General features: G+C 48.9%; 2 protein-coding genes across 2 annotated transcripts; both read right to left on the bottom strand.

Annotated features, from left to right (window-relative positions):
* Positions 1-210: 210 nt before the first annotated feature.
* On the bottom strand, positions 211-67,133 carry LOC122363315 (voltage-dependent calcium channel type A subunit alpha-1-like). Its single transcript, XM_043332441.1, has 41 exons — positions 66,531-67,133; positions 58,820-59,020; positions 54,586-54,691; positions 54,138-54,277; positions 51,518-51,624; positions 49,946-50,101; positions 49,685-49,741; positions 49,164-49,315; positions 47,626-47,729; positions 46,852-46,967; positions 45,355-45,414; positions 45,063-45,161; positions 44,619-44,645; positions 43,553-43,637; positions 42,912-43,039; positions 42,175-42,400; positions 41,684-41,888; positions 41,233-41,454; positions 40,758-40,867; positions 39,034-39,153; positions 38,506-38,695; positions 35,184-35,296; positions 32,623-32,883; positions 32,033-32,176; positions 31,478-31,679; positions 29,594-29,758; positions 23,727-23,837; positions 18,128-18,211; positions 16,724-16,843; positions 16,328-16,393; positions 14,943-15,034; positions 10,992-11,151; positions 10,521-10,648; positions 9,934-10,136; positions 9,685-9,789; positions 9,396-9,502; positions 8,730-8,759; positions 8,227-8,372; positions 7,839-8,007; positions 2,276-2,486; positions 211-2,067 (listed from the first exon to the last, which is right to left on the bottom strand). Exons 2-41 carry the CDS (start codon positions 58,930-58,932, stop codon positions 1,469-1,471), a joined length of 5,739 nt encoding a protein of 1,912 aa, XP_043188376.1. The 5' UTR covers positions 58,933-59,020; positions 66,531-67,133; the 3' UTR covers positions 211-1,468.
* A 7,111-nt stretch (positions 67,134-74,244) lies between these two features.
* On the bottom strand, positions 74,245-74,787 carry LOC122363316 (serine/threonine-protein kinase tousled-like 1). The gene has a single exon (XM_043332442.1). The coding sequence runs from the start codon at positions 74,785-74,787 to the stop codon at positions 74,245-74,247; it is 543 nt and encodes a 180-aa protein (XP_043188377.1).
* Between the last annotated feature and the right edge of the window lie 27,031 nt (positions 74,788-101,818).

Genomic DNA, 101,818 nt, shown 5'->3' with positions numbered 1-101,818 from the left:
GGCGCGGGTCAAGGTCACCGCTAGGCGGCGGCGGATTAGCTGCGCCCGAGCACCCCCAGCTGGTCACAATTCTCCACCTATGCTGGTGTCTGAGCAGTGAGCGTCTTGGCACTCTGAGGATACTCTGGTAGTTCCTTGATGGCTAATGTCTACTGCTAAGAACACTGCCGAACAAACGAGTACGGTTCAGCATTGATTCAAAGATCGGTGTTGGATTGGAAATGTTGTATTCTAGGACTGGAAGCCGTGTGTATAAAACCACAACCACACGGTACACACCCACGCGCGCGACTCACGCGGCCCGCTCAGTTGCCGGCGGACGGCCGGCGGCGCGCCCGCGGCCCTGGCCGACCGTACACGGTACACAGTACCCCGGCGGCCACCGGCACCGGCCACCGACCGTACACACCACTCTAATCTCCTGCCGAACGCACGCAGTAGACGCTTCGAGAACAAAACGCGGCAACGGGAAACAGTAACGCCATATGCATGGAATAGAGCAGAGCATATATATGTGGACAACGTAACGGCTGTGCTCGAACACCGCGAACAGGCCACGGCTGCACAGGATTCTTCATATGGGGAATGCACCGGAATGCGATAAACGGTTGAGATATTGTGCTACACACTCTCTCAGCTTCTGACAACAACCAACAGATAGATATAACAGCTCTGTGTGTAGGTATACTTTGAGAAAAGAACTGCTGCGCGCCGTCAGAGCCGCAGTCGGGGGCAGCCGGCCGACCCGGGGAGCGGCGCCGCGGCCACAGTCGGGCCGCGGCCCATGGCACATTGGGTGGTCTGCGGCCGCCGCGGACGGGCGCCGCCGGATCAGGGTGACGCACACACACCGACGCACTCACAGACACGCAGACGGACACACACGCACACACCGAGAGGAGGGATGAGCACGCGCCGGCGCGCGGACGGGCGGCGAGCCGCGCCCCGCCTATCACCCGGTCGGCAGGAGAGAAGAAACGGAGAAGAGAGGACGCCACCGATCGAGACTGGGTCGGAAGTTGGACAGACTGGCATACAGGGCCGAGGCCCAGACGGTCACGAGGAGAGAGACATTGTACGCGCGCCCGTCGCGGAGGCGGTGGCTCGGCCCGCCGAGCGCGCCACGCCCGGACATCCACACCCGATATACACCAGACAAGCAGGAGTAAGGCTGGCGCCACCGCGGCAGCCCCTCTGCCCAACGGGTGCAGTATGAAGAAGATACGAAACCCTTTGATTTAAGTTGACTACAATGAGAGTATATATGTATGTTAGCTATGTATGTATATGTATAATACAAACTATTCATAGTATGTACAGAGCCGGGGCGGGGCGGCGCGCCGCGGGCGCCGGCCGGCCGGCGCGCGGTACAAAACGGGGCAGTGTGGGCACGTGTGCGGCGGCCACACGACTGGCGGCGGGCGCCACTGCGCGCTGAAAGACTGGCCGGCTGCGGCGCGCCGCTGTGTCAGCACCAGTCCTCGTCCTCCGAGTCGCCGGCAGGCTGCGGCAGCCGGCGGCCGGCCGGGCGCGCCACGCCCGCGCCCCCGCCGCCCGGCCGGTACCCGTTCGGCACCACAGGCGACGGCAGCTGCCGGGTGCCGCGGCCCATCGCCACCGCCTCCTCGAAACTGAGCGGCGGCTGCGGCTCGGCGGCGTACGTCGGCGGCAGCGGCGGCCGGCGCACGGGCGGAACACCTGGCGCCGGCATCCTGCGGCCGGTGTGAGTCGGCGAGGCGTTCACCTTGGGGAAGTTGAAGGGCGCTGCGCCCGGTGGCGGCCGGTAGCCGGCTGCTCGGGCCACGTGCGGAAACTCGGCCGGGTCGAGCGTGGAGGGCCGGCTGGGAGTGGGCGGCAGCCGGCGGCCGCCGCTGCGCCGACTCGGCAGCGTCGGGAACGAGTTGCCGGTGCGGCGCGGCGGCGGAGACGGCGAGCGGCTCTGCTGGTCCAGCGAGCCGGCGCCGTAGCCGTTCGTTCGCCGCCGCCGCTCGGGGCTGATGGAGGCCGCCCGCTCGTTGGGTAGCCGCCGGTGCCGGTGGGGCAGCGCCCAGTCGCAGTGGTCCTTGCCTGCCGGAGGCACACAAGGCGCGGTCAGAGTCTGATTAACTCGCTTACACCATGCATCAGCTGCACATAGCCTCGCTAACAATCATTCACCATTAAAATTATTCAATTACTAGACTTAACAATCACAGCTGTCGGTTTTATCACGCACATTACATTAGGCAGGCTATCCAACTGACCTGGCGGCCCTGACCTGATGACCTGCACTGACCTGGCAGGCTGCGCTGGAAGGACGCGGCGGGCGACGGCGAGCGGTCCTGGTAGGGCGACTGGGGCCGCACGCGCCTCCGGAATGACGAGTTGGGCGAGTGGTAGGCGCGCGGACTGGGCGACCGCGAGCGGAAACTGCCCGGCCGGAAGCCGCCCTGCAGCTGGGTCACCAGAGAGGCGATCGAACTGCGCCGCGACCCGATCAGGTCACCCTGCACCCACAGCGCCCGAGAGACACCGTCAGACTCACAGACGGACAGGCAGGGCGGGGGTGCACAGCTTATTGGTAGGTATAGATACGGGGGGAGGGGGGAAGGGGCAGTAATGGGTCACCTGGTCTTATTTACTTTATAAAACGTGCTATCAGGTGGGTCAAATCAAAGGTAAATGTTCTTGAAAGACGAACGCCATGAGAACGATCACGTATTGGTGAGACAGGGATCGTATGTCAAATCTGAACTTGGGTGATTATTTGTGGGGCGCTCTTCTTATTGGTACAGTTGCAACATAATCAAATGAATGTTCAAGCGTAGACGAATAATGATCAATCTAGCTATCAGCAGTTGAGTCACTTCTACATTACAAAATCTTTACTTGTGTGCTTTAGCAATTGAAAACATCATTCAAGCTTTGTCGTCATATCTTAGATAACAGACCCTTCAATGCAGACAGCATCAGTACAAATAACCAATAAGACAAAGAACCAGTAATAAAGCAAAGTATGAAAAGCGGCAATAAATATGAAAACCATAGCATGCTGTATTTTCACACCAAAACCTGTGAATGCTTGTCACACATGTGTATGCGAGTGTGTGAAAAAGTGTGGCATATCAGTGAGCATGCAGTGATATCAGTAGGGACGGGCTGGTCAGGCCCGCCGACCTCTCGTGGGCTCAGCTCCGTAGACTCTGTCCCGCAGAGTTCACAGCGCTGACAGACGGCCGGTCTCGTTGATTCCTCGGTAGTAGAGTCGGTTACCTGCCGTTGCGGCGGCCATGGCGCGGCCGGCCGTGCTGGCGGGATCGGAGCCAAGTCCAATCTTATTAGAAGGACATTGGCGGCATGGGACAACAGGCGGTGACCGGGGTCATTCAGCGGTGCGTGCGCCGGTCAGTAGGACCTGCACAGATGTATGTATGGTGTGGTGCTCACCCTACCGAGATTGGTGGGCTCTGTCGGCGAGCGATGAGCGAGATTGGTGGGCTCATGTCGGCGAGCGATGAGCGAGATTGGTGGGCTCATGTCGGCGAGCGATGAGCGAGATTGGTAGGCTCATGTCGGCGAGCGATGAGCGAGATTGGTGGGCTCATGTCGGCGAGCGATGAGCGATCACATGGTGAACATGGAGGCGACCACATACAGGGTGTCCAGAAAAAACGGATACTATTATTTTTTGCTGTAATTCCGAAAATAAACACCTTACATTTTAAAATGGCACATGCTTGTATTCGCCAAAATATGGCAAAACAGACAGCAGGTGCCACATGGCATGTAAACTCTTTGGTTAGTTGCGGCAGCTCCTCAAAGCAGATACTCAATGTGAGCGGCCTTACGGCGGATCAGCTCCAGCACTAGCACAGTCTGCAGGTGACTGATGGTCATGCTGACCATCTCGGAGGGCAGGCAGACAACTTTCCAACGACGCATTACAGTGCTCATGAGTTTTGCCAAATCTTGCACTATAAGCACATGAATTTGGAACAAAATCGGCACGTTCGTTAATGAATGCGACTTAATTTCCGTAGTATCTTTTTTTTCTGGACACCCTGTAATATCCAGACGTTTCATTCATGTTGTGTTTAATCAGCTCACGATCTATAGCAGTGTGCTAAATTTAGATTAAGGTATGAGGAGATAAAGCGTTGCATGATAACCTATTGTCTAGTCGATAAATATCTCGCTGAGAGATATGTATTATTCTTCAGATGGAAATACCTATGTATAACTGAAGCAAAGATGAGCACTATAACGCAGCAAAAATTCATCGAAGAGAGGGTGCTCTACAATACCATTACTCCTATGGGAACTCAGCAATACAAACGAAAATACCCAGACACGAGTGTTTTACAGTCGATGGAAATGGTGAGCGAAAGGCGAATGGAACGGTGCGCGTAGGTTGATGGAGTAGTGCATCAAAGTCGACATTTAAAATCAACGTACTTGTGTCCTAAAGTAAAAGTAACTACAGGCTTGGTCGTCTTCGCCAATGGGATGAGTCTCTCTGTCCTCGATATTTGTGTCTGGACTAAAAGAATACCTAGGTGCAGGCGCCATCAACATACTGAACTCACTTCCGAAGACTCGCACGAGTCGCCAGCGCTGTCGATGGTGTGGTAATACGACCGATCCCAGACTCCGTCCCCGATCAGCTGATAGTGTCGCCGCGCCCCGCTCCTCATACAGCCATTGAAGAGGTGGCCACCAGCGGGGCGGCCAACCGGTCGCTCCATGGGCAGAAAGCGGTTTGCGCCGCGGTAGACCGCTCGGTCGAACCGATGAGTCGCGCTGGTCAGCCGGTCGGTCGGTCGGCGGGGATCGCTGTTATGTCGGTCGTTTGGCCGGGGCAGGAAGCGAGGCTCGCTGTTGCGTCGGTCACCTGGCCGGCTGAAGTGGCGGAAGGCGCTGCTTGGCCGCTCGTCTGGCCGGTGCGAGGGGTGGGCCCAATCTTCTCTGTCCGAGTGGCAGTGCCAGCCGCTCGGACTGACCACTGACTGGAGCGACTGGACGTCGTCTGACTGGTGGAACCGGTCCACCACTCCGGGAGCACTGCTGGCTGTCTGTCCAGGGGAAGCCTTCCCTTTCGTCAGAGCTAGCATCTCCGAAGAAGGCTAGAAAACACCAGAGTACTTAGCCGTAACACTAAGCACCAGTAAACTAGAAGTGAGCACAGCCAATAAAATGAATACGATTATTGTGCTTACATAATTCCCACTTCGCAGGCGGCGATGAATCACTGCTAACTTCAATGCTAGAATACCTAAAGAATTTGTAACACAAGTTATTCCTCATTTCGATGAGTTTCACTTCACAAGTTAGGTATCGAATGTTACTTCCACTATCAGTACATCAAAGCTAGGGTAAAATCGCATTTTCACAAGCTACACGACTAAAAACTGTGATCTATTACACTATGCAACAAAAAATGGAAAATTTTCTGTTCCTGGAAAGCGACCGAATTTTTCTTATTCATTGGGTCCTATTATAACCGAAATGGGCATTAGTTTTGATCTGAAAATGCTTTTCCGGTTTTCAGAGACGATTTTCGATTTTTGGCCCCGAAATTCGGTTTTTGGCCCACCGTGTCCGATGTAATTGAGTAGTCGACTCGCGGTAACTTTCATCGCCTTTCCTATGCCACAAGCTTTCGAATGATATCTGGTTTTGCATATTTGCGTGCAAAAATAACGTCATAAATCTATGTTAAAGTAAGAAAATGTTGAAATTTTGTAAAAATTTGACATTTTTTTGATTTCATTTCAAAATAGAGGAAAAACTAAAGGCCCCATCCAAATTCTGAGCCCAGTTCCTTGAAGAGCATTCAATTTCCGTTCGGAAGGTACCTTTTTAGTGCATTTTATCGGATTCCTGTGGCGTCCAGATTGAGTTAACCTAAACACATATCCTAAGTCATATCACATACATTAACCTGATAACGTATGTTAACGCCATAGGATCAACGAGGGGTCAACTGAGGTCATTTTGTTGACCCCTTGTGACCTCGGGTCACACGCAGGAACTTACTTTTGAGCAGTCCTGTCGCTCAGAATCTTGATCTGTTGGGGGCCCGTTTTTCAAGTGACTCAATCTGGACGCCACAGTAAACCGATAAAATGCACTAAAATAGTACCTTCCGAACGGAAATTGAATGCTCTTCAAGGAACTGGGCTCAGAATTTGGATAGGGCCTTTAGTTTTTACTCTATTTTGAAATGAAATCGAAAAAAATGTCGAATTTTTTACAAAATTTCAATATTTTCTTACTTTAACATAGATTTATGACGTTATTTTTACACGCAAATATGCAAAACCGGATATCATTCGAAAGCTTGTGGCATAGGAAGGGCGATGAAAGTTACCGCGAGTCGATTACTCAATTACACCGGACACAGTGGGCCAAAAACCGAATTTCGGGGCCAAAAATCGAAAATCGTCTCTGAAAACCGGAAAAGCATTTTCAGATCAAAACAAATGCCCATTTCGGTTATAATGGGACCCAATGAGTCCAAAAAATCGGTCGTTACTCAGGAACAAAATGACTGTTGCATAGTGTTATAATTGAAACTGGAGAGGCATTGCTATTTACTACTGAGCTAAAGGGTTCCGAGTGGCTACTCCAGCCCCAGCCCTTATGAATATAATTTGACTCATTTGTGATAGCTAGCTAGTATACCAGCTGTGTGGAAGGGCAAGAAGGGCAAAGCCAAACCTATATGTTCTATCCTCAGCCGTCAACTATCCGATGCCTTTACGGCCACCCGCCTGTGCTGCCTCAAAATTCTCTGCGGAGCGATGGTTGCGAAGTCGGACACCGGAGGTAGACTGTACCGCGGTACACTCAAGCCACGCGGCACAGTCTATCTTTCAGGCGCTTAGCACCTCTGCCATCTAGCGGCGGAATTCAGAGTCGGACACCAAAGGTAGACTGTACCGCAGTACTTCCGAGCCGCGCGGCACAGTCTAGCTTTCAGGCATTTAACAAGTTTCTGCCATCTAGCGGCGGAATCGTAAGTTGAAGCAGGCAGCGCAGTTGGCTGCATGAAACGAGATCGTGTAGTGGCAAGATGAGTGAAAGGAGTGATAAACAGTTGCTGTTTCTAGAAAAATGAGGTAAATATATCACTTTCCTGCCGTTCCCAGACCCTTCTCGAACAAGCCGTCAGTAGGTATTATGAGGTAAGCTGTCGAGTGAATGTCAACGGATATCCACCGAACCATTGCCAGATTCAAACGGTGAAGAATGCGCCCCGATTGCAACCCGAAAGAGTATTTTATGCGGCAAATATCAGCCATCATCGAACATCAAGTGGATATCGTAATCGATTCACCTAGTGCTATCGCTTTGTACGAATCTATGGATCAGCTAAAATACCAACGCCAGCCCAAGCAATGTCGTCACCGCACACCAGCTGAAGGATGGGCTAGCTACGGACCAGAGAATGAGTCACTGGGAATCACCAGGCATGAAGCATAACGTAGAATGGCTTCTGAATAAGCTGAAACGACGGTTTTGTCTGGTTCACAACGTTACGGACATTGCTTTGTCTGAAACGCATAGTAGCGGACACAGTGTGTTGTCTGGATACCATCGTAGCAGACACAGTGTGTTGTCTGGATACCATCGTAGCAGACACAGTGTGTTGTCTGGATCACACACGAGCGCCGGCGAGGCAGAGCGTGAAGGGCGACAGAGACAGAGACAGCGCCCGAGCCGGCGCGGAGGCCGGAACCCGGGGCAAGCCAGTCGGAGCACACGGAGCGGAGCGGAGGCGCGCAGAGAGGAGCTCAGCGACAGAGAGCCACGAGGTCGGGCGGGCGGCGGGCGGCGGGCGGCGGGCCGGCCGCTACCTGGCCACTGCCGCGGGGTGACACCAGCTGCTGGGAGGCCGAGCGGTGGCGCGCCGGAGAGCCGGGCGGATCGTCGGGCCGCCAGAGCCGCGAGTCGGAGCCGCCCAGCCGGCGCCACGGCTCGACGGCCGCCTCCGTGTACACTACCGTCTGAGAGGGCCCCAGCAAACTGCCGGCACAGGGCGACGGGCGGCAGCGTCAGCGGCCGACGGCACAGCAGCACGGTCGGGAAAAACACTTCAGAGTACATCAGTAACATCTGTTCTCAAGCAATGCCAAAACTTTATTGACGTTTTGGCACCTCTGCATAAGTTGAAGTTATATCCGACTTTAGGTCTCAGCTCGCCCTCCCGCCTCGTCCGACGGCCGTCGCCGGGCCGGCACCCACCTTACGCTCTGTCGGTCGTCGCTGTCGCAGAGCTCGTCGTCGTCATCGGCGGCGGGCGGCGGCGGCGGCGGCCCCGACGGCTCAGCCGCCGCGCGCGGGTTGGTCGGCCGCGCTATGCCCATGATGCGCTCTAGCAAACTGGCTTTCTGCGGCCGGCGGGCGACGGAGGAGGGTCAGGGGCAGTCAGAGGCCGGCGCGTGCCGGCCAGTCGCCGGCGCGGCGGCCCGCCCCGACCGGTGGCAGTGCCGTGTGAAGCAGTGAGACCGGTGAACGTGACAACGAGGGGCGGCGAGCGCCCTGCGATGTTCTGTGGTGAAAATCTCCCCAATGGTGGTGAAAACCCGCATGCGAAGAAAAATTAATCTACTCTCTATTCTAGAACCCGGCTTGCGTGCATGCACCGGTTTTGTAACTCTATGATCTATCTATACTCTATTCCTAGACAAGCAAAGAAACCCAGAGCAGCAGAAGAGGATAGAAAAAATACTAGATGTATATACTACCGAGTCGGGAGGCACTAGCTCCTGCTTCTCCTGAAAAGACCAGACAGCACACTATCATCTAGCCGTCCGGAGCCCGGACCGGGGGCCCGTTTGTACCATCAGTGATCATTGCCGCCTAAACGCTAGTCATCTCTCCACTAGCTATTCACTATTAGATTACACGTGTCCCAATGATCCCGGCAGGCATGACAAACTCTGTGCTTATGGCAACTAGACACGCATTTCTAATCAAAGATCGCTCCAACGGCCAACACTCGAGCACTGATTTTGACACTCGTTTACCTTACAACATTTCCTATTGTTACGTGACAAGGCATTCCTGTACATTCACTGGGGTCAACAGATGATCACTGCCTAATAGAAAATCCTAAAAGAGATGTCTCAACACTAGTGACTAGTTCACACACTTCTTATATGTCATGCACCCGGATTGTGGCACAAGGGGTTGACCAGACACAGCATGTATGTAGTTTTCTTTTCGAATCAATGTCCTTCGTATAGTCGTAAATACGATAAGCGATTAGCACAATACTCAAACATGATTCATGCAAACACGATTGGCGCAAAAGTTTCTCCTCGTAACGATAAATATATAATGGTATAACCATGTTGCAGTCAAGGTTTGTGAAATAAGCAACAAGAGGCACGTTATCTGGCTCCACTTACCGGTTGATTTTCGGGCGCTATCTGCCCAAACCGCGTCGTCTTCCAGTTCTCCAGTATCAGCAGGCCGGCGTAGATCTTCCCGACAGTCAGCTTGCCCGCTCCCACCTCTGCAGAGGCACGTGCAATGAGAAGCGCAGTCGACAGAAGACGAGGAGCGGCGTCCTAATGCAAAGCAGCATCCACGCGCTACAGTCGTGGTTTCGAGCAATTTGTCGGTAAAATGTTGATAAATTGGTTCATTTTCCCCGAACGTTCTTATTTAGAAAATTTAATGACTCGATGCACTCACGTTCTCTTGGAGGGACGAGCAGATCGAGCAGCTTCTTGGCTTGAAGCGGCCAGAGTTTCGTAATTGTTTTCCGCAACTCGGCGTCCGCCTGGTTCATCTCATCCGCTGGCAAATGTGATACAACACCCGTGTCATATCTACGTCAGGTCGATTACACTAGCAAAGTGCTGTCTAAATTGGATAATGGATTTGTTCTAACAGCGATTCGGTCACATCAGCCCGGCTGTCCGGCGTCCACTCAGCACTCACCGGGCCTCATTTTGATGCTGAGGTTCTCCCTGATGAGCGCGAACAGAGTCGTTGTGAACTGCACTTTGCCCTCCTCGTCGATGGGCATGTTCATTCGGATGAGCTTCTTATGCGCCAGCCGGTACGGACACTTGTTTCCGAAGCCGAGTGGAGGCTCCATGTTGCGCAGCATGTCGTACATTTCTGTGTACTCTATCCTGCCACTGTGGGCAACAGGGCGGGCAACATTGTCACACCAGTAAGCTCATAGACTAGAGAATCAGCTGGCGTCTTACATCAATGGGTACTGTAGATATAATATAGAGTATTAAATGATGCGGCCAGGTTTACTCATCAACAAGGTTGTAAGGTACACAGAAACCCACTCGGCGCTATGACATTATTTTGAAGCGTCTCTCAACATATTAAATGCATTTTTATTGATATAGGAACTTACAAAAGATGCTTAGTCAATACTTAATAATACAATAACACAAATCAAAAAGGTAGGTCATACCGCAAAGTGAGCTATGTCAGCGAATTCGCCCCTTTCCTTTCACAGCCCGACAGGGTGTGTGTGCGCGCGCGCGCTATCTCGTTGAACTCACGTTGCATTCGGGTCGTACTCGGCCCATATCCGATGGAATTCGTCCAGATGATGGGCTCCCAGGATCGACGAGTCGCGCGTCAGGTAGTCAAAGTTGTCCATAATTACAGCCACAAACAAGTTGAGCATCTGGACGAGAAAAGGAGACGATCAGATGGTTATCCAAGATCGCGTGAAAAGATGAATGTGAATGCAGGATAGGGGTTTTCGCCCTGCAACTAAGGGGCTTACATACAAGCGACGGGATGGTTATACATTGGTACATACATACTCGTATTTCAACACCAACGGGGCAGCTATATTACCATGTTTCTGAAAAGTCGACTCGATACATGGGGTGCATGACCTGCATAAACCATGAGCATTGAGCAAGGCAGACCAGAATGTACACGAACCCAAACGATTCTGTCATGGCACTCAGACGAGCTCGCAATGTCCAATAGGAAAAAAAATAACACGACAGATGACTCACCAGGAATGAGCAGAAGAATATGAACGAGACGAAGTAGGCGTAGGCGAAGTCCGAGCCGCACACCTTGTGGGGATCGTTTTCGGGGATGGCGCGCGGATCGCACGGTCTGCCCTTGATGCAGGCGAGCATGATGCTCTGCCACGACTCGCCAGTGGCACACCTGGGGGCGGGCGCGATCAGTGCAGGTGCGGCTGGGCCGTCACATCACTGACACGGGGGGGGGGGGCAGGGGCACAGGCAGGTCGCTGCTGGAGGCGACCAAAACAAGGTATTATGCCTGAAAGTTCGCGTCAAAACTAAAACCCTGTAATATTCAACCTGAGCAGATAATCGAGTGAACCACTTACGAGAGGTCTTCAAAGCAACAGTTCACTGATAAAATTACGTAAATAGTCCTACATTTACGCCAATAGCAGCCTGTAACAGAAGTCGTCAATAATCCCATAAATAATACAGTTATTGTGGGCATCAACTGTAGCACATTGAGCTGGAAAACTTGGTAGGGCACGGGACAATGGGGGGGGGGGGGGGGAGCAGTGGTGCGAGTTTTTGCGGTGTTCACAAAAGCACTGCAGGTGAAGAAAAATTTGTGTCAACACAGCCATCCTGTACCTGTGAAGGTAATGATGTGCGTTTAATGGGGATTTTAACTACTAAACACATATTAGGTACACCATCTGAAAGGGCAACAATTACCTGAAATTTGCAACAGTATAATTTAAGAGTTAACCCGCGCACCGACGGGGGTCTGCGCCAACTTCGCACCGACGGGGGGGGGGGGCGGATGACCGCCCCCCCCCCCTGAGATCTCGAGAACGAAGCAAGATAGCGACAAGCGGTAAACGGCATCGGATATGCACGGCCAAGATCTACAATTTTTACAAAGGTCATTTTCAGGTCAGGTCAAAGATGACGTCACAGGGGTCGAAAAAGTCAAAATGGCGGCGCTAGATATGGAGAGAGTTTTTCTCGAATAACTTTCGAATTAGTCAAGATAGGAACAAACTAAGGACATCATCGTGATCCTCTCGTCAATCCACATCGAATGATATATATGTTGACCTCGAAAGGTCAAGGTCAAAGGTTGACCTCAGGTCACGTGACCTCGAGGTCATCATGTATATCATTCGATGCGTCTTGACAAGCTGAACACAATGAGACCATCCACGCGTCTGTATCTTGTTCCTGTACGGAGTTATTGGCCAAAAACCTTTGGTGACCTTTGATGACGTCACATGACCTCACAGCTGCCCAACAGCAAAACAGACCTCAAGGTAGTGAAGGTTGATCGTATATGAAGTCATGTATGGTATATGGGGCCATTCCGACCCGTTTTAGTGGTAAAAACAGGGAGTTGATTTTCCCCCATTGACTTATAATGGGGAGGTCGCGAAATTGACCTGACCTTAGGTCACCGATATCAAAATTCCGAGATATACAAATTGTAGCCACTAATGACCTTATAATATCCTGCGACTTTCAAAGGCCTCCGACATCTACTGTAGCTCTGGCACGGTGACAAAGTTGCAAAAAAGTGACTTGAGGTTGGGTCATTCAAAGTGACCTGGTGACCTGACCTTAAAAGGTAGGAGGTTCAAACTTGCACACCATGTGTAAAATTGATGAAGGTATAGTCATACCAAATTTCGCGGCGCCACGCGCCGCGGTTTTCCCGCTATCCGCGAAAAACCTCAGGGGGGGGGGGGCGGATATCCGCCCCCCGTCGGTGCGCGGGTTAAATAAGCGCAATTGTCTGATGGCAAATGATGTCAGTTTATCAAAAAATGATGGGCTAAGTAATATTTTATGCTGCACCGTTTGGGAATGCGACGCTATTAGTCTGATGGCTAATGGAATTGCTACACTATAATTTAAATCGCATTTATCGCATTTAAAACTTATTTAGCTCATTTTGCTTTCATGTGATAGGAAATGAGCCCAAATTTAATATCGGTCCTAAACTATTCCACATGATGAAGGGTAGCGGACACATTTCTGTCATGCAGCATACACACCACTCGATGAAGCCAGAACCCATTACTAGTTACCTGATTTACAGTCTGGAAGTTACACCAATTATCTTTTGAGCAATACCATGGTATAACGTAAAGCATTCATGTTTCAGCGAACCATCGCAAAGGCATGCAAAATGAAGAAAACGTATGGACGTTGTAAAAAAACTTAAATAAAAGTATCGTGGCATAACAAAAACATGTGGATGCGAAATGTGAATTAGAAAGACGTGCGCGGTTAATGCAAAAAAGGGTTAGCGTCAATTTTTTGGTTCTACTTCAAAAGAATTGCAGTTTTGACCGAAAGGCTTTTGCAAGAGGAAAACTAGATAACATCTGTCTCATAAAGACTCTGAATGGAGCGGCACTTGCAAGTAATGCACATAATACATATGTCATATACGAGCCGAATTCTAAAAAAAAAACTATAAAAATAGTTGTATTCGACAAAATAGAAATAGCAAGTTACATGTAGCATTGTGCAAGAGGGAGCTTTGTCAAGTGCTGGTGCTTCGCAGTACGTTCGACGTTTCGGTCCACCTTTATCTTGGAATGCGCGATGAGCAGCGCCGCTCCCAGTTGATATACCATATCGAGGAGCCGTTTACTTTGTGTGATAATTTTTGCAAATTGACGCGATATGTGCGAGTGAGAGTAACAAGAAAACAACGTGTCATCATGCGGAGCCAGTGTAAACCAGTGGTGGAAGTAAAGAGACTCAAGTGATGTGGTAACAAAACGAATAAAACCAATAATATGAAGGCACACCAAACAACACAGACAACAACCATACGGTTACCTGAATAGTAACATTAGCGCTTGAAAGAAGTGACGGAAGTTATTGTGCCTAGATATGGCAGTTCCTGGGTCCAAAGCTATGTTACCAAATACCTAAGGGACAAAAATAGGCATCAAGACACAGTCAGCGCACCCGATGCAGCTGCTAGTCACGACTCGACCACCTACTCAACACAACGACAGCTGCAGTGTCACCTACGTCGGGCGGGTCGGTACCTGACCTAAGGTCAACTGCGCGGCTAGTCGTCACTGACGGGGGTGGCGCCGACGGGCTCTGACCTACTCGGACGGCGGCGGAGACATGCAGGATGAGTGGAGCGAGCCCGGCCGAGGGGGGCACTGCGCCGGGGCGGGTGGGGTGTTGGGCATTGAATTACGGTGTTTGCGTCTGGAAGCCTGATATTACCGAGGTGTGTAGTAAGATAAGCACTTCAATGGATATGCAGGAGGTCCTAAAAGCTTAAACCGATTTGAAAAGCTCTAAAAATACAAGCGGGGTTTGATATATAGTTCAAACTTTCGTCTCCCCTTCCTTCATGTGACCACTTGGATAGGCCATAAGTTTTTATTGTAAATAACCTGCAGCAAAGGAAGGGCTCATAGGTTGCGTTGTTTTTAAGGCTCCCAGACGGCTCTCGATTCTCGCCTGACACACTGCACGTAGACACAGCTTCACTCCCACTCTATTCATTACCTAAACACTCACGCCTCATCCAACGCTCGCAGTCTCACAGGTCACTCTCACAAAGCAGCATTCATCCGTCGGGTATCATCGTAAGGGACCAGTGTCATGTCCGAGACGTGCCCGAAGGGAGACCGCTTGAGGCGTATACCCGGCGCATAAGACGGATCCGGAGCGGCGGACGTGTGATTGGGCTGTTGGTCTTCAGCCCCGACTGCTGTCTCGGCTCCGCTGTGTGGGGACGGCCCGAGGACACAGGACGGGACGGGGATCACGGAACACTGCGGGCGGAGCATGCAACGAGGCTAGACTGCGGCGCAGGCTGCAAGACGTGCGCGGTGCGGCGGTCGGCTCGGCGCGGCATGCGGGCGCAGCCAGCCGACCCCACACCAGGGCGCTCCAAAGACCGACCGACCGACAGACAGACAGACAGACAGACAGAGAAAGATTCCGACTCACCGAAAAAGCAATAACACAGAGCTGAAGAAACTTTGAAAGTTGTTGTGCCTGTTCATATCCGAGTCGGGATCGAACCCCATATTTCCGAACACCTTGGGCGGGAGACGGGCGTGACGTAGCCAACAGTGCAGTCAACACGCGCAGTATGTGTGGTGGTGTACGCTTGTGCGGTGGTCGCCAACCAAAGTCTCCGTCGACTCTTATTTTACACAGTGACGGTGACGGTAATTGAGCTGAAGGAAATTCAAAGGTCCTTTTCTTCTTTTCGAAATTGCAAAACAGTATGATAGCCGCAGGCTGTTTGACAATCGACAACACTATTCGTTAGAATTGTTTTTTTTTTCAATTAAAAAACAGCCGGTACAATGCAACAATCGAATGGAAAAGAGTGATTGAAAAGCTGATTTAGGAATCTCAGAGGCTCTGGAAGGCGACCGGCGAGCTCAACAAAACCAAGTGCAGTAGACACGATATGTGCAAAGGTAGCGTCAAATGACCATAGTAGCAAATCCATTCCTGTCCGCACATTCCTCCCGCATGTGGCCTGCGAAGCCACGCCTGCCCCTCAGCACCGCATGAAGCACTGGCCCGGCCCGGACAGCGCACACACTCCCCAGAGCACACGGCGTGGCCCAGAGGCAGGCGGAAAGCAGCCACCCGGGGCCGACCGGCGCGCGGGGCTGGGTGTCCCCGTCCCGCCGGCCGGCCCCCAGGCGCCTACCGCCGCCACCAACGGAGCCAGCAGGTGCCAGCCAAACTGAGCCAGAACGCAGAGAATAGGACGGTGACCATGCAAAAGCTGTGAGAACCAAATGGCGGAGAGAGAGACATGGGTAAAATGTGGAGCCACACCGATAGCTGAAGAACGATGCACAGGGATCGGCACTCGCGGCCAAAATATGAGATGTGGGGATATGGGAGAATAGGGAAATGACAGCATAACACCAACAGCCTCACTGGTGCAACACAATATCTTTTTCTTTCACAATTACTTATACATAACACAAGTGGAACACTTTTTTATCAGGACTGACGTCAGTGATGACGGAACAGCGTACTACTTAGTAGCGTGAAAAGGTTATGGTTACATTTAACCGTAACACGTTATTTCCTGATAGGAAAAAGAGTTCGAAAGGAGAAGTTCACGAAGTGCATGGAAAGTTTTTTTTCTAATTAAAAACTGCTATCAGCAAATGTTAATTAACAAATGAATCAAGCATCTAAGAAACGACCGGGGACAAGAAGTCAAAATAGATAAAACTTTTTTTCAATATGAATATTTGTGTCAAATGTCAAGAACGCTCTTGGGAGGCACAAGAAGAACTTCCCACAGACTACAGAGTACAGACTCTCCTAGACAGTGGCCGCAGTTGAATGACACTTGCCTGCATGCCAATAATTGCGTAAATGAAGAACAGCATGGCTATCAGAAGGCAGACGTATGGCAAGGCCTGAAACACAAATAATACACACATATGTTGTAATATACCCGGGTAAAGCAAATACCGATTTCATATTGCACGATACATGGATATCGGTGCAATAGAAATCGCCGAGATCAAGAACTAAATGTTGAAACCAAAATACAGTCAAAGACAGTTACAATCCTCATGTAAAATAAATGACCCAATAAAACATAAACATAATAGCTTTTAATGTGGTTTGTACCTAATCTGCTTTCCCAATGCCAACTATCAACAATCAAAATCAATCAATCAAAAATCAATCAAAAATCAGTGTCCAACTTCTCACGGGTCTCCAATTCAGGACCAGATACGGACCTTGAAGCTCTGCACGAATGTCCACAGCAGGATGCGGATGGTGTAGCCCTGTCGGAGCAGTTTGATAAGACGCGCCGCTCGGAACAGTCGCAGGAAACCCAGGTTGATGGAGCTGGTCATCTGGAATGAAGCAGGCACTGCAGTGAACATCGGCACGTGTTTTTTTAGCACGTAAAAAATAATTGGTGCGTAAGAAAAAAAAAACACGGACAAAAATAATCACATAATTTCGAACCCAAACTGCAGCCTATTAAGGCTGTGTGAAATTGAAAACATCACTTTAACCCGGCAGTTGCTGGGGTATTTCGCCACCCACCGTTTGCTGGGGGGGGGGGGGGCGTTAAACGCCCCCAGCCGATAACTCGAGAACCAATAGGCGCAGCGAAACGCACGAGGCGGCAAACGAAAGAACGCGACGAGACGCTTCAGATGAGTACTTTAAAGTTGAATTTTGAGGTCACAGGTCAGGTCAAGGTCAGGTCAAACACCTGAAATCGGGCTTTCAGTAGCATGGACTTCAGGACTTCGCAATGGGCGTCTCTCGTCATAAACTCTGTCAAAACGGTGCACAATCCATCATATAAGGCCTAGAAGAGTGTCAGCTCCATGTAGGGGTCAGTCAAGCATAGGTCAGGGTCAAGGTCAGGTCAACCCGGTAGGCACATATCCCCGAAAATCAAAACCGATATTCGCAGCTTGTGACACATGTTTTATGGGTAATTTGGGGCGTAGAACACGATGGTGACATTCATTTCATCATATATGTACGTGTTTGGCTCAAAAAGTTCAATTTAAGAAATTCATGTATCATGGTCGTGAAGTAGTCACGAGAAATTGCCAAGATTCAGTTCAAGATTTTGGAAAATGCGGAACAATAATCAATAATCGAAGATGGCCATTAGATTGCTCATGGTATTGGCAGTCTAATGGCGTTTACGGCATGTTGGTATATCTATTTTGTGATTTTATATGATTTTTTGAACATATAACGTTTTTGGTCGAAAACTCAGAAATCATGACGTCATTAAAACCTCGATATCTCAAAAAATTTCCGACCGATTTTTTTTAAACTTTGTCACAATAAACTTAAATCAATTCCCTACAGGTACCCAAAATTTGGCGATGCTATGGCCCGGCGAAAAAAGTGGGGGCGTTTAACGCCCCCCCCCCCCCAGCAACTCGCGGGTTAATAGACTCTAACAAAATCCGACTGAAGTACCAATTTGTGAATGGTGGATATTTTGGGTCGGAAGCGCCGTCTGCTCGCGGTGGCTCGACGGCGCCACATGTGCCTATCCACGGCGCCCCTTCTGCACGCGGCCGGTGGCGTCGCTGTAATGTAACTTGTGCCGGCTCCCAGCGGTGTCCCGTAACGCCTTCCGCCGGCGACCAGCGGCGTCTCACCTGTGTTTCGGTGGCGATGGCGTCCACGATTGAGCCGAGCACCGTGATCAGGTCGAACGTGTTCCATCTGTCCTTGCAGAAGTTCTGTCCGCGCCGGACAGACACACACACACAGACGAGAAGAAGGTCAGTGCACGCGAGGAGTCAGCTCGGACACTTACACCGGCACACAACGCGCTGCATGCACCTGAACTGAACGTTAGTGACAGCGAGCGCCGATAGAGGGATAGAAAAATAACCTATTGAGATAGACTTTGATATATCGGGACGCTGCAAACAGTAACTGCATTATACAGCTTCGGAAATGAACACAATGCATTGATATAGGTTATGTGATGACAAAGTACTCTTAGCTTTCAGCTTTAACTTAATTGAAGCTGCATCACTCAGATAAGTTACAATACAATGTTGTGTAACATTAAAAAAGCAAAAAAGTGTTACAAATTTTGAAGACGTGCTGTTCCCCGCCAGTTTATTTCATCGAACATCCCATTACATAGGAATTAGGAATCTCCCTAAGTGATTTCCAGAAATAATTTGAGACGGTAAAAGGGCAATGATGTCGAATTACTTGTAGATTGAATTTCTTTTAAGCATAGGGCTTTCAATGTAAGTAGTTCATATGTGCCACACTTCTGCTTGAAAAAAGAAAACCGCCTTCTCAAAAGTTGCATTGAAAGTTCTTCAGTAAAGTAAAATAAATCGAAAAAACAAAATGTGGTTCATCATCTTTTTATTATATGGAGTAGGATTAATGTTCGACATAAAGAATAAGTAAACACAATTGTTTTATTATGTGGAGTAGGATTATTGTTCAACACACAAAGGTTTTACGTTATAAAGCAAAAGCGAATCACGTTTACAGGGGTGTATCTTTTCACCATAACTTCACGTAGCAAAACAAGCAAAAAGTATCACGAGCACATTAGGATAACAGAGGAAGACCAAAACAGTGGGCTGTTCAGGAAAGGCACAGAGGCTTTATAATAATTACAAACTCGAAATTTTCGTGAAATAATTCAGATAGGAAAACAACGCTCAATAATTAGCCTGTGAATATCTGCATGAAGTTGTAAATATACATAATACTGTTCAGTGGCACGGGAACGGGGGGGGGGGGGGAGGGAGGGCTAGCGGGGACTGAGCCCCTCCAACTTTTCGGCTGGGGGGGCTCGTAATGTATTTGAGCCCCTCCAACTGAAGGAATCGAAATAGGAAATCTACCAAAATAATTTCATAGATTCATAAATAGGCACGGGAGCCGGGGGCAGTGGGGGCAGGTTGCCCCCACAACTTTGGGCCGTGGGGGCGGTGCCCCACAACTTTTCATAAGGCCAGGAGCTGTTGGGACAGCTTGTCTTCCCCAAATTAGGGGTTGTGGGTCACACAGAAAGAAAGCATGTAAGTGAAAAATCCACGTCTTTCACTGGCTCGGCAACTCATTGGCAGATTAAAACCTTTATTCCAGGTTGCCAAAACGGTAGTTTCTTCACTCAGCTGAGATGGAATACCTCACTTTTTTGTAAATGTTTTCTCTTTTTTCCATTGAAAAGGCCAAGGTGTGACAAATAAGTGGCCTAAAACCGGTGAGAAAACTAGATTTGGGGCACCCTAGGTTGATCTCTATTATAGTGCAGCCCCCCCCTCTGGAAGAAGTTCCCGCGCCACTGATATTGCTAAAAGAGAAATCAACTTCATTGAAAAAAAAATGTTCGCCAAAAGTTCCTTAGTTTTTCTTGTATCGTTTCCATTGTAGTGCACCTCAAATATGCAATTAGTTAAAGCAGCTTTAGGCACGTTAAATGAGAACATTTATGGAGAACGCGTTTTTTCTAAGGAATGAAAGCAATCATTTTAAAACACAGACGTAACAGTATCAGGCAGGAAAATAGATTATTCTAAAAATCGAACAAATCATAACACCCAACAAAGTCATTAACCCGCGCCCTGCTGGGGGGGGGGGGTGTTTGAACACCCCCCCTGTGGTTTTTCGCGAATATCTCAAAAACGGCGGCGCGGAGCGCCGCCGTTTTTGGTATACCTTATCATACATCAATTCTACACATGTTGTAAAAATTTCAGACCAAGGTCATTCAAGGTCAGGTCACCAGGTCACTTGAAGTGACCTCACCTCATAAAAAGTTTCAATGTCCGTCATAGCTACACCGAGTGACCGATTGCTTTGAAACTTTCAGCGATTGCTAAGAGCAATAGCATGTACAAAATGTATATCTCAGAATTTTGATATCGATGACCTAAGGTCAGGTCAATTTTGCGACCTCCCCGTTATAAGTCAATGGGAGGAAATTCAAATGCGCCTCTTTTGGACGAAAGACATTATAAACACTCCCAAACAATGAATTACAAGTGGTTTAGACACACTGAACATGAAAATGGTGTCCGTGACCCCTGTTTATGCCCTGAGGTCATCTAAGGTCACGAATAGTATCTAACAGTTTTTCGCAAATAACTTTTGATAGAGGCATGCTAGAGCGATGAAAACGCCTTAGATGTGTTCAGCTCGACGATACGGATCGACTGATATGCAACACGACCCTTTCCGGTCAGGTCATGACCTTGACCTGAGGTCAAATTTTCAAGTTGACCTTTCAAGGTCAAGTTATAGTTCATTCGATGCGTCTTGACGAGAGGAACACGATGCCGGTAAAAGTAAGCTCGTACAAGGCTTGAGTCAAAAGTTATTGCAGAAAAACTGTTTCCGAAAAAATCGGCTATTTTTGCAGTTTTTGCCCCCTGCAGGCAAAACCGTTGACGTTAGGTCAAATCTGAGAGAATTACTCAGAAAGGGCGTTAATAGGGCTATCGAATGCGCTTTTCTGCGCCGCTGTAGCTCTATTGGTTCCCGAGTTATACGTTGGCTTCTTGGAAATTGTCGACATTCGACCTTGAAATCGGCGAAATTTTGCCTTCAATGACCTCTGGTGACCTGACCTTTGACCTGACCAAAAAATTGACCGAATTGATTTCCTCATTATTTTTGACGCTCTTTCGAACGCCGCCTTCCGCGTGTCGCTACGTGGCCCAGGAGCCGAGTTAGAAGGGGGGTGTTCAAACACCCCCCCCCCCCCCCCAGCAGGGCGTGGAAATCCAGGACCCCCAGCCGGGCGCGGGTTAAGATCCCAGCGAGCAACTGATTCCCAAATAAAAAGCAGGCACCCTGTTTAGCAATCTATGAATTATGTAGTATATTTAACCCGCGCCCTGCTGGGGGGGGGGGGGTGTTTGAACACCCCCCCTTGTGGTTTTTCGCAAATATCTCAAAAACGGCGGCGCGGAGCGCCGCCGTTTTTGGTACACCTTATCATACATCAATTCTACACATGTTGTGAAAATTTCGGACCAAGGTCATTCAAGGTCAGGTCACCAGGTCACTTGAAGTGACCTCACCTCATAAAAAGTTTCAATGTCTGTCAAAGCTACACCGAGTGACCGATCGCTTTGAAACTTTCAGCGATTGCTAAGAGCAATAGCATGTACAAAATGTATATCTCAGAATTTTGATATCGATGACCTAAGGTCAGGTCAATTTTGCGACCTCCCCATTATAAGTCAATGGGAGAAAATTGAAATGCGCCTCTTTTTGACGAAGGGCATTATAACCACTCCCAAACATTGAATTACAAGTGGTTTAGACACAATGAACATGAAAATGGTGTCCGTGACCCCTGTTTATGCCCTGAGGTCATCTTAGGTCACGAATGGTATCTAACAGTTTTTCGCAAATAACTTTTGATAGAGGCATGCTAGAGCGATGAAAACGCCTTAGATGTGTTCAGCTCGACGATACGGATCGACTGATATGCAACATGACCCTTCCCGGTCAGGTCATGACCTTGACCTGAGGTCAAATTTTCAAGTTGACCTTTAAAGGTCAAGTTATAGTTCATTCGACGCGTCTTGACGAGAGGAACACGATACCGGTAAAAGTAAGCTCGTACAAGGCTTGGGTCAAAAGTTATTGCAGAAAAACTATTTTCGAAAAAATCGGCTATCTTTGCAGTTTTTGCCCCCTGCAGGCAAAACCGTTGACGCTAGGTCAAATCTGAGAAGATTACTCAGAAAGGGCGTTAATAGGGCTATCGAATGCGCTTTTCCGCGGCGCTGTAGCTCTATTGGTTCCCGAGTTATGCGTTGGCTTCTTGGAAATTGTCGACATTCGACCTGGAAATCGGCGAAATTTTGCCTTCAATGACCTCTGGTGACCTGACCTTTGACCTGACCAAAAAATTGACCGAAGTGATTTCGTCATTATTTTTGACGCTCTTTCGAACGCCGCCTTCGGCGTATCGCTACGTGGCCCAGGAGCCGAGTTAGAAGGGGGGGTGTTTGAACACCCCCCCCCCAGCAGGGCGTGGAAATCCAGGACCCCCAGCCGGGCGCGGGTTAAAAGGGCAATGATCCCTGGAACCGTTAACGGTACCCCACAGCACACATTTAAACGAGGAAACGAACAGATAGAGGGGGCACAGCGGCGGGAGGGAGGGTGCGGTGCCAGAGACGGTATATCGGGGATGGCAGGCTCTTACCCGCAGTCCGTACGCCACTATCTTTAGAATGCACTCCAGAGTGAACAGGAATGTAAGTAGGAGGTTCGAGTATACGAGTATATCCAAGAACGTGTCGTTGGCGCCATGATGCTAAGGGAGGACAAAACAGTCGGTTAGACGCGCGCGCTGCTCGGCCTGGCGGCCGGGCCCGCAGTCCGCACCCCGCCCCGCTCCCCGCCCGTCCCCAGCCCGGGCCGGTCGGGGTTCGGTGTGGCTTGACATGCACTGATGCGGCGAGTGCAGCAGCCGGTGCTCTCCGTGCAGTGGTGTGGTCACATGCCGCCGGCGGGCCCAAATCGGTAGCTGACGGATCATGCGCGCGCCGGCCGGCTGATGGGGGCGCCGGGCGCCGGGCGCCGGGTGCCGGGCGCCGCCCCGGCGAGTGCCCGTCCCCCGGCGAACGGCACAGCCGCCGATCAGGCTGGCGGCCCGTCGCCCCGCGCCGGCTGCGACCGCGCCACGGGCATGCACATGCTCAGGAGACCTCGGGAGGGCGGAGGGCCGGGGCAGGAGTCGGCTGGCGGGCGGCTCCTGACCGGCGGCGAGGGCGCTCGTCAGGAGCCGCCTCCGTTATGCACTACGCGTCTGGCGAACCAAACAAAAACGGACATGCAATGGGGATGCCGGTGGATTCAGGAGACCACAAAGTAGAAACAGACGACATGAGAAGCGCCCTATTCAAATCCCATGGCGGCTCGGGTGGCTTCTCGCTGAATTATGCGCGGCATGCTATCTACCAGAAGCGTTTCAGCCTCTGCTTTGGGTCACAGGGCCTTCCAGTGGTGCCCAGCCCACAAACAAACCGGATGTTTATTTTGGTCAGAAGACGCTGCAGTTAGCTCTGAGAAGAGAGCAGCAGCCTCTGCCCCACCAGGATCAGGCGGAACGCTGGCTCGGTCAAACAGGCAGGAATTGTAAAAGGATAGTTTAAAATATAACATAAGGTCTAAAAACAAAAGTAAACAAAAAGAGAATGGACTAACGTGAATAGCTAGATGATAGCTCTAAAATGAAGCTGTCTACTGTCTTACCCTGACTCCAAAGGCCACCACCTTGAGCGCACATTCTATTGCAAACAGCAAGGTGAAGACATTATTCAGATTTCGCACGACCTTCTCCTCGGAATCACTTTGGGGGTAGTTCTGGACCGAGAAACAGACACAACTGTTAACAACGATGCAGAAACAAGCATGATGAGCTAAATGCAGTAGGACCAGGCAATGCAAGAGACGTGTGCCATTTGCGCTCCCATAGTCAATAGGCGTCGGTTGGCCATTTGAGCCTGGCTGCTAATTCACAGCGTGGACATGGAGCGTTCCGAGCCACACAGAAGGGCAGAAGCTGAAGTATAGCGGAAGGCGTTCCGGCCGGATTGGCTATGGTTTCGGTAAATGACACGCGCCGAACGACAGCAGACGGTGCGTGGCAGACGTCCTTTGCCAGCCGGCTGCCCACACAAAACAGTAAACCAAGTTCCAACTGTACAACCGTCAGACGTGCATGTTGAGGCGGCTAGACCATCCTTCGCGCACCAATGCTTCATCAAAATGTCGGCCGTCCCATAACTATATGCAGAAAACAGTTTATGAACACTAAGTTGTAGCAACCCAGAAGAAAACAGGACATTTCCATCCTGCCTTAAATAAGAAAGTTGCTCTCGTTGTGTTGTTTTAGTCATTATCAGTTGCAATATCTTTGTTCTGTGAGACGTTTGTCATGAAGGCTGTCGTGCGTTCCTTTACACCTCTCGTAATAGGGAGACCATTTAACACCCTTTTTGCATTCGCCCTTCGAACAGGATGCTATCGGAAATATAGTTTCCCGTTTGTATCTTGCCTGACATTTATTTTGCCGTTTACATCATTTTTACAAGTGTGACAAATTGGTAACCACTGGTGAATAATTAGCTTAGCATCTTTGAATTTCAAAGGTTCCAGGAGCATACTACTGTACCTGATACTGCAATGACTTTTTACAAATGAACACTTCAATCTAAATTAAAACGTCAAAAACTTGTAAATAACAAGGCAATTTTATTGTAACTTCATACAAAATTTACAGGGAAAGACTTGAATGACGGCCGCAGTTTTCTGTACAAATCGCCACAATTGCTGTGTGCTGTTTAGCAGATCCCTTGCCCGCCATAGCTATGTCCTAATAAATTGGCTACGGCGCTACATTTGAGAGCACGTATTATTTGTGTTCGCCGTGTCCACTCGCGTGTGCACACATGTACCCGTCCATCTGCACATGTCTGTGAGCGCGGGTGGGTGCGCGCCTGTTACAGTGTGTGCGTGGGCGTGTTGCTGGCAGTGAGAGTCCGTGTCTGTCGGTGGCTGGGAGAGCTGAGCTGGACGCGCGCTGAGAAATCCTAACTCATATGTAGCACAGCAGAGCGAGCCGCCATGCCGTCATATACACACAGTCGCAGCTGGGGCGGCGCCCGTGGCACAGCGCTGCAGGCACGGCGCTCATGCCGCAGCGCCGCGAGGACCATGCTGCTGTCAGCGCGAGGGGCACCGCCGCCGCCGCCGCCGCCGACCGGCCGGCCGGCCGAACCCGCGGGTCTCGCGCCTCGCGCGGCCGCGCGGAGTAGCAGTCGGTAGCGGCGGCGGTAGCGGCGACAGGTAGCAGCAGCAGGTAGCAGCAGCAGGTAGCAACACATACATCCATCGTCAGAGCAGCACAGTAGCAGCAGCAGAATGCAGTTTGTTCACATGTCATCAGGACGGTAGCAGCCACAGCGAAAGCCATTCGATGACCACCGGTCGCCAGCAGTTGGTTCCCGGAACACAGAGCACTGCCAAGGGCCCGTGACCACGCAGTTTGTACAGCCGGCGCATGAAACCAAGTTTGGGCGAACATGCTTGAGTTACCAGAGGCACATGCGAACAGCGACCGTATACTCGGTAGCGTATACATTTAGTGCAATTTAACCAGATCTGCTGTGGATATGTGACAATGCTCAAGGTGAACTACTATAGCACGTGTTAAAAAAGAGTTATTCTTAACCCGCGCCCTGGTGTGGGTCTGAGCCACCTTCGCCCTGGTGGGGGGGGGGGGCAAAATGACCCCCCCCCCCCGTCTAACTCGAAAACGAAGAGGGCTAGGAAGACGCGGAAAAAAGCAAACGAAAGCCCATAACAAGTACGTTCGAAAGTATTTCAGTCATTTTTTCGCTAAGGTCAATATTGAGGTCGCTAGAGGTCATCATAGGTCAAATTTCAGTGTTTTCGGTGTTGCCGGACATATTCCGCTGTAGCTCGGAAACTAGAAGAGCTAGAGAGCCGCGGAAAAAAGCAATCGATAGCTCTTTTCAAGCTCTTTCGCCAAGGTTCGTCAGATTTGACCTCAGCTCAACGGTTTGGCCCACAGAGGTCATGCAAGGTCAACTTGGCAAATTTCGTTGAAAATGTTTTTAACTATAGCATGCATTCACGAGAAAATAGAGAAACGATTCATGCACCATCGTGCTTGGCTCGTCGAGACGCGTCGAATGATATATAGTTTGACCTCGAAAGGTCATTTTGAAAATTTGACCTCAGGTCAAGGTCATGACCTTACCGAAATAGGTCATGCTGCATATCATTCGATCCGCATTGACGAGACAAACACGATAAACGTCGAACGGAGTCTCTATCTCTATTCAATAACAAGTAAGTGCAGAAAAACCGCTGGTGACCTCTGGTGACCAGGGAGATGACCTAGCGTGACCTCAGCGAGGTCACAAGCAAATGGTTTCACATGGGCTGTGATTTGCTGACCCAAGACACTTCAATAACGAAATATAGGAACAATCACGCCCGATTTAGCTGAAAAACAACTACTTTTCGATTCTCCCATTGACTTATAATGGGGAGCAGCGATGACCTGACCTGACCTTAGGTCACATTTATAAAAAATCCGAGATAGCCATTTTGTAGAGCTGGGTGACATCTTCAAGTACTGTAAATTTTACATCGATCGGATAAAAGCTGTGCCTTTGAGAGAGCTTTGAACTTTTTTAGAGGTGGTGTCAGTTTTGGTGACCTTGTGACCTGACCTGACCTGACCCGAACCCCCCAAAAAAGGACATGATGTAAAAATGTTGAATAAACAGCTATACAAAGTTTCAGGGCGCTAACTCAAGTGGTTTCTGAGTTATCGCTGAAAAACCACAGGGGGGGGGGGCCAAAATGGCCCCCCCCCACCAGGGCGAAGGTTAACTAAAACTTCCCCCTTTGAAGTTAATGACAAAAATATTGCAGCTATATGACCATACAATTGTACACAACAAAATTTCAAAGACAGTCGCTAAATGGCTTGATATTTTTGACGTTAAAGGATAGAACGCATAACGTTGTTTATCTTTATAGTGCAAAGCATGTCATTGCTATTTTTTATGAGCAAACATCCTTCGGCCATGCACTAATAGCATTGCATTAGCGTTATATATATCCTAGCATTGAGCACCAACAGTTAGGTAATGTTAGTAATCCCGCAGGTATTTGCTTATCTGTAATGCTAGGATGCGCATTGCGAAATGCAAATACAAGTAGCTCATCGTCAGAATCTTTTCAATTTGCTATCTTTATGATAAGAAGCTAATAATCATCTTTTAGCCTAAATGTACCTCATCATGATTCATGATGTTGAAGGCAATTTTCCTAACATGACATTTGTAATTCTGGCAATGATAAGATATTATTTATCCCTCGCCCGTAAACGGTGTTTTGCGACCTTCGCCCATGCAGGGGGGGGGGGGGGGGTTGGTGCGACCCCCCCCCGGCGTTTGAAAACGGAGCGTCGTAGAGCTTAGCGGAAAAAAACAACTGATTGCTCTCAACGAGATCTCGCGATTGGTGGTATACTTTTTGGTCCTAGGTCAACATTTGACCTACTTATGACCGGTCAAAGGTCAAATTTTCGGAAAAATCTAACGTTTTCAGATTTCCGCGCCGATTGCGGCAAAACGGTAAGAGATATTGACTTGAAATCTTCACTATCGTGATCCTTGATCAATTCTCTATCGTTTGGTGTGTATTTCGATGTCATAACTCTAAAAATGATGCGTTGGGAGCATCGGAAGTCTGCAAGGTCATTTGTGCATTGGGTCACGTCAGGCGTGTGACGTCACTGACCTGACCCTGACCCAGGCCCTGTTTCACCGGTGATAGCAGCACGCTGCTTTTACACGTGTCAAATTGGGTTTCCATGGAAACATCAACAGGCCCATTGCTCCAACACTACCACAAGTGTGACGTCAGCTCGCGCAATTTGATAGCAGCGTGGTAGCAGCGTCCCGTGAAACACCGCCCCAAAGTGAACTACAAGAAACAACCGACGATGCCTGAAATGGATAGCAAATTCGAATTCAGGGCATCAAAATACCCCGAAAAGGCATACAAGCGCAAGAAGTCATTACAGGTCAACCGAGGCCACTGACCTTACCTTGACCTTTAGTAACCTTCAAAATGTCAACGGACATTGTGCCAATGTCAAATCAGCCAGTTGTGATTCTAAAACAATCCATCAGTGTGTCAGGTCAGTCGGCATTTATACCAATGTTAAGCAATCTCCAATTTAGCGTAAATCTGGCCGGAGGTTGTTCCCTTTATGACGTCATAACTCCGTGACCTGACATGACCTTGACAAAAAAAATACCAAACGTTGCGCAACGGATGCCCCATAGGGTACTGAAAATTTGAGCAGGCTATCTGAAACGGTTCGGCGTGTAGCTAAGAAAAACCTCAGGGGGGGGGCCACCAACCCCCCTACATGGGCGAGGGTTAACTACTAAAAAACAAACACATTCGCTAAGAGTTAACAAAATTACAGAGAAGGCATAATCTGAAAAGTTAAATGATCCCACATGTTTACTAGGGTGCAGAACAGTACACACATGCACGTACAAGCGTGTGCAAAGCTTTTATGTTGCAATTTTGTCGTGGTGCTTGGACTGCTATCGGATTTTCTTTTGTAATTAACCAGCAGCACAAACTGAAACAAACTGACTAAAAGTGCTGAACATGAAACATAAACATCGTTTCATAATCAAACATAAACATAAGCGACACTATCCAAAGCAATCAAAATTCATATGCGACTCACGCTACTACATCACTAACAAAGGGTGAGACATTATTGCATCGACCACATGCAGCTCTACTGAAAAGGTTCTGCTGCGTGCTCGGCATCATCTCATTGCTCTCTAAAAAGCTACCATTGTCAAATGCTGGCTCATACACAGGCAAGTGCGTTGTGCTTGTGCTGGGTAGCGGTCTGCGGACAAAGCGGTGCCAGGCCGGCTCTGCATGCCTGCACAGACACACGGCGGCGCGCGCACAGACGTACAGGCAAGCCACACCTGACCCGGCTCTGTACACAGACGGCGTCATCGCGCCCCTCCGCGGAGACAACATCAGAGAGCGAGGGCACACGACGAGACACGGCACGGGGCGCCACGGCCGCCCGGAGGGGTCTGAACCGGCCCGGCAGGAACCGCCGCGCCGCGGACAGCGCGGGCGTTTCCGAGAGCACGGCCGTTCAGACACCTCCGGACGTGACAACACGATCACAGCATGTGTTCAACCCTGGTCAACAGTGTACCCGCGTGAATAATACTTCAACACACAGCTGAGTCTCAGACACACAGACGCACACACACACACACATGGTTACTTCGCCGTCAGACGGTCACATGTGCGCTCTGACAGGTATACGAGCACAGATGGTTTCAGTGGCACATATTTCTAGCACAGTACAACGGACATCAAATCGAGTTGAAGCAAGGAACAAAACATCACTGCCGACACTAAAATATGACATAATTTACATTACATTATTATTGATAAATCAATATCAAGACAATAAGCTTTGAACTCAATTATTAAGAAGTGGGAGCTGTTATTTCACTTACCTTGACCATCAGAAGAAGTGTGTTTAGAATAATCAAAACCATAATGAAGTATTCGAACGGAGTTGAGACGGCTATCTTCCACATCTTGTATTTGCAACTTTTTCTATCTTTTGGCATGTACCTCTCCAAAGGCCTCGCTTGAATAACAAAGTCTATGCAGGATTTCTGTAACGAGAGGACCATAAATCAGAATAGACTGAAGCCAGCTGCAAGGAGGAAGAATGGGCTACAATGTCCTCAACTTAGCAAAGTGTGTGCCAGGCAAATGATTGGCATAACTGGGCTCAAGCACTTTTTTTATAAATAAGAGTAACTCGGTAACAGATAACGGGAATTAATCCATCAGTCCCATTGCAAATTCTTGACATTAGGTGTCACTTTTTATGCGAGAAAGGCAGTTTCCCGAACACAATTTACAGGAAATGTGAGGCAAATACGATTGCTTTATAAAAAATATTTTCTAGCGATCTTCACAAGGTATATATCAGTGGTCGGCAGGTCATTCGGGGTCGTGCCCCCTTTTTGGGCGCCAGGCAGAGCCATTACCCCAACCTACCAGACCCCATTGCTGACACAACCAAGTTTACTGAAATTCCATACCGTCCTGGAACTCTTTGGGGATTTGTGCATTTCCAATGCATCAAGTTTAAAACATGACACTTCCTCCACAAAACATTTAATGCCTATATCCCAGTAGCGGCGGAACACCTTCAATTAAGGTGGAGGGGAGGGGGGGGGGGGCACTGCTGACTTTTGGTCCCATTCTTTCCATGCAACGCCCATAGGGCTAATGTTAAAATGCAAAAATCAAAGGGTGCATGGTGCCCCGGTGCCCTCCCCGTTCCGCCGCCTATGCTATATCCCATTTAACCCTTGTACGTATAGGGGCGGCGGGTGGTTTTTCGTTAAAAGCTCACGTAAAAGGCATTGGATCACGACCAAATTGTACCCTCGAGCCCATCATGTTTTTTTTTTACCAGCCCGGAAAATATCATGACCTGAGACCAGTTTTACCAACAGAAAAATAACCGCCTGCCGGAATTTTTGCCTCAAGACCGCTTCACATACGGAGCGTAAACGCGATGGGCTCGTAAGCGGATAGGGCTGTACCGTTTACGCTCCATATGTGAAACGATCTTTAGGCAAAAATTCCGGCAGGCGGCTATTTTTCTGTTGGTAAAACTGGCCTCTGGACCCATAATGACCGTTGGCTTATGAGCTTTTTCTGGAGATCATCTTGAGCCATAAACTCTCACTTCAAGGAGTTATAGCGGGTCCCGATTTTCTCGACACTTGTCATTGCCCTCTTGAATGAGACGGAATGACCAAGGACCTTAAAAATGGGCAGCACCGGCTTCCTATTGTCATGGGTAGCACGCTCGTCTTTTTCATGCACAGCTCCATATCAGAGTCCGAGAGGCCGCGGGGGTCCGATCGACTCATCCCCCTTACGTTAGCGGCTGTTGAAACGCCAACAGACGGGCGACGGTCAAAAGTTGCAGCTGCTTTTGTACGACTGTACGGAGGGGTGAGATGGTGAGGCGAGCAGGTACGTGAAAATTGGTATCTAATCAATGTGTGCTGACTGCTGTGCCTTTGGCCTGGGCTAATCTTTGAACCCTGGGATGCAACAGTCACGATGGCTCCATCACTGGAGCTACAAACTCTAAAAAGATAGGCTTTCTCAGAATCCCTCATTACCCCCACCGAAAGGGCTACATTACCCCCAAAGGGGGCATGCCCCACCATTTGCCGATCCCTGGTATATATCCTCAAAATAACGTGAGCAAAAAATCGCCACCCGTGTAATTGACGCAGACAAAGCCTGACCGAATCACGCTGGTGACCCACCCCCCTGCACACACACACAGACACACAAATTACCTGGTTTTTGTCCAGCTCGCCGTCCTGCAGTTCGGCCTCGCCCTGCTCTTGAAACGTGATGATGATGAGCGCCACGAAGATGTTGACAAAGAAGAACGGAAAGACAATGAAGTAGACGATGTAGAAGAGCGACATCTCGATCCGGTAGTGCGGCTTCGGACCGTTGTCCTCAGAGGTGGCCGCCATCGAGTTTTGCAACACTCTGCGGCAGGGAGGAGGAGAAATGAGCCTAGTCCACCAGGCAAACTCATTTAGCCAGACAGTCGCAATTCAGGATATATTCTTACTCAGCCAATGACTTGGCGCATGGCAATGGTGGCAAACTGAGGCGCTATTCAGAACGAATTAAGCAATCAGTGCACAGAAATACCGGTTTCGAGTTCCTTTCACGTTGAAAATCATGTAATCAGAACGTCACGGAGGTCAAATACTCTAGTTGACAGGCCTGATACAATAATAAATTGAGTTAAATTTTACCTGTCGCAAATTAATAATATCATAGCGCAGTGGGGTCCTGCAGAGGCCAGATGTTTCAGACAGGGGAGGTGAACTCACGTGGGCCACCCCTCTCCGGTCTGGACGGCGAAGAGGGTCAGCATGGCCATCATGACGTCATCGTAGTGGAAGTCCTGCTTATTCCACTTCCGCTCGTGCACCTCCGGCGGCTGGTTATCGTCCGTGTACACAAAGTACTCTCCTCTGTTGGCGGGCGCGCACACACACACACACACACAGAAGACACAGGTGGTCAGCGACCTGGTTTGATGTCAAGCCCAAAGTATTGGTGTAATGTGGCTAACTATAAAGCGTCAATGTCATTATTTTTTATCAAAAGCTTTATAGCAAATCATCGCATTTTTAAAAGCAACCCTTCTGAGTACTGACACTATTTCAGGTGAGGGGAAAACACGGATGATGTTGATGCATGACTTTCACTATCATTTGTTGTTTCACCCAAAACCTGAAATTCATCCGTTCGTTGTTTCAGACAGGCAGCTCTCTCAAGCATTGATTAAAAATATCGATAACTCAAGCTGCAGAATAGTCTTTGATCTATCTTTAGTAAGAAAGGAAAACATATGGGAGCCTCAAAATGAAGCAGCATTTCATTGATCCCTGACTCCGCTTTCGCTACGGCTACTTACTGGCACTCTTGTTCCAACACTTTGCTATTGTCCGTACAGTAGAAGAACTTCCCGTTGAACAGTTGCACTGCTATCACAGCGAAGATAAATTGAAACAGCATATACACTATCAAAATATTGACAACATTCTTCAGCGAGTTGACCACGCAGTCGAACACCGCCTTCAACTTGGGCACGCGCTTGATGGTCTTCAGCGGCCGCAGCACCCGGAGAACTCGCAGGGACTTGATGGTGGAGAGGTTCTGCCCCGTCGAGCTCCCGCTGTAACCGACAGTGACACACCGCTCCAACATCGGACGACACAGGGCGAGCGGCCGGATCAGAGATCAACACAGCACCAGCAGGCTGCGATATAAGCAGCCGGGAACTGACAAACGCACTGGCTGCTTTGAGGCAAATTAATCCAACGAATTATTGACCCTTGCAAGGAAAGCAGACTTTCCTACTTAGAAAATGTAAAATTATATATAAAATGACGAGTGAACATCTTAAGCTTTGCGTTATTAATGAAATATTTTCTAGTTTAGCGTGGCAGAGAGCATATCGAAGTTAAAAACACTTTCTGAGTTCAAAGTTAAATCCTTATAAATACTTTTCTCGAGCCCAAAAATATCCCCAATACATGTCTGAAGCAAAATTGGCAGGTGTCAGCGGGCATCTCACACTTGTCATGCAACAATTACTTGCATGCTTGGTGCATGCATTGTTCTTTGTGTGACGCTGTTCAGGCAGAGATGAATTTAAAACGTGGCCGAACAGATAACAATATCAATTGTCATCTCGATTAATTATAAGAAAGCGAAGCACAATGACATTATATTTGGTACTAGTCATCGAATGCTTTTTGACAATTTAACCTCAAAAAGTGACAACGTATTTACTAGAACTTGGATTTAGCCTTCATATTTTCATAATATTGCAAATCTCTCCCAAAATAAACTAAAGGCATAATTTTACTCAACAAGTGCTGACAAAAAATCATATATCGAAGTGGCGATAGTGTGTGCTTCTTTCAGGCCTGATTATTACGGAAAGCAAGAAATCAAAATAAAGTAAATAGCAAAAAAATATACTTTGGACGGTTGAAAGATATCAAGTTTGAAAGCTCTAACAGTCTTGCATTACATAAACAATCCCAAGACAACTCAACAATCATAAATGAAATCATCAGGTTGAAAGCAAGAAAATGAAGCAAAATATGCAATAAGTAGGAAAATAATTCGACCCAATTTTATCACCGCAGTTTTTACTGTGCAATCCACACGTTCCAGCAAGCAGGATAAAAGGAAGGCGAATAAGACCCGAAGGAGACTCACCCATGTCCGAATGCTACCAGAGCACATATGACTACGGTGGCATCTAGTATGTTCCACAAATCTCTACAATATGAGCCGGGATGCAAAACTACTCCTAGATCTACCACCTGGAAAACGGCAACGGAGCAGCGTCAGCGAGGGCAGGCGCACAGCGAGGGGCCGGCGGCGGCGGCGGCGTCCCGCCACGCGGCCGGCCGCTCGCAGCTACCATGCTCGACGGACCGACAATGCACGACAATAACCCACATCGAAACGGTCCAGTGCCCGTTTTAGTGAACATCTTATTCAAACAAAACACCAAACACAAAAGTGTATCAGTGCCTACAGACACACAAAATCCAAATAAAAAGTAAATTAGAAACAAGGAAAATTGTTTGTGACATGAGAGAAAACAAATTTTCTGATTGCTGAAGTGTGAAAGAACATACTATATGAAAGTGTAACATAAAAAGAGGATGATTTATGTAAAAGGCACTGGTGGAATTGAAACAAAATTTCAATAATCATTTTATGTCTTCTTTATCAAAGCTAACATGGGTATGGTATACTCGCAGGTGCAACTTGATTCTGGATCATAATGTGACCGCCAAAACACACTCTTTGAAGTAGTTATTACTGAAATTTTATGAATTTTAGTTGGCCTGGTGTAAGCAATTTATAAGGTCAAATCTGCAATATGACTCAATGATACGATGATACGACGTAAGGATGGCAAATAAATCTTGCCATTTGGCTTTATGCAAAGACGATAGTTAGCAATGATTCTTTATAGAAAAAGTTGCACCCGTTGCATAGCAACAAGCTAGCAGATTACGCTAGAAAAATGCACAGAAGCCATACAACCGACAGTTCTCATATACTAGAGAAGGTCCTTTGCCGTCTTTCAGTTGTCAGATATTTACAATTTGTCAATTGCATTTCGAACTCAGAGTCCTTTATGAAATTACAATCATGAACAAACAGATAATATTTATTTAATTTAGCGATATTGAGGCAGATTAATAATGCAGACCACAAGGGGCCAGGGTACCTGAGACTGAGTGTTGGACATTTTTGGAAACGTGATCAACATATCTGAATATATGGCCGTCTGTGTTTGATCTGACAAGTTTGAGACGACATAGGACGGCCACGGAGGACAGCCATTGGCGCGCGGCCAGCGCAGTACCCGCTACACGCTGCCGACAAGCACAGGCCCAACAGCGAGGATGCAGTGACCCGACAACTGCTGCCCCACCCACTCACGTTTGATTAAAAATGAACGAAAATAAGGCGCATATTACAACTGTAGCGTCCATAACGTTCCACACTTCTCGTAGGTAGGAACCAGGATGGAGAATAAGACCCATATCTATGACCTAAAGGGAAAATCAAAACACATCTAGTTAAGACACGTAAGAGCAGTGGAGCCACCAACCAGAGCACCAGCAGTCTCTCCCAAGCCGATTACTCAACATCATTACAAACAAAGGAACCGACACGCCGCTGGCAAAGCACCCCTGCAGCCGACAGCAGCGGCGGACTGGTAACGACTGGACAGCCAGTGGCCCACTGTCCTACTCTACTGAGTACATACACAAATACAGTACAGATGCACTCTATCCGTATTTCACACAGGAACATGACAAAGCATAGCTAAGTTTTTCTGATTAAAGCGAACCTACGCTATGAGCCACATACAGTATATGATACACCGACCAACTGATACATGGCACCATCAAAGTATAGGCTCTGAAAACAGGGAACGGAGGCGCGGACAGCACTAGCCGCCGGCCGCCGACACTGACAGTGCAAAGCTGAGCTGCTGAAACGACAGGCGTCAGGTCTGCCGCCACCACCCTCCTACCATAAGGCAAACGCTCATTCATTCATTCATTCATTCATTCATTCATTCAGTCAGTCAGTCAGTCAGTCAGTCAGTCAGTCAGTCAATCATCTCTCTGTATTTAGTGCTTTCATTTAAGCTTTTTTTTTAAACTTTTTCCTCAGAACTAATCGCAGCAAATATCAATATGATGTAAACGAACAAGTCTTATCACAGACCACTTTCAGAAAGGTCTATGATCCTATAATGATATAGGTCGCAACAATGCAACGCAAGCAAAACGTTAAGAGTCTAAAATTAAAAAACTCACAATCTATTAATTGATGCAATTGAATGTATTTTCTTGAAGATTTCTCGAACTTTTTCTCGTAAACAGCACCTATTTATTCCACTTACTGAACCACAAAATTGAAGTAATAGTCTCTAGCAAATATGCAAGACCTAAGATTCAATTTTTTCAATTTACTTAACCCGCGCCCTGCTGGGGGGGGGGGGGGTGTTTGAACACCCCCCCCCTTGTGGTTTTTCGCGAATATCTCAAAAACGGCGGCGCGGAGCGCCGCCGTTTTTGGTACACCTTATCATACATCGATTCCACACATGTTGTGAAAATTTCAGACCAAGGTCATTTAAGGTCAGGTCACCAGGTCACTTGAAGTGAGCTCACCTCATAAAAAGTTTCAATGTCTGTCATAGCTACACCCAGTGACCGATCGCTTTGAAACTTTCAGCGATTGCTAAGAGCAATAGCATGCACAAAATGTATATCTCAGAATTTTGATATCGATGACCTAAGGTCAGGTCAATTTTGCGACCTCCCCATTATAAGTCAATGGGAGAAAATTGAAATGCGCCTCCTTTGGGCGAAAGACATTATAAACACTCCCAAACACTGAATTACAAGTGGTTTAGACACACTGAACATGAAAGTGGTGTCCGTGACCCCTGTTTATGCCCTGAGGTCATCTTAGGTCACGAATGGTATCTAACAGTTTTTCGCAAATAACTTTTCATAGAGGCATGCTAGAGCGATGAAAACGCCTTAGATGTGTTCAGCTCGACGATACGGATCGACTGATATGCAACATGACCCTTTCCGGTCAGGTCATGACCTTGACCTGAGGTCAAATTTTCAAGGTGACCTTTCAAGGTCAAGTTATAGTTCATTCGATGCGTCTTGACGAGAGGAACACGATGCCGGTAAAAGTAAGCTCGTACAAGGCTTGGGTCAAAAGTTATTGCAGAAAAACTGTTTCCGAAAAAATCGGCTATTTTTGCAGTTTTTGCCCCCTGCAGGCAAAACCGTTGACGTTAGGTCAAATCTGAGAGAATTACTCAGAAAGGGCGTTAATAGGGCTATCGAATGCGCTTTTCCGCGGCGCTGAAGCTCTATTGGTTCCCGAGTTATGCGTTGGCTTCTTGGAAATTGTTGACATTCGACCTGGAAATCGGCGAAATTTTGCCTTCAATGACCTCTGGTGACCTGACCTTTGACCTGACCAAAAAATTGACCGAAGTGATTTCCTCATTATTTTTGACGCTCTTTCGAACGCCGCCTTCCGCGTATCGCTACGTGGCCCAGGAGCCGAGTTAGAAGGGGGGGGGTGTTCAAACACCCCCCCCCCCCAGCAGGGCGTGGAAATCCAGGACCCCCAGCCGGGCGCGGGTTAAAAACCTCTTGTCAAACTTTTAGCTAAAAGGTCGTTAAAGTAGCAAAAATCATACCTATTTACGCTAAAGGGTGGAATCCAAACTATTCGACATCGACTGCCGTTTCTGCTTTCCGGTGGCGGCCTGTCTACTGGGTTACTGGGCAGGCCTGCCTACTACAACTCCTACTGGGGCCGGCCCGAAGGGCTGGAGCAGGGACTGCGGTCCCGTCTGGGCTGCAACACGCTGCCTACGGCGCGCGCTGCCTACGGCTAGTCGGCCTGCCACTGACGTCAGATCGAGTGTGGCCTGAATGGCGGCGCACACCACCACCAGCGCGTCCATGATGTTCCAGAAGTCGCGCAGGTACGAGCAACGGTGCAGGATGATGCCCTGGTCTACGATCTGTCGGCGGCCGCGACGCGCCGCGCGAGCAGACGCGCCAGTCAGCGAGACAGAGCGACACAATTGAGCCCACCGGCACCGACACTGTGTCACCGATACCGAGACTGACCCTGACACTGACACTAGCACCAGCACTGACACTGACACCATCGCCGATAATGACACTGACACCACCACCCACAGCATTACCAAACACGACTTTTGACACGGTGAAAGTGTGCAAAACAATGGCGCGGGACCCAGGTTATGTAAAACGTACCATGTGATGGGGTTCATTTCAAATAAATAGCAAAACAAACGTTTGCACAAACACAACATCTTAGACACGAATATCTGAATAAGCACTACTCTCAAGCCAATAATTAAATGGCCTATCAGTGACAAGTCAATGCAACTGGCGAGTCAGATTCAAACGTCAGCTTTGGTCACGTTCGCTTGTCATTAATATGTGTGTCAGAACGGTCTTTGCTTATGTTGTTTGGTCTAAACTGTCATGGATGAATTTTCAAAACCCAAACTAAGCTAAAGCTATACGCATTGCTATCCTATTTGCGGCATTCGTGATTTGACAATTCCTGGTGGCATCATAAGTCTAAGAGTCGAAACCGTACCTTCGTTACGACTATTTCATCACACAGTCGACTAGTCAGGTAAAGATCAAATAAGGACCGGGCGCTGGTTTCATACCTTGAGGATCATCTCTACTGTAAAGACGCCCGTAAAGGCATAGTCGAACATGTTGAGGATCTTGTTCCTGTTGCTCTGCTCCACCACGGGGTCCTCCGCCGCCAGAGCGATACTGCTCAGAGAGATGACAAACATGATGAAGAAGTCGAAGTACCGCAGATTGACCACCCAGTGAGCGGCACACCGAATCCTGCAAAATAGCTGCCGTTGTAATCACTTGTGGCCCATAAGTGCATGGAGCTGATTGCATCAAATGCAGTTCAGCTGGGGCTTCGGAAACACAGAGTGAAGTTCAGCAGTTTCAGATCCTTGATATGTGGTGCACTATTTTACACTAATAGATATGGCCGATCTGTTTCAGCATGAAACAGGTTGGAATGTATGAAACTATAGTAAACTTGTAATTTGAGATAAATTGTCTATGTGCTTACTTCTCTACATAGTACAGATGGTAGCACAGGACAATTCATCTTATCCAATCCCTGGCACTCTTGATACTCGACGCCAGCTGCGTCTGTTTCCACTCACGGGTTGGTCGACGACAGTATGAACATGGACGAGTAGGGCAGCATGGGCTTGGGCCCGGTAGCCTCCTCCTCGTCCACGGTGTCGCCCTTCATGGCCTGCAGCGACGGCCGGTTGTCCGAGCTGAAGGGGAGTGCGCACGTTAGAACCAGCGCAGGGACGTGCAGGTAAGGACGATTGTCATGGAAGGATATCAGAGCAGCGACCAGAGCTAAAGACCAGCAAACGAGTGCGCCTCAGAGCGAACTCAGGGACGTGAAGGAGCACAGAGGTTCACCGATGATGGATGACACTTTAGCTTGTGGTTATAGCAAAGGAAAAGTCATACGTTTGTTGAGGTTGGCAAGTCCTGGCCCTGGTTTTAACCCAGCATGCAGAAACGAGAATTATTGAAGTAGTTGCTGCATTCCCGTGAAATTATGATGCAGTGATGTTTCGCATAATTTCATGGTGTGTCAAAAGTGGAAATAGCCGGTGCGCCGTCTGGCAACCCGGCAGCCCGCCGCCATAGGGAAATTCATGCTTTTTGTCGCTTTTTAGCTCCCTATGAGTCACTTGATCTAATTAGAGCTTAACTAGGAACGAGGCGGGTCACTTGGACGTATTCGGGAGCCGAATACGGTGTTTTGGAGCCAATACCTGGGAAACCCTGCCCGCCCAATGCGAGTTTTTAAGAGTCTGCATGCCCAAATTAACGTTGAGCGCGGCCGTTTTCGGTCGGTTTTCCCCGACCTTGTGGCGAAATCGCCTTATTTATTCAACCAGGGTGGGCTAATTCGCTTAACTAGGAATGAGGCGTTGAAGAGAATTATTCAAGGAATAGAGCTGTGCAAAAATATTTTTTGTATTGTTAAAACTGTATCCGCCATCGAACGATAAATATTGTTGACCCATCAGAAACACATCACCTGGAATGCGTTTGGACTTGGCTGGATCTAATATTAGCGAGTATCTGCTAATGCAGTTTCTTGGCTTACATAGTACGCACACAAGCATACATGCTTCCTGCCCTTGGTTATTCCTCACTTGAATGAAAATTTTGCTATAATAACTATTCCAAGCAGTTAACGGTTTTAGTGCAGTGCCAAGTCGGAACCGTTCAGCGCCGCCAGTCTCCCAGGCGGCGCGTAATGGCTGCCGCCGGCCGCCGCGCCGGCGCTCTGGCAGGGTGTTTGACTTCATATCTCTGTTGCTAGAAAAGTTGTGGACCGATTTACTTGATTCTTGCATCAAAAGATCCGCCATTCAATTCTTAGCAGATAACGAAAATTTGACGTCAATTGCACGATCCGCTGCCCATATTGTGGTACTGCCATCTATTGACAAGGCTGGCGAACTAAAGCCGGGCGGCTATTTCCACTTTTGACACACCATGAATTAATATTTCAAGCAAACGGTAAACTGAACATTCAATAACATAATAGAGTAACTAATAGGGTGGCACTAAAACGGTGCTAAACGGGGCACATCTGAATCCCCGTTCACAATATACGTTTTGTCAATATGTACCAAGTATGACCCCATTGAGCTACCTCTAAATATAAATATTTTTTGATAAAATTTCATATATATCATTTTTTCGTGAGGTAGAACAATATGGCTACCCGTCCCGGTCGAAATTAAAAAAGTCGAAATGAAGTGCCACCCTAGTAACTAAGTAATACAAAGTACCATGACAACTACCTATACAAAGCACTGCAGCCTGCCAGTGTCCTAAAACACCCTACCTGTGGTTGCGGACGGGCGCGTGCGGTGAGGGCGGACAGATCTCCACGGTCGGGGCTCCGTCCGCCACGTGCAGCGCTCCAATCTCCTTCTCCAGCTCAGCAGCCATTTTCTGACGGAGCACACAGACGTGTCATAGTCAGTCCGAAACAAAACAGCCGTGCCAAACGCGCCTGAATTAATCGTGAAAGCCAACAATTGGACTCACATGTTCGGGATATGTGATACTTCTTTCTTATGAAGGCCTTTGGTGCTACATTTTATTTTACTTTCATCCTAATTTCTCTCAATTTTCCTTCCTCCTTCTCTCTCCCTCTCTCTTTCCTTTTTTCCCTCTCCTTCTCCTCTGCTCCTCTGCTTCCCCTTCTCTCTCTCTCTCTCTCTCTCTCTCTCTCTCTCTCTCTCTCTCTCTCTCTCTCTCTCTCTCTCTCTCTCTCTCTCTCTCTCTCTCTCTCTCTCTCTCTCTCTCTCGCTGACCTCCTTGTCCTCCTCCTCCTGTTCCTCCTCTGCCGCGGTGAGCTCCTGCGCGTTGGCCAGGTTGTCCACGGCGATAGCGAGGAACACGTTCAGCAGAGTGTAGTTGCCGAACACCACCAGCACGATGAAGTACAGGCAGTAGATCATGCCTCCATTGTCGTGGCCGCCCTGCGACTTGATGCCGTTGTACATGACTTCGTTCCAGTCCTCTCCAGTCAGAATCTGACGGAACGGAACACAGGTTGGAAAAGTTGGGACACAATGGTTGGTGGCAGTTTGTCGTAAGACAAGTGCCTTATAGAGTTCCATTTTCTCGCAAATGATACACCATAGAGTGGCTCTTTCATACTAATGATGATGAGATGCTGGTAATGTAATGCATATAAAATGCTGAATTAATTTTATTTTATTTTATTTTTTTGCGACAGGCGAGTGAGAGCAATCAGCTCACCTGGAACACAGTAAGCAGCGCCACGGCGAAGCTGTTGAAGTTGGCCGGCGGTGTGCCGTCCTTGAAGTTCCACTCTCCTCCGAACAGCTGCATTCCGAGCAGAGCGAAGATGAGAATGAAGAGGAAGAGCAGGAACAACAGCGATATGATGGAGCGCATCGAGCTGAGCAGAGAGATCACCAGGTTCCGCAGGGACGACCAGTACCTGAGGAACACAGCGGCTCAGAAGGGTCACAGGAACAGGATCCGCACGGACGACCAGTACACAGCGGGTCAGATGGGTCACAGGACCAGGAAACCATGATCGAACGGGCCAGTATACTTAATGAGTCAGTGACCATTAGAATACAGTTTTTTTTTTGTACGATACCAAACTACAACGATGCCTACAACAGGGTATCAAATAAGTAGTTACTTAGTACACAACCGTTATTAGTACACCATCAAACGTCAACACTAAACATTTTAACTAGTGCCTTCAGTGAGCTCACGTGGTGACTTTGAAGATGCGCAGCAGACGGAGGGCTCGTAACACGGAGAGGCCGAACGAGGACTCTGGTTTGATGGTGGACCAGACGACCTCGAAGATGGAGCCGGAGATGACGACGCAGTCGAACCGGTTGAAGGCTGACTCGAAGTAGATGCGCGGCCCCAGCGCGTACATCTTGATCAGCATCTCCGATATGAACAGACCGAGGAACACAAACTCGGTATAATCTGCAGTAGATAACGGGAGGAGAGATAAGTGACAGGCTAGTCAAAGAAATAATGCATCAGTAGGTGAATATAAGGGTATTATGAGGTGCGCTGAGCCTGACATAATAAAGAAACAGCTTGGCAGCAGGAGGAGCAAGGAAGGGTGTGTAGATAAGCGATGGTACGAAAGCGGCAGCAAAACAATTACGCCTGCTTTTGCTTCATTCAGCTCATATGTCAGGAGTAATACACTACTCCATGGGGCACAGTTCATCATGAGATATACCACTTAACGCCGCTCAAAAAGCAAGACGTCACTCCCCTATGATTTCAAGCTTGCCATGGCTCGCTAGCTTTCCGCTCAGTGGATGTGAAGCGGAACTGTGATCTCCCGTCTCGGAGAGCGCTACTCACAGAGGAACTGTGATCTCCCGTCTCGGAGAGCGGTACTCACAGCGGAACTGTGATCTCCCGTCGGAGAGCGGTACTCACAGCGGAACTGTGATCTCCCGTCTCGGAGAGCGGTACTCACAGAGGAACTGGGCGAGCCAGTCGGGCTGGTTGTAGTGCTCCACCGCCACACACACCGTGTTCAGAAACACCAGCACAATCACGAACCAGTAGAAAAACTGCGTCTTCACCGCCTTCCGAATCGCAAACCTGAAGGACGATACGAAATCAGATAAGACTGTTTTAGCTGGGCATACGATTGCAAGTAAAAGTGAAGGAAAATGAAGTGAAGAAAAGTGGCACAAAATATGCGTACGATCACATGAAAAAATCCTTATTTGGGAAACATATTTGTTTGTTTTGTTTGTTTTGTTGGGTTAGGCCCTTTCGGTCTGACAAGACCATTGCAGAGCCGGAAGGATGATAGGAATTAGGGGGAGACATTGGTCTGGGCAGGCACCCTAGTGAGTCACCGGGGCTGAGCCCGTCCAGAGGACAGGCCACCCAGCCCCAAGGCACTCACTGCACCCGGCTACGGGGTGCGCTCCCTCGGGAGCAGCGGTGCCGTTCCAAGGGAGCAGCCCGCATGAGATAAAGTTGCCTGCCCAGCCCGGAAGGGGGTTGTGGCGTGGAGGAGAAGGATTTCAGTATCCTGAGGATAGATGCACGGACAGGTGTTGGGAAACATACTAACAAATGAGTTTATATAGGTTATATGCATACCGAAATGTCTTTTCCGCGCGCCAGAACCCCGCGCAGGCTCCTTGGTTCTTTATTTTTGATTTGAGGTACGACGCCTTGGCTAAACCTGTCGGAAAGTCAGATTGTCAGCAGTCACAGACTGTGACATCAGACACATCAGACACACTGCTAGACACCACTGTCGAGCGTCACAGGTCAGGTCTGACAGACGATATTAGGGGAGAGCAGTCACAGCTCAGTTTTCACTGCGCCGCACTAGTGGGCGTTACTGGTAATGTCGGTACGGTCAATGTCAACTTGACACTCCTGGCCACCGACAGCAGAAAATAGCACAGTAAAGTCAAAGGACAACAGTCACGGGTAACAACTAATAATTGATGGCACAGGCGCCTACATAGACGGCACTGCGTCAGCGGCCAGCCCGGTCAGGGGGCGCGGGGGCGGGGGGGGGGGCCGCTAAGGGGGCAGCTGCGCCGGCCCCTCAGCTGGGCGGCACTCCTGTCTACACTATGTATAGTCAGCTGCCGCTACTGCTGCCTGGTGGTCTACCAAAGTCGGAGCGACACCGACTCGGACTGGTCCAGACCACGGCATACACGACAAGCAAATGCAGATCGACAAGTACGGTCTCTACACTGTTATTCGGTCAGCAGAGAGAAAGTTGTTCTCGATTTCGAAAAGCTTCTGCAGAGCTCCGATTGATTGCTCCTTTAAAAAAAATGGAGATTATGAAAAAGTGGCACCATATATAAAACGCAGCATGAGACGCGATCCACTTTCGTCATGTAAAGCATGTTGGCTAGCTTGGGAAGTACATTAGTATTTCAAGATCACTCCAAGTCGAGGCTCCGATTTTTTCTTTTCTTAGCGTGGGTGAAAACACGTCACAGACAGAACTAGCTCACTAATCTAGCTAAAGTTGATGCTGCTAAATGATGAACTGGAAGGGTATAGCACCTCCGCTAGACGGGACTATAGGCGTTACTTCGAATCTACATATAGTGCACACAACACAACAGTAGTTTCGCTCGCGACACAACTGTTCGACAGCATATCAATCACTACTCTACTGCGACTATCAGTTTACCTGACTTCTTTTTAGGCATATATAAGGCTGAAGAAACACGTACAAAATCTGTCAACACTTGTGTGGGCTGCACTTACTACAACATGTGTATGGTTAGTTCGATGCATAGGTACAAGGTATGTGGAGCTCATCTTATGAAGACATTTGTAAGATATAATGTACCGCTATGTTCATTGACACGATCGTTCGCACAGTCTTGAAATTTATTTAAAATGTTCCAATATCTATGGAATATGTTGAGGGCAAATAAATGCATCAAGATGTGTCAATTTTACCAAATTGTGTAGCTGATGCCATTACCTGTTAAAACCCAGTTACATTCGAAAAGGTTTAACAGGTAATATCATTGGTAAAAACTTCATCCTCAAGCCAACTGCTTTGCGGATCTGACATGTTTTATGAGGAATTTATGATAGGTGAAGGAGTGAGTCAGCGGAGGCTTACCATCTTCTTCCCCGTCATTGTCTTCCTCCTCCGTGTCGGTGCTCTTGCTCTTGCCCAGGTTTTTCAACTTCTTCCTTTTCGCTGCCGCTTTTCTCCGCGCTGTGAGTAAAGAAACACCATTGAGTCATACAATACTGCATCCCCGAGAATCTATAAGATCGACTGTTGTATGTAATATCCGGATTCGAACTCTCTGGGCTTGAGTATTTGGCTATCAATTCTGCAGTGCTAGGTACTAATCGCTTGGACTTTTTTAGCATCTCACAACGTGAAACTCTAGTCTCTAGCTTACCCTCCATGATGTGCATTTTCTCCTCCTCAGTTGTCCTTTCTTCCGCTAATATCACTTCCTCTGTAAGAAGCCATACGAGGGTCAGTGTGCAGTTAGTACAGGATAAACGGGAAAACACACGGTATAACTCTGCATCCTATGTCAAAGAGATACGAGTAAATCAACCAGCGACAGATATTGTGCAGATTTTACAAACAGCTGAAATGTAGAAAGAGCTAATTCCTTGTTTTAATCTAACTTCGTTTACGTGCAACGTTAAAAACACGTAGCTAACAGTTTACAAATACGTAAGTCAACAGACAGCATAAGAGTGATCATCAGCTGCTTGCCTTTAGCATTTTGTGAGCGAGGAAGACTATCTCTAGAACGGCGCAGTCTGAGACAGATAATATCAGCCGAAGCGTGCATAGCCTTGGAAATGGTCTATCTTCGAAAAGCAAAGGAATGAAGCTTGTCAAGCAAAGCCAACACCGATTTCATGAACAGAAAAGGGACAGATAATATCAGAAAAATCATACCCAGTGAGGTCAAAAACTCTACGACCTAGGAAAACGGATTTTTGAACGAGTAAGCACTGCGATATCTTTGGCCCGAAACATGGCTATTTGAAAGCAGCACTTAAGTTTGTCTAAACACATTACTGTTCACATTCATTAGACGTAACAGAATACTGACACGTATTTGTGATGGTCTATCCATCACGAAGCTCACTGAAAGTAATAAATCGCGCCAACATCTCTGCCAGGAGCTTTGGCTATCAATAAAAAGCCTTAAAATAAGCAGCACCCTCGTGCCTTAGCATATAGGCGGTGTCACACGAGCCATTGCGATAAATGATGACAGTCACCTGAGAGCCGACACACCGCAATTCACATGCGACATGCGCGACCATTCAAACGTCATGCCCCCGTGCACACAAAACATAAAACGAACACGTGGAACGCTACGAACCTGCTTTACAAATCCACTCAACATAACCATTCAGTTCTCGTTCTAACTGCTGCTGCCGTCTAAGTTTCAAAAAGGCTTGTCTATTTTCTACCCGCTCTCTCTCCTTGGCAAACTCACTGAAAGCAGTCGGAATCAGTCAATGTGCGGGACAGACGACAGTCACACCACGGCACATTCTCACCGCAGCGCGCTCACCCAGTTAGATGCTCTCTCTCTCACCGGGGAATGCTACGCCTACTGAGTGCCGAGCTGTGGTGTTGGTGTTTGTATCGGTACGGTACGGTACACGAGTCGACTGTGTTTGTGTGGGGCAGCACCTGCACCCTCCCCCGGTGACCGAACCGACCCAGTGACGTCACCGGTGTTCACATAATGACGTCACTGGTGACCGTTTGAGCCGCGGTCGGTCGCCGGGGAGGGGCGCTGCAGCTGACTGGCACGGACGGCACAGGGCGGCGGCCAGTGCCGAGATATACGCTACGGACCGGGCTGAGCTACGGCACCAGACAGACAGTTCAGGCCGGGCGCCGCCGACACCGTCATCACCTGCTTTACAGATCCAGTCGCAGTAACCGGTAAACGCCTCGGCTACCAGCTTTCGCTCGCGCATCTTTCGGAACTGCTCTTTCCTCTCAACCCGAACCCTCTCGTTGGAAAACTCGCTGGTGGATTAAACATCGGTTACACATCACGTTCTGGAGGGAAAATAAACAATAATCGTTTCTATAAAACTTAACTCCGCGGAGTGAACATCTGAAAAGAGCACAATATTCACATATTCACATATGTGAATTTATGGCACATCTGTTCCAAAGCGAGGCAGTCGACTGATCTTAAATTCATCAAAGATCCTTACCCCAGCCAAACCTCCTACCTCTACCCCTGCTGTCTCTAACCCATCCCTCGCTCTGCCGAGAACCCCGCGGGCACGGCGCGGCGGTCGGGCAAGAAATCAGCCGGGGGCACGCGCTCGGCCGGCGTCGTCTATTCTTGGCTGCAGTGCCGGCACCGGTTCTGGGCCGCGCCGGGCCGGCGGCCACCACGTCTGATCGATGTGCGACCGGTGGCGCCATTGAAGCCCGCCCGCGACACTGGCAGTGCCGGAGGGGCCATCGGGGGAGGGGGGGGGGTCCACCCCCGCTGACGTCGACCACAAGGCCCGTCTGAGCCGACCCAGCCCGCGTCCATCGGACCGCATTAGAGCGCATACCGCGAGCGGCCAACAGAGCCAGCCAATCGGCGACCAGCATCCGCGGTCAGCTGGTCGCTGATTGGCTGCCGTTTCCCGGGTGGTTTCCGCCGGCGAGGAATGGTACTTACCCACTCAGCACGCCCAGAACCAAATTGAGCATAAAAAACGAGCCCAGTATGATCAGAGGCACGAAGTAGATAACGTTGAACTTGCTTCCAATCGCGTCATTGGTCTGGAACGAAAACAATCAGAGATTAACCCGCGCACCGACGGGGGTCTGCGCCAACTTAGTACCGACGGGGGGGGGCGGATGACCGCCCCCCCCCCCCTGAGATCTCGAGAACGAAGCAAGATAGCGACAAGCGGTAAACGGCATCGGATACGCACGGACAAGGTCTACAATTTTTACTAAGGTCATTTTCAGGTCAGGTCAAAGATGACGTCACAGGGGTCGAAAAAGTCAAAATGGCGGCGCTAGATATGGAGAGGGTTTTTCTCGAATAACTTTCGAAGTAGTCAAGATAGGAACAAACTAAGGGCATCATCGTGATCCTCTCGTCAATCCGCATCGAATGATATATATGTTGACCTCGAAAGGTCAAGGTCAAAGGTTGACCTCAGGTCACGTGACCTCGAGGTCATCATGTATATCATTCGATGCGTCTTGACGAGCTGAACACAATGAGACCATCCGCGCGGCTGTATCTTGTTCCTGTAAGGAGTTATTGGCAAAAAACCTTTGGTGACCTTTGATGACGTCACATGACCTTACAGCTGCCCAACAGCAAAACAGACCTCAAGGTAGTGAAGGTTGATCGTATGTGAAGTCATGTATGGTATATGGGGCCATTCCGACCCGTTTTAGTGGTAAAAACAGGGAGTTGATTTTTCCCCCATTGACTTATAATGGGGAGGTCGCGAAATTGACCTGACCTTAGGTCACCGACATCAAAATTCCGAGATATACAAATTGTAGCTACTAATGACCTAATAACATCCTGCGACTTTCAAAGGCCTCCGACATCTACTGTAGCTCTGGCACGGTGACAAAGTTGCAAAAAAGTGATTTGAGGTTGGGTCATTCAAAGTGACCTGGTGACCTGACCTTAAAAGTTAGGAGGTTCAAACTTGCACACCATGTGTAAAATTGATGAGAGAATAGTCATACCAAATTTCGCGGCGCTACGCGCCGCGGTTTTCCCGCTATCCGCGAAAAACCTCAGGGGGGGCGGATATCCGCCCCCCCCCCCCGTCGGTGCGCGGGTTAAAAACGCATCAATAAATTGATTCGCATCTTGTCGACTTGACGGTGCTTTCGTAAAATCAGACGAGTGTTTTGTGAGACGTAATGCAGGCTAAATGTTAGCTGCATGTTTGTAGTATGAGCTATGGTGGATTGTATGACGTTTTCCATTGAGGAATAGGTGCAGTAAAATGGATATGCTACATACATTATGTATATTCCCCACTCACCCAGTAGAGTATGGACGTCCCTCTGCACTCACCCAGTACCTAATAGACGTCCACCCCCACTCACTCAGTAGAGTATGGACGTCCACCCCCACTCACCCAGTAGAGCATGGACGTCCACCCCCCACTCACCCAGTAGAGTATGGACGTCCACCTCCACTCACCCAGTAGAGTATGGACGTCCCTCTCCACTCACCCAGTAGAGTATGGACGTCCAGCCCTCCATGGTGATGCACTGGAACACGGTGAGCATGGCGAAGCCGATGTTGTCGAACGAAGTGATGCCGTAGTTGGGGCCCACCCAGCCCTCCAGACACATTGACACCGATTCGTTACACCGGTAGCCCCCTGTCGGAGAGGGGCGGGACGGTCATCCACTGCAGACGCTGCTAAAACCGACGGGAGTCGCGCGGCACTGAGGGAATCCGCAGCGGGCAGACACTCACTCACAAGGACCGGGAAACGTTCATGTGGGTGGAGACGTCTGATACATAGTGCACGCTAATCATGGCAGCTAGGTATGACCGGGTCTTACGTAATTCAGTCTACAAATAAATGATAACAAAATTGAGTTCTTATAGGTACATAGCTCCTTCAAATGCGTATAAAGATGCCACGCACGGTCAGAATAGCTTCAGTTTGGGATCTCGCTTTGATGCACCAACAGCAGATGTGATATGTGTGGTCATTGGAAAATGGCGGTCATTCAACACTTACCCCATGCATTGGACATATCACAAGGAGTTGGCGAGTCCCCCTCCGTCTTAAATTTACCTGAAAACGGGACAAAATCATCAGCGTGAGTCTAATCAATACAATGAGCCACTAAACTTTGATCAAGTTGAGAGTCAATAGCTTAGTATGATACAAACAAAACATACCCCTCTTGTAAACATGGAGGTTCTTAGTAGTTTTGCCTATAATTAGTTCCATATCTATGTGATTTTCATTATTTTTACCGTAGCACATCTGACTCACTGAAATCCTTCAAATCATAGCAGGTCTTGTGAAGCGCGCCAAAGTAGAACTCCAGCCCGATGATGGCGAATATGACGATGGCGAACAACACCAGCATGCCGATTTGTAACAAAGGCGCCATCGCCTTGATGATGGACTTCAGCACCACCTGAAGACCTGGGAACAGCGTATAGAGCGTTCAGTGTGCGTCAAACAGACGGAATACATACACGTTACCCAGCCGCTGGGGCTTGCTAGAGACAGTCTGCAGTGCAAGTATGTCCTACAACTATTGATTGCGTTATGTTTTACGTGTTTTGCGTAGACTAATTATATAAATACACAGGCACAAACTGCCACCTTATTGAAACAAATCTTACTTTTTCGATAAATTATGGCGACACCGTAGCAAAACTAACCCAAGCTATTTGGCCCTATATGCTCCTTACGCACATCCAGACTAAATAATGACTAACATGAAGTATTCTAGGCTCTTGTCTAACATCAGAAGCGTTTGCAAAGATATGCAATGTTTTTGCTAATAAATTCAGATCCATGGGACTGGCTCATCACAGTTTTTCGCCATGCTTTAAAAATCATCAGCAGAGAATCTCGAAACGCATTTGTTTTTATGCGTTCAAACGCGTGCGGGCGCCAGCGCACATAAGCGGTATTCATCAAATTGTCATAGCAACCTGCCACCAACAGCGCCAGCGGCGGCGGCGGCAGCGGCAGCGGCGGCGCCGTACCAGCTATATTGATCGCCGGACTGGGCGGTCGCTCGCTCAGCTGGCCGGCAGCGGTCGGCCGCCCCGGGCCATCCCCCCCCCACTGACCCCCCCCCCCCCCGGGAGACTGTCAACCGGCTGACCGGAGGCACTCGAACCCACCAGCGGCAGAGGCGTGAAGGGGCATCGGAATGAATTAGACGTGCTGGTTTCTGTCGTTACTCTGCTAGGCAGATGGACACTTACAGCCCTATTGTGATTCATTCTCTGTGTTTCAAAATGCTGCAGGTGTTTTGAATTATATTGAATATGTTTGCATAATGGGTGCAAGAAAGGTGGAAAAGTGAGCCTTTCGCTTCATTAACTGAAACTTATCAAACGAGATGTAGCAGTGCCTGATCCGACATTGAACACAAACAATCTGCATCGTCCAAAACATTTTGAATTAAATTCTGCCATCTCCGGAGTTGTAATGAAAACTGATGAGTTTGAGTTTGGTTTGCTGACTAAAATGTTTGTATATCATACCTGAATCATGCCAACTCTGCCGCTGCCTCTTTCTTTCCTGAATAGTGAATTCCTAAGAGTTGAACTGGTTTCCCCAAGTTAGATACTATTAGGTGCACTATAGATGACCCTCGGCGAGTGCAGGCTCGGTGCAGCGAGGCGTGCCCTTCCTAGGCTGTTGTCCAGGCGGCCCAGGCGCTATAAGAGCCCGGACTCGCCGACTTGACCTACCTCTGAGAGCAGTGCTGCCGGGTCCGACAGAAGACGTCCCCCGGCAGGTCACACACGGGTCACGGACCATCTGACTGACCGGGGAGAACACGGGTAACACTACGGGGTCACTGGGCCAGCTACTTACTAGGAATTCCGTTCACTAGCTTAAGCGGTCGCAGGACACGAATGGCCCTGAGCGTCCTGAAGTCGACACCGGCCGTGAGTCTCTCATCTGCTAGTATTGTGACCAGTCTGAAAGCAGAGGGGTCGCTAGTCACCCTAGTGGCCGCTAACACTGCCGGACTCCACGGGGACTAGAAGATCGGCTAGGCCTAGGCGCTATATGGTGTCTAGGTCTGGCGCTAAAAATATCCGGCGCTATAGTAAGGCTGAAAACTAGAATAAAGTCAGGGTCTAAAATGTGTCAGTCTCGTTGTTGCATACCTTCTTACAGCTCGAGCAGCTGCAAGCCTCTTGCAGGTAAAATCCTTGGTCAGTCAGTTGTGATAAAGCTCAACATTTCACTTTTCCTCCAAGTTGTCGACGTTCATGAAAGCCCCGAATGCCAAAATTGTCCTATTCAAGCACCCTTTTACGTGTTTTTATCTAACCATCACTTTACAATGCATTATCTTTTTGTGGTACGTACCATCATACCAATCGCATCATATGTTTCAAGTTTTACGAGATATTAGCGATCGGTCGACATTATTTTTTTCAATGTCGTTTTTTAGAATTTGTGATTCAGGCTCCACTCGAAATCCGAGAACATCCGCTGCTTATGATAACTTCTGTTTTTTTTTTTTATCTTTCGTGGTGCCCCTTTTCTACCGAGACTAGATAATGGAACCATGTTTTCTTTATCGTGCCTCTGCTCCTTGCACTTAATGCAACGATAAATGATTTCCTGCTGCCTCTCCAAGTCTTCCATCTCTCCTACAAAGACGACCCCAGCCTATTTTGACAAAAATACGAAGCAAAATCATGGCATAAATAGCTCAAAATCAGTATGCGTTGTTTTAATGCGATCAGAGCATGCTCGATGAAAAGTTAATAATGAATTGTTGATATAAAAGTAAGTTATGGCACAGAAAATGTTGAAATATTGAGACGGAAATAATAATATAGGAAACTTACCAATCGTGTATATTATGGGGTAGTATTTTATTCAGTTTTGATACGTCAACAAATTGCGCACATAGGTATTGCCTATCATAAACTTTGCAGCGCAGAGCTAACACACATTCAACTCCCTTTCTATTCTATGCTCTATCAGCTATCATTTTGCACCTGGTTCACTAAAATTACAGTAAGCATTATGAGGCCCTAAAATGGAGGGATCTAGAACATTACCACTGGCTTGCTGGGTCTGATTATGGCTGGGTACCTAGAGCTAAGTGCTGGTATCGTTGGAAGCAGCTATCTGACGTGGCTATCCCTACAGGCTATCCTAGTGCCGTCACCTCAGACACTTACTAGGCACCCGTGACACGAGCTTTAAAGGCCTCAGCACCCGGAACGAGCGCAGCATACGAAAGTCTACTTCAATCCGATTTTCCACGAACATGGTCACGGTGCTGCCGGTCAGGGGCGGACCACGGGCCGCGGTCAGAACGGGCGCGGCACTCCCCGCGCTCCCCACCCCGCAGCGGTCAGATCGTACACGTGCACGTGCAACTGGCACGAGACCGGTTGGCACGAGGCGGCCGGCGGTGCATGCAGCACGTGCAGCCAGCTGCAGCCGGGCCGGGAGGCCGGAGCCAGCCTCCCGATCGCCCGTTTGCTCTCTCGCTCTGCGGCTGGACTCTGGCCCTCATGAGCGGGTCTGTGGCCGGTCGGGTGCGCACTCACTTGGCACCCGAGAAACCAGTTTTAGCGGGCGCAGCACACGGAATGAGCGCAGCATCCGTAGGTCAACGTGGATGGCCTCCGACATAACCAGCGTTATCAGGCTGCCAGTGGGGCGCGGGGCGACACGGGTTACCTCTCATAGTGGCAAAACAATCACCAGCCCCTGCACTACACGGGCCTAAAGGGGCAACATGGTTACCATGGGGCACCTCGCAAAGGCGCGACACAGTTATCAACGGGGGACCTAAATTTCTCAAAGCATAAAACCCCTCCCATAGGGCGAATCGGTTACCAACGGATACAGCACACCCCTTACCGCCACTACTCCCCTCCCCTTTCCATCCAGTGCATGGGGTGGAGTGCATAGCATTTCAGTCTCCAGTGTCGCACCCAAGTCATGAAATGTTGCAAATACACATAACAATCATACTCGTTATTGCACAATAACCGACAAAAAACACACACACACACACACACACACACACACAAATAAAATACCTAACGCAACATAGGGTTTCCGATAATATTGCACAAAACAGATTCTTTATGTCTAAAAAAAGCAGGAAATAATTTTTTTGGGGATGGCAATATTCGTTGGTTCAACAAAAAGATCAAAGCACGCTCATTCACAATGAAGCCAAAGATGCCAAACTTAGTAACAATATTCTTATAAGTGTTACTTGCTTCTTTTATTTTAGATCATCACGTGTGAAAATCGTTTAACAATTAACTATTCATGATATTCATTTAAGTATATTGACTAATTATATAACATCTGCAGCTTTGCAAAGGTATGCATCTTATGACTAGTTTTCTTATGACATAAGTTCGATCCAATGACCGTAGTTGCCTGTTGAGTGTTAGTTACAGCGTGAGGGAGGAAATGCAGCATGCAGATGATGCGGTTCACTTACCCGGTAACTACTACTATGAAATCCATAATGTTCCAGATATTCCTAAGGTAGGCACCCTTGTGTAGCACAAATCCTAGCGCCATTATCTTCAACGACGCCTCCACGCAGAAGATGCACAAAAATACAGTTTCAGTAGCCTCCTGCGGAACAAAAGACGTAGTGGGTGTCCAGAGAAGTCACCACAAGGCACAAACACGAAAAAAAAGTTTGTTGGTCGGTAACGCCATCAGAAACGGTTAATGACATGGATTAGTAACTTGCAAATTAAGTAGTTAATAGTTAGCAACGGAATAAGACGCGTGTACAAAAGCCAACATATGCACGCCCAGGGTTGACTTGAGTTGTCATTACAACTCTGTCCAGACTGACTCAGTTTCCGGCTCGGTCCGAGTCATGGAGTGCGGTTTTCCCACCCCACCCCTCCAGCCAGACACGACGTGTAACTGACCAGTTTGATGGCGAGCATCGTCTTGTCGCCCTCTGGCAGGTGCTCCTCGAGAGCGAGCACCACGCAGTTGGCGATGATGGTCATCAAAACTGCCGTCTCAAACGGAGTGCAGCGGCAAAACGTTAAGGAAATCAACATGACATACCGCGAGGTCAGTCTTACATCACTAATACAGACGAGCTCACGGGCGAAATCAGCTAAATCAAAACGACATAGCGGGAGGTCACACTACAACACAAATATCAGGGACGCATTCGCTAGGCGAAACCAGTCAGACGGACTCACGTGAGGGTTGGATTAGTAATCAGTTTTGCCTTCGTCGAGAAATTTATGCATGGAATTAGTCAACGCATCAGAAGAAGTATAGTTGGCACATAATCCAAACGTTTGCTGTGCTTGAAGCACGCTTGCACCTCCACTTGACTTGAAACCTTATATTAAATGATTTTTTCTTCATAATAAAGCGCGATGCATGATATGTCCATCGCAAAGCCCATCTCCGAAATGAAATCACCCACAATGCACAAAGTAATTAAGCGCCATGCACAGGTCTTCGCCAGTATTCGACATGGCGCCACTGCTACGCCATTTACTTTCATTCGGCCCTTCCGTGACGCCAGTATGTCGCCAATTGCGGAGGGTCTGGCGCCAGCCTCTGACTCAGGTGGCAGCCCTGTTTACGGCGCCGCCGCCGGATCTGGGGAGGGAGTGTGTGTGACCCGGTGGCCTAGTTTGGACGTCCTCGGCCGTCGAGGGGCGCCGCCGTCGGCCGGACCGGCACGCAGTCGGCGGCGGCGGCGGCGGCGGCGGCGGCGGCGCTGGCCCTATCGATTGCACCAAGTCAGCGGAGGAAGCGGACGGTTACCGCGCGGCGTCGGCGCTCTGCCGGGCCGAGGCCCGAGAGGCGGCCCTGCACAGAGACCGGCCCGGCCCAGCGCGGCCCGACGCCGGCCCCAGGGGTGGACTTTGTACCAGGCCAGGGCCGGCCAGGGACTGATTCTGAGACCGAGCAATTCTGGTTACCATGCACGTAGAGCAAGACAACATAATAATAAATGATGGCTTCTATCATTCAAGTGCATATATTCACTGTCCAATTTGTAACACAGTACCAGCCATGCAAATCTGGTAATCGCTAGGCAGCCGCCAGTCTTTCACTCTGGATAGGTAGGCTGTACCGCACCACAGCCAAGCAATGCGGTGCAGTCTATCTCAGCGTCGACAGGGGGCCATAAGTTAGGCCCGAGACCGATAAAGCACAAAGACCAAATACGGGGCGGAGCTCTAGAGCTTGATCTGAGCTTTTTTCATCACACTGACAAGAAGATACAAATGCGTATTGTCCTCTTCACAGCGGCTAGCGTATACAGGAGAAGAGTCAAGCGAACCCACTCCGCCAGCCGTTTGACCTGTGATTGAGCTATGGCTTCCCTAAAGAATGGGAGGGCTGCTCGTGACGAGTCCAAGCCAATGTGACTCGGTTGTATGCCCTAGTTTATCGTTGACCTACTAGCCCAGGTCAGTGAACATGTCAATGACAACCCTTATGAAAATGAGGATAAAAAGGTCTTTTTAAAAAGGCGTTGCAGTGGTAATTTGGGGGTTATTTCGAATAACAAATGTTTTGTTCGAAAAATCCAGTTTCTCCATTTGGAGCAGGACGGTACAGTTGAGGCCAGGCCAACCATCCGTCCTGACCTGTTTTGATTATTCTGATCAATCAGAATAATAAAAAGCCAACGACCTTGACCTGACCTTTAAGGGATCTTGATTCCATCATACTAAATGGAAACAAATCATCGCACATGCTGACACGCGTCTGATCGTAAAGTGTCGGGGATCGCTCAGGCAATGCGTATTAAAACATATCGAATCGCATTTGTAGCGCGACCATAAAGTTTTTTAGGGGGGAGGGGGGTTAGCGGTACTGGCTAAATTTCCAGGGTACGCATAAAACTGAGCAACACGAGAGTAGTGAATCCGGGGTCACCCTCAATCTCTTTTTTTTGCGAGAGGACTAAAATCAAAAGTCCAGACAGCGTCCAGCCCAACCCCAATAAGAGCAAGGTCTAATTTAGCTTACTGATAACGTATTTTTATGATATGATCAAAATTTAGCATGCAAACATAGCTTCGTATGCAAAACGATTTAATGAATTTTTTGAATGAATGGTAGAGCTGGACGCATTTCCGGGAAAATAAATGTCACCGATGAAAGAAATCATAATTCACCCGATAAAAGCTGCCATTCATTCTCGGTAAGCGTGTCGCTGTGTCTGCAGCTCTGCGGCCCGGAGAAGGAACTGCCCCGTTCCGATGACGCGGTCCGATGACGTCACGCGGCTGGCCGGAGGTGGCGGCAGGCCTCCGTCCATTGATCGGCCGACCAACTGGAGCAGAGACCGGCCGACCGGCCGCCGCGGATCGGCCGGCCGGCGACCCCGGCGGACCGAGACGCGGCGCGTGGCACACAGAGGGTCGCACGAGCGACTCCGGCGCCAGGCCGCGCCACAGGACACGCAGAGGGTCGGGAGACCTGTCTCTAGTCTCAGACAGTGGCACTCGACACACAAAGGCGCAGAAAGGGAGAGAGGGAGGGAGGTGGAGGTGAAGGTTAGAAACTGAAAGTAGGGAAGAGAGTTACGGCTCCTAATGGCCAGATAACATAAATTACTATGCCCAGGAAGCGAAATACAGCAAAACAAATTAATATTGAGGTATATGAGCAAACAAAGAAGCTAACTGAAAATAGGCAGAATCAAAAGTATTTAAATAATGAGTCATCAAAACACCTAATAATTAGAAGGCAACGGAGAAGTCGAAAGGAAAAAGCAGTTAAATAGTTAGCAGTGCAGATTAGATTGAAGGAGAAGAAAATAAATTATGTATGTATTTATTTACTATTTCATTTTAAATTATTATATATTTAAGAAATTAAATTATAGAAATAAGGAAACAAGTAGAAACAAAAAGAGAAGAAAAGGGGGAACTAGTAATAGAGGGAACGAAAAAAGGAGAAGACAGAAAGGGAAAAAGGAAGAAATGAAAGAGAAGAAATAAAGCAACACAGAAAGGAAGAGAGAAAGAGAGTAGAGAAGGAGAGAGGACCTCAGCTCTGCAGGCGGCTGATTCTGAATCGGCATCTGGCGCTGTATAGGTAATAATGCCAAACGCTCGATAACTCCTTTGGGACGTTTGACTCAATTCAGGAACAACTGAGCTTGTCCACTGTGCTTGCATAATTAGCACTGTTCTGTCCGCACGTATCTGAGAACTGCGCGAATCGGAAAACAAAAAAAAAAACGAGAACATAAAACGTGCTTGGAATAAAGCAACAAGGCTCAGTTGAATATGTCGGATACCAGGTCAAGGGAAGGACTAAGTCAACCAAGCGACTGGGACATGAACTGTACGGAAAGCATGTCTGAAAACACGCTCGATATTGCCTCTGAGAACATGAGCATAGGAAGTTTGGATTATACCAGACACATTACTGGAAGGAATTGTTCCATTGGATTTGATTGAACTTATGGAACTAGCTTTTATATAAAAAAAACGTACAAGTAACGACAAGACCTTGACACGCAGCTGGCATACAGAATCGATGCATCTCATAGCATGTGTGACGGTCTGTGTCAAGCTTACTTTTCCGGAACCATTTTCATTACTTTACTTTTGATGCCTTTAATTAATGAGCTCCAACAGACCGTAGGCCGGGCTGTGCTTCGGGCTGGGCTGGACTGGATCCTCAAATATGAAGAATCAACGGGCTGTACAGTCCACAGCAGAAGTAATGTGGGGTTTCAGTCATGGGTATGTTCTGCTTCTGAAGCTTAGGAACGATTGACCGGACTACAATGAAACTTTGAATGTAGCTTATATGTATCGTCACCCTTGCAGCTGCAACTTTAGCTATTGACATCTTCTTTTCGATCACTCCGCATTAAAAAATCGCCAGTCAAAGCCAACCGTTGAAATTGGTAAAACCCTACATTACTTTAGCGGTGGGCTGTATGTACGTGTAATTGCATAGTTAGCAAAACAGTGCTAACTATGCAATTACAGTGGACAAGCTCAGTTATACCTGAACGGGCCGGGCCAGGACACATGTTTCCAACCAGGGACGGGCCAGGGACATTTGTTTCCAACCTACTCAAATTAAGAAACATAAACCACACACACACACATATCACAAAACAACCAATGATTCAACGACGCTGCATAAAAAGGATATGGCCACTCAATGATGAATTTGGTGTATCTTCTGATTGGATTCGTCTCGCTGAAGATGAACAGCGAGGTGGGCCGTCGGCCGTCCTGCGACGGCGCCGCGCTCTTCTTGGCCATGGCGGAGTAGCTGTAGGTCCGGTGCGCCGCCGGGTCGGCGCCGCTGGCTGCCGCCTCTCGCGCGCGGGCCTCCTGAGCTGCCGCTAGCCTGCGGAGAAGAGCGAGAACCAGTCAGAGCGGAGCACGAGCCAGAGGCGTCAGTCACAAGGAGGAGACACACACCCTAGTGTAGACGTACGGAACACACAGGGGAGGGGAGCACGCTGGTCTTTGCTGTGGATTATAAGTTGCTAGTCTGCAAATATTGGTATGAAAATTGAGAACCAAGAAGACCAACCATCACAATATGCATCACACAGTTAACACAAATCCACAAGCTGGAATGCACTGCCGGCAGGTAGACAACCAGAGCTGGTGGTTTCCCAGCCGCTGCGGCCTGGGGAGCTTCTGAGCTGAGCGACGCCAGCCGAGACTGCCTGCGCTGGTAGGCTGACCCGCAGCACTCCCGTGCCTGGCGGAACAGGCCGGTCTAATCTGAAACCGCTCCCTGCTGTTATGCTGTTCCATCGAAGTTTCATTTGACCATGTTTCATTTTTGCAGAGTTTCATTGACAATTGTAAGTAAAATGTTATAGTTCTAACCAAAAATTATAATTCATTAACTATCAAATGATACTGTTAGTCGAAACAGTCGTCTTTACATCGTGAGACAATCGTATCTCAACCTAAATCTTCATCAATGATCGCGGTTTCCTGCTGGCCAAGCTGACGGTCTGCCCACCCAGGAAACTGCGGAGCGTGGCTCTCATAGATGCATGTCCCTCCAGGGCTAAGTGAGGGCCTGAGGACTGCGGCTGTTCCACGCGGGGTACTCCCGTCCACACGATATTCGGCGCGCCACCCGGTAGTAGAATTCCCCATCAAAAATGTTGTAAATGCCACAAGGAAAGCATCCAAAACTATCTCTCCAATCATATGTCCCTCAAAACTTACATAACATCCATATCTGGTGTACAATAGTCTGTGACAACACCTGTAGGTTCTGAATCAGATACTGCGCTGCTGGTGCGTGGCCGTCGCCAGGAGCGCACGGTGGACACAGTCGCCCGACTCGGCGGCCACAGCTGGCGCACCATTGGGACGGCCACGTGCGCCACAAGTGTGCTGCTTACTCGATGATTGCGGCCGAAACGCGCGCCTGTCGACCCGTCCGACATGGGAATTAACCCCTGGAGGGAGGTGACTGCCCGTCGACAGGTCCCGGCCGGTCCGGCGGCTCGCGCGCGCCGCGCTGCGATGTGTCAGTCAATACATCTAGGAATTCTGACTACAACGGAACGTTTAGAGCAGCCCCACCACCATGATCAGGTCAATCTGGCCAGTAAGGACGGGTCAGATCAGGTCAAATAGTACGGGTAAATGTGAGCCCTCCCTTGGCCTGCGACGGCTCAGGGTCCAAATGATTTCGACCATCAATAAATAAATCAACCGTGTCCTTCAAGCTTCCTTATTCAGTGCTATCATTAAATTCTTTATCATTGGTTCGTTTTGACAGCATTTACATAAACGTCATGGACATAGCGCTGCTTATGTAATCCACTTGGTGGGTAGGGGCGGTCAGCTGGCAGCGCGCTAAATCTGTCCCCAAATCGATATGTGTTCTGCCAGAGGCTGCGGAATGCGGCATTTAACCCCACGTCCTGTTGCTAATCACTAAGCCTATGTTGAGCTGCCCCGGCGACAGGTATTGCGTAATGAACTGACCTCCAGCACTGTGATGTCAGATATGTGAAGCCCGTTTATTCATAGCGTCTCTAGCTTCATGACTGACGTACATGTTACATATATTTATGAGAAAATATAAATACGATAAAATAAATTCAACATCTATTTCCCAAGGTTTCGCTCCGTTTCAGCCAAGTTATATAGGTCAGATAGGCAGGCTTAACGGCGCTGTACTTCGCATCCCGTACCGACACCCACACCACCCCGCCCCCCACTCCACCCCTCCCCCCCTCCTCGCCGCCCTATTCCGCCTCCAACCCACCCTCGTCCGGCGCCCGAGCCGCCGTCAGTCTGTGACGTCACACCATCACCCCGTGACGTCACAGCGCTAGCTGACGACGCGGTGAGTCAGCTGACGGGGCGCCCGGTCACGGCCGACGGCGTCACACAGCATTTCCGGCTACGTCACGGGATGACTTTCTCCCCCTCACCTCCGCCCCTTCCGGATCTGGTGGGCCGCCGAATTATACAGAGACACTTGACGTTCCGGACCGGCCTTCCGATGATGCAATCACGACTGGCTGACGTCACAGTCGGCCCATCACGCGCTGCTCTGACGCGCCAGAACTTCCACTCTCAACTGCAGCGATGTTGCCGAATCGGCCCATACAAAATATCATGGATGGTGTTCCCATTATGCCGGACTGCGCGCACCGCGGCTGTTAGCCATGCTAGCACGGCTCTCAGGCTCTCTGACTTCCAACACTGTATCCTCGTTCCATTCCAATGCCAGTCAGCGGTGGCACACATACACAGCCGGTGTTTCGTCCTTTATGGCGCGTTAGTGGCTATGCCATGCCCGCTCTGGACAGGTCTTGGTCCTAAATCACAACAGTGGTGCTTGGAATGGTTTACTTTCACTAACCACAGCTATGAATTATAACTGTTGTCGTTTGTAAGCCACATAGCACGACCACCGCCACTCGTGCTCCAACATTTAAGCGCACGATGTATGGATAGCAGACGAGTCGCCTGCCTCTCGGCCTGGTCTTGATCTGACTCGGTCGCTGTTCCCCGCTGGCTTTGTTGGGGAGCCTCTCTTCCGGGAGACGCTGGGTCACCGGGGTGCAACTGCGCGTGCTTCGGTGAATCGGCACGCGTTTCCAATTAAGTGTTGGTCGGAACCGCCTGTCTGTCGCGGCTAGCGCTATTACACGGCACGCTCAGTTTGCATTGATCGCCAAATGTCCGGTGGATACACGGTGGCCATCAATATCTCACAAGGCGCGCTCGGCGGTCTATAAATAATCACCGCCCGAGGCACTCGCTGCATCGACCGCACACATATGAGACTCACTGCCGGCGGTCGACCTTCCAGAGCCCTCTGTGCGTACCAGTGGCAAATGGCGCATACATGTGCTTCAGAGGTCAGCTGTAAGACATATGAGCAAGTACAAGCATCTCCCCGGCCCTCCATACCCCCTGCTGCGCCCCAAGTACCTAGCGTCACAGAACGACATCGAACTGGGCGTGCATCAGAGGTCATAGGGTCAAATGCGACCGGAGCCGGGGTCATGATCTTCCGGGCCTTTCCGCGTCTTCCATCCCACCCCGCCCAGTTCATGCCAATGGCTGTAGGACAGGTAGAGTAAAATGCTTATCTTATAATGCTTATCTAGATAAAAATTTAAATAAAAGAATTGCTATCGGTGACCAAGGGTCAGGTCAACTTTGCCATTACACCTTTTTTCAATCCGAATCGGCATCCGTTCATTCAAATACGGCAGCGGGCACCTTATCTCGACAGGCACTCCAACAACTCGACACTGGAGCACGCATTTCGACACGTTTCACGGATTGAGACTTGCATCTGCTGATATTCGACCAGGGTCAATGAACAACGGCAGGGGCATTTAATATCGACAAAGGGCATTCTGTTTTGTCATATTGCATTTTACGTCGGCAGCTTGCAGCCAAGCTAGGCAATGGTCAATTTATCTCATCAGTGAATTAAGCAACTCTTATCTTTTCGGATAGGCATTTTAAGAATGTGCGTTAAAATGTTCCACGGTACTGTAAAGAGACACTCAATATGGGCGCTTGGTTGCTAAGTAACCACACCTTTTTCAATCCGAATCGGCAACCGTTCATTCGAATACGGCAACGGGCACCTAATTTCGTCAGTCGCTCTGGAACACCGGTTCGTCCCTAACATCAACCGCTTCCGGCACACAAGCTGACCTCATTCGAGGTCACCACCCTTGCGTCACTCTGTGACAATGTGGAAGCACTGGCAAATCCAAAGGGCGACGGGGGTCATTCGGGGCCACGCTCCAGGCGAATCCAAAGGTTGACGGGGGTCATTCAGGGCCTCGCTCCTTTCAACGCATCTAAAGTTGACAATGTTTTAGCCGTATTTCTTGCATGAAAAAACAAAAATATTTATTTTTTCAATTGTGTCGATCTGTCGACACATTGTGAGTGGCGCTGACCGCAAGCGCGGATGGTTCAGGTCTGCCGAGATGGGAATGGGCGTGTCATCGGAGAGCGGCAACAATGTTTGCAGGACGGCGGTGTGGTCAGTCATGGTCAACTGTATTTCCGGACAAAAAACTGCCCTCTGGAAAGGTGGAAACCCTACGGGCTAACCCATCGATCGCTTTGGCTGCATATCCGTAGCGGGACAGTTTTATACCGGCGTGTTGTCAGCCGCCGCAGCTCACCGGTCACTGGTAGACTCACCCAAATGCTTCCTCCGCATGATCCTCTCATCTCACGACTCTGACATGGCTTGGTAGCCTACTCACCCTCCATTCACAGAAAAAAAAACGTTTAGACCTTAAAACCACGGCCTTGGCGTATTTTGTGTTCCATTAATCCAAGGGGATTCTAAGAAAAGGAAAAATGCTATAAATTCTAGTGGTGAGCATTGAAAACGCATCAATATAAAAAATATGGTTTGAAATTTGTTCGATTTAACTTGTTATACCACCAACGAAACTGCATGACCATTGTCATTGTAAAATGAAATTTGCCTTTTTCCAATGCCCGATGTCACAGTCCTATGCCGTGTGCCGAAATCCATTGGCCAGTGTCGAAATCACGCTCATTGTCGACATTAAATGCCCCATGTCACGCTGCTGCACTATGCCGAGTTTGAGGCGTGGTTTGTCGAAAGCGCACTCCAGCTGACGTTCCTAATGCAGATCTGCCGAAACTAACTGACCAGATGCCGATTCGGATCGAAAAAAGGTGTATAGTCCCCATTATAAGTCAATGGTAGAAAATTGGCATGCCCCTCTTTTGGACGAGTGTCGTTCTAAGCACTCTCAAACATCGATTTATAGGTAAACATGACACATAGAATCGGAAAGTTGCACCCGTGGCCCCTCTGTGTGCCCCTGAGGTCATCTCAGATCATGAAAGGTCCCAAGCAGTTTTTTTGCAATAACGTTTTCAGAAAGAGGCGCTAGAGCGATAAAAACACCTCAAATGTTTTCAGCCCGACGATACGGATCGACTGATATGTAGCCATTTCCGGTTAGGTCATGACTGTGTCATTTTTCCTACAAACTGGCCGTTCAAGGTCAAATTATAGTTAATTCCACGCGTCTCGACGAGAGGAACACGATGCTGGCAAAAGTAACACCGTGACTCCCACGAGTGAAAAGTGACTACAGAGAAACGTTGTTCGTGAAAATGGCTACTTATTTAGTTTTTACCCTCTAAACGCTAAACCGTTGACTTGAGCTCAAATATGAGGACATGTTAGCGAAAGAGCGTTGAAAGAGCTATCGAATGCACTTTTCCGTGGCGCTGTAGCTCTATTGGTTTCCGAGCTATGCGCTGGTGTTTCGGAAATTGTTGAAATAGACCAGCTTTGACCTTTGACGAGCTCTGGTGACACGACCTTTGACCTAACCTAAAAATGACCAAATTGTTCCGTAATTATGTTTGACGTTCTTTCGAATGCCGCTTACCACGTGTTGCTGCGTGGCCCAGTAGCCAATTCAGACGGGGGGATGAGCCCCACCCCCAGCACACCACGGAAAACCCCGGCCACCTGCACGGCTCGGGTTAAACATAAAAGACGATTTGAAAGGCATCGGTTTTATGAAGAAACATTCAGTACCTTCGTCTTGAAACATTTTACGTCTATCCTAAAAACTGCATGACTTGGACCCAAATGCACAACCACCACGTTGACCACCATCTAATAATAATGCAATGATAGAATTGCGATTCGACGCATATTGGCACAAATCGTCTGTGTATTTTCAAACTATTTTTGTGACTAGAAATGTGGCAAACATGTGAAGTGATGTTCGTCCCATTGATTAGTGTGATTGTCAACATTATGAAATGGTTAGTACAAGTTGCTGAATTTATTGAAGTGAATGATACTACTGGGTCTAGCGTGACCCTCTCTCGCCAGTTACTATTATTAATAGCTGGCTGTATGTAAGCAAGGCTCTGTATACCAATGTAAGAAGTAAGAACTAAGAACACGGATCAAAGGATGTGGAGTAGTGATGTCAATTACGGAAAATCTTGATACCGATACCAAACCAAATACCAACAATATCCATGGAAAAATACCGAAACCGAACCAACTTGGTATGCTTATGAAAATACCAACTTTTTACCAAATTCACAGCCTCTTTTACATTAGGGACCATTCACAATACCGACAAAATACCAAATCCATTAGCCTTGAAATACCAAATACCAAGTTAGTATCGGTTTGGTATCGGTATACCAAAAACTTGGTATCTGATTGACATATCTAATGTGGAGCTCCCCGGCCGCGAACTCACCGCCACCAAGTTACGAGAGGGATGCCGTATCCACTTAGGTGACACATTTTGTAAGTGCGTTACCTGAATACTCTGAACCATTTTGGTTGCATACCAATAATAAGATCAAATAATAAGATAGATGAAGGACATTCCACGCAAATATGATTTTGATATGTTTTTTTGGGAGTAGAAACCTTACATGATAGCTGATCTGCTTAGTGTATTTCTTAGAATGTCCTTGTGTCTTTATGTCTTTATGAGCAACAAACATATAGCTATTCTACCAAAAAATTTGTCGGCCTAAATGAACAACGGCAATCGCTGCCATCCATCATTACAATCTGCGTAATGTATGTACATGAAATCGATAAACCGTAAATCCATCGATAATCCGAATGAGATCAAGCAAGCTGTAGCCGGACCAGGATATTATCCAATAATAGGAACGGCAGCAGCGGTGGGAGGGATAACACGACCCCCTTCCGTTTCGCTCCTGGCTGGCAGAAAAACTGGGCACAGGGTATTGGCTGTCACGAGAAGAAATGAACACTCAGCCAGGCACACACATATGCATTCAGCAACATGTGCGATGCGCACTATATTTTCCTGCTGAATATGACCCCACTTTAGGTAGTTTCATTTCAGCCAATAAAAACATGACCATGTCTCGTATATTGAGCAACAACCGCAAATTAATGGTCTGAGTGATCTCGGGTTCGTTGAACCTGCCCGTAAATTTAGAAACAGCTGTAGATGTTGAAATAAAGTTGCAGATTTGAATGTACGACTGACTGAACAGGGATGGGACGTGACCAAAAAGGCAGTTTTCACATACGGAAGCGCAAATGGTCGATGCGACAAGACATAGTTTGTGACATTTTATAAACAACAAAAGCAAAGTGCGTGCACTTGCACACATTTTCAGTTTAATCATGAGATGTAATATACAAATAAATCCTGCGACCCATCAGGCTATTCCGCAAAGAAAGTCAGCCGAGGCGCTTGCAAAGATTTCACTTCTTATTCCAGAATTGGATAGAAAAAGGTACAAGTAGGCTGACACCTGGTAATAAAGGGTGGTTTCTGGAGACCTGTCGGCCAGTTTTGTGGCGGCTCGCTGCCGTCACCACTCACCTGTATCCAGCCTCCGTTTACGGTCACGCGCGGGCATCTCGAGTGGCCGCTCCGGAGAAGGTCGCAGTGCGGCACACCGCCCCCCGCATGGCCGACGGGCGGCTGGCGCGGTGAGATGGACGGGGCCCGGCGGGCAGCGCGCGGTGCCGCAGCGATCACTGCACCTCAGTCACTGACACGGAGTGGCGGCCGGGCACTCGTCCCGCCCTCCCGCCCGTCCACAGAGAGCCGTGTGTGCGCGGGTGTGGCGGGCTGCGTGCGGAGGGTGGCCGGGGGTGTCACAGTGTAGGTGTGTGTGTATGTGTGTGAGTGTGAGTGTATGGAGGCCGCTGTGCGGTCGCCGCTGGAGCCGCCTGCGCGGGGCGGTATTGAACCGGAGCCGGCCCGAGCTGCGCCGGCGGCGCTGCGCAGCGACACGTCACGTCGGTGCCACGGCCGCCCGGGGTCACGTCGCGTCTCACAGGTCGCGTCTCGAGCTGGTCGCGGTGTCCCTCAGTCTCACTGTCCGCTGGTGGCGCAGGTACCGCGGCGGGACACTCGCCTGCGGCTGCGGCGCCCGTCGGCAGGAGGCGCGGTGCGCTGCGACCGCCCGAGTCCGTTCGATCGCGGCCCGCGCTCCGAGACTGGCGGTGTCTCCGCCCGCGGCGGCCCCTGGCGGCAGCGGCTGTACTGCCCCCGCCCCTCCCCCGGCGGTGCACCTGACCCCACCCCATCCCCCAGCGCACATGTGCGGTACCAAAGCCGACGACTGCTTCACTCCCGGGCAGGCGAAAATAAATACCGTCATATTCTATAGCGGCCGGACAGAGGCTGACAGCCAGGTCACGCCGAGACCGCTGCTGATTGGCCCCAACTAGGGTTACCCGCGTGCTCCGCAACGCGAAGAAGGGTTATTTTTGACCCGTGGGTATTGGTTTGGTCTGTGTCGATTTGGTTGGCATCCATTTCGTTCGATTGCTTTTTGACGGCCAAGCATTTTGTAAGAAAACAAAAAGATACATCGCATCGAGGTGCCCGTGTCGTATTATCATGCGTTCTACTTTAGAATGATTCGAAAACTGGCGTCAAGTCTTTTGAGGGCCATCGATGAATTTCGCTAAAAATGACAATGTAATGGTTTGAAACATTAACATTTTTTAGAATATTGTTGCTTGTCATGCAAAAATGAAGAGTGAATATTGGTCAGAATTGAATGCTCTATCCAATGGTACCATATTCAATTGCCAAAGGTATCAGGTTATGCACCAAACCCCGTGTGATTAATAAAGTGGCACAAAATCGACAAACACCATTTTCTCCTGTGATTTGCACCACCTTGATTTGGATCAATCAGCTTTTCACAATTTTTATATGACAGGCGGTACCTTTCTCTTGCAAATAGGCGTTGATTCACCTCCCTCCATTTAACGGTCACCTAAAAATAAAATTAATTCCAAAATCCCTCAAAAACCGCAATTTTTCAAATAAAAGTGCCCTCTCCGGTGCACGTGGCGCGTGCTATCCTCTGCATTGCGCACCATTCAATAGCCCGTTCAATTCTGTACACGATGCTGTTTTCCCCGTGCCGGTCGGACCCCTGGTCACCAAGATATTGCACGGGAACTGGACCCGTGTCGGCCAAAATTAGCCGTTTTCGCCCGATTTCGCACGCCGATTTATACATGTAAAGTCTATGACGCGAATTTTTAGATAGTTGTTAAAATAAAGTAGGCTGCATAAGAGCTCATAACGTTATGAATTCACCATAAAAGCGTCAATTTATTTGTTTTACATCCTTGAATCCTCATCAATCGTTACATGTTATTGAATATGCAATCGGCAAGCGCAACCTCCAAGCCACGGGCGTTTGGTACTTACGTTTATGTGAGGAAGTACAAAAAGATTATATGCAAAATAAGATAGCATTAATCAATTTCTCATTTAATTAAAAAAATATCCTGTAGTTCGCATCTAAATCTCTGCATGCGCGATGACATTTTCCCACTGGACCAGCGAGGCCTAATCTGCCGGCGCGGCCGCTAGATGTCTCTGGGTGTACAGCCTGAGTGGGTAGACTGTCCCGCCTGACACGTGAGAGAGGCTGCGACGGGACCAGGCGAACTGTCCAGGGGCTCCGCCACCGGAGTGGTCGCTCGCGAGGCCCGGACCCCCAATAATTTCGTTTCCACATGGCAGCTGTGTGTATAAGGATGTGGATTTTTGGTCCGACCCCCTGCCCAATCCAAAACTGTGGAGGAGCCCCCGAGTTATCTTGAGAAATTCTTTTATCCGAGAGAAATTCTTGGAAGTTGGAAAGTCAGTCCCCAATAGGGATCTTGCATCTTTAAATGCCATCGAGCTGCGCTAATTTTTGTAGAAATTTTCGAAATAAAATACAATACCCTGGGCTCATTTTTCCTTCGCAAGTAGCACCGGCCTCCCGGAGCCATCTGCTGTCCAACCGCCCAGCCTCCAGTTCCCGGGTGTGTGGATGGGCACTATTGACGTCGCCAATAAAGTTTTGCGTATAAGTGAACATAATGCAAAATAATCTTGCGTAGTATTCACTTTCAATATATATACCTAGTTATTACTGGCCTAGGTAATCCCAAAGACAAAACATACCTACCTATCTAATGTCTAATAGTCATGCACCAAATCGGCACCCTCAAATAGGGAATGGTAAGGTTCGCCGGTCCACTTGGATAGAAACCGGCTATGTATCGCAAAACCAGCGCTGCCATCTCCTTCTTTACCTATAGGCTCCAGTTACTGGCACACGATAGAAAGGAAAGCCAGTGGGTTACAGCTGAGCCAGTGAGGTTCGTACATTTCCCGCCAGCCGTCGCCACCGTCCGGCGCCACTCGGTGTGGACCATTGGTCGGGCCACACCTGGCGCCATCTACGGCCCGACGTCAGAGCCACGGTCGACGGCAGACGAGAGTTCTTATTCCGGTCTTAGTCATGCTTCACATGTGTGATAGTGATTTACTAATTCTCTAACTCAAATAGCGCAAAAAAAACTGCAAAGAAGGTCATGCTTATTTTCTTAGGACAAACAGCAAGTTGCGTTGGGAAGAGATACAGCTATTTTATATTTTGAATTGAAAATTAGAAAAAAGAACAAGATACATTAACTACTAACTGTTCCCAATAACATCATGTTTACAGGTGTAACTTCACTAACAAAAAAAAAACATCACGCATTTTCATGAGTGCATAAGGCGTTCTAAGGTAGACAAGACTGTCTAAAAAAAAAACTCAAAGATGTTGCTGGAGGGTCCGAGCAGGTAAATAAAGTAAACAGTATTTTACTCGCTTGGCCATCTCATCAGCAAATAATGTTGGCGTCAGTGGAAACATCAAGCTCAAAGGCAACCTTCTTTGTTGACGTATCCCTAGGTCCCTAGGTCGTTCAATAAGTAAGGTAAAATGTACCATAGTTCATTTATATGAGGAATGCAAGCAAAATCAAATATGCCATCTGAATCTTTCAACAATATTCTACACAACCTTCGAAACTGTTTTTCGGAGTTTGGCTCATTGTCCGAACACGATCGGTGTGAAAACATTGATGCAGCAGAGTTCCGTTCTAAAAATCCCCGGTTTGGCACGCGAGCCAAAATTCGCCTCAAAATGAGTGAGTTGACCCTGATGACGCTATTTCCATTAGCAATCTTTGCTGGTGAACAGCTGGTACGATTTCAACAAGAACAGAGCAGTGTAAGAGACAAAGCTCTAGAGCAGGTAGACTTGTGCCCGCAGGCCTCTCTGGACTTGGCACAATCTGTAAAGTCAGGGAGCTGATTATGGAGACCCAAAGCATCTGCGTGACTGCTTTCATTAACAGGGTGAAGTGTTATGTCGAAACAGTTCTCGGCATCATCAGATATGCTTGATATTTACAAGGTCATCACGAGGTTAATACCGAAAGAGCTCACTGAATAACAGGACGCTCGGCGAGGCATCAGTGTGGGGCTTTGCTTTAGCAGTACAGGAAAGCTGAAGTACAGCCGTGATCTGGCGCCGTCCCACTTGAACCTGTTTGGACCACCGGAAAACCTGCTGTGTACGTTGGAATCTTAACTGATCAGGCAATCAATAAGATAATCAAGACATGGCTTTGGAATAGCAATAAGGAGTTTTCCAAGCAGGATTTCCACGCCGGGCGGAGTGCTGGGATAAGCGCGTGCGCCTGAACGGTGATTTGATGTAGGTGCCAGTTCCGAAGGCTGGGGAGGCTGGCCGAAGAGACCTGCTAACAAATGCTTATAGCCAATTTGTAGACGATATTTCAATGAACATATGTTGCTAGTTTTGTGTCGTTGCACCAAATGTGGACTGAAATACGTGTGATTTTACCTTACTTATTGAACGACCTAATACATAAGCAGCTAGGTTACTTATAAGTACATCATTAATTCTCACAAAATAACATCACCTTATCGAATTTTCACCTGACTAGCAGATGCAGACAGACATGCCGCGTTGAGACAGGTGCATAGCGACAGAATAAAACTGTAAAGTCGGTCGGTCGGTCGTGTGTGACACCGACGCATCGACTGGTGAATCGATAACGGATCGCAGACTGGGAGCTCGGCTCGCCAGCCGGCGGTAGCCGAGCGCTATGGATAGACAACAGGTGACTGGGCCGACGGTCAGCCAGCCAAAGCCGGGAGAGAGCGCTGGGAGCGATCCAGAGTCCAGAGCTGGTCCGTCAGAAACCTAAAACGCCTAGTCTGATCCAGCACTTTTCGGATAGCGAGCGAGACTGGGCCAGTCAGAGCGCTGGGACGGATCCGGTATTGGCCAGTGGTCAGCCCAAAGTTAGAGCTGGGTCAGTTACATTGCTAGGACATCCTGTACCGAAGGCTGAGACTGACGCAGTATGACTGACTTCCACTCGGAGTGCTTAGACTGGTGCCGTACCGAATGACGATTAGGTCCCAGAGCAGGTGAAGGGGCGGCGCCGTATGGGAGCAGGACAGAACTGAACCAGCGCGGCCGGGACTGACCGCGCACCAGGCCGACTCGAGCGCTGTGACTGACACAGTGGCAGCGGCCCGCTCGAGCATTAGCACACTCCTCATCACCGCAAGTCGCTACCAATGTCTTTGGTATTCTTCGATTTTCGTTGCTTGTCTGTGTGTCGGTTTCTGAGGCTTAAAATTATAACTATTACGAATAGGGACGGGTTCAACTGCGAAGGTTGAGCTGAATCTTATTGCATGATAATTATTTTTAAATAATTTAGATAACTGTTAAATGCATCGAATGCCTTTCATTTTAATTTTTTTCATACACATAATATCAAACATTTGGAAAATAATAAAATGCTTTTTAGTGCAACTGATTTACTAAATCAGCAAAATCCACTCATAATCAGGCTTTCTAGTTCCTCGTACAAAGAGGGAGGCAATCATGGCACAGGTATCTCTAAAAGCGTCAGCGCCCTCGTTGTGCCTCGATCGCGCGGGCGGCTTCCACCGATAACAAGGCAATAATCCCTGGCTGATGGGCCGCCACCGCGCCGGTAGACTGACCCCCCTTATGACGTCACGGGGGGATGGCAGATGGGAGTTCAGCAGAGTGGTCCTCACGGGCTGAAGGACCCCCGAGCACGCCTGGCACAATCCACGGCGACTTTCGAACGGGTACCGGTTACGTAAGGGAAGAAAGAAGACACGACAGAGCTCGAAATTTTATTGCCGATGGTTTGTGTCATTTGAACTTCAACTTTTGCTATGTTTCAAATCAAAACTTCGTCAAAATTATATTTTTTTCCAACACTTGAAAACCGGAATGAATCAGATGTTCCAAAAGTATTTTTGATAATTTTTAAATAACTTGAGATCATCAATAAGTTATGAAAAAGAGCAGATACGACTTGAAATCATGCAATGATTGCAGTGTGACCTGTCCAGTGTTGGTTACCACCAGCAGCGGCGGACGCTGCTCAGTGGTCAGTGGTGTGTGAAGGTGACACGCGATCGGTCCGGCGCCGCCGCTGGGACCAGCGGACCCCGCCGGCGGTCCCGGCCAATCTCGCCGCACGCGGAGGCGGATATGCCGTCAATAATCACAGAGTACCGCCACTCAGTCCTAGGGGATATTCGACGACAGTTGGCTCCGCAGTCAGAGACAGAGACGGACAGTCCGGCGGGCGGGCTACTGTCCCAGCCGCCCGACCGTCCTCACACGATTAATGACAGGGCTCCATGAATATCCCAGACAGCAGACAGGGCTGTCCGACTGTCCCAGACAGCTGACAGGGCTCTCCGACTGTCCCCGACAGCAGACAAGACTATCCGACTATCCCAGACAGCATACAGGACTATCCGACTGTCCCACAGAGCAGACAGAGCTGTGTGTCTGTGCTAAGTGACCGCTGACTTTAGCAGGATGAGCAGTCACTATCGTTCAGGCTAGGCAGCTGCTACTGGGCAGCTTAGGCAGCCGCCATTGGTCAGGCTAGTCAGCTGCTATAGACCAGGTTAGGCAGCCCACTGAGGCGAGCCGTCAGGTCAGACAGCGATCGATGCGGCAGCAGTACGGCGGTATTTAAGCAGCGGTCGCCCATAGTGCATCATGGAGGAGCAGCTGCCGGCCCAGCGTCGGTGCGGCCCGCCCACTCACCGAGAGGCTGACTGGTCACCGGCTGACGGACTGAGTGGCTGACCGCGCGCTGGCTGGCCGATTGACTGAGTGACTGGCCACCGGCCGATGGACTGAGGGACTGACCATCGGATGGAGGACTGGGTGACTGACCCCTGACTCAGAGACTGAATGACTGCAGCCACCGACTAAACGACTGAGTGACTGGTCCTGCCTGAGCGACTAAAGGACTGACCACCTGCTGACCGAGGGACTGATGACTGGCCATTGGCCTCAGGCTGCAGCCCAGCACCCACTGCCACTTGTGGGGCACATAACCGACACTGCTGCTTCGATCGCAGCCGACTAATGCGGGCTGATTCAGGCAAATTGAGCATGAAATAAAGAAGGCGCCTAATTTCCGTAAGTGACTGACCGGGCGCCTCAGCTCATTCAGTGTTTAACTATGTCAGAATAGCGATTAATAGTTTTACCATTAAAGCATCGAAGTCTTCCGTCTTTGCTATTCAAATGACGTGCGTTCATCTATTTATATCATACTCTGCGATATCTTCAGGTAGAGAAGATTACTACCATTCCATATCGAGCACACTTTGTCTTGCGCGCTGTCTAAAACAAGTGTAGGGACTTTAATCGAAGTGTAGGTACATATCATGCCACCTCGTTCGATTCGACTTATACAAATATGACTCAGATATGGGTAGCTCAGTCTATCTTACCCAAAACCAGTCCTAAAAGAGATTACATGGAGAGTGGAGGCTGTAACAGCGCCACACCTGCTAATCTCCCTATCAGGCCATGTTGTCGGGTCGCCAGCCGGCGACCCCCGGGACCAGCCACCCCGCCGAACTCAGCCGTGTGTTGGAAGGCCGATCACGCCCACACCCCAGCCAGCGGCAGAGTCCCCCGCGATCCGCGGTTAATCTCGCGACTGAACAAGCACTCCCCAGTTACCACCACATTATCAGCAGAAAATAGCGGCCTGGACAAACTTCTGAAAAACATTCCAATCTGGTTTCTCCGAGCTGGGTCTCGTCTCTGATCCCATTTATACGTCACCCGAATGGCTGGGGTGAGTTCAGAGTCGGTAATGGACCTGGCTTTGTTTCTGAGCCGTTCTTACCTGTACTGTTGCGTCTGCTGCTGCCGTCCGTTCTGCTGTCGATGGTGTTGGTGATTGGACTGGCAATTCTGCTGGTGCTGCTGCTGGTGGAGCTGTTGGTGCAGCTGCTGGTGCAGCTGGTGCGGATGGTGGAACGGCGTCCTGCAGGAGTAATACACCATCTGTCCGTCGGTCTCACCGTTCCCACTCAGGCCGATGGCCACCGCCTCGCCGGACGGCGGGCTGCGCGGCGGACTCCTCTCAGCACCCTCGGGCGGCTCCGCTCCCTGCCGCTGGTCCTGTCCCACGCCGGAGGTATCCTCAGCACCGGCGGCAGCTCCGTCCTCCTGGGTCACAGCGGCGGCAGCAGCTCCGTCCTCCCGGCTCACAGCGGCGGCGGCGGCGGGCGCGGGCGACGGACGGTCACCGTCCACCGGTCTCCCGGTCTGACTCCGCTGAGAGGACTCTCGGGACACACCGCCCGGCGTCCGTTTCCTAGCTGCCTGCCGACGCTGCGTGCTGCGCTTCATACGCACACTGTATGTCCGTGTGGAGATCATGGCTGAGGCCTGCAGTGGGGCCACCAGGACCAGGGAGTCGTAAACAGTCTCAGAGCTCACTCAGGAAGCGCACACTGGCTCAAAGTTTACACTCGGCAGTCTTCTGTAGTTGTTGGCTGGTGCATCCTCTCACTGGTTCACACCTTCAATTTGGACGACACTGAAAACGTTTTCGAAGATTCCGGAATTTGCCACACCACATGCAAAAAAAAACATCGTCTGCGTTTCTCTCCGTTTCAGCTCCAATGTCCCCGGCACGTACCCACTCCGTCTTAGGTCTGTGTCACGTGGTAAACGTCAGTCGATTGTCAACCGCACGTAAAAACCCAGTTGTGGCTGTTTCGACTCATCAACGAACATTTATAGCGGTGGATAGATGTCATTAACGTGACTTCTTCGATCAATTAACAAATGGAAAGCAGACTGTGATCCTTGAAAACAAACCGAATCACATATGGGCCTCAGACGACATTCTGGTTAATCCCTGAATGTGTAAGTTATGAACTCACATTTCACATTCATTTTGATTCTATAGAGAGCCGAGTCGGGAGGAGAGAACTTTGTGGACCGCGGTGTGTAATCTCAGGGGCCGCTCAATCCTGGATGAAAACTCGTAAGTCAGTCTGCTAAAATTTAGAATGATTTTATCATTGTCTTGGAAACGTTAGAAGCAATGTTCCATCCTGAGCTGGCACAACGCGTCACACCCATGCAATAGGTGTGTGCTGTGCAACGTGCATTATGCACTCATGCATCCATACGGAAGTGCCGACATTATTGCCACCCCAATATCCGCTAATCGGACTAATAAGCGGGTGCTGAAGGTTATTGACCTTCGGGCATCACCAAATGCTGTTCGACCGGCCGCCTCGCTCTCCAAGTCTATCGTTCCAGTATTTATGGTGCATTTTTAGCACATTGACGGCTGCCAGTCTCGTCTCGTCCCTGCGGACCCGCGCTGACAGCCGCCGTCACATCCTGGGAGCCGCTGTCAGGGCGACACGCCCGTCACCGCTTTCTCATTGATCAGCAACAGAGTGGTATGGATTTGCAGAGTGCCGCGGCGCGCCACGAAATGGCTGCGCCGTGTGCGCCGGAGCGGATTCAGCGGGATGGATCCATCGGATCCGTGGATCCGGTACAGTGTACTGGACCCTCTTGACCCCTCCTACGCCGTCCCCGACTCCGGATCCGGTTGATTTTGACCCATCCGGATCCCCAGGAACTGCGGAGTGGACTCTCCGGACTCGCCGGTCCTGCAGCGACATACATGGGTGAACCCGGAGTCAGTAGTGTGTGACAGAGTCCGTACAACCAGGACAGGACGGAGAAGGGTCCGACGCGTCACACGTTTGTCCCGTGTGTGAACAAGGATACAAGACTCTGCACTGGGGTGTGTATCAATGTGAACAGCTTTCCAGTATTTGAAAGGTTACAAGGATATTCGAGGGGTATGACGCTACCGCAGAGAATTGCAGTACTTTCCCCATTTTTAATGAGTCGTTGGCTGCCTGAATCTCCTCGCAGGCCCGCGTCCAAAAGGCGAGTTCATTTAATCACCAGCCAGCAAGTAGTGCGAACAATGTCATCGCTACCACCGCCGCTGCTGTTTTTGAGTGTCGGTGTCAGTGTCATTATCAGTGTCAGTGTCAGTGTTAGTGTCAGTGTCAGTGTCAGTGTCGGTACCGGTATCAGTGTTGTATGACTATCAGATGACGAGTCACCGTGTGCCCAGTACCTTTTCCTCCGCTCCCAGCACGCGGCGTATGACGCACGCGCTCCGTCTGCGCCTCTCAGAGACACGCTATGACAGGAGCACCGGTGTGAGATGATGAGGCCCGTCCCAGCATTAACGAGTGCCGACGGCTGCCCCAAGGTGCCTGAGGACCTCCCCCTCCCTCCCCCACTGTAGCCAACAGGAGACACCGCACACAGCACGACTACATGCATGGGAGGAGCTGCGACCTGGGAAACCCGAGTGATTCCCAACAGAGTAAACAAACCGACATGCTGAAAAACTCCAGGTAGGCGGTTGTCTGTCTACGGGAATAACATATAAAAAAACATTCTTCCTAAGCCGCGTTTAATTAGCTAATCGGTTGAATGATCGCTTGTGCTTATCAATAATTAGCATTGAAATGAAGGAAAAATAACGAGAAAGGAACCAAGCAACTTGTGCTCATGAATGATCAGCATTGAAATAAAGGCAAACTAACGAGATATGAACCACATAAGCGAGAGAATGTAAGAAGCTTCATGCCAAGGATTTCAACACACATCACAAAACATTGAAGCAAACATTTCCTTCAAGGTAGAAAACAATTTTGCATTAGCAATTTTCAACGAAAATGCTTGCAAAATATCTCATAATAATGCAGGTATAACAGACGCTGTGGACCCTGGACAGTATAAGCATTCATTACGGCTAGTGGCTCCCGCCGGAGGCACTACGCTACATACTTGGACCAATTAGTAATCGACTCTGCGTAATTGACTCGACGCAGGAAGCCATGGGACTATATCGCAAAGACAGAGAAGTCCATAATCAGGGAACGGTGGACCATGGTCTCCAGCCGGCAACACTGCGACAGCCGGTCCCGTGCGGCAGCAGCTTCATCTCAATGCATCTTTCCGGGATGACAGTGTTCTAGTTCGCACGGATCGCGACTATTTACGGAACTGACACGGGCGCGGCCAGACATTGGAACAGAGAATCAAATACATTCTTACTATATCCCGTCAATGAAGCTCTTGGTGTCCAAAAATTATCAGCATCTTCCTACAACGCTCGATAGTCTGGCCCTCACGTCATTATAAATCTAGCTTTGATTAAACAGTTAATTCAGAGGGGAGGAGAGCGAGAGGGAGAGAGAGAGAGAGAGAGAGAGAGAGAGAGAGAGAGAGAGAGAGAGAGAGAGAGAGAGAGAGAGAGAGAGAGAGAGAGAGAGAGAGAGAGAGAGAGAGAGAGAGAGAGAGAGAAAATCGAGTCTGGCATAACAAAACAAGGCGAAAGAGTAAGACACAAAGAAAGCGAGACAAAGAGAGATGTAAAGAAGAGTGGTGTACATCAGGCAGGACACATATACCACGGCTGATTTTCTGCCGTCGCCACCAGCTAACATCAATTGACGGATGTCATCTCAACGCCGGTGTGGTGACAGCCATCATCTGGTGCCTGGATAATATCAGATTATCCAGGGACAGGTCATACGTGTGTCGCCAAGGAGACAGAGTGCTGCTCCAGAGACGTGGGCTCGCAGTAAAAGCATGAATCTTTTAGAGTGAATGCATCGTGAAAGGCTATGTATAGTACACCCGACATTTATGTCAGGTTAACCCGCGCCCGGCTGGGGGTCCTGGATTTCCACGCCCTGCTGGGGGGGGGGGGGTGTTTGAACACCCCCCCCCCTTGTAACTCGGCTCCTGGGCCACGTAGCGATACGCGGAAGGCGGCGTTCGAAAGAGCGTCAAAAATAATGACGAAATCACTTCAGTCAATTTTTTGGTCAGGTCAAAGGTCAGGTCACCAGAGGTCATTGAAGGCAAAATTTCGTCGATTTCCAGGTCGAATGTCGAAAATTTCCAAGAAGCCTGCACATAACTCGGGAACCAATAGAGCTACAGCGCCGCGGAAAAGCGCATTCGATAGCCCTATCAACGCCCTTTCTGAGTAATTCTCTCAGATTTGACCTTACGTCAACGGTTTTGCCTGCAGGGGGCAAAAACTGCAAAAATAGCCGATTTTTTCGGAAACAGTTTTTCTGCAATAAATTTTGACCCAAGCCCTGTACGAGCTTACTTTTACCGGCATCGTGTTCCTCTCGTCAAGACGCATCGAATGAACTATAACTTGATCTTGAAAGGTCAACTTGAAAATTTGACCTCAGGTCAAGGTCATGACCTGACCGGAAAGGGTCATGTTGCATATCAGTCGATCCGTATCGTCGAGCTGAACAAATCTAAGGCGTTTTCATCGCTCTAGCATGCCTCTATCAAAAGTTAGTTGCGAAAAACTGTTAGATACCATTCGTGACCTAAGATGACCTCAGGGCATAAACAAGGGTCACGGACACCATTTTCATGTTCAGTGTGTCTAAACCACTTGTAATTCGGTGTTTGGGAGTGTTTATAATGTCTTTCGTCCAAAGGAGGCGCATTTCAATTTTCTCCCATTGACTTATAATGGGAAGGTCGCAAAATTGACCTGACCTTAGGTCATCGATATCAAAATTCTGAGATATACATTTTGTACAAGCTATTGCTCTTAGCAATCGCTGAAAGTTTCAAAGCGATCGGTCACTCGGTGTAGCTATGACAGACATTGAAACTTTTTATGAGGTGAGGTCACTTCAAGTGACCTGGTGACCTGACCTTGAATGACCTTGGTCTGAAATTTTCACAACATGTGTAGAATTGATGTATGATAAGGTGTACCAAAAACGGCGGCGCTCCGCGCCGCCGTTTTTTGAGATATTCGCGAAAAATCACAAGGGGGGTGTTCAAACACCCCCCCCCCCCCCCCAGCAGGGCGCGGGTTAATGTCACAGTATCATGCTCGTTACTCAATGTTCGTATATAAATGTACATCAACTCCCCACTAGCGCATCTAGAACCATCATTGAAAAGCTTACTGCTATGTATTTCCCTTGGCTAAGTTATATGCTCACCGGTCCTAAGAAACTTGTTTCATTAGGTCCAGTACAAGCTGTTGCGACTATCCACTGACTTTGTATTCTCGCCAAAAGGCAGGAAGCCTCATGGATTTGATTTAAATCGGAGTATCATGAAAACAGCTGGAAAAGAGCTCAAGCCAAACAGCTTGGGGTCATTCAGTATGGCAGCCGCTATCTATTGCGAACCAGAATTTGTTTTAGAGACCCTCCGAATCCTAAGTTCAAACACCCGCTGGCCGACGATAAATGGATGACATCGATTTCTCAACGAAATCTGTACCATCAACACCGGAGGCAGCAGTAAGAATTTTTATTATAGTTACGATTTTTTCAAATGGTCGAAGGGCGCTCTTCTTACAGATGCTCACTATCAACTTGATGATCTTATCGCTGAATTGATATTTGGCACACCACTTATAAAACTAAGGGCCGATTGCCTTTATTCAAATGGTTACGTGGGTGATTATCGACTGGGCAGTGCATGTGGGAGGATAGTTTGACCCGGGCCCGACTAGGTGGCTATAATGGTAACAAGTCACGCATGGAGGTTAGCTGCAAGTAAGCAATCATAATCATCTTGAATAGAAGGGAAGTAAGTTAGAGGAAGGGCCAAAATCGGGACTAGTAAATTTCGGCAAATCTATGATCAGCTTGGGTACTTACATACCCAGCCCCAGGCAAGCTCTTCGCCAACCGACTGAGAAAAAGGAGTTTTGAGAAACATGATGGTTTCGATGCAAGGGAGCAGTATGGATACAGAATACACATGCTAAATTAATAAACATTCCTGACAAATCTAAATTTCACCTTATATTTTATGCAGGCAAGCAGAAACGTAACTTAGCTTATGATCTATATATTGGACTCCATGACCCTAAAATCATCCCCTGTGATTCACCATGAGACAGTTCGTGCATTCCCCCGATGAAGCTGATTTCTGCGGCTGAGACCACTCTGATTTCGGTTTATAACAGCTCTCAGGCGCGACACTCATGGACCACCTGACTGCAGAAACTACCAGCTGACCCAGTGACCTTTACCCGGGACGAGGGGCGTTAGACAATCAATATGGATGTTTTAATGACCACTTCAGTTTAATTTGGTGTTCCCAGTTTACGTTCTATCATTAATCTTTTATATTTTTTTCTGATTTTTTAGGTAAAACACATTTTTATATTGTCTTTTATAAAAAATACAGCAATGATTACATATTTTGTTACTATCAGCTTATTGCGCAACTTATAGTTTTACGTGAATTTATGACTATATTCTATTTAGCATTATACTAAGCGCCGGCTGTAAGCTTGACATATTGAAGCACAGGCGTAGAAAGCAAACATGAGCCGGAGGAGAAATTCGTAGCTCTTCCAATTTTTTTTTTAGCCTTTTGAAAGTTGTCAGGTAGGAATGATTTACATACCAGTACAAAGGCATAAGTCCTCGATGAGCTATGTTTCTTATAAGGTGAGTTTAAAGTTTTGCTGCCGCCCGCCTCTACTTTTGGTCTGAGGCTTCTACTTATGGAACATGATATCCTTACAGCTGCTTATACCGATACCATACTTAGCTCCTTATTGGTTTTTAGCGTGCTGCCAGTAGTTTGAAATCGAACGTTGGATACTATTCGAGTGGAGACTGGAGACAAGTTGTAAAAGTTATGCTGGTTGTTTGTGAAGCGGCGTATAGCTTGCACTAATGCAGGCTGTAACTTTCTAAATTAGCCGTGCTTCTCATAAACAGAAAAATGCAGTAAAGCTTCAGAGAAGGTGTTAGCTACGCTAATTGGAACTATAAAATTAGAAGTAAACTTAGTCCAAACATTATTGCACAAATTGAATCACATAATATCAATAACAACTGCCCTCATTGGCATATTGGATCCATGAGTGTAAGCCCGGCAGTATTAGGCTGATACAAACGAACTTGAACGTAGCCAAAGGAGGCGTCCACTCTATCCGGCTGTTGATTGTCATCCATTTGTGATGTGTTGACGTGAAAAGCACCTGCTCCTAGTTTTCAGGCTATCCAAACGACCTTCTGATGAGTAAGCGTGCGTGTTCATCATATAAGTAGAGTGGAAACTAGGACTATCAACCACAACTGCTGCCATTATTTTAGTTCGGATGTCTTTCGGAAGGAAAAGGGAAATAATTATTGGGCATTTAAAGTATCAGGCTGGCCAGAGAGAGGTCAGGAGCTCATGTGACGTCAATGTGGAGGCGTGCATAATGATTGGCTACGCTATGATGGCAAGGGTTGTCGAAAAGTAGGCGATGCAAAGCGGATACAATTGAACCGTCACCGTCAACGTCACTGTCACCATTCCGTCACTGTCACCGTCACAGTCACCACCGTCACTACAGCCACCGTCACCGTCACTACAGCCACCACCACCACCACCACCCACTAGGCACCACCAGGCACCACCAGGCACCACCACAGCCGCTACCACCGATCCAGGTGACGACCTGACCGCCGGCCCGCCGCCGGCGGACTGGCCGGCTCGACCCACCGCGCGGCGGACTAGCCTAGCCGACACACCGGCGGACTGGCCGACTCGACACACCGGCGGACTGGCCGGCCCGCCACATGCCGCGCGGGGGACTGGCCGGCCCGCCACACCGCGCGGCGGACTGGCCGGCCCGCCACACCGCGCGGGGGACTGGCCGTTCGGTAACGGGCGCGGGACAGAGGCGAGGGCTGCGGCTGCTGCGGCGGTGACATAGACGGTGGCGGTGACGAGGAAAGGTGATTTTCAACTGCGCCGAACCTCGGTGTCCAGAAGGACAGTCGCATCTTGATCATATTCTTCTCCTCTTTCAACGTGCCCTACGTTGTTTAATATTACATTCTCTAAATCATACACATTCTTTATAGCTTGTTTTTAACCCTATTCCTGGCGGGGGGGCCTCAGGAGCCCCCCCCCCCCCCCTGAGGTTTTTTGGTTATTTCTCCCAAACGCGTTGAGCTAGGAAGCTCAAATTTTCTGACTTTTCCTTAAAGGCTTCTACGCAACATGTCTGAAAATTTTGAGTTGATCTGACCTCAGGTCAGGTCACCAGAGGCGGTTTGGTGACCCTACCTCAGAAAAGTTTGCAATCACGCCAGAGCTAGAGTTTTTGACCGATCAATTTCTTCTCTTCAGGCTTTAGTTAGGGTACCAGTATGTGCAATTTGTATATCTCGGAATTTTGATATCGGTGACCTAAGGTCAGGTCAGTTTCGCGACCTCCCCATTATAAGTCAATGGGGGAAAAATCAACCCCCTGTTTTTACCACTAAAACGGGTCGGAATGGCCCCATATACCATACATGACTTCATATACGATCAACCTTCACTACCTTGAGGTCTGTTTTGCTGTTGGGCAGCTGTGAGGTTATGTGACGTCATCAAAGGTCACCAGCGGTTTTTGGCCAATCACTCCGTACAGGAACAAGATACAGACGCGTGGATGGTTTCATTGTGTTCAGCTCGTCAAGACGCATCGAATGATATACATGATGACCTCGAGGTCACGTGACCTGAGGTCAACCTTTGACCTTGACCTTTCGAGGTCAACATATATATCATTCGATGCGGATTGACGAGAGGATCACGATGCTGCCCTTAGTTTGTTCCTATCTTGACTAATTCGAAAGTTATTCGAGAAAAACTCTCTCCATATCTAGCGCCGCCATTTTGACTTTTTCGACCCCTGTGACGTCATCTTTGACCTGACCTGAAAATGACCTTAGTAAAAATTGCAGATCTTGACCGTGCGTATCCGATTCCGTTTACCGTTTGTCGCTGCGATGTGTAGTTTTTGAGATCTGAGGGGGGGCCGAATCGGCCCCCCCCCCCCCCCGCCAGTTTCTTGTCCCGGCGGAGCCCGCCAGGAATAGGGTTAAATGAGAACGGTTAACTGTAAATTTATTGTTGCGAAATGCAAGTATATGGATCAAGTTTCTTGTTGACGTTGTAACCGCTATCCATCCGTGGATGTAACACTACCCCAGACACTTCAAACACTAGAACAGGGCTGATTTCCCGTGCCACGTGCTGGTTAGTTCGTCTATGCCTTCAGCTAGGTGTGCTAATATCAATATGGTGTCTGTGGATCACCTCCACAAACTCTGAGTCCAAGTTAGAGCACACAAGTGTGATAATTTTAAAATGCCATTTGTGTCTCGCTGTGTTGGAAATAGATTGCAAAGCAAACAGCATGCTGAGAACGTAGAGCAGCTCGACTATTATGTGACAACCGTCAGTGACGGATTTATTTTACCGCGCCATCAACGGCGGTAACTGGGTGTGTCGGGCGTCTCTGCAGCAGTCTACCACATTGGCTGGGCCATGTGTTTTATTGGCAGGAAATCGATCACTGCTGTTGATCCAATGAACAGTCGGAACAACTATCGAGGCTGCCATGTTTACTGGGTAATCACCTGAAAAGGAATTTGTTCCGGCTCTTGAACAGCCGTTCGATTTATTGGATGAACAGTTTAACAAATGCACAGGAGATCTGCGCGCTTCTTGAATTAATTAGCGTCGTCGGTCGGACCCATTAGCTTACCACATACGACCAGATCGAGGCGGATGTAAGCATATTGCCGTTTCGGCCTATTTGAGCTATAGACTATAGAGCCTCGTGGAAATGGGTTGTTCAAAATGCTAAAAATTGCTTTCATGCACCTAAATGATTTGAAATTGACAGCACTCTTCCACACAAAAATGAAAGTTGGAATGACTGCAACTAGTATTAGAAGACAAATTCATGAGACTTGATAAGTCTCAGCATAAATCATGCCCGTATAGACCCGCATACCAATGCTGCGCCAAGCGGTACACCTTCGTTTATTTAGGAAGCAGACTGCTTTGGTCCGAAGCAGTAAAAAAAGACAAAAAACTAACGATTGACGCGTAGTTATGCCTGGGTTTAGATGTCAAAGATTGAGATTCACCGTTCCTGAATTGCTGCCTCGGTGCGCCGCCAGTGCAGATTATAACAAAGCTGAGTTTCACTCATCTGCCACAGCAGGTCAGTGGCGCTACCAGTCTGCATGAGCACCACGGCGCCACTTGCGCTCTATAATACACAGCACACAGAGGGCCCACAGATCGGGCCGAACAGAGCCGGTCCATCCGGGTACTCAGTACTCACATGAGGTCGCCGAGCCGCAGGGTCTTCATGTTGGACTGGACGAGCGCGCAGGACTTGTGGTCGCCGATGCCGACGGCCCGTCGCCGGCGCATCCCCGGCTCTGGCGCGTCTCCATCGGGCACGTTGAGCGTGACGCGCCTCTCCGCCGGTCTGTCCGGCGGTGAGACGCGCTCGGCAGAGGTGGCCGACGCCGGCCGGCCCTCTGACGGCGCGTCAGCGGCCCCCTCGCCCTCCTCCGGCTCGTCGCGCTCGTCGAGCTGGTCGCGGTTCTCGCGCAGCCGCCGCTCGCGACGCTCCTCCAGCTGCTGGGTGACGAACAGGGACTGACGCCTGCCGCCGGCCGCCGGAGGGATGGCCACACTGCTCCGGCGGCGGCTCCGAGCCGCACTGGCAGCCAGCATCGTGTCTCCTGGGGGTCAGAGTGCAACGGGTTAGACAGGGTACCGGTTAAACCAGGGCACCGGCTTGGAGAGTGGTCAAGGTATTATGGAGTCTTCTTGAAGTGTCAATAAACTAAATAGCTAGGTAGTCAGACAGCGGGTCAGTGCCGGGGGATAACAGGTCATACATTGGGCAGAGCACAATGTCAGACAGTAGACAGAGCCAGGCAGCAGAGACGGTACCCGGTCAGACATAGTACCTACCAAGTCAGAAGTGATGGTTGCTCAGGCAGGGTGTCAGGTCAGACAGACTAACAGCAACTGGCCGCCACCTGCTGGACGCTCAGCCAACTGAGCCTACCGTCCCCGTTGGCCGTTACCCAGGACAGATGGCGCTGTGTACGATTTCAGCTCGTTGAACATGGACGGTCACCATGGGTGCAGATGGGTGGAGCCGCGCACGATGGAAACATTTTCTTTTATAGGTAGACATGTTTTACATTTTAGGTACAGTCAGAGGGCAGCTGTTAGTATACTGTACTTAACTGTACACTGTTATTATGAACTCGTTCCCATTACAATTTGGAAAGCAAAAATCACTCTACAATAAAGAAATAAGAAGGTATTCGCCACTGGCGGCTATGCAAGATGATGTTGAAGGGAAACTGTTGGATGTGCTGCATTGGACTGTAAGACCATAATGCGCATGGAACCAAAGACATGTCGACTATCAATTCGGGGCAGCTCCCTCTCCCTCAGCCCAAAGCAAGGAGCAATGGAGCGACGGAGCATGAGCATTGAGCACCACCACCTGTTTCCTGCCTTGACGCCAAGGTTACCATCCGTCCGTCGGCGCGGCGCCAGACTGTATACGAGCCGAGCTTCGCGCCGGCCGAGACTGCCTGCGGTGGTAGGCTGTTCCGCAGCACTCCCGTGTCTGGCGGAACAGGCCGGTCCACCCAATGATCGCTGTCGCACTATGGCTGACGAGCTACGGTTGACACTAGGCGAAGTTTATCTTACTTGAAATATGATATGCTGATATAACTGCATGTAGTTAGAAGGAATCCTAACAGGTTATCATTACTCAATGCTCAACAAGTATTTTGGTGAACGGGAAACGATACATTATTCGTTGATAGGTGAGCGTTGTAAGAGAAAATTGGATCTTTTCTGTACGTGCCTTGAATATTTTATCATGATAACTACAGAGAGTGAGACTCGTTGATACTATTCACAATATATAGTGCTTACACTTTCAACCATCTGCATCTATATTATGATTTATAAGTTGTCCGTGCGTGCGTGCGTGCGTCCGTCATGCCTTATGTGTCTTATTGCGCCGGAACGGCGCCGCGTAGCGACGTGAAATTTGGCATGCCAAATCTGTGGGCGTGGGCGGCCTTTGTATTAAAATTTGGGGGTGATCGGACCAGGGGTGCGCCCTCGGCACGTGCAAAAGGGTGCTCCCATAGGCTTAACACGTGGCCGGCGAAAACCGCCAACGGGCGAAAATCGGGCCTGCAGCGCTCCTTTCCCGAGCTTATATCTCGGTAACCGTAAGTCGCAGCGACATGCGGTTTTCCTTGATGGATACAGAAGAGATGGGCCTATCGTATGCAATAAGTTTTTTTCTTAGGTATATACCACGTGCAAAGAAATAGCCTCTAATCTCGAGAAAACGGGCATTTTTTACACACTTCAGGAAAAACGTTGGCATTTGAAAACGATGCATTGGAATGACACGGGATGCATTTCACGGACTACAAGAGGATCTGAACTGTTCAGAAAACATATATTTTGGCTCATTCACTCGCACATTTTTATAATTAAACGCTTACAAATTGCGAGTTTTACGTGAAACAGGCACGCTCACCTTTACAACATCATAATATATTGATAACGTAGACTTATGGCTATAAGTCCTTAATGTATTGAAAGAGCACTCTTTTCTGATCAATATCCACCCAAAATATTTTCAAAAAGTCGTCAAGGGCTCTAAGAAACAGTGCAATGATTATACCGTTTTCGACGCATTTTTTACCGGTTGAGCGGCGGCGGCCGGCCTTGAACGCGGCACCGGCGCAGTAATATTACCGTGTGCTTTATATTTGTCTAATACTCGCATGTCATCCGCTGACGGCGCGGCCGAGTGGATAAGATGTCAGTCTCCCAATCCGAAGGCGGATGGTTCGCGGCCGGTCAGCGACTAAGTTTTTCGCCCGAATTCGTCCCTAGGTAGCATTCGGCCAGCCGGCAACCGCCGAGAGGGCTGCAATGTTACATTTTAACGAGCTGGCGTACCGTTAGGCATCGACTCAGCAACAAAGCATTCTTACTCTCAGATCAATATACCGAAAGCTGGCCATCTAGGGTATGAGCACTAAGTAGTGTATGGGCAGAGTAGGGGCCTGTTCCAGCGCCTCCAGAAACATCCAGAAAGCTCCAGAAAGCTCTAGAATCCTCCAGAGAGCATTCCAGCGCCTCCAGAAAGCTCCAGAAAGCTCTCGCCAAAGATCCAGAAACCTCCAGTAGCCTCCAGAGAGTTGGGAGGTCCAAATTTCTCTGGAGGCTCTGGTCTACAATTATGGCGCACATGTGACAATCACGAATGTAAACAAAGGACTTTTGACTGATTATTTTACAACTTGAATGTAAAGAAAATCACATTGCTATAATTTTGTTAACCTTTCTTAATAAAATTGAAAACAAATTTTGCATCTCAAGAGAGAACAATCGTCATTCTTTTGGTATCTGTGATGCCAATCTCCAGAAATCTCCAGATTGCGTTCCAGCGCCTCCAGTGAAACCTCTGGTAGAGCCTCCAGTCAAGAATTTCTACTGGAGGCGCTGGAACAGGCCCTAGGTATGGGCAGGGTAGGGTTAGGTTAGGTGACTGGTAGGATAGGGTAGAAGTTGGTATGGGCCGGGTAGGGTATGGGCAGGGTAGGGTAATGGCAGTGTTAGAGTATGGACAGGGCAGTGTATGGGCAGGGCAGAGTATGGTTAGGTGATGGGTAGGATAGGATAGAAGTTGGGTATGGGCAGGATAGGGTATGGGCAGGTAGGGTATGGGTAAGGACCCAAATAATACCAATAAAACGATTTTTAACCCAGCATAATGCATCCGTAAAACCAATTTAATCAAAACATAAAGTTATAGCGCAAAATATGCCATCTAGTCTATATTATGATTTATAAGTTGTCTGTACGATCTCCATCCATCCGTGTGTCATGTCTTATGTGTCTTATTGCGCCTGAAAGGCGCCGCGTATCGACGTGAAATTTGGCATGCTGAATCTCTGGGCGTGGGCGGCCTTTGTATTGAAATTTGGACGTGATCGGACCAGGGGTGCGCCGTCGGCACGTGCAAAAGGGCGCCATAGGGTTAACACAGGAAGCGGTCAAATCGACGATCGGGCGAAAACCGGCCTGCGGCGCCCACTTCCCTGGCCCAATACTCGGCGACAGATTGCCGTAGCGAGGTGAGGTTGCCACCACTGGATAGAGGAGAGATGGGCGTAGCGTATTGATATGGTTTCATAGTATAGCACGCGCCACGTGCAAGACAGCACCCCCGGTTGTGAAAAAATGACCGATTTCGTGCATTGTGACGGGAAAATCGATGCCGCTGGAAAACGGCTTGACGGAATGAAATCGGTGTTGTAGCATTTTGCAGACAAATGTATGTGTAATCAGAGAACAGCAAACAAAAACTGATGATCCGTACCATTTCCTTAATAATGAAAAATTAATTTGAAAATTTGATTCGGGCGGAGCGCGATGTCCTTTACAACATCAAAACGTATTGAAAACGATGATCAATCGTTATGAAACCTACATATTCGGAAAGAACATTCTTTTCTGACCAATATCCACCCAAAATATTATCGAAAAGTCAATAAACTTTTGTGAAAATGACTCAAGCATACGACCGTGTTTTGTTAGCGTTACAGGTATTTTTCGACAAAATCCGATCGATGGCTTCGGCAGGCAGGCCATTGAGCCTTTGACAACAAGCATCGACGGAAAGCACCTCTTGCCTAGGGGAATTCGAAAACACTTCAAATTAAAGGGACCCTCCCACCTTAACATTAGATTTGAGTTGAGATAGCCAAATTGGTGGCCATGGCCTGAAAATACCGGTTTGGGCACTCTCAACATCGAAAAATGCTTTAATTCGGAGATATCGAATTTCAAACTTGCAGTTTTCGGATTCTAAGGGGCTAATGCATTGGTATGCCCCCTTAGAATTTGTGACGTCAGCGGAGATCTAACGAAAACTTTACTTTTACTAAAACGTTTGGTAGCACGCGGTGGTATATGCTGCTTTGCGCGCAACAAATGCCGCACTTTCAAATAAAGTCGCTAGGAACAGCGGAGATCCCAAAAAGTAAACAAAAGTAAAAGTCTAATATCTTGAAAACCGGTGAATATTTTTCGATGAAATTTGGGAGATATTCGTTTTTGCTCTTTCTGAACCGAGCGACATCACTTTCATACCAATTCATTAACTTTTTTGAAGGTGGGAGGGTCCCTTTAACGCTCACCAGTAAAGAACAAGAAATTGCACTAGCAATAACTCAGCCGTTACTACTCCGATTTCGCTGAAACTTGGACGGTGGGTGGAGGGGGCAATAGCCTGGCGATGCATGGTCATGTGTGACAGGTAGAGTGGATCGTTTGCACGTGCGCACGGGAGGGGTCCGCTTCTACATCTCAAGAACGGCTGGGCCTATTTCGCTCAAATGTTGTACACTGATAGGGACAATTTAGAAAAGTGGCTGGCATAAGTCATCTGGAGTCTTAGTTAGCGCGTGCGCACGTGCAGCCGGCCGCTTTTATATCTCAAGAACGGCTGGGCCGATTGCGCTCAAATTTGGTACACCGCTTCTGTCGAGTATGAGTAGGGTAGTGCAGGGTATGTGGATGCTGGATACGAGTGGGATAGGGTATGGTAGGTATGGGTTAGGCATGGGTATGGTAGGGTAGGGTATGAGTAGGAAATGGTGTAAGGAGGGCATGAGTAGGGTAGGGTATGGTAGGTTTGAGTTCAACAAGGGCCTAACATACGGAAGTTTCGAACAGCCCGCAGTCAGCACAAGCGTAACATACAGTTAAATAAAAAAATAGCTACGGCCAACACCACCCAACTGCTACTGATAAAAATAAAACTTCCTTCACCCAAACTAATGCCCCATCAAACATATCTATCAAAACCTATAGTTATCGCGCAAACATAGCCATCTAGTCTGCTTAATTTTTGAGCGAGCGTATGCGCCTCTGATATTCTCATTTAGGCAAAAAGGAAAGTCTCAGTTATTTTCAGAACACTTTTGCTTTTCTCCATTAATGGCTGCGGGATGTTTCAGCAACAGGGACTAAAAGTGGGTGACCAGACGCATAATATATGTATACCGCCGACGCTGGGCCATTGTGCAGCAGGCTGAAGTTAAAAAACGCCGCTGCGTCCCGAACTCTACCGCGAGAGAGGAACAAAGGGTCTGCGCAAATTGAAACTTGCAACAGTGTTATCATAAACTCATATGCATCCGCCTCCCCTTGAATACGGTCTAGAAAATACAGGCCAGGGGATGAATGTTTGATTAAGTGATTCCGCTCAATGCATAGGTAAGTGACTACCACTAAAATCAAATAAATGCTCCAACAAATGCACCTAAATTGTATATTGCTATGTGTTCTTGATCAGAGAAAAAAATATCAGCGCATTTTACCAGCAAAATAACTCATAAAAATATAGCCCCAATGCTAGTCAATTATGTACAGAAAGCTATTAGGTATATCATTCCGCTGCTATGTCATAAAGCTATTTCCGAATTCATGAAAAGTTTTTGAGGTGTACGATGAATTAGTAGGTACATGCAAATCATACATACAGTGTCATCCACATGAGCAACAACAGGCTGTCACAGATAATTCCGTAGATGGCCCGTAAAAGCCCACATATCGTAAAGCGGAGCTGTTTCAGCGCGGGTCTGTTCTTCCCCCGTAGCCGGCTTTACGACTTTGTTGTTTTCCTGCCATTCGCTTAACAGAGAGCAGATGAGTGAGGAGCGTTCCAACAAGAGTGCAGTGCAGCAAGTTGAGCTAGTGCATCAGCTTCCTGCAACTGAACTACAGCAGCTCGGGGAGTGATCATTGGTCAGAATATTTCAAATGGTTTTGAAGCTAGTTGCTCGAAGTATACCATAGTCTCATCCATGACCCCATCAGCTTCCCTGGAACCATGAATAAACAGACATATGAAAACCTTGTTTACAATCTGGTGTTGCATGCTATTTGATGCAAACTGTTGTAGCTAATTCCGCGTGCGGCGGCGGCCTGTCAATAGCTGTCATTTTATGACAGCGGACTCATGAATAAACCAATCGAGTTACATTGGACTGGCGACAGCTCCTCTGTGCACTCCGCCCACGCATATATGAAAATCTGACACATTGGTGACAGCATGCCATCGGCGGGCTCACATCAGTTCATAATCCAAGTGACCAGTCTAACCTTTCTACGATAAATCCGCTTGCATTAATGAAATTGTATTTTTACCGAGATTATCAGATGCTTAGTGGATCGACGTTGACATTGAGATTTGACCAATGCTAGGTAAAAGCAGAAAAAGGTGTAATAAGTAAGCAGCACAACTACATAAACGTGCCTTCGGACCCATATGACCCGAGAAACTAAACCCCCGTAACCATGTAACCGCGAGCCTCCGCGCTGTGTCACCTGATCCCGCCGTCCCTCTCCATAACGTCTCACCGGGCGTCGGAGCCGGACAGCGTTATTGGTGGTGCCCGCAGCTGGGAAATGGAGTCCGCGGGTCCTGCTCCGCAGCGGGCCGGCGTCAGCAGCCGCCGCCGCCAATAGCCCCGCCAGCCGTGACCTGTCACCCGGCAGGTGACCAGCGGTCACGGCCGGCGGTCACGGCTTGAGTGACTCAGCAGACCGATCGGTACACTGCCTCAGCCAGACAGGACCTTCTGTCAGTGCTGGCTGGTGTCGTGAAGTGATTGCAGCGTGGGTAAGAAATACATTGCATTATTTCGACATTTTCCCAAGAAGGAGAAGTGCACAAGTCACCGCTAATTATCCTCCAAGGAAACCTAGAACAGGTGTTTCGCAAGACCTCGGTGTTCGTGTCCGTGTTTCGGTGTGTCCGTGTCCGTGTCCGTGTCCGTATCCATGCCCATGCCCGTGTCCGTGTCCGTGTCCGTGTCCGTGTCACCTGACCCCCAGTCTGTCGACTGACCCGCTCGGCACCTCGCAGCCGAGGCCCGGCGCCAGCCTAGCCGCCGTGCGGACGACTGCCCCGGCTCTCGGCGCTGCATGGGGCCGGCTCGATAGTTCTGGGGTGTCTCATCGACACGCCTTTCCGCCGAGGTATCGGCCGACATTCTGCGCCGCCGTGTCGGAGCGCACGCAGCGCCAGACAAAATGAGATCTGCCCGCCCACCTGCGTTCCTCCGCCAGCAGAGAGCTGGCATGTTAAACGGTAGCAGATTGGTGTAATTTATTTGGATCATTTGTGGTAAATTGCCGAGTAATGGTGTTGCGTCGGAGCGGCGTCGCTCCAGCAGGGCAGGTTATCGATCAGCACTGTGCTGCAGACCTCACTGCCGAGCCGTTAGTCGCTCAGACACACTGAAACGCACGCTAAAAATATGAGCTCGGTGTGCGAGCGCGCCGTTCAAGACCGCCTAGCCATCCGGGACGGAGCTGGTTCTGGCACCCGCTGTCAGTCAGCAACTGCGGAAACACGTCAGCTGCGCCTAACACCAAGGCTTTTGTTCGGGACTTTAGTAAATGACGAATCTGACTGGTCTGTTCAGAGAGATTGTAGCCAAACCCAAAGGGATTGATGATTTGAAATTCAAATGATGATTTGAAATTGCTAGTTTGTGATTTCCAGATTGTTTGCAATGTCATTCAGTTGAACCGTGGAAAGGCAAGGCGTAGCACGACCAGGTGCATTGTGCGAGTGTGTGCATATCCTGTAAGTTCATCACGTTTCATTACTAAGATCTCCAATTCCTTGATTTGGTTTTCACCCGAAGCAGGCCTGGTTCACTAGTTCAACTGCGACACCGCCCTGGATTGTTTTGTCCGTCCGCAGCTCGACAGCGGCAGCCAACACTTGCAGACCACTACAATGCAGTGGAAATGGATGTCAATGCCTGAAGTTCAACAGTTGGTAGGAAGTTTAATGACACGCTTGAGCAGGATTAGTCGTGAAAGCTTTTCACTCTCTAATGATCACTGACGCTTACGCTTTCAACCTTTCATCCGAGCCAAAATGTCAACAAGCCAAAGAAAGATGTAAGTGTGTTCATGATTTTACGTTCATGCCATGCGGTTCCATATTCACTGGTGCAAATGAATAGAAAAGAGGTCAATACCGTGAGACCATTTATATATATTCACACACATAATTATACATATATAGAAACCAATCCGAAAGAGAACCGGCCAGGCTCAGCGCCGCAAGCCACCCAGGGCCGTTATAAAGGGACGGTAATGTGGTTGCGCCTCTGGGAGGTCGTGGAAGCAACCACGTGATCCGTCATTTCCCCGGGCACGGGCTACGTGCCCTCAGAGCCGCCAGGTGAATATGAAACCCGATTATATAATTTCCTCCCGATACTGAAACCGCCAGTCGCTAATTAAGCATAAAACTAATGAGCCATTACCAAGAATCCCCGCCTCTGCTAATTGCTGGAGCGCGCCTTGAAAAACACTGATTTGAATTCGATAAGCACGGTGAGCAGGGCAGTGTGGGCTCTGGCCGAGCGGGGGCGTGTTTCGGTCGCCGCGGTGCGTCCGGTCGGTGGTCGGTCTGCCGGCGACGGACCGAGATTGCCCCGTCCATCACAGGGCCGGAAGACCGTCCGAGACTGCCTCTACCACCGGTCAGAGGTAACGGCATACCGAGCGACACCGCGTGTATCCACTGAACCAGCGAACTGACCGACCGAGACGCTGGAAACGGCGACTGGACAAACTGTGCACATGGACTGGACAAACGCAGAGATCGTGTGAACCAGCTGTGGACTCTCGATGTGAAAATAGGAGCTCCGACAACCAGCCTGCTGATAAATGCTGCTGAGCATCAGAGCAAATATCAATGAGCATGTAAGCAGTCTAACAAACCTGATATCATGACTACTGCAGCTGTCAAATCAACTGTGCCAGTTATATATTGAGCACGCCATATTGAACCAGCTTTTAGCGGTTACCGACCAAGTTTGAGTTCTCTTTGACCATTTATCGGTTGAGATCGAAGATAAAAAACACTGGGCAGCTGGGTAACTGCAAGTTAGACTTACATAAATACAAAACGTGCAAAAGACGCTTCTTGGACGCATGGTAGCTTGATACTACTGCTAAAAACATCCAATAGCAGTGCACAAGGGTGATAACAACTTCTGCGCTTACGTAAGTCCAATCAGTTACCAAAACAGACGACCGTGGCTGCACACCGCTGTTTCCTACGCCTGTCGCTGTGACCGGACTGCACTGCAAATATCTCCGTTCACGTCACACGATGCCAATTGGCCAGTCCCGGGAAGCATGTGGTCTTGGGTGAGCCATCTTTACCTCCTAATCAGCCACCCGGATTCGAATACCGGGTAGGACACGTAAACCTGTGTCTTCCTGGTCGCTTCGAATTGGTTGCTGACGCCTTCAACGTTCAGGCAGGATCTAGGTCCACTCAATATGTGCAGTACTTCTTCCACAGCCTATACGCAGACCATTCAAAATTATCTCTCCTCCCCCTTCCCTCTAGTTGGCGTATAACTAACCAATCCTGCCTCTCATATGACACCGAATTAGCGGCGAACCCGGCGCAGCGAGCCCACCACTACTGGCTGTATTCAGCGCGCTCACAATACGCCGGACCAGCACGGTCAGTGACACTGCAGATGCGCTCAATCTGCGCTGCCGGGCGGATCAGAGGAATGTGTAATCACTGGATAATCACGGTGCGGCGCCGCTGCAGATTATCCCCGGCTGTGCGGTCGCCGCTGGGTGTTTATATAACGGCACAGGGTGTGTCGGTGACACGGCGACTACCTGGTATAACGGAATGATGCGGTGATATTTACATACTAACGCACTGGGAGCATGGTAACTACAATATCTGGAGCTACAATATCAAGCGCGTGTGTCATGTGGGATCGTTATACCGAAATAGGCTCGGAACACTAGCATCAGCCATCAGCATTTCTACCTGTGTCAAGCTCAGGTAGACACACAATGGTGATTTCAGGAAACATTTCACAAGTAAAGTTTGTTTGGAGTCATTAAAACGAATCCAGTGTGGTGATATTGCTACCCCATTTCGAACCCTCAACTCTCAAGTTTGATTTAACCCTCGCCGGCCGAGGGGGGGGGCGGGTGCCGCCCCCCCATAGGGTTTTTTCGCGATAGCTCCAAACACGCCGGCGGTAGAGAGCTGAAACTTGGCATACCTGACCTTTGATCCAAGCCGCATCTTTTGACACCAACCGCATTTTTGGGTCAGGTCAGGTCACTGACCTATGACGTCATAAGTGAACCTCTGCACGGTCTTCAGATGTCGCAACTTCGCAACGCCCTCACTGCCAGAGGAGATGTCACAGGGAAATGAAACTTGCAGGATCTAGTATCCATTATGAGTCTCACAACTTGTATATCTCGGATTTTTCCTAAAGGTCATATGAGGTCAGGTCATTTTCGTGACCTCACCATTATAAGTCAATGGGGAAAAATCCAAACTGCTATTCTGGCGCCGGGAACGATCTCCAACTATCTCAAGCACACAGAATCGTGATTTGATGCACTCCTTGCAAGGTTAGATGCGTCACTTTTGCAATGTTGACCTTTCGTGACGTCATTTATGACGTCATCAAGGTCATATTAGTTTTTCGTCAATAACTCTTGATCAAATTGAGCTAGCGAGCCGGGAAAGCCACCAATGGACTCCGGAAGACCTGCCGAATCGAATGATATGCGACATGACCCCTTTCGACCAACTTCGTGACCTTAGGGTGCTGACCTGACCTTGACCTGAGGTCAACACCCCAAGTTGACCTGACCCGAACAAAAAGTATATCATTCGACGCGCCTGAGTGAGGCGAACACGATGCTGCCAAAATCGCGGCTCTGCGGCCATTTTCCGCGAAGTTATTCACCAAAAACTGAACCGTACCTTTGGGCACTTGACCTGACCTCAGAGGTCACCGGTTGACCTAGGACCTTAAAATCGGGTACCAATCTCTGCGTCTCGTAACGGCGCACACGCTCGTTTTTTCCGCGACGCGCTAGCTCCACCAGGGGCGAAACGGCGAGGGGGGGGTCGTACCCGCCCCCCCCCCCCCTCGGCCGGGGCGTATGTAGAAAACCAATAGGTCCGGCGAGGGTTAAGCTCAGAATTGACCGCCATACTACGGTAAGACTACACCAAGTTTTCCCTTTATGAGCGCAACATATTTGGGTCACCTTTTCACACACCGGACTGCAGCAACAAATAACCGTTCGTGTGACATTTACCGGTCTGGTCCCAGTGCCTGTCCATGTATCCGCCTGCTCGGGAGCCCGGAGAACAAAGTAAGAGTAAACAACGCTCGGCAGGCCGCCATCGATTAGGTCTGAACGATAAATTCGCCTTTTGTTGTCGCGCCGCTCCACCGTGACGGCGAGGTGCGGCGTGGGCGCGCAGGGAGTGCCGCAGTCCCCGACAGGTCACAGCCCTCCCGTCACATACACACAGACTGTGACAGCTGTGTCAGAACTAATCACGGGCCGCACTGCATGCATTGTCGGTGTGATTTATCACGCTTAGGGAGAGTGTGAATTAATGAACATCGAGGTGAGCCAAAGTGATTAATCATGGGTATTATTTTGGATACTGCTAGGTCATAGGTGTCATTGAAAAGTCGGGTTTAAATATTTGATTAATATACATACGTTGTTGAATATTGTCGAGCATTCCCTCAATATCTGTAACAAAGTTATGTCATTGAAGTGCTCACACAGTGATCCCATATGCTATCAAGGAACTGAGGGGCTGAACAGCTAGACAGGGCGCGTTGTCTTCTTACACAGCTAGCTGAACTGATTGGGATGCTACGGCAGTTTTTGGCCGGGCTTCAGCGGTCCTCACGATCATCTTACGCTGCCGTCTGCCTGCCAAAGACGACCCAGAAACCTCAATCGGCCTTTGATAACGTTTTCCTGACTTCTTTTACGAGTGATTATTTCAGATGTAAATCGAACTTTGAATGAAACCGTTTGGCATTGTTCAAATGTTCAAGCTGACATGGAGCGAAGCCCGTTTTGGTTCATTCGTTTCCCCGTCAGCATGGAATCATCGTGTGTCAATGGTTACGGCTTCGATTTGATACACCTGTTGCAAGGAAACGTCAATGCTTTAAACGCCTTTTCACGATAATTCCGTCAAACATGATCAGAAAGCTAAACGAGTGTTGTCTTTATAAGCATTCTGCTGAGCTGCGGCGACATGAGCCAGTGACGGGCGGGAGCGCCGGTGACAGCGGTCGTTGTCGGAATCAGTGCGGAGGTCAGAGTCTGTGACCGGCTGCTGAGACACCGCTGTGTGGCCCGTGGGCGCAGAGTCTGTGACCGACCGCTGAGACACCGCTGTGCGGCCCGTGGGCAGTCCCCGGACACCGCCGATCGCCCCCCGGAGAGAGCACCGTCTCCCGCCGGCCAGATACATATAATATCGGGGTCAGCGTATCGGCATGGCGACACCGCCTCCACCCGCCGAGATGGTGGGAGCCGGTCATTTCCGCCGCGCGCAGCCCCGTCGGCCCCGTCGCGTCGGTGCCCGGCCGGCCGGGGAGGCTCGCCATTTATCACCTCCGCACCATCCCGCATCACATCTACAAACCGTGCCGGTACCGTAGACAGACCGAACGGGTGGCGACTGAGATGCGCCGTTAGACGGTATATTTCCTGTCACGAAGAATAAAAGAATACGTAAGACTGCTTTCAAAAGGCTGTTTGAAAAATGGTCTGTTTGTTGGCGGATGAGGAGCACTGGCAAAAAATCCTACTGATTGCCAAGGGCATTACAGTGAATATTATCATCGTCAAGACAACGATATGGCTGATCGATAGACACACGACAAATCGTGTGTCTATCCACAAGTTCCACAAGTTCTACAAGTATCTACAAGTTCCACGACAAATCGACAAATAAAAAATTAAATTTGCACCCTCATATTTTATTCTTCGTTGAAAACTGGTGTAAGGGGTTGTGATGGGCGGGGAAGCCAGCTGCGGCAAGGATTTTTTTCTTCGAACAACGGTTTCCGAGATATAGCCTTGGGCAATTCCTTGAGTTCGCGCTGCAGCCTTATGTTTGGCGGCCTATAACTCAGAAACTATTGGTTTTTTACGATAAAAACTTTATATGGTTCAACTCACAATCAACCAACAAACATTTTGGCTATCTCGGATTTTCAATTTTTGAAAATTTTGATCACGTGACCTTTTGTCCTATTTTTCGAAGAGTGACCTTGATATTTTCCCCACTGAAAGTTGCAATTTTGTCCGATGACGATTAAAGCCTTATCAATTGTCATTCATATGCGATAATAAAAAAAGTGGTTATCGCCCTGCGTTGACCTCAGGTCAGGTCATTTTTATGACCTGTCCATTATTACGAGCGGGAGCGACAGCGAGATCTCGAGAATAAAGCAAGATAGCGACAAGCGGTAAACGGTAAAGGGTACACACGGATAAGGTCTATAATTTTTACTGAGGTCATTTTCAGGTCAGGTCAAAGATGACGTCACAGGAGCTAAAAGGAAGTCAAAATAGCGGCACTATACATATATATGAAGTTTTTCTCGAATAACTTTCAAGGTATCCCAGCTAGGAACAAACTAATAGCACCATCGTGATCCTCTCGTCGATCCGCATCGAAACATATGTATGTTGACCTCGAAAGGTCAAAAGGTCAAAAGTTGACCGTAGATCACGTGACCTAAGGTCAACTTTTGACCTTTCGACATTTCGAGGTCAACATACATATGTTTCGATGCGGATCGACGAGAGGATCATGATGGTGCTATTAGTTTGTTCCTAGCTGGGATACCTTGAAAGTTATTCGAGAAAAACTTCATATATATGTATAGTGCCGCTATTTTGACTTCCTCTTAGCTCCTGTGACGTCATCTTTGACCTGACCTGAAAATGACCACAGTAAAAATTATAGACCTTATCCGTGTGTACCCTTTACCGTTTACCGCTTGTCGCTATCTTGCTTTATTCTCGAGATCTCGCTGTCGCTCCGGCTCGTAAAAATGGACAGGTCATAAAAATGACCTGACCTGAGGTTAACGCAGGGCGATAACCACATTTTTTATTATCGCATATGAATGACAATTGATAAGGCTTTAATCGTCATCAGACAAAATTGCAACTTTCAGTGGGGAAAATAGCAAGGTCACTCTTCGAAAAATAGGACAAAAGGTCACGTGATCAAAATTTTCAAAAATTGAAAATCCTAGATAGCCAAAATGTTTGTTGGTTGATTGTGAGTTGAACCATATAAAGTTTTTATCGTAAAAAAACAATAGTTTCTGAGTTATAGGCCGCCAAACATAGGGCTGCAGCGCGAACTCCAAGAATTGCCCGAGGCTATATCTCGGAAACCGTTGTTCGAAGAAAAAAATCCTTGCCACAGCTGGCTTCCCCGCCCATCACAACCCATTAGACCAATTTTAAGCAAAAAATAAAATATGAGGGTGCAGGGCACTTGTCGATTTGTCGTGGAACGCCCCACACGCGCAACTGAAGCCTGGTTGGCGCGGTGAGTATGAACTCCTAATAACCTAATCCGATGACTCAGACATATGCAAAGCTTTTGTTGCTGACAACCTCGCGAGCAAAGCGGAACATTTCATGAAAATGAACATTCATCTCCGCCAAGGATAGGGAGGTTAATGCAAGTTGTTGCATATTGCACATCATTCACAAAAGAAGCTGTTACTGACAGGAGCTGGTCACCTTTGAAAGTCAGCCTCAGCTACTCCGATAAAAACTATGGGCTACTTATCATCACGCCAGTAGTTCGAAAGCTAGAAGATAAAACCTAAAAACCATACTAAATCATTACAATAGACGTAACCACAGTAACAACGTTATTAATCGACATTCAACAGATGTCTACCAAACGATGTTCAAAGGTGCTAAAATGACTTATCTGCAAAAAGGCACGGTTACCTTTTATTTCAACACCGAAAATATTGCAAATTTATCAGAAGTCCTTTTCCTCGGTATGTATCAGTGATGTTAGCATAGTAAACTGCAGGAGTGTAGCCGGGTTACCCGAGCTGAGACCGCACTGCGCCTGCCTACAATGTGGCAGACGCATTGTTTGTCTCTATGGACGTCGGTGGTAGACGAGACACTGCGCATTCAGTGCACAGGTAGCCGTAATTACCTGGGCTCGTGGCCGGCCATACATCAGACACCGGTGCGTACTGGATACACGGGAGCGGCTGGCGACTCTGGCGACCAGTAAGCAGCTGGCGACTCTGGCGACCACTGAGATAAACGGGAGCGGCTGGCGACCCTGGCAACCATGAGCTAAGCGGTAAGCGGCTGGCGCGACTACGGCGACCACAAGCCCTACAGCCCAGGCGGGGAGTGGCTGACGATTATGACAACGCGCTCTATGAGTAAACACAGGAGAGGCTGGCGACTATGGCGACCACGGGTCCTACGACAGAAGCCTCTGGCGACTCCGGCGACCACATGTGCTGAGTGGCAGCACTCTACCGACCGTCAGAGCCCGAGGCGATACCTTTTACGTGCGGGGATTTCACCGGTCCCCGAAGCCGATCCATTGTCACACAAGGTTCGTAATTAAGCCGGGATATTTCGAGAAACTAATCACAATCTATCGAACACATCAAAGGCAATGTTCAAAGAATGTGATATATCGCCAATTTCTTTCAGCGCAACGCTCTTCAATGGCTCATGAGAATGTTTCTCGCAAAGTAGGAATGGTTAAATCGTGAAGTTATAATACCGAAACGACTCACCAAAATGACTTGATTGCTTCCCAGCGCAGTAATAGCTCCCGTATCATTTTCCACAGGATGTCATTATCTGTTGGACGTGTTCTCGGCACTGATGCACACGGCGGTATCGGATTGTGAGCACAATACCGCCGGATGCTCTGTGTGTCGGGCGCCGGACCCGGTTCCACAGACCCCATACAATCAGCCGGCGCCAGGCGGTCATTAATCCCCGCGCGGGGCCGGCGGCCGCCGTGGCTAAGTGCAGCGTCATCAGCAGGCGTCATCAGGAGGCGTCATCGGACGGCCACTCCGATGACGTCTGGGCGATGCTGGGCGCGCGCCAAATGGGCGCTCTAGCACACCTCGGCCCGACAGCCGGGGCCGGCCGGGACGCTAGGCGGCGCGACTGGCCGCCGATGGACCCGCGGCCGAACAGTGGCCGAACGGAGACAAACAGTCCAACGGGGAGGTCAGTCGTCCGATACTCCGGCAAGGAGCCCAGCATTCAACAGCAGAGGTATGCAATAAAGTACCGATACATCCTGTTTACGAGGAATTGTCGCTGAAATCCGCTTACGAGGAGACTTGAATCTGAATTGGTTAAAAGTGATATGCATTTGAAGACAACGCTACATGGGTTATTCTCTGATTAAGTAAAAAAAAAAAAAACATTACCGAGTTTCGGCAGCCCTTTGAGACATGACATGAATCTCCAAACTCCAGGATACTGGTATGTACTACAATATGCAGCTTGGACGTGAGATTGAGCCAATACTCGTAAC

This window comes from Amphibalanus amphitrite, unplaced genomic scaffold (assembly GCF_019059575.1).
Source record: "Amphibalanus amphitrite isolate SeventyFive unplaced genomic scaffold, NRLGWU_Aamphi_draft 000615F_arrow, whole genome shotgun sequence".
Lineage (NCBI taxonomy): Eukaryota > Metazoa > Arthropoda > Thecostraca > Balanomorpha > Balanidae > Amphibalanus > Amphibalanus amphitrite.
This window is presented reverse-complemented; position numbering and strand designations above follow the sequence as displayed.

Excerpts from the sequence above, each read along its gene's own strand:
- LOC122363315 (XM_043332441.1), bottom strand. The coding sequence starts at position 58,932 with ATGGCCAAGAAGAGCGCGGCGCCGTCGCAGGACGGCCGACGGCCCACC. Across the intron at positions 10,649-10,991 it reads TATTCTTCTGCTCATTCCTG|ATGCTCAACTTGTTTGTGGC; the intron begins GTGAGTCATCTG and ends TTTCTCGTCCAG. Across the intron at positions 8,008-8,226 it reads GACGACCGACAGAGCGTAAG|TTTGCTGGGGCCCTCTCAGA; the intron begins GTGGGTGCCGGC and ends CTGTGCCGGCAG.
- LOC122363316 (XM_043332442.1), bottom strand. The coding sequence starts at position 74,787 with ATGATCTCCACACGGACATACAGTGTGCGTATGAAGCGCAGCACGCAG.